General features: G+C 45.6%; 2 protein-coding genes across 5 annotated transcripts in view; both read right to left on the bottom strand.

Annotated features, from left to right (window-relative positions):
- Window positions 1–26,421: 26,421 nt before the first annotated feature.
- C5H5orf24 (chromosome 5 C5orf24 homolog) lies at window positions 26,422–92,193 on the bottom strand. Of its 4 annotated transcripts, none has more exons than XM_077266089.1 (4): window positions 92,057–92,193; window positions 34,812–35,049; window positions 29,897–30,326; window positions 26,422–27,123 (listed from the first exon to the last, which is right to left on the bottom strand). In XM_077266089.1, exons 2-4 carry the CDS (start codon window positions 34,908–34,910, stop codon window positions 27,080–27,082), a joined length of 573 nt encoding a protein of 190 aa, XP_077122204.1. In that variant the 5' UTR covers window positions 34,911–35,049; window positions 92,057–92,193; the 3' UTR covers window positions 26,422–27,079. The 4 variants fall into 4 exon arrangements, with proteins under 4 accessions (XP_077122204.1, XP_077122205.1, XP_077122202.1 ...); XM_077266090.1 differs by having other exon boundaries at window positions 34,878–35,049; XM_077266087.1 differs by lacking the exons at window positions 26,422–27,123; window positions 92,057–92,193 and having other exon boundaries at window positions 28,294–30,326; window positions 34,812–35,043.
- Window positions 92,194–126,561: 34,368 nt separating this feature from the next.
- The window catches only part of DDX46 (DEAD-box helicase 46), a 126,661-nt gene continuing 109,043 nt past the window's right edge, over window positions 126,562–144,179 (bottom strand). The window contains exons 16-23 of the mRNA XM_077266086.1: window positions 143,469–143,662; window positions 142,185–142,322; window positions 141,741–141,890; window positions 138,144–138,377; window positions 136,755–136,973; window positions 135,816–135,960; window positions 130,933–131,006; window positions 126,562–126,876 (exon numbers count right to left, since the gene is read on the bottom strand). Coding sequence (XP_077122201.1) covers window positions 126,829–126,876; window positions 130,933–131,006; window positions 135,816–135,960; window positions 136,755–136,973; window positions 138,144–138,377; window positions 141,741–141,890; window positions 142,185–142,322; window positions 143,469–143,662 — 1,202 coding nt within the window. The 3' untranslated portion in view covers window positions 126,562–126,828. The remainder of the gene's footprint in view (window positions 126,877–130,932; window positions 131,007–135,815; window positions 135,961–136,754; window positions 136,974–138,143; window positions 138,378–141,740; window positions 141,891–142,184; window positions 142,323–143,468; window positions 143,663–144,179) is intronic.

Raw genomic sequence — 144,179 nt, 5'->3', positions numbered from 1 at the left:
CAGATGCGCCTATTCTGGCACTTAGCCACTCTCTTCCCACTCCCGTGTAGCGGTGGGATATGGGGTAATGAAGGGTTAATGCCACCTTGCTATTGTAAGGTGACATTAAGCCAGATTAATAATGGAGAGGCGTCAATTATGACAGCTATCCATTATTAATCCAATTGTTTGAAAGGGTTAAAAAAACACACACACACATGATTTAAAAGTATTTTAATGAAATAAACACAGCGGTTGTTTTAATATTTTATTGCTCTCTCAATCCATTTGCAGACCCTCGCTTGGCAAAACAATAAACGCACAAGATACATACCTTCTGCTGACCCGTCACGTCCCACGAGGTAATCCATCTGAAGGGGTTAAAATAATTTACAAGCAGGAGCCCTGCAAATGCAGCTGTGCTCGTGCTTGTAATTCCCCGGCGAATGAAGGAAATGTAGGTCATTGACCTACATTTCCTTCAGTCGCGGTGATGCACCCCTGCTGGATGTTCTCATGAACTGCAGCCTGGGAACTTTTTCCCACGCTCCAGGTCATATGAGGACATCCACCAGGGGGCGCATCACCGCGACTGAAGGAAATGTAGGTCAATGACCTACATTTCCTTCATTCGCCGGGGAATTACAAGCACGAGCACAGCTGCATTTGCAGGGCTCCTGCTTGTAAATTATTTTAACCCCTTCAGATGGATTACCTCGTGGGACGTGACGGGTCAGCAGAAGGTATGTATCTTGTGCGTTTATTGTTTTGCCATGCGAGGGTCTGCAAATGGATTGAGAGAGCAATAAAATATTAAAACAACCGCTGTGTTTATTTCATTAAAATACTTTTAAATCATGTGTGTGTGTGTTTTTTAACCCTTTCAAACAATTGGATTAATAATGGATAGGTGTCATAATTGACGCCTCTCCATTATTAATCAGGCTTAATGTCACCTTACAATAGCAAGGTGGCATTAACCCTTCATTACCCCATATCCCACCGCTACACGGGAATGGGAAGAGAGTGGCCAAGTGCCAGAATAGGTGCATCTTCCAGATGAGCCTTTTCTGGGGTGGCTGGGGGCAGATGTTTTTAGCCACGGGGGGGCCAATAACCATGGACCCTCTCCTGGCTATTAATATCTGCCATCAGTCACTGGCTTTACCACTCTGGCGGAGAAAATTGCGCGGGAGCCCATGCCAATTTTTTCCGCCATTTAACCCTTTATTTTAGCAGCTACAGCGCCCAAATTTTGCATACACACACTACTAACATTAGTAGTGTGGAATATGCAAAAAAAATGGGGATATGAGATGGTTTACTGTATGTAAAACATGTCTCATATCCTGTCGGGTTTGGGAAGGAGAAATGAAAAGCCGGCAATTGAATTACCGGCTTTTCACAGATATCGCGCTGTAGTAAATATAAATACAGACTATATATATATGTGTGTCTCAATGATATATATATATATATATATATATATACTGTATATATGTTTTACCGAACATTTGAGCACATAAATCCATTAGATGTCGGTTTTGCAAGCCTGCGAGAAAATATCGCAGTACGGATGCCATACGGATTACATACGGAGGATGCCATGCGCAAAATACGCTGACACACCCTGCCTACGGATCACTATTTTGGGAACATTTCTCCGTATTACGGCCGTATTACGGCCGTAAAATACGGACCGTATTGTCTTACGCCGAGTGTGACGCCGGCCTTATAAACTTGCACTATGGCATTAAATCTGAAGGGTGTTGTATCCCCACCGTGTACTTTAAAAATGTCTTGACACCGCCGACATATTCAAAGCGGTTGTACTGGCCGCATCCAAAAGATGTCTACGAATGCGTCTTTTTAGTTCGCCAGTCATACAGCCCACACATTGGGTATTGCACAGCATGCAGTCCACAAGGTAAATGACGCCTTTGCTGTTACAATTCATGGAAGCTGTTGGTATTATACGGTTTACCTGGAGCCGATGAGGGGAATGTTTTGGATTTATATATATACTGACACGATAGGCATTTAGCGTTACCGCATTTGATAACCCCTTTTAATGTGAGCCATGTATCACAAATCTGATGTTCATTGTGACCAGGGTGGACATATCGCATGTGCAGTCGGTGCAGCTGCATCGGAGCCCAGAGATAGAAGGGAGCCCCTACAGGGCAGCTAACACTGAGGGCAATCTGGCCTGTTTCTCATGCCCCGAGGCTCCAGGGGGCCCCTGGCCAGATTGCCCTCATGTGCGGCAGGCAGGGAGCGATCCCAGGAGAAAATGGCAGCAGAGCAGAGCTGCAGGGATCCATCCTCCACTTCCTATCTGAGACAGTCATGCGGCTGGAAGACCTCAGCATTCACCGCACATCCGTGGCAGATAGAAAGCTGCCGGTGATGATAATGCTGCGAGAGGGAACGTGCAAAGAGGTGAGTGGTGGCGGTGGTGTGTGTTTGGGAATGTGCGGAGAGGTGAGTGGTGGTGCGTGTATATGGAGGTGGTGAAGAGGGCAATGATGGCGGTGGTGGGGGAGAACAATGATGGAGGTGGTGGGGTAGAGGGCAATGATGGAGGTGGTGGAGAGGGTAATGATGGTGGTGGAGAGGGCAATGATGGAGGTGACAATGATGGAGGTGGTGGGGGAGATCAATGATTGGGGTGGTGGAGAGGGTAATTATGGAGGTGGGGAGAGGGCAATGATGGGGTGGTGGAGAAGAAAAATGATTGAGGTGGTGGAGAGGGCAATGATGGGTTGGTGGCGAGAACAATGATTGGGGTAGTGGAGAGGGCAATAATGGAGGGGGGAAGAGGACAATGATGGGATGTGGAGGGGAGGAGGACAATGAGGGATGTGGGGGATAGGGATGGGAGTAAGAAGGACCTATAATGGATTTACAATCAGGGGATGAGGACTTTAAATATGGATGTAAAATGAATTGGTTGGTGGAGGAGGGTGCTAAGTCCCTCAGAGTCCACCTCCATGCCACAATTCATTGTTATGCTATCGGGGACTTAGTATTTATTGGGGATTGGGAGAGGAGGGGTAAGGTGCATAGGACCCTTTATTATGAATTGAAAGGTGGGAGAAGATGCTGTCAGGGACTTGTAATGAATTGGGAGGTGGCAGAGAATGCTCAGTAGCTGATAGCGTCTTTTCCCACTTCCAAATTCATTACGATGCTATCTTGTACTTATAATGTATGATGGGGTCACAGGACAGGGACTAAGGCTATGTGCCCAAGTTCAGGATTTGCAGGAGAAAATTCTGCTGCATATCTTAATGTGTTGGCAGGAAGAAAGTTGCGTAAAATACATTTATTTTTTCTCACATTTTTGCCATGCTTTTGTTATGCATTTTCTCCCATTAGTATGTGTGAAATATGCTGCAAAAATTGACATTAAGCAGATTTTAATCTGCTGCAAATCTGCAAGGATAAAATAAGCAACGTGTACATGAGACTTCAGGAATCTCATTCACTTCGCCTTTATTGTAAAACCTTGCCTACTTTCTGTGGGCACATAGCATTACAGGTAATTGGGGAGAGTCACAGACTGAATAATTTATATTATTGTGAGTAAGAGATTATAGTTAATGGAGGGAACAGTGCTGCTTATCACTTTATAGTTTTAATGATGGGGTGCATATCTGTATTTGTGGGGGAGAGACGCATGTAATATACACAATGTATGTGACCTTTTTATTTTCAGGGCTGCAAAGATCATCGTGACAAGACGAGCCGTGGCTGGGAGATGTCGACATGGTCTGACCAGATGGAGAAGAAACAGGAGAAAGCGGCTCTAATCAGACGAGACATCAGCAGTTAGTGCCTAACTAATATTATTCTGTACCTGTTCTGTGTGACGTGGAGTGATAATGTTTTTTGGAAAATCATTTTTTCTACATTCTCACATTTGTGTGAAATGTCCATGTACCTCCAAGTTTTTTTATCGGATGACACAAGGACTCAGAGTTTTATAGGTCCATTCACACATACATGAAAATCACGGATCTGAAAATGAGATCTGTGAGGGTCAGAGAATGTTCTGTTGTGATCCAATTTTGAGGTCAGAATAGGACAAGTTAAATGCGTCTGTAAAAGCTTGTAGCACACCGACACTGCACACAGAAACAGGAATGTAGACTTATCATGTAAAACACAGTCCTCTAGTATATAGTGTACTCATTATGTATAGCAGAGTCCCTTAGTTTATAGTGTACTCACTTATTATGTGTAGCATAGTCCCTTAGTATATATTGTCCTCACTTATGTATAGCAGAGTCCCTTAGTATATAGTGTACTCACTTATTATGTATAGCAGAGTCCCGTAGTATATAGTGTAATCACTTATTATGTATAACACCATCATTAGTTATATAGTTTCCTCTATTATTATGTTATGTTTATTACGTACTATCCTCTCTAGTTATATATGGTGCCGTCCCTTATAATCTAGCTTCCTCTGCTGTTTTGTACAGTGCTGTATCTTACATAGTGTATTCTTGCTATTTTTGTTATTCAGATCATCCTCTTTATTACATAGTCATCTCTTGTTAGATATAAAATAACTGCTGATGAAGCAGCCGGTGACCAGATTACCAGTCCATCATCTCCTCCATTAGAAAAGCTTTCCCATGCTCCATCAGCCGTGATTGCATTATGTATCTAAGAAGACAGGACGGTATGTAACAATAACAGGGCTCTATATAATCTGATATGTAAGGGACGATGTTGTATATAACAAGAGAGGGCACTGTGTAATAAGGGACGGAAAAATAGATAATAAAGGAGACTATGTAAGATATATGTGTGTGTGTGGCTATCTACTATATAATTGTCTAAGGGTCACTTCCGTCTGTCTGTCCTTCTTTCTGTCTTTCTGTCACGTATATTCATTGGTCACGGCCTCTGTCTGTCATTGAATCAAAGTCGCTGATTGGTCGTGGCAAAACGCCCACGACCATTGCCACGACCAATCAGCGACGCGCACAGTCCGGAAGAAAATGGCCGCTCCTTACTCCCCGCACTCAGTGCCCGGCGCCCGCATACACCCCTCCGGTCACCGCTCACACAGGGTTAATGCCGGCGGTAACGGACCGCGTTATGCCGCGGGTAACGCACTCAGTTACCGCCGCTATTAACCCTGTGTGACCAAGATTTTACTATTCACGCAGCCTATGCAGCATCAATAGTAAAAACATCTAATGTTAAAAATAATAAAAAGAATAAAGAAATCATTATATACTCACCTTCTGCTGCCTTTCCCGCTCCTCTCGATGCTCCGGCCGGTCCATGCAAGTGGCATGTTCCGGTGGCAAGGATGGTCTGGGAGAAGGACCTGCCATGACGTCACGGTCATGTGACTGCGACGTCATCACAAGTCCTGCGCGCCTGCGCGAGAAGGACCTGCCGTGACGTCACGGTCATGTGACTGTGACACGGTCATGTGACCACGACGTCATCACAGGTCCTGCGCGCCTGCGAGAGAAGGACCTGCCATGACGTCACGGTCACGTGACCGCGACGTCATCACACCCTGGGACCGGAAGCTGCCGCCTGCACCCCACACAGGCGACAGAACTACAACGCGCCTGCGGAAGGTGAGTATATGTTTATTCTTTATTTTTTTAACCTGTGACATACGTGGCTGGGCAATATACTATGTAGCTGGGCAATATACTACGTGACTGCCCAATATACTATGTGGCTGGGCAATATACTACGTGGCTCTGTGCTGTATACTACGTCGCTGTGCAATATACTATGTGGCTCTGTGCTGTATACTACGTCACTTGGCAATATACTATGTCACTGGGCAATATACTACGTGGCTCTGTGCTGTATACTACGTCACTTGGCAATATACTACATCACTTGGCAATATACTATGTCACTGGGCAATATACTACGTCACTTGGTAATATACTACATCACTGGGCAATATACTACGTGGCTGGGCAATATACTGCGTGGCTGGGCAATATACTACGTGGCTGGGCAATATACTACGTGGCTGTGCAATATACTGCGTGGCTGGGCAATATACTACGTGGCTGGGCAATATACTACGTGGCTGTGCAATATACTACGTGGACATACATATTCTAGAATACCCGATGTGTTAGAATCGGACCACCATCTAGTATATATATATATATATCTATCTATAGCTTTGTCACCATAAAAGGAGGAGGGCCCAGACACATTTCTTGCACAGGGGCCCCAAACAGTCAGTGTCTGCCCCCAATTGTGACTATACAAACTCGGTGACAATATGAAGCATAATGTTGGGGCTTTCCTACAACATATCTAATGTCCATATTTTTCAGAATGTCATGTAATTTGTCATCCTGGTTAAGAATAGGGATATATTTTTTGATCTGTACCACATCGTAGTATTGTGTACTAAACTGTGTGGAGAAGGTAATCACATTCATGTTGGGGGTGACCACTACTTTCAACCTTTGGTTATCACTTATCAGCATTCCAAGTTATATCAGAGATACCAAAAGTATCGTTTCCGTTTTCTCTGAATTTTCGTGGATCACGAGTGATGTAATTGGTCTATGTCCCTCCATTTCCCACGACATAGCCATTGACTGTCTATTTCCCAGAGGAGCATTGCACGGCGAATAAGCCTCCTTACCTTGACAAGCCAGAGCTGGTATGTCACTCTCCATAAGGAGAAACCTTACCCCTTAGACCTTAGTCCAGAGCCTCTCACCTAGCCAAATTAGTTCTCAGTAGGCTTGAGCGAAACGGATCGGTCAATTTCATAAGTCGCCGACTTTCGGCAAAGTCGGGTTTCGTGAAACCCGAGCCGATCCCAGTGTGGGATCGGCCATGCGGTCGGCGATCTTCGCGCCAAAGTCGCGTTTCGTATGACGCTTTAACCGCCATTTTTTTCAGCCAATGAAGGAGTGTGGGCAGCGTGATGACATAGGTCTCGTCTTGCTTTCTGCGGCGTCACAGGGGGTGGGGGAATAAACGCCATCTTACCGTTTTGGATGTAGCAATTTACACAGTCCGAGGAGGGAGAGAGAGAGAGAGACAGCAGATATTAATAGCCAGGAGAGGGTCCATGGTTATTGGCCCCCCCGTGGCTAAAAACATCTGCCCCCAGCCACCCCAGAAAAGGCACATCTGGCAGATGCGCCTATTCTGGCACTTGGCCACTCTCTTCCCACTCCCGTGTAGCGGTGGGATATGGGGTAATGAAGGGTTAATGCCACCTTGCTATTGTAAGGTGACATTAAGCCAGATTAATAATGGAGAGGCGTCAATTATGACACCTATCCATTATTAATCCAATTGTTTGAAAGGGTTAAAAAACACACACACACATGATTTAAAAGTATTTTAATGAAATAAACACAGCGGTTGTTTTAATATTTTATTGCTCTCTCAATCCATTTGCAGACCCTCGCTTGGCAAAACAATAAACGCACAAGATACATACCTTCTGCTGACCCGTCACGTCCCACGAGGTAATCCATCTGAAGGGGTTAAAATAATTTACAAGCAGGAGCCCTGCAAATGCAGCTGTGCTCGTGCTTGTAATTCCCCGGCGAATGAAGGAAATGTAGGTCATTGACCTACATTTCCTTCAGTCGCGGTGATGCACCCCTGCTGGATGTTCTCATGAACTGCAGCCTGGGAACTTTTTCCCACGCTCCAGGTCATATGAGGACATCCACCAGGGGGCGCATCACCGCGACTGAAGGAAATGTAGGTCAATGACCTACATTTCCTTCATTCGCCGGGGAATTACAAGCACGAGCACAGCTGCATTTGCAGGGCTCTTGCTTGCTTGTAAATTATTTTAACCCCTTCAGATGGATTACCTCGTGGGACGTGATGGGTCAGCAGAAGGTATGTATCTTGTGCGTTTATTGTTTTGCCAAGCGAGGGTCTGCAAATGGATTGAGAGAGCAATAAAATATTAAAACAACCGCTGTGTTTATTTCATTAAAATACTTTTAAATCATGTGTGTGTGTGTTTTTTAACCCTTTCAAACAATTGGATTAATAATGGATAGGTGTCATAATTGACGCCTCTCCATTATTAATCAGGCTTAATGTCACCTTACAATAGCAAGGTGGCATTAACCCTTCATTACCCCATATCCCACCGCTACACGGGAATGGGAAGAGAGTGGCCAAGTGCCAGAATAGGCGCATCTTCCAGATGAGCCTTTTCTGGGGTGGCTGGTGTTGTGATTTTGCTTTTTGCTCCCTCTGGTGGTCATTAGTGATTTGACTCTGGAGCTTCTGTCTTTTCCTATATCCTCACCTGGGCCGTTGGTTCAGGGGCGTTGCTGTGTGTGCTCCCTGGACCTTCGGTTCGGTGCCTGGCGTCGTTGAAATCAGAGCTAATCTGTTGTGCTCTTGTCCTATGATCCGGGTTCCTGTATTTCAAGCTAAGTCTGCTTCCTTGCTTTTTGCTTTTGTTTTGTTTGGTATTTTTGTCCAGCTTGGTCCAATCTGTATCCTGACCTTTGCTGGAAGCTCTAGGGGGCTGGTGTTCTCCCCCCGGACCGTTAGACGGTTCGGGGGTTCTTGAATCTCCAGCGTGGATTTTTATAGGGTTTTTGTTGACCAGATAAGTTATCTTGCTATATTCTGCTATTAGTAAGCTGGCCTCTCTTTGCTGAACCTGGTTCATTTCTGTGTTTGTCATTTCCTCTTACCTCACCGTTATTATTTGTGGGGGGCTTGTATCTTGCTTTGGGGTCCCTTTCTCTGGAGGCAAGAGAGGTCTTTGTTTTCTTCTCCTAGGGGTAGTTAGATTCTCCGGCTGGCGCGAGTCATCTAGCGATCACCGTAGGCATGATCCCCGGCTACTTCTAGTGTTGGCGTTAGGAGTAGCTATTTGGTCAACCCAGTTACCACAGCCCTATGAGCTGGATTTTGAATCTCGCAGACTTACACGTTCCTCTGAGACCCTGTCCACTGGGGTCATAACAGTATGCCAGGCCAGTATTAAATGTTTAATGCATTGCAGAAGTGGGATTATAAGAAAGAAAATTTTGAGGGTTTTTTTTCCCTCTCTCATTTTTTTTTTTTTTTTTTTTCTTTTCCCCTTTACCTCAGAGTGGCTTAAGCTTGCTGCAGACATGAATGTCCAGACCTTGATTACAAGTGTGGACCAGCTTGCCGCTCGTGTGCAGGGTATACAAGATTATGTTACCAGAAATCCTAGGTCTGAACCCAAGATTCCGATTCCTTAACTGTTTTCAGGAGACCGATTTAAGTTTAGGAATTTCAGGAATAATTGTAAATTGTTTTTGTCCCTGAAACCTTGTTCGTCTGGAGACTCTGCTCAACAAGTAAAAATTGTTATTTCATTCTTACGGGGTGACCCTCAAGATTGGGCTTTTTCGTTGGCGCCAGGAGATCCGGCATTGGCTGATATTGATGCGTTTTTTCTGGCGCTCGGTTTACTTTATGAGGAACCCAATCTTGAGATTCAGGCAGAGAAAGCCTTGCTGGCTATGTCTCAGGGCCAGGACGAGGCTGAGGTGTATTGCCAAAAATTTCGGAAATGGTCCGTGCTGACACATTGGAACGAGTGTGCACTGGCCGCTAGTTTTAGAAATGGCCTTTCTGAGGCCATTAAGAATGTTATGGTGGGTTTTCCCATTCCCACAGGTCTGAATGATACCATGTCCCTGGCTATTCAAATTGACCGGCGGTTGCGGGAGCGCAAAACCGCAAATTCCCTCATGTTGTTGTCTGAACGGACACCTGATTTGATGCAATGTGATAGAATCCTGACTAGAAATGAGAGGAAAATTCATAGACGCCGGAATGGCTTGTGCTACTACTGTGGTGATTCTACACATGTTATCTCAGCATGCTCTAAACGTATATCTAAGGTTGTTAGTCCTGTCACCGTTGGTAATTTGCATCCTAAGTTTATTCTGTCTGTAACTTTGATTTGCTCACTGTCATCTTATCCTGTCATGGCGTTTGTAGATTCAGGTGCTGCCCTGAGTCTTATGGATCTCTCATTTGCTAAGCGCTGTGGTTTTATTCTTGAACCATTAGAAAATCCTATCCCTCTTAGGGGTATTGATGCTACGCCATTAGCAGAAAATAAACCGCAGTATTGGACACAGGTTACCATGTGCATGACTCCTGAACACCGCGAGGTGATACGTTTTCTCGTTCTACATAAAATGCATGATTTGGTTGTTTTGGGGCTGCCATGGTTACAGACCCATAATCCAGTCCTTGACTGGAAGGCTATGTCAGTGTCTAGTTGGGGCTGTCGTGGTATTCATGAGGATTCCCTGCCTGTGTCTATTGCTTCTTCTACGCCTTCGGAAGTTCCTGAGTATTTGTCTGATTATCAGGATGTCTTTAGCGAGTCCAGGTCCAGTGCATTGCCTCCTCATAGGGAATGTGACTGTGCAATAGATTTGATTCCAGGCAGTAAATTTCCTAAGGGAAGACTGTTTAATCTGTCGATACCTGAACATACCGCTATGCGTTCATATATCAAGGAGTCTCTGGAGAAAGGACACATCCGTCCGTCTTCTTCCCCTCTTGGTGCGGGATTCTTTTTTGTGGCTAAAAAGGACGGATCTTTGAGGCCTTGTATTGACTATCGGCTTTTAAATAAGATCACTGTCAAATTTCAGTATCCTTTGCCGCTGTTGTCTGACTTGTTTGCCCGGATTAAAGGTGCCAAGTGGTTTACCAAGATAGACCTTCGTGGTGCGTACAACCTTGTGCGCATTAAGCAAGGGGATGAATGGAAAACCGCATTCAATACGCCCGAAGGTCATTTTGAGTACTTGGTGATGCCTTTTGGGCTCTCTAATGCCCCTTCAGTTTTTCAGTCCTTTATGCATGACATTTTCCGGAACTATCTGGATAAATTTTTGATCGTTTATCTGGATGATATTCTGTTTTTTTCTGATAATTGGGACTCGCATGTGGAGCAGGTCAGGATGGTCTTTAAAATTTTGCGTGAAAATTCTTTGTTTGTCAAGGGCTCAAAGTGTATTTTTGGTGTACAGAAGGTTCCCTTTTTGGGGTTCATTTTTTCCCCTTCTGCTGTGGAGATGGACCCAGTCAAGGTCCGAGCTATTCTTGATTGGACTCAGCCCTCGTCAGTTAAGAGTCTTCAGAAGTTCTTGGGTTTCGCTAACTTCTACCGTCGTTTTATCGCTAACTTTTCTAGCATTGTGAAACCTTTGACGGATATGACCAAGAAGGGCTCCGATGTGGTTAATTGGGCTCCTGCTGCCGTGGAGGCTTTCCAGGAGTTGAAACGTCGGTTTACTTCGGCGCCTGTTTTGTGCCAGCCTGATGTCTCGCTTCCCTTTCAGGTTGAGGTGGATGCTTCAGAGATTGGAGCAGGGGCCGTTTTGTCGCAGAGAGGCCCTGGTTGCTCTGTTATGAGACCTTGCGCCTTTTTCTCTAGGAAGTTTTCGCCTGCGGAGCGAAATTATGATGTGGGCAATCGGGAGTTGTTGGCCATGAAATGGGCATTTGAGGAGTGGAGTCATTGGCTCGAGGGTGCTAAGCATCGTGTGGTGGTCTTGACTGATCACAAAAATCTGATGTATCTCGAGTCTGCTAAACGCCTGAATCCTAGACAGGCCCGCTGGTCATTGTTTTTCTCCCGTTTTGACTTTGTTGTCTCGTATTTACCAGGTTCAAAAAATGTGAAGGCCGATGCTCTTTCCAGGAGCTTTGTGCCTGATGCTCCTGGAGTCGCTGAACCGGTTGGTATTCTTAAGGATGGTATTATCTTGTCAGCTATTTCTCCAGATCTGCGACGTGTGTTGCAGAGATTTCAGGCTGATAGGCCTGATTCTTGTCCACCTGACAGACTGTTTGTGCCTGATAAGTGGACCAGCAGAGTCATTTCCGAGGTTCATTCCTCGGTGTTGGCAGGTCACCCAGGAATTTTTGGCACCAGAGATCTGGTGGCCAGATCCTTTTGGTGGCCTTCCTTGTCTAGGGATGTGCGGTCATTTGTACAGTCCTGTGGGACTTGTGCTCGAGCTAAGCCTTGCTGTTCTCGTGCCAGCGGGTTGCTCTTGCCCTTGCCTGTCCCTAAGAGACCTTGGACACATATCTCCATGGATTTCATTTCTGATCTTCCGGTGTCTCAAGGCATGTCTGTTATCTGGGTGATATGTGATCGCTTCTCCAAGATGGTCCATTTGGTTCCTTTGCCTAAGCTGCCTTCCTCTTCCGATCTGGTTCCTGTGTTTTTCCAGAACGTGGTTCGTTTGCACGGCATCCCTGAGAATATTGTGTCAGACAGAGGATCCCAGTTCGTTTCCAGATTCTGGCGATCCTTTTGTAGTAGGATGGGCATTGACTTGTCGTTTTCGTCTGCTTTCCATCCTCAGACTAATGGACAGACGGAGCGAACTAATCAGACTTTGGAGGCTTATTTGAGGTGTTTTGTCTCTGCTGATCAGGACGATTGGGTGACCTTCTTGCCGTTGGCTGAGTTTGCCCTTAATAATCGGGCTAGTTCCGCCACTTTGGTTTCGCCGTTTTTCGGCAACTCTGGTTTCCACCCTCGTTTTTCTTCGGGTCATGTGGAACCTTCTGACTGCCCTGGGGTGGATTCTGTGGTGGATAGGTTGCAGCGGATCTGGAATCTTGTGGTGGACAACTTGAAGTTGTCACAGGAGAGGGCTCAGCGCTTTGCCAACCGCCGCCGCGGTGTGGGTCCCCGACTACGTGTTGGGGATTTGGTGTGGCTTTCTTCCCGCTTTGTTCCTATGAAGGTTTCCTCTCCCAAATTTAAACCTCGTTTTATTGGTCCTTACAAGATATTGGAAATCCTTAATCCTGTATCCTTTCGCCTGGATCTTCCTGTGTCGTTTGCTATCCACAACGTGTTTCATAGGTCCTTGTTGCGGCGGTACGTTGTGCCTGTGGTTCCTTCTGCTGAGCCTCCTGCTCCGGTGTTGGTTGAGGGCGAGTTGGAGTACGTGGTGGAGAAGATCTTGGATTCTCGTCTCTCCAGGCGGAGGCTTCAGTACCTGGTCAAGTGGAAGGGCTATGGTCAGGAAGATAATTCCTGGGTGGTCGCCACTGATGTTCATGCGGCCGATTTAGTTCGTGCCTTTCACGCCGCTCGTCCTGATCGCCCTGGTGGTCGTGGTGAGGGTTCGGTGACCCCTCACTAAGGGGGGGGTACTGTTGTGATTTTGTTTTTTGCTCCCTCTGGTGGTCATTAGTGATTTGACTCTTGAGCTTCTGTCTTTTCCTATATCCTCACCTGGGCCGTTGGTTCAGGGGCGTTGCTGTGTGTGCTCCCTGGACCTTCGGTTCGGTGCCTGGCGTCGTTGAAATCAGAGCTAATCTGTTGTGCTCTTGTCCTATGATCCGGGTTCCTGTATTTCAAGCTAAGTCTGCTTCCTTGCTTTTTGCTTTTGTTTTGTTTGGTATTTTTGTCCAGCTTGGTCCAATCTGTATCCTGACCTTTGCTGGAAGCTCTAGGGGGCTGGTGTTCTCCCCCCGGACCGTTAGACGGTTCGGGGGTTCTTGAATCTCCAGCGTGGATTTTTATAGGGTTTTTGTTGACCAGATAAGTTATCTTGCTATATTCTGCTATTAGTAAGCTGGCCTCTCTTTGCTGAACCTGGTTCATTTCTGTGTTTGTCATTTCCTCTTACCTCACCGTTATTATTTGTGGGGGGCTTGTATCTTGCTTTGGGGTCCCTTTCTCTGGAGGCAAGAGAGGTCTTTGTTTTCTTCTCCTAGGGGTAGTTAGATTCTCCGGCTGGCGCGAGTCATCTAGCGATCACCGTAGGCATGATCCCCGGCTACTTCTAGTGTTGGCGTTAGGAGTAGCTATTTGGTCAACCCAGTTACCACAGCCCTATGAGCTGGATTTTGAATCTCGCAGACTTACACGTTCCTCTGAGACCCTGTCCACTGGGGTCATAACAGGCTGGGGGCAGATGTTTTTAGCCACGGGGGGGCCAATAACCATGGACCCTCTCCTGGCTATTAATATCTGCCGTCAGTCACTGGCTTTACCACTCTGGCGGAGAAAATTGCGCGGGAGCCCACGCCAATTTTTTCCGCCATTTAACCCTTTATTTTAGCAGCTACAGCGCCCAAATTTTGCATACACACACTACTAACATTAGTAGTGTGGAATATGCAAAAAAAATGGGGATATGAGATGGTTTACTGTATGTAAACCATGTCTCATATCCTGTCGGGTTTGGGAAGGAGAAATGAAAAGCCGGCAATTGAATTACCGGCTTTTCACAGATATCGCGCTGTAGTAAATATAAATACAGACTATATATATATATGTGTCTCAATGACATATATATATATATATATATATATATACTGTATATATGTTTTACCGAACATTTGAGCACATAAATCCATTAGATGTCGGTTTTGCAAGCCTGCGAGAAAATATCGCAGTACGGATGCCATACGGATTACATACGGAGGATGCCATGCGCAAAATACGCTGACACACCCTGCCTACGGATCACTATTTTGGGAACATTTCTCCGTATTACGGCCGTATTACGGCCGTAAAATACGGACCGTATTGTCTTACGCCGAGTGTGACGCCGGCCTTATAAACTTGCACTATGGCATTAAATCTAAAGGGTGTTGTATCCCCACCGTGTACTTTAAAAATGTCTTGACACCGCCGACATATTCAAAGCGGTTGTACTGGCCGCATCCAAAAGATGTCTACGAATGCGTCTTTTTAGTTCGCCAGTCATACAGCCCACACATTGGGTATTGCACAGCATGCAGTCCACAGGGTAAATGACGCCTTTGCTGTTACAATTCATGGAAGCTGTTGGTATTATACGGTTTACCTGGAGCCGATGAGGGGAATGTTTTGGATTTATGTATATACTGACACGATAGGCATTTAGTGTTACCGCATTTGATAACCCCTTTTAATGTGAGCCATGTATCACAAATCTGATGTTCATTGTGACCAGGGTGGACATATCGCATGTGCAGTCGGTGCAGCTGCATCGGAGCCCAGAGATAGAAGGGAGCCCCTACAGGGCAGCTAACACTGAGGGCAATCTGGCCTGTTTCTCATGCCCCGAGGCTCCAGGGGGCCCCTGGCCAGATTGCCCTCATGTGCGGCAGGCAGGGAGCGATCCCAGGAGAAAATGGCAGCAGAGCAGAGCTGCAGGGATCCATCCTCCACTTCCTATCTGAGACAGTCATGCGGCTGGAAGACGTCAGCATTCACCGCACATCCGTGGCAGATAGAAAGCTGCCGGTGATGATAATGCTGCGAGAGGGAACGTGCAAAGAGGTGAGTGGTGGCGGTGGTGTGTGTTTGGGAATGTGCGGAGAGGTGAGTGGTGGTGCGTGTATATGGAGGTGGTGAAGAGGGCAATGGTGGCGGTGGTGGGGGAGAACAATGATGGAGGTGGTGGGGTAGAGGGCAATGATGGAGGTGGTGGAGAGGGTAATGATGGTGGTGGAGAGGGCAATGATGGAGGTGACAATGATGGAGGTGGTGGGGGAGATCAATGATTGGGGTGGTGGAGAGGGTAATTATGGAGGTGGGGAGAGGGCAATGATGGGGTGGTGGAGAAGAAAAATGATTGAGGTGGTGGAGAGGGCAATGATGGGTTGGTGGCGAGAACAATGATTGGGGTAGTGGAGAGGGCAATAATGGAGGGGGGAAGAGGACAATGATGGGATGTGGAGGGGAGGAGGACAATGAGGGATGTGGGGGATAGGGATGGGAGTAAGAAGGACCTATAATGGATTTACAATCAGGGGATGAGGACTTTAAATATGGATGTAAAATGAATTGGTTGGTGGAGGAGGGTGCTAAGTCCCTCAGAGTCCACCTCCATGCCACAATTCATTGTTATGCTATCGGGGACTTAGTATTTATTGGGGATTGGGAGAGGAGGGGTAAGGTGCATAGGACCCTTTATTATGAATTGAAAGGTGGGAGAAGATGCTGTCAGGGACTTGTAATGAATTGGGAGGTGGCAGAGAATGCTCAGTAGCTGATAGCGTCTTTTCCCACTTCCAAATTCATTACGATGCTATCTTGTACTCATAATGTATGATGGGGTCACAGGACAGGGACTAAGGCTATGTGCCCAAGTTCAGGATTTGCAGGAGAAAATTCTGCTGCATATCTTAATGTGTTGGCAGGAAGAAAGTTGCGTAAAATACATTTATTTTTTCTCACATTTTTGCCATGCTTTTGTTATGCATTTTCTCCCATTAGTATGTGTGAAATATGCTGCAAAAATTGACATTAAGCAGATTTTAATCTGCTGCAAATCTGCAAGGATAAAATAAGCAACGTGTACATGAGACTTCAGGAATCTCATTCACTTCGCCTTTATTGTAAAACCTTGCCTACTTTCTGTGGGCACATAGCATTACAGGTAATTGGGGAGAGTCACAGACTGAATAATTTATATTATTGTGAGTAAGAGATTATAGTTAATGGAGGGAACAGTGCTGCTTATCACTTTATAGTTTTAATGATGGGGTGCATATCTGTATTTGTGGGGGAGAGACGCATGTAATATACACAATGTATGTGACCTTTTTATTTTCAGGGCTGCAAAGATCATCGTGACAAGACGAGCCGTGGCTGGGAGATGTCGACATGGTCTGACCAGATGGAGAAGAAACAGGAGAAAGCGGCTCTAATCAGACGAGACATCAGCAGTTAGTGCCTAACTAATATTATTCTGTACCTGTTCTGTGTGACGTGGAGTGATAATGTTTTTTGGAAAATCATTTTTTCTACATTCTCACATTTGTGTGAAACGTCCATGTACTTCCAAGTTTTTTTTATCGGATGACACAAGGACTCAGAGTTTTATAGGTCCATTCACACATACATGAAAATCACGGATCTGAAAATGAGATCTGTGAGGGTCAGAGAATGTTCTGTTGTGATCCAATTTTGAGGTCAGAATAGGACAAGTTAAATGCGTCTGTAAAAGCTTGTAGCACACCGACACTGCACACAGAAACAGGAATGTAGACTTATCATGTAAAACACAGTCCTCTAGTATATAGTGTACTCATTATGTATAGCAGAGTCCCTTAGTTTATAGTGTACTCACTTATTATGTGTAGCATAGTCCCTTAGTATATATTGTCCTCACTTATGTATAGCAGAGTCCCTTAGTATATAGTGTACTCACTTATTATGTATAGCAGAGTCCCGTAGTATATAGTGTAATCACTTATTATGTATAACACCATCATTAGTTATATAGTTTCCTCTATTATTATGTTATGTTTATTACGTACTATCCTCTCTAGTTACCGTATATATGGTGCCGTCCCTTATAATCTAGCTTCCTCTGCTGTTTTGTACAGTGCTGTATCTTACATAGTGTATTCTTGCTATTTTTGTTATTCAGATCATCCTCTTTATTACATAGTCATCTCTTGTTAGATATAAAATGACTGCTGATGAAGCAGCCGGTGACCAGATTACCAGTCCATCATCTCCTCCATTAGAAAAGCTTTCCCATGCTCCATCAGCCGTGATTGCATTATGTATCTAAGAAGACAGGACGGTATGTAACAATAACAGGGCTCTATATAATCTGATATGTAAGGGACGATGTTGTATATAACAAGAGAGGGCACTGTGTAATAAGGGACGGAAAAATAGATAATAAAGGAGACTATGTAAGATATATGTGTGTGTGTGGCTATCTACTATATAATTGTCTAAGGGTCACTTCCGTCTGTCTGTCCTTCTTTCTGTCTTTCTGTCACGGATATTCATTGGTCACGGCCTCTGTCTGTCATTGAATCAAAGTCGCTGATTGGTCGTGGCAAAACGCCCACGACCATTGCCACGACCAATCAGCGACGTGCACAGTCAGGAAGAAAATGGCCGCTCCTTACTCCCCGCACTCAGTGCCCGGCGCCCGCATACACCCCTCCGGTCACCGCTCACACAGGGTTAATGCCGGCGGTAACGGACCGCGTTATGCCGCGGGTAACGCACTCAGTTACCGCCGCTATTAACCCTGTGTGACCAAGATTTTACTATTCACGCAGCCTATGCAGCATCAATAGTAAAAACATCTAATGTTAAAAATAATAAAAAGAATAAAAAAATCATTATATACTCACCTTCTGCTGCCTTTCCCGCTCCTCTCGATGCTCCAGCCGGTCCATGCAAGCGGCATGTTCCGGTGGCAAGGATGGTCTGGGAGAAGGACCTGCCATGACGTCACGGTCATGTGACTGCGACGTCATCACAAGTCCTGCGCGCCTGCGCGAGAAGGACCTGCCGTGACGTCACGGTCATGTGACCGTGACACGGTCATGTGACCGCGACGTCATCACAGGTCCTGCGCGCCTGCGAGAGAAGGACCTGCCATGACGTCACGGTCACGTGACCGCGACGTAATCACACCCTGGGACCGGAAGCTGCCGCCTGCACCCCACACAGGCGACAGAACTACAACGCGCCTGCGGAAGGTGAGTATATGTTTATTCTTTATTTTTTTAACCTGTGACATACGTGGCTGGGCGATATACTATGTAGCTGGGCAATATACTACGTGTCTGCCCAATATACTATGTGGCTGGGCAATATACTACGTGGCTCTGTGCTGTATACTACGTCGCTGTGCAATATACTATGTGGCTCTGTGCTGTATACTACGTCACTTGGCAATATACTATGTCACTGGGCAATATACTACGTGGCTCTGTGCTGTATACTACGTCACTTGGCAATATACTACATCACTTGGCAATATACTATGTCACTGGGCAATATACTACGTCACTTGGTAATATACTACGTCACTGGGCAATATACTACGTGGCTGGGCAATATACTGTGTGGCTGGGCAATATACTACGTGGCTGGGCAATATACTACGTGGCTGTGCAATATACTGCGTGGCTGGGCAATATACTACGTGGCTGGGCAATATACTACGTGGCTGTGCAATATACTACGTGGACATACATATTCTAGAATACCCGATGTGTTAGAATCGGACCACCATCTAGTATATATATATATATATATCTATCTATAGCTTTGTCACCATAAAAGGAGGAGGGCCCAGACACATTTCTTGCACAGGGGCCCCAAACAGTCAGTGTCTGCCCCCAATTGTGACTATACAAACTCGGTGACAATATGAAGCATAATGTTGGGGCTTTCCTACAACATATCTAATGTCCATATTTTTCAGAATGTCATGTAATTTGTCATCCTGGTTAAGAATAGGAATATATTTTTTGATCTGTACCACATCGTAGTATTGTGTACTAAACTGTGTGGAGAAGGTAATCACATTCATGTTGGGGGTGACCACTACTTTCAACCTTTGGTTATCACTTATCAGCATTCCAAGTTATATCAGAGATACCAAAAGTATCGTTTCCGTTTTCTCTGAATTTTCGTGGATCACGAGTGATGTAATTGGTCTATGTCCCTCCATTTCCCACGACATAGCCATTGTCTGTCTATTTCCCAGAGGAGCATTGCACGGCGAATAAGCCTCCTTACCTTGACAAGCCAGAGCTGGTATGTCACTCTCCATAAGGAGAAACCTTACCCCTTAGACCTTAGTCCAGAGCCTCTCACCTAGCCAAATTAGTTCTCAGTAGGCTTGAGCGAAACGGATCGGTCAATTTCATAAGTCGCCGACTTTCGGCAAAGTCGGGTTTCGTGAAACCCGAGCCGATCCCAGTGTGGGATCGGCCATGCGGTCGGCGATCTTCGCGCCAAAGTCGCGTTTCGTATGACGCTTTAACCGCCATTTTTTTCAGCCAATGAAGGAGTGTGGGCAGCGTGATGACATAGGTCTCGTCTTGCTTTCTGCGGCGTCACAGGGGGTGGGGGGGGGGAATAAACGCCATCTTACCGTTTTGGATGTAGCAATTTACACAGTCCGAGGAGGGAGAGAGAGAGAGAGAGAGAGAGAGAGAAAAAAAAATAAAAAATATCCCCATTGACTTGCATTGGGTTTCGTGTTTCGGTCGGCCCCCCCAACTTTTCACAATAATCGGCCGATTTCACACAATCCGACTTTAGAGAAAGTCGGGTTTCACGAAACCCGACTCACCCGACTCGATCCTAAAAAAGTAAAAGTCGCTCAACCCTAGTTCTCAGTTCTCATGCTTCGCACTGACGAGGGCCAACAACCCGAAACACAGTGTCTGCGAATTGAGATTCTGATTTGGCTTTTATCCTAAGTCATACTGCAAGACTTGCTAAAGGGTTGATTGTGACTTGTAGGATCGCTTCTTCCAACAGGTGGCGATATATAGAGTTCAAGTCCTCTTCCTCTCTGAAGAGGCAATTTGCATTACCGTACAATAAAAGGGAAAACTATACAGCAGATATGAGTGATAGGGATTAAGTCCCCTGTAGGACTGTATAGTTAATGTAGAGAGAATCTGTCTGGTCCAATAATGCTGTTATCCTACAGATATGGGGTGAATCTGCAGGTTAATAGTGTTATAAAGATGGAGTCGCAGTGTTGAAAGTGTGGCACCCATGAAATAGCTTTCTCTCTGGAGAGCCACCAGCTTTCAGTCATGCAGGAGCAGCTTCACTCATTGCTCATAGTACTGATGGCGGCAGCTGTAAGCGCTCCTTGGTACGGACAGCTCTATGCACTGATGCTCTGAATCAGTATTGGGGCGTGCCGACAGCTGCCGCTCTCAGTGCTGTGAGGGGTGAATGTAATTGCTCTGGACACGCATTCATGACTGAAAGCTGGCGGCTTCCAGGAGAAATAAACTTCATCTTGTCAGGGGTGCTTCACTTTCATTACTGCAGCCGGGTTACCTTCATAAATTAATGACCTGCTGATTAACCGTATATCTACAGGTTAATAGCTTTATCGGACTTGACTGGTTTCTGTTAAGTTAGATGGAGTGGTGTCACGCCCCAAAACTCCTATTAAAACAGCATTTGCCAAGGAGGAAGAACACATTCAATATGGCAGGTTAAAATTACCGATACTGCAAAGTATCAAAGTGTTTGGGGCGCCTGGTGTGGTTGGGAGTCTCACATCTTAATGCTATACAGCTTTGTGCCTAAATTGAGTGAGAAGTTGTACCAGCTCTGATTGTCCGTACTCTGCCCTCGGTTCAATGGCAATTCTCAGGTCATTTAAGGGAGCCTGGCCAAAGGTTACTAGGATGACACTGCCAAGAACTCCAGTTAAAAATACATTTGAACAAATAAAGAGATCCCAATGATGATGGGCGTTGGTGACATGTGACCACTGTAACAGTGACATATCAACACCACCAAGGTTGACTATGCAGCCACCGAATCATCAGCAATCACAAGTTGACATGGCACTGTGCAATGGCAGCCATTCTAAAGGGGCTTTTCAGAGCCCCATTTTTCGAATCGGTAGGGGTTCTAGACCACCCTTTGGATCAGTGATAACTCACTTTTTTTGGGTGGGACAATCCCTTAATGATATCGCTCATAGAATGATGTCCATTTTTCTAACTATCCATGTGATAAGGTCCTGGCTATATAGGTATCGTAATAAAAGACTACATCAGACACAGGAGCCATAATTGGGAATGTTTAATGACTGGTAGCTTAAAATTGGGGAAAAAGTATATTATAAAAATATTAACAAAATACACAACAAAATGAAATGACATGATCAGTAATGCACCAATTATGGATCCATAAAAGAAACATTGCAGCTCTCAATACACTGAAGTGTAAAGATATACACATACATACCTGATGTACAGCTCACACAACTCCACGAGAACATAGGAAATGATGACCCCAATCAAATAATAGTACAACTATACATTGGTAATGTGCTCATAGTTGTTATGTGTGAATGTGCAACTTTACTTATGTTATATATACTTTAAGATATAGCATCTATTCAGTTCTCTACAGCATTCACAGAGGCTTGACAGAATTATTAAAAAAGGAAACAAAAACTAAGCCAGAAATGCGGAGGGAATAAAAGGACATATGGTGCTGTAAAAAATATTTAATCAAGCTCGATTCATTCATGTTCTTCAAGATTACTGTCAAAGAAGCACAACTTTCCATCACTGCGTCCCCCAGCTGATTATAGAATGTTGGAGTTGGAAGGGACCTCCAGGGTCGTCGTATCCAACCACCTGCTCAATGCAGGAGTCACTAAACATCTCAGACAGATGTCTGTCCAGCTGCTGTTTGAAGACTTCCATGGAGGGAGAACTCACCACCTCTGGTCTGATGGCTATCATACTCACAAATTCATATATACATATTTAAAACACCACTTCTAGAATTCACTTTGTTCCCTTCCTATATGCAGCTTGGAAAAAAAAAATCTTTAATGGTCTTTACAATACAAATATATAAAATTTACTAATTCTATCACTATCCAACCGACACAGATATCTGACTACCGCATTGTTCTGATGGCGTAGGTTTGAGTCAGGAGACACCTTTTCTGTGCGGATACAAGACCAGTGCTCTCTGTAAAGGGGACTGGCCAACCTCTTATTTCAGTAGCTAAACCAAATCAATGAGCAGGAACTAGTCTCAGCAACCACATCGGTAACTGCCTGGGGTTGCCGGACAATAGCCCTGTGAATCAGCTCCTCTCTGCCAGCGTCCATGATTTTTCTTTTGATTAGCTAGCCTACAGCAAGGTTAAATGTGCATCACGCCAGACGATAATGTCATGCCAGGCTGGTTAATCAAAAGAAGATCCGGGGATGCCGTCAGATAAGAGGTGGATAGTAGGGCTTCTGTCTTGCGGCCACAGATTAATGACGTGGAGGCAGGATCTGGTCCTGCAAATCAATTCGCACCATCGCTAGTGACAAACAATGCAGTGAAAAAGAATGGGGCTGGCTTATCAGTGCAAGATGAAGTAATCCAGGACCATTCACACAAGTGATGTCTTACTGTCACGAGCAGCTATCTCTTGTGTCAAATACAAGCCCAATGATAAGCTACTAGGACTTGACCTTTCTTAATACAAGTATATCAGTAAGGTGTACATATTTGTATTTTAAACATCTTAAGATATTTTTCTATAGCTGGACCACCTCTATATATTCATGATGGTTCTACAAAGCCTCACGTCAGTTAGAGCCAATATCTCTGCCTGCTGGAAGGACAGGGTGATTATTGTACCTTCTATATTCTCCTAAAGTAACTCTGAGACCATGGAGGATGAGCGGTCATCTTTTTCATGCTAACAATGTGACAGGAACCGTCTAATCAGTAATAGGCATTTGTGTCCACCTTGTGATGAACCTCAGTGGTACAGTTCATGCAGTTTCATCATACAGGAAGTTCTCATAATTGAGATGGTGACCCCTTGGAAAGAACACAAAGGTGTGTAATGCACAGGGGTCACCAAGATCGAATGACTACTTAAGAGAATGAATCCATGAATTTTCAGACAAAAAAGAACAAATGAATAAGATAATACTAGTTGAATCATAAGTTACAAAGTGAAAAAAAAGAATTTTGTATCGGAAAGCTTGTTTAATGACTTTGGAAGATGGTCCAGAGACTGCTTGGTTTAAACCAATCTAATATACTGAATCTAGCAAGGCTATATCTACAAACCATAAGACTCCTAAGACACAAGACTCCTTGTCATGTTCTTTGGGTGAACTGTGCTCCCTCCTGTACGCTTTGGCCAACATTTAAGGGGTCTTCTAAACTGTATGGTCATCCTGCGATTGCAAGCACCAAGGTTTGGTATGGGCTGTAGTATAATAAGCTTAGCACAAAAGTAGGACTTAATAAGTGCCACTACTTTAGTTAAGGAGAAATTAAAACATGCCCATATTCTGTATTCTGTTCTCTTGTTTTCAAAGTATTGCTACAAAAAAGTAGCAGATAATTTTATTGCTTCCCTTCACATAAAGCAGCAATTTTACTGTAAGCCTGGTCAGAGGTTAAAGGGAATCAGTCAGTAGGATCGTTCCTCCTGACCGGTCTATATAAGTAAGCAGGTTTTAGGAAGTTTAATAAAATGATACCTTGTTATTTGTGATCTGATATTTTTCTCCAGAGATATCCACCTTTTCCATATATGTAAATGAGCTGTTCAGGACTAAATGCCGGACGCTGATCTGCATGAGAATCTGCCTTTTAAGCCTATTTTATATGAAAGGGGGCATTACCAGTGTGAGACATTTAATAATTGACACTTTGCTCCCATAACACAGGTCTACAAAGTAAATTTTTTCCAGGTGCCAAGGTTTTTTTTTTTTTTTACGGATTCAGGGAATCTTGAGGGAGCTGAATTCAAAACTCCCTTTACTTTTGCTGAATTGGTTCAAGTTTTTGAGAATTCATCCATGAAAATAATGCATTGCCCCAATGTATCTTGTGTGTGATAACAAATACAATAGCTTTTGGTCTTTTGACTCTATCAATGTCTTAGGTAATGAAATATCCCATTTAATTAAATATAAAAGCAACTTTTTAAAGCCAAAATTCTACGGTAATTAAATGTCTGAGAAACTACAGGCAAACAACAGTCATATTCTTAATCAGTACCACAAGCTGAATATAAAACCATTCAGACATCGTTGGCACCAAAATCACTGTCTACAAGTGAATCATTCACAGAGATGCAGTGAGATCAGAACTAACACAGTACAGCAGAAGTAAACTTTATCTTATTACAAACACATTTCCAGATGCAGTCCCTTCAGTGTTTCAGCGTCCATGTCACAGGCAGCCATTGTGGGGGAAAGCAGGACAGCAGAGCTGACAGCATTGGGACAGGACAACTGAAAATGTGCTTGCTGTGTTTGTAATGAGACAAGGCTCAACCTCTGCTGTACTGTATTAGTTATAATCAGGCCCAGCTATGCAGCAGAACTGTCAATATAATGAAAGGGAAAGTCATACTGCAAATGTTTGTAATGAGACAAAGTTCACTGCTGCTTTACTGAGTTAGCTCTGCTGTACTGTATGAGCTGTGTGTGATTATGAGACCAAAGTGATAGTCATTACTTGGTTAAAATTCGTCACCTTTTATTAAAAAAAAAACAAGCTCAGGGGGCAGATTCTCATGCAGATCAGTATTCAGCCCATTGCTCTTAACAGCAAATTTCCATATATGAAAAAGGTAGTATCTCTGGAATAAGACATCAGATTGCAGATATCATCTCATTCAACTTTCTATGACCTACAAGCCCACACAGACAGGAGGGTTGATCCTACTGACAGATTCCCTTTGAAGAGGACCCGACTGCTCTCCAGGTGTGTGTGAGCTTTAAAGGGACTCTGTCACCTGAATTTGGCGGGCTATATAAATGCCCTGTTTTCGGTCCGATGGGCGGTGTTTCTTCTTTTTTCCTCCACCCCATCCTTCCCTGCTGTCCGCAATATTTTTCGGAATAGGAGTAAGTGTCCTCCATAGTTTGCGCGTGCGCAATGCAATCTTGTCTCGTGCATGCGCAGTATGCTTTGCCCATCTGTGGGCAAAGCCGAAAAGCATTACTGTGCATGCGCCGGCGCACTATGTCCCGGAGCACAGAGAAATACTTCCGGAACATAGTGCGCTGGCGCATGAGCAGTAATGCTTTTCGGCTTTGCCCGCAAATGGGCAAAGCATTCTGCGCGTGCGCGGGACAAGATTGCATTGTGCATGCGCGAACTATGGAGGACACCTACTCCAATTCCGGAAAATATTGCGAACAGCGGGGAAGGATAGGGGGGAGGAAAAAAGAAGAAACACCGCCCATCGGACCGAAAATAGGGCATTTACATAGCCCGCCAAATTCAGGTGACAGATTCCCTTTAAGGCCGGGTCCCATGTAACAAGTGTGCATGTTTTTGTAAGTGCCATGTACTTTGCTTAAAGCCATGTGTAATGACCAAGCTATTTCCAATCCATTTCTATTGATGCAGCAGAAAGTCACTGACTATTTCTAAGGAAGTCTTAGCAGCCAAACCGCAGTCACTGGCTACAGTGGCACCAAACTACAGATGGCACCCCTGTCAGTAGTCACTGTAGTTTTAGCTGCATTCTTACACACAAATTACGCTAAAGTTTGTTGTCAAATATAAAATATACTACATGTTTTGGTTTGCGATGTTTTCTGGGTCAGTGCCATGTTTTTATGCTTTATGGTACTTTTTTTCTTGAATTTTTCCAACAGATTTCTCTAAGAACTACATAAAAACACAAAAAATGACAATACAAAATGCGAAAAATTAGAGTGCAATAGCATTTTTTTAAAGTTTTTGCATGCATTTTATAAAAAAAAAAACACAAACAAAACAGGTAAAGGGGTTATAAGTAGTTACCGTACTTACACTGCCCAATTAATTATTGTATTTCTGCCTTTTTTCGGTCTAGTTTTTAACCAGATTTTCATTTGCACATTATTCTTTTAATCTGCACTTTTTTTTATCTATTCTATACTTGTTTGCATGTGTGATTTTTTTTCTTTGTGAGAAGGGTTTGGGGTTTCCTAATGCTTTGGCTGATTCAATCTCGACTGAAGAAGTCACATCACTGCATACACTCAAGTCCCCCTGGATGTGATTTTATGTAGAGTAAGTACTGTAAGTTTTGCAACATTTTAGCAGAACATAGAACTTTTTGGGCTAAAAAGTGGCAAAAGAGATTATTAAAGACAAAAATAAAAAAAATATTTTTGATTTTATGCAAAATTCATTAACCATGTGCGCCATTTTGAAGACATGTCAACGAATAAAAAGGACTTAAAAAAAACACTGTAGAGAAGTGCTGAGTGTAGTACAACAGGTCAATAGTTTTTTCATGAATATGGAAAAAAAAAAAGGTCATTTTTGATAAAAACAATTTTACAGACATTAAAACCATTCCTCCGATGTCCCATCATGATGTCTACTTATAAATGATGCTCACAGCACAATGATGGGGGTTGTATTCCCAATGATGGAGATATATGAGGACAACAGACTCATTCAGGGGAAAGATGCTGCAAAGCTCTGAATCCATTCAGCTGCCAGAAGGTGATAAAACAAAGACGACGTCCAGTCGGGCAGAACTACTAAGTCTGATCCGCACGTTTCCTAAGGTCCGGACTGTGCACAAGAACAACTGGAAGTCCAGAGCATTGTGTCCTATGCATCACTGCTGGCGCACATGAAGGCTTGCTGCTTTTTTCCTAGTAAGAAAAGCATGAAACATGATACGCGTTCTTACTCAAAAAAGAAAATCCTTTTTTTTTTTTTTTTTTATCAAAACACCAAGCAGATGGAGTAACACAATCATTCACACTTGTCTGACACAGGACTGGGAAAGTGGCCACAGGATAACAGTGCCTGCCGAGGAATACGGCGTTGCTCAACTTCTACATTAATTTGGCTTAAAATGTGTTCAAATATTCATCTATATGTATATATAAAAAAAAAAGAAAAAAAAAGTATGTGACCCTCTAGGACTATCAGCTCCAGAACGTGAGTTTACCCAATTTATATCCCACTCCTAGCTGTCCAGATGAAACAAGGCACCACTCCAGTTGTTTTTTTCCCCAGTGTTGGAGTGGTGCTTCTAATCTAAGGTCCCTTCACTTACCAGCCGGCGTCTTCACCTTTTATCGGCCGCACAGTGCCATCTTATAACAGCAACCTGACTGGCCAGAAGTCAGATGTAACAGTCAGGAGCTCTCAATGTAAGTCTATGTATGAGAGCCATCTTCATTGACTTGCATTAAATAATGGCTCGCTCCCGCAAACACTGGAATGACAACCTGCTGGAGCGGCGGCGATGGAAGGTGAAGTCGGCATATGTTAAAGTATAAGAAGAGTGACCTTAGATTAGAAGCACCACTCCAGTGATAAAATAGAAAAATGCTGGAGCGCCGCTTTCAATTGTAATAGAAAAATGTTCAAGAAAATGTCTTGACGGCCAATGGAAGGATCAATGGAAGTTGACTTGTGACTGGTTAAAGGGAGTTGTCCCATCTCGGACATAAATGTGATATATCGATCTACAGAATGCATACATGGCAACCCCAACAGAAATGAATGCACATGTCCATTCCTGGTGGCTTGTGACGGGACCCTGTTCTCACGATAGATGCGAGTCCCACCAGACATTTATGTTCAAGAGGACAATACCCCTCTAAAGTTACAAAAATATAGGTTACTTTCAATTAAGTTACGGCATATAAAAAAAAGCTGATTGGCAATAGGGATGCAGTCACCGCAGGAAACCCTTGTATGACACCAGCGCAGAAGAGAAACTTTCTGTGCAACGTATGTGACCTCCGTGTTATACCGTCTAACAAGCCCGGACAACCATTCAAAGGAAAATGACCCTTCAGCAGACTTAATTATCACATTTTTCAGACCAATTTAATGCAGAAAGTTAAAAAAAATTCAAAGAATTGCCAACTTTTTAGGACCAGTGTGCCTTTTATTAGCGTGTCGCTACTGTACCCACATCTGTTAAATGATAAAGGGGCTCATTAAAATAAGCTCTTAAGTCCTGTGAATATGACAAGGCTTCCATATTCTCATTCCATTGCTCGGAGGTCACTGTACAGGAGGAGCCGCGCTCTCCACATCACCTTTAATTGATATTAAGAGAAGGTGGCGCCTATCGTCTGACTGGTCATTCACATATATGAACATTTGACATGATGACCCTCTCCACTGATGAGATGCGTGAAGGACTAGTGCAAAAAGCGTGCAAGGCAGATGCCATAGGGAACAGATTCCTAACCAAACTAGATGGGCAACCAGCCATCGGCTTTTTATTGTCTGCACTAGCATTTCTAAATCTCTGCCATTTGGATAAAGCAAAAAAGTTATTAAAAAAGCAGATCAATTTATATACAATACATGATTAGGGCTTTGTGCATTGTGTCCATTGTGCATTACATTGTTTTTCAATTTCAAAGTGCTATGAAAGTTTAAAGGGAATCGGTCACCAGGTTTTTGCCCTTATCTGAGATCAGCACGATATAGGGGCAGAGATCCAGATTCCTGCAATTTGTCACTTACTGGTCTGCTTGGTGTAGTTTTGATACAATCACAGTTTTTGCTGCTGTAGATCTAGCAGTGCTCTGAATACTGAGCTCCTTAGAATCACGCCCATGCCACTGATTGGAAGCTGCTGGTCAGTGATGGAGGTGGAGTTACACAGAGGAGGCACAAGACAACTAGTCTTATAGTGATAACCTCCTGCTGATAAAACTCTGATTTTATTGAGACTCCAAGAAGCAGCCCAGTAAGTGATACATCGCTGGAATAAGAGTCTCTGCCGCTTAAATACCTGCTGACAGATTCCCAATTTTGCACGTAAATAATTAGGTCTAGCCACATGTACACGTCTAAGCTGTATCTTACATTTTTGGCTACATAGCGTACGCTCTGAAAGTGAACGTATGCTACACCAGACAGTATTTGGTATCATCCTTTCACTGATAACTTTGTTCTTACTTTATGGCCTTGTTATCATTGGAGAACAGAACTGTTGATGCCACAAATATAATGTTCCTACATAAAGAGATCACGGTAACACTGCATGCAACAGTTAATAAAAAAGGCAACCCCTTTTTGCCGCAAAATAAGTTACACAAGCCAGCAAAGAGACACATAAAAGAACATAAAAAGGTAAAAGTTACAAATGCCACGTGGCACAAACTCAGAGAAATAGAGTAAAATATTCCTGGAAAAGTGTGAATATGACTGAGACCAGTGTCTAGTCTAAACTTTAGATAAACCAGGTGATCATACAAACATCTGAGAATTCCTCCTCCGTGTTTCTGCATACACACATGTAAGCTGCGACGCGCGTCTACTCGACAGGATGTTTGACGTTTGTATCCACAACAGAATGGAGTCCCCTGCTAAGTGCTGTGGGGTAAGGGAAAGCTGCATTGTTGCTTGTGTAACCTAGATTGGAAAGCCGCGATAGAGCTTTTATGCTACCTGGAGGTCTCCCTGGGCTGACTTTGTATCCTGCGGCTTTGGTAGTGCCCAGTGGTCTGCCAGGACTTGTTTTAAAGCCAGCAGCTTTGGTGGTTCCCAGAGGTCTGCCAGTGCTGGTTCTGTAACCTGCCAATTTGGTGGTGCCAGATGGCCTTCCACGTTTGCCGGCTTTGCCAAGGGTCTTCTTTTTCTTTAAATCACTTTTTGTGTCCAGGTCCCTGTCGCTTGTGGTCTGTAAATGTGCCTCATTGATGGTTTCCTGCGTCTGACAGGAGATATTCTTGTGGCTAACCGTATGGCTGTATTTACTTGGCTGGGTGGCGTACAAGCCAAATTGCTCCACACTTCTCATGCTGTCTTGACCAAGGCAGGAAGACTTGCCGCTTCCACAAAAAGCCACACTGTTATTCGCAACCGGACGCATCATTTTCTATTAGGAAAGAGCAAACAAACCTTGTAATAAGCAAGTCACACACAGTCACCCCAGTTCACCCATAGAAGGCACGACCAATAAAAACAGGACTCTCCTGTACAGAGAGTAAAGCTGACACGAGGGTCAGATAGCGGGAACACACTGTGTATTGTGTGTCTGCCGCAATACTAGATTTCCCCACAATGCATAGATATGCCGTAGGGATGGCGTGAGCACAAGAGCGGTGTCTGTGCCACCCTTAGATGCTGCACTTAATCGTGACTATGGCATCTAAGCAGTATACCAAGAAAAAGGTATACCCACCACCATATGGCCATGCAGGAATAAGTAGTGCAGTGTATTATGTAACTGATCAGAAACATACGGCAGTCCATTACCCCACCACCTCCTAACTGATCGGAAACATATGGCATTCCATTACCCCACCACCTCCTAACTGATCGGGCACATATGGCAGTCCATTACCCCACCACCTCCTAACTGATCGGACACATATGGCAGTCCATTACCCCACCACCTTCTAACTGATCGGAAACATATGGCAGTCCATTACCCCACCACCTCCTAACTGATAGGACACATATGGCAGTCCATTACCCCACCACCTCCTAACTGATCGGAAACATACGGCAGTCCATTACCCCACCACCTCCTAACTGATTGGAAACATATGGCAGTCCATTACCCCACCACCTCCTAACTGATCGGACACATATGGCAGTCCATTACCCCTCCACCTCCTAACTGATCGGAAACATATGGCAGTCCATTACCCCACCACCTTCTAACTGATCGGAAACATACGGCAGTCCATTACCCCACCACCTCCTAACTGATCGGAAACATATGGCAGTCCATTACCCCACCACCTCCTAACTGATCGGAAACATATGGCAGTCCATTACCCCACCACCTCCTAACTGATAGGACACATATGGCAGTCCATTACCCCACCACCTCCTAACTGATAGGACACATATGGCAGTCCATTACCCCACCACCTCCTAACTGATCGGAAACATACGGCAGTCCATTACCCCACCACCTCCTAACTGATCGGACACATATGGCAGTCCATTACCCCACCACCTCCTAACTGATCGGAAACATATGGCAGTCCATTACCCCACCACCTTCTAACTGATCGGAAACATACGGCAGTCCAGTACCCCACCACCTCCTAACTGATCGGACACATATGGCAGTCCATTACCCACCACCACCTAACTGATCAGACACATACGGCAGTCCATTACTCCCCACCACCATATGGCCGTGCAAGCATAAGTAGTGCAGTGTATTATGTCAATCAAAGCATCGCAAAGAACAAAGATGGTGAAAAAAGGGTTAAAATGAAAAGCAACAAACTGAGTGTAACAAGTAAAATGATTTATAATAATAAAAAACAAAAACAATACAAAAAAACATGAAGCTGTCATCTCCTCCTTTATAAAAATTGAAACCCCATGATGTACAATCTAAGCGTGGGCTTCCTGACCTGAACTGACAGCTTCGTGTTAGTAGACCCCGGGGCTAGTCCGTGAATTACGGTCTGTGCACAGTGTGACACGGACGTCTGAATGAGGCTTTGATGGTTACCTAGTTTGAAGAAACACCTAGGTCCATAATGTTCAACCTTTCTCCACCAATTGTACATTCACGAATTAAAATCGGCCAATTGCCAACGTTTGTTCAGTCCACACACCGCACCGTGTTGTCTGCAGCACATCCCTTTTACACAGTGCAATGTGCTGCTGACAAAGATGATTTACCAGGATAAATAATCCAAACGGGCTTGTGGCACGAGTGAAGGGTGGCACAGCGGGAACGGGCTTTTTTATGAACACTTCTATGATTATTGTACTATGTAAAACGGATTAGGCTAGGGCGTACTGAAAAACTCTACAGTCACCTACTTAGTTTGTGTAGTTATATGAACACTATACATGAAAAATGCACATAATATGAATAGTAAATAATATTCCAGCACTTCCTCCCTTAGTCATGGCCATTACCTTGGTCCTATTTTGTCTCATATTGTAAAATATATATATATATATATATATATATATATATATATATATATATATATATATATATATATATATACTCTCTCAGCCTACTCCTCCTCACTGTCCTGTACCTGACTTCAGCAGGAGCCTCCCCCCTCCTCAGGAGGACACTAACCCCAGGCCACCAGCTGAGCAATAACCCCTTGTTCTCTGCAGGAATTGTACAAGACTGACTGTTTCAGGATCACACAGCCTAAATGAGTAAGGGTAATTATATTTTTTGCTAATTTAAGCGTTGATTTTCAGGTTTGTTGTTCCTTTATCTTCCCCCATCATAAATGTTCAGTACATATGCATAATGTGCGGACGCCTTCCCCAGGAGTCTATTAAGACATGTCAACACATTGTCCCTCTTTATTATAGGGCAGATTATTGGTGACTGTGGTGATCTGCTATGATGGATTTATTTCATATATATAAATCTGTAAAGGAACACTACAGAAAAAAGCGAAGTGGCAATATGGCTCCTTTCTGGGGTATTTCTGAGTTTCGGAATTGTACACCACCCGCTCAGGCCCCATAAGAATGCGACATATAACCTCTCCTGTAGCCTTGCTTTAATATCTGCATGCAGAATCGGTAGTGCCGCAAGTCACCTAGTTATACAGAGCAAGTCAATGGAAGATGTACATGCACTCAACATGGAAATTACACATCGAGAAGGAAAAGTCATGGAATTAAGGAAATCACGGGACTGACAGACAAGTTAATGATACGCAAAGGATTAGTATGAGCGCCACACACAGAAATCCTCACACTTAACACCTTGGCTGCTATCAGAGTGAGGTTATTATTGGCTGTCTGAGGAATGTTCTGCGACAATGAATGCACTTGGGCAGGCAATTCATCAAGATCCGCTTCTGGCAGGAATTGCCAATGACATCTCAGATCTGTTCGAAGGGAGAAAAGTCTTGAGACACTGTAGGTCATGGTAGTACATTGAAGCCACACAGGATGCTCACAGTAGCACCAGCAGCACGAGGCCTGGCGTTGTCATGTTGCTCCTGGGATATTTTGGAGACATGGCCATACCACTGTTTCCATGATCGATCCATTCTCTACTGAAAGTAAAATTGGGCATGACATACCAAGCCTAAGACATCCAACAGTGTCTACATAACCCATCAGAAGACATTTGCATATAATTGGGCTGACAGCCAGATGTCCAGCTACACCACAGTTCTTAATGGCTATCTGGGCACAGCAAGACAAAATGGAGGCTGGAATGGAAGCCTTTCCTCTTCAGTGAGGAGTCCGGCTTTCGTCTTGGATACAATGATAGCCATATAGTGGTCTGGAAACCATGGTGGGCAACACCATTTAAAAGACCTTTATGGGAAGACATGAGACCAGTTCTTCTCCCGAGATTATGGTGTGGTGTAGTATAAAGTACAGTAGCCAGACCCCATTAGTCTTCAACCCAGGTACCCTAACAGGTCAGGTTTAACAGGAATCTGTCAGCAAGTTTTTACCACCTAATCTGAGAGCAGCATCTGAGACCCCAATTACAGAGATGTGTCACTTACTTGGCTGCTTAGTGTAGTTTTGATAACATCTGTTTTAACAGCAGGAGATTATCACTAGTGGACTACTAAAATTACTACCGGGTAGGTAAGTATATTCATGAGCTCTATATAACCCCGTCCCCACCCCTGATTGACAGCTTACAGTGTACACTGTGCATGGGCAGAAAGCTGCCAATCAGGCGGAATTATACAGAGCTCAGCATTTAGAGAACTGCTAAATCTGCAGCAGATAAAACAATGATTTTATCAAAATGACAGCAAGTAGCCCAGTAAGTGATATTTCACTGGAATCAGGGTTTCTGCCCTTACTTTATGCTGCTGTCAGCAGTAGCAAAAACTTGGTGACAAAATTCCTTTAATTGAATTGGTTGTGATGTCAGTGCTATGGCCAGTTCATCAAAGTGTCCTGGGAGTTGTTCTTAAACACGACAACACTAAGCCGCATTTTTCCCGGGCCACTATGAGCAGTCTGTGTGGCCTAAAAATCCTACCATGGCCTGCAGCGTCCCCAGACTTGTCTCCCATTGATCGTATCTGGGACATCATTTGTCGGCAAATATAAAGGGTGCTGCCAGCAGCGAATTTTGATGATTTGTATCCCCAAGTGTATACAGCATGGCAGAACAAGTAATAGCCTCATGAATAGCAGTCCAAGCATGAAGGTGCGTGCATTTCTGCAAGTGACGCTCATACCCGACACTGAATAAATTGAGATCAAGGACTATTGATCCTGTGTCTTCCATAATTCCACAACACTTCCTCCTAGGTGTAGCAATTTCAATGTTGAGGAGTGTATATCATTGTATGCGGTTATACAAATTGTAAATGAATACAAAATAAAGAATAGCAGAAACAAACAGCTGATCCTTTGATCGGTAACCTGCCTTGATATTTTGTTCATCCAGAAAAAATGGATCGCAAAAACCGGGGTGGGTAAATGATTCACGTACATGCATTCCAGGCAGGTCCTGACGTCGAAACATGGCAAAGTCAGAGAGACTGTATTTAGGAGAAATCCAGAGTAATGTGCACGCCTGCAAGCAGCTCTTCTAATAAAGTGCGGTCTGGAGACGGCCACAGAAAATGCATAAGGGCAGTCACCTCCAGGTTACAGGATTCAACCTGCATGAGAAAAAAACAAAACACGTTTTTACTTATCATTTTCTTTACAATGAAAAATACATATATGCACTCAAATATAAGTTCCCAACGCGTGGCCACAGTGGAGATATAGAGGGCTGCCCCATGCACCTTACTCAAAAAAAAAACACAAAACCAAAAACCCCTAAAATGATATTTTATTCATAATTGATTAACACACACAAATGGGGTATTATAAAGGGAGTATGGGTATGTGAGCAGTCTAGAGGGGTAAACCAAGAAAAATTATGCCTATATTGCCCTAGCAGGCTGATGGCCTACCTGTCAGTGGATGTTGGCAGCCTAGATGAGCGATGTGGCGCCCCCGCTCCTCAACGGCTGCTCCTTATTTATCAACCCTTTAATACTAATTATATATACAACAAAGTCAGACAGATTCACTTAGACCCAATGTACGGATCAAGTAATTCTGCGAGTCTCCCTCTCGATAGTACTAGATCCCATAGAGCTATAGATGTACTGAGGACTGCAGACTTCTGTGGAGTATCTCTGTCTATTGTGAAGCAAAGTATTGCACTAGTATATGGAACATAGATAAGAGGTGAAAAAAAAATTGGAGGTACAGTGTCCTTAACCTCCAATGGAAGGCTGCACCAAGGGATGGTTCCCTCCATGGAAATCAGTGGTCTACACACGTTATTGCAGAAATACAGGAATATTCTGTTCTCAGGTCCATTTCAGAATGTTAGATGTTCACAAAGACAGTTTGAGAAGTTATTACGTAATTAGTAATCTAATCAACAACAGTGGATATAGCAAATTAAAAGTGCTATAGTGCATGAAATGAAACATCTCCAAGATGAGAGGCCTCCATACATTAGATGGTAGTCCAGTCTCATTGTTTTCTAGGGTTACCTATCTGATGTCTGTGGGAACCTTTATGCCTCTTTGCGATCACCAGGAGTGAACAGTTCTACTGTATATTATTTAGAACATTCTTACAATTAAGGGTTTTTTTTCCCCGCAAACAAAGGGTTATTTTAATCAATGGATCTTAGAATAATAATAATTTCCACAATTGGATTTGTTTAAATTAAATGTTCCTGTGCTGAGATAATCTTATAAATGTGTCCCTGCTGTGTACTGTGTAAGGCTAGTTTCACATTAGTGTTCGAATCCGCAGCGTTTAATCCGCTTCCGCAAGTGCAGGAAAAAACGCATGGAAACGCGTACAAATACGGCGCTTTTAAGACGCATGCGGTTAAAAAAACGCCGCGTTTGCACGCTTTTCTATGCGTTTTTTCCTGCGTTTGCGTTTTTGGTGCGCATGGTGACAAATTTTACAGGAGAAAAATCGAGATAACCAGAAACCGCCAATGGGACTACAGAGGGCGTGTATTATGGGATCTCTATATATAGACCCTTGAACAGCTGAAATCTTCAGATTTTGCTCCTGTATGCTGTGTCAGAATGGATCTTCGCATGGAGAGCTTTTATTTCAACCTGGATTTAAGCATCAAGCTGTTTCTTGCCTGTGCGTTTGCTTGGGAGCCAGACAGAAATCGCAAAAGATGGAGGAGACGGCGTAGGCGTTTTTGGAGGCACCCCATTATCGAACTATGTGAGAGCCGTGGAGCCTATCACACGCTGTATGGTGAGCTTAATGCCAACCTGGAGAAATTCCATGAATATACCAGGATGTCGCAAGACTCGTTCCGGGATTTGCTTGCTCGTGTCCAAGGAGCCATACGGAGACAGGACACCCAGCTCCATAGAGCGATTCCACCCGAAGAACGTCTGCTGGTTACATTAAGGTATGTTCCAAATCTAAACTAATGACAGTCCAAATTTTGGGTGTTCTGACATGTATTTTTTATGTATTTTCCTTTCTGTCTTTAGCATAACCACAACATAAATAGAATAGATTGTAATTTTTGGGGGGTTTGTTTTTCTTACAGATTTCTGGCAACCGGAGAGAGTTTATCATCCCTCCACTTCCAATACCGGCTTGGAATATCCACCCTGTCTGGAATAGTTGCGACCTGCCGGGCTTTGTGGAATGTACTCCGGGAAGAGTTTATACCCCTACCCACCTTGGACATGTGGCTTGAAATTGCGGAAAAATTCTGGAATGTGTGTGATTTCCCAAACTGTTTGGGAGCGGTGGATGGAAAGCACATTCGCATTATCAAACCAGCCAGAACAGGATCGGAGTACTTCAATTACAAAAAATATTTTTCTGTTGTGCTCATGGCAATAGCCGATGCGGACTGTCGCTTCATCGCCGTGGACATTCGAGCTTTTGGCCGTGGCAACGATTCCCAGACTTTTAAGAACTCTGATATGGGCCGCCGTGTGTATGGAAAAAATTTTAATTTTCCACGGCCACAACCGCTCCCCAACACTCAAGGTACACCGATGCCATTTGTTATGGTTGGGGATGAGGCCTTTCAGATGTGTGAAAACCTACTGAAGCCATATTCCAGTCGGGACTTGAACCACACTGGAAGGATCTTTAACTACAGACTGACCAGGGCCCGAAGAACAGTAGAGTGTACCTTTGGCATTCTAGTCTCTAAATGGCGCATTCTTGCATCAGCCATTAATCTAAAAATGGAGACAGTCGACGAGGTGGTCAAAGCCTGTGTGGTTCTGCACAATTATATAATGGCAAAGGAGCAACTCAACATTGAACTGGATGAACCAGTTGCACACCCACTGCCCGATTACCAGCATCACCCGCTGCGGTCAACTGCTGAAGTTGGCCACATGCGGGACCAATTTGCTGCCTTTTTTTATTCTGATATTGGACATGTGTCATGGCAGGACAATGTTGTGTAAATGTCCTGTTGTAATTTTATCTGTACAAGTAATTTTCTAAAATGTTAATAATATTTCTCATTAATAAACTTTATTTTTGGTTGTGTTGACCGTGTCTCCTATGTATTTCCTCTACAAACCAAGGCTGTCCTAAAACTGGCAGTATTTGGTCGGTATTTAATATCAGTATTTGTAATCCAAAACCAGGAGTGGGTGATAAAGGCAGAGGTGCTAGTTATTATGTTAATATCATAATTTACCTATAATTGGTCCACTCCTTGTTTTGGCTTACAAATACTGATATAAAACACTGACCACATACAGCTAGTGTGACGGCAGCCATGTTGCTTAAGTGGTAAGCTTGTTGACGTCATTGCGTCCTGATTCTGTTCTGCAGTATCCATTGGACACAGACTGAAGAGACAATGACCGTCACACTAAAGAGATCTATAGTCATCAAGTCAGGTGTCATAAATAATGAAATCATGATGCACATATAACAGCCTCATGAATTCACTATTCTGACACCTGTGCAGGTGAGCATAGATATGCCGTGTATGACCACTATCGTCCCTTCACTTTGTTTGGAATAGATTACGTACACAGAAGAGAAAATGGAGGTTATACAAGGCAGTTCTCTACTCACCAGGTCAGGTGTCCTAACTAATGAGTTTTTTGACACCTGACCTGTTGAGTATAGTTCTGCATTGTATTTCCGCCATTTTCTCTTCAGACTGCTACACTAGTCACAGACTAAGCAGAAGGAAGTGATTATGGAGATAATACATTAATTAATTTTTTGGCCCACCTCATATCTCTATACTAAAGACACACAAAGCTGCAGTCTTTTATTTGCTAACTACTGGAGATATGATGTGGCCAAAAAATAAAGTGTGTGGCGAAGTTTCTTATTTGGAGCACGGTGTGTGTTGCCGGCGGCGAAAGACACAATAAACCAAACATAATTGGGCCAAAAAAAATTGTTTTTATTTTTTAACAACAAAAATATTTATTTCCAGGTCGTCCCTTATGACAGCACCACAAGGAGGTTGCTCTTCATATCCTTGATAGGGACAGGAACACAGAAGAGGTTAAATAGCCCCTCCCCACCTCCACCCTTCAGTGTTTTTCCTGTCCCTATCAGGGACAGACGCAGGAGAGAGTTCTCCAGAAGATTTACCTGATATCGGTGTCAGGTCTTGGAGCAGGCGCTCCTGACTGCGGTCCCATCCTCCTGTTAGGGGGCTCTGGCCGCGAGGGTCTTGAGGAGAAGACTCCTTAAAAAGTTGCTGGAGACCGACGGAGGTTCCTCCGCAACAAGGTTGAGCTGTGTGCTCCCAGGGCCTGTCTCACCCCCTCACAAAGGGGCTCTGAGACAGCGGCTGCGGTGTCCGGCGCTCCCTCAGGCTCCACGTGCGGCCGGTGCTGGCGTCGTTCCCCGGACTTCCGGTCCAGCGCCCGGTCAGTGACAACTTCCGGGGGCGTGGCTGGATTCCTGGGGTCGGCGGCGCCGAAGCATTTCCGGATACGCCGGAAAGCCTGTGGGGGGAAGCAGTGACCGGAACAGAATGGCGGCCGGATGGTGCGCCAGAATCCAGGTCCCAGGCTGATCGGCGTGCGTTCCGGAGGACGCATGTGCAGTACAGCTGGGCACCTGGAATTACCGTGGAAGCCGGCAGCTGAGCTCGGAAGGAGAACGAATCAGATGTCTTGAAGCAGGGTAAGATTGACTACTTAATGACAGACATCTGACAGCACACTTGACTCAGTAGAATGGAAGGTGCTAGTCGTCCAATCCTTAGAGCCGCCCACGGACCATGTGAGTAGTACGTGGTATGGGAGACATTACATTACCTTAGATCCGTAGCTACAGGGGTCTCCCTTACATTTACAGGATAAGGACGTCCCTGAAAGGCCGGCGGTAAAGAAAAGGACCAGATGTCCGTTATGCACCATCAAGCTCCCAGATGGTTATAAAAAGAAGTTATGCGAGAAATGCATCGCTAAACTTCTAAAGGATGAGCAGGCTTCGTTACTAGATAATATAAAGACCATGATTCGAGACGAAGTCCAAGCTACGGTGTCTACAATGGTGCCACCCCAGTCTCCACGGTCTCCACGACCTAAAAGGCCCAGATGGGACATGGATCTAAGTTCCGAAGAAGGAGAGGTCTCGGGGTATTCCGATCCAGGCTCAGAGGAACAGGGTCCGTCGGCGGTATCACCAGAGGAACGGAAAAGATACCGTTTTTCATCCGAAAATACGGACATACTGCTCAAAGCAGTTAGAAGCACCATGAAGATAGAGGACTCGTCTGAACCACTATCGGTTCAAGACGAGATGTTCGGAGGCCTAAGAACTCGCAGAAATAGAGTTTTTCCGGTCAATAACCACATTACAGCAATGATAATGGAAGAGTGGGAAGACGTGGGAAAAAAACTAGTGGTCCCGAGAGACTTCAAGTACTGTCTTCCCTTCGATCCAGAAGAAACTAAAATCTGGGAATCAGTTCCAAAGATTGATATTCCTGTGGCTAAGGTCACAAAGAAAACGGCTATCCCCGTCGAGGACTCATCAGGATTAAAGGATCCGATGGATAAGAGGTCAGAAGATCTTCTCAAAAAAGCCTGGGAGTCATCGGCCGCCATTATGAAAACGAACATAGCGGCTACCTCTGTTGCAAGGTCTATGAGTCTTTGGGTAGATGAGTTGGAGAGTCATATTACAGACAGAACCCCAAGAGAAGAGATCCTAAAATCTCTTTCAGTGCTGAAAATGGCGACTGATTTTATGGCGGACGCTTCCGCGGAATCGGTGCGTTTTGCTGCCAGGAACAATGCACTGTCGAACGCAGCAAGAAGAGCCTTATGGCTGAGATCATGGTCGGGAGATACCCAATCCAAAAACAAGCTGTGTTCGATTCCATTCTCAGGATCTCACGTGTTCGGTCCAGTTCTTGACGAGCTACTCGAGAAGGCGTCCGATAAGAAAAAAGGCTTCCCTGAAGAGAAGCCAAAAAAGACACAATTTTTTCGTAGAACTCGCTCTCACCCAAGACAGGACTACAGAGGAAAAGGGAAGTCCGGCAGATGGAGCTACCCTAAAGGGGGCAGAGGAAGAGGTTCCTTTCGAGACCAGTCATCAGGACCCAGCAAACAATGACGCCAACAATATAGGAGGAAGACTACAATACTTCCTGGAGGGATGGCAGAACATTACTCAGAATCAGTGGATTCTGCAGACAGTGGCACAGGGGTACAAGATAGAGTTTACTCATCTACCCCCCAAGAGATTCTGTTTGACACAGACGGAGTCATCAGCAGTACATCAGAGACTGCTAACGGACATACAGGAACTCTTAGAGTTGCACGTCATAATACCGGTACCCCATCATCAGCACTTCCAGGGGCACTACTCCAGTCTGTTCTCCATAAGAAAACCGAGCGGAGAATACCGCACAATAATAAACCTAAAACCATTAAACAAATGGGTGGCGTACAAACGCTTCAAGATGAAATCTCTCAAGTCAATCGTACCGTTAATAAAAAAGAATTCGGTAATGTGCACGCTAGACCTCAAACATGCGTACTATCATGTTCCCATCCACCCATCACATCAAAAATTCCTCAGATTTGCAATAAGAAGTCACAAGGGGATTCTGCATTTCCAGTATCAATGTCTACCTTTCGGTCTCTCCTCTGCCCCAAGAATATTCACAAAGCTCATGACAGAGATCATGGCCCACTTGAGGGAAAAAGAAATTCTCATTACACCCTACCTGGACGATCTGTTGCTGGTAGCAAATTCATCCCAACAGATGGAAGAATCCTTAAGAGTTACCATGTCACTCCTGAAACATCTGGGGTGGGTAATAAATTTAAAAAAGTCGAGTCTTGAACCAGAGACACAAAAAATATTTCTGGGTGTACTTCTAAATTCCGAGCTGGAATACTCCTTCCTACCAGACCAAAAACAACGGTCAATCAAAAAAGAATTTCAAACGATAAAAAAACGGAAATACATTTCCATCAGGAAGGCCATGAGGATCCTAGGACTAATGACCTCGTGCATTCCCAGCGTACAGTGGAGTCAGTTTCGCTCCAGAACGCTCCAAAAGGAAATTCTTTCGGTATGGAATGGAAAGGAAGACTCCTTAGACAACAGGATGCAGTTATCCAGCGAAGTAAAACAGTCCCTCTCATGGTGGATCGATATAAAAAACCTCAAAAGAGGAAAACCATGGAATATATCTCCATGTGTAAACATAACGACCGATGCAAGCTCAAAGGGCTGGGGAGCCCACATAGAAGGACGATACCTTCAGGGGACATGGCCGCCATCGGTACGCGACAGTTCCTCCAATTACAGGGAACTCAGAGCGGTCTGGGAAGCACTAAAGGGGTGCCAACACGAAGTGCAGGGACACCATATCTGAGTCTTCTCAGACAACTCGACCACGGTAGCCTTTCTCCTACATCAAGGAGGACCGAGGCACCGTCCACTTCAGGCGCTAGCAGAGACAATATTCTCCTGGGCAGAGGATACTGTGAAGTCCATCACAGCAGTTCATCTAAAAGGCTCGCAAAACCAAATAGCGGATTTTCTCAGCAGAGAGAAATTGCAACCGACAGAGTGGTCTCTAAACGGAGAAGTCTTTGCTCAGCTAATCCAACAATGGGGCACTCCGCAGGTAGATTTATTTGCCACAAAGGACAATACAAAAACAAAATAATTTTTCTCATTAAATCCAGGAGACAATCCAACTGGCATAGATGCCTTGGCTCAACATTGGAACATGGAACTGGCATACGCGTTCCCTCCCCTAGCTCTAGTTCCCAGAGTTCTGAGAAAAATTCAGGAAAGTCCAGCGGTAGTGATCCTAATAGTGCCATATTGGCCCAAGAGGAGCTGGTTTCCTCTGCTGAAGTGGATGGCGATAGAAGACCCAGTGCTACTACCGCTGAGGCGGGATCTTCTAACGCAAGGACCGCTGGTCCATCAAAATCTAAAAATGTTACAACTCTCAGCATGGATCTTGAGAGGGAAATCTTGAGATCAAAAGGACTGTCGGACTCGTTTATCTCAACCATGAAGAAAAGCAGAAAGCCGGTAACCTCGGCTATATACCAAAAAATTTGGAAGAAATTTTGTACTCATACCAATACTTCAATATCTGTTCTACGAGAACCAGATATCTCTCAAATCTTAAATTTTCTCCAAACAGGCTTTGATATGGGCTTGAGGCCTAGTACGCTAAAAGTACAAATCTCAGCGTTAAGTGCCTTTTATGACTATCCATTAGCAAACCATCCCTGGGTAATAAGATACATCAAAGCTACGCAACGTATCAGACCAACAATAAGAAGTTCAGTACCCTCATGGAACCTCACATTGGTACTTAATGAATTACGGAAGACTCCTTACGAGCCGCTTGATCAGTCAGACCTAAAATCCGTAACATTCAAGACTGTCTTTCTGGTCGCAATAACGACAGCAAGGCGAATAGGCGAAATTCAAGCCTTGTCCATAACAGATCCATATTTAAAGATACAGGAAGACTGCATCATTCTAAGGTTGGATCCTTCGTTTCTTCCGAAAGTTGTGACGGACTTTCACAGAAGCCAGGAAATAATTTTGCCTACGTTCTGTCAGAACTTTAACAACGAAAAAGAACGTTCTCTCCATTCCCTGGATGTTAAGAGAACAGTTTTGCAGTATTTGAAACTTACAGACGGCTGGAGAATTGATCCAAATCTCTTTATACAGATGTCGGGGAAAAATAGAGGCAAAAAAGCCTCAAAAGCAACTCTAGCTAGATGGATTAAATCTACTATTTGCGCTGCGTATACTTCAGCCGGTGAATCCCCTCCAGAACACCTAAAAGCCCACTCTCTGAGAGCAATATCTGCTTCATGGGCAGAGAGTGCGGGTGCATCCATGGACCAAATTTGCTGGGCGGCAACTTGGTCTAGTTCAAATACCTTTTGTAGACACTACAAACTAGACGTTCTGTCAAAACAACAGACCGGCTTTGGGAGGAAGGTCCTCCAAGCTGTAATCCCGCCCTAAATAGGAGTTATTTGGTATTTCTCCTTGTGGTGCTGTCATAAGGGACGACCTGGAAACTAGGAGTTAGACATACCGGTAACGGTATTTCCAGGAGTCCATTATGACAGCACCCATTATTTACCCTCCCTTGAACTCCTGTCTGATGTGTGATATAAACATGTATAGAGAGGAAGTTCAATAAAATTGCGTTGTATCCATCCTGGTGTGGTACTTTGTAAAATCACTGAAGGGTGGAGGTGGGGAGGGGCTATTTAACCTCTTCTGTGTTCCTGTCCCTATCAAGGATATGAAGAGCAACCTCCTTGTGGTGCTGTCATAATGGACTCCTGGAAATACCGTTACCGGTATGTCTAACTCCTAGTTTAACTGCACTGGCTTGGGGTAGAGTGATGTAAACGGGGGGTGTGAAGCACTGAGGCCTGGCTAACCATGGACGACGCAGAGGTGGCAGGAGAAGGGGCAATGAAACTAGTGGGGTCTGGTAGTTCGGGGATGGGGCTTGACACACGAGAGACGCACTGGAAGGGTGAGACAAACCTGACATTACAGACACACTGGGAGGTGAAGGGGGAGGAATACTAAGAGTCCGCTGTTTTTTTTTTGGGGGGGGGTTGTGATTGCCGGGTTTTGGGAAGCCTCGGTGGGCTCATAGGTCGTGGCATGGTCGTGGTGGGTGACCTGTCAGGGTCCGGCTGCACTGTGTCAGAGTCCATAGTGCTCGTAGAGCGTGCAGCCATGCCAGAGTCCATAGTGCTCGTAGAGCGTGCAGCCATGCCAGAGTCTATAGTGCTCGTAGAGCATGCAGCCATGCCAGAGTCCATAGTGCTCGTAGAGCGGAAGGCCATGCCAGAGTCCTGCTGCATTGTGGTGGTGGCGGTACGGAAGGCCATGCCAGGGTCCTGCTGCATCGTGGTGGTAGCGGTACGGAAGGCCATGCCAGGGTCCTGCTGCATCGTGGTGGTGGCGGTACGGAAGGCCATGCCAGGATCCTGCTGCATCGTCGTGGTGGCGGTACGGAAGGCCATGCCAGGGTCCTGCTGCATCGTGGTGTCAGTGGAGGAGGTCCAAGCAGGAGCAGCGGTTGTCATGGTGGTGGCGGTGGGCTGTCCAACAGCACTCGTCATGGTGGTGGTGCTGTACTGGTGTCCGGCACTGCTAGGAATAGAGGTGGCCGTGCAGTGGTATGCAGCAGAGGTCAGCATTGAGGTTAATCGTGACAGTGAAGGCACAGGTGGATATGCCGCCACTGTCTGCTGAAAATACCGACTCTGCTGCATAGCCTGCACGTAAGCAGCATTGCAGGCCTGCAGGACACTCAGCTGGAGATCAGGAGTAAGGTGTTCCGACATGCCCTGCTCAATTTGGTTAAAAAAATGATGTGCTGGCCTCTGGAGGTCGGCTTTTACTTGGTCAAGGCTTTTGGTGACCTCCTGGATACGTGTATTCATGTGGCTGAGTGAAATATCCATTCGGTCACCCAAAGCCTTGAGTCCTTCGTGAAAAACCGAGCTCAAGTGCAAAAACTCGGGCATGAGGGACCTGTCCGATGCCCTCTGCTGCTGCCGGGAGGAGCCCAAAAAAAAAGGGGCAGTGGCAGAGGACTGGGAAAGGGGAACACCTGATGGACCAGCTTCCTGGTCTCCAGTTAGTGTGGCAGGCCCACTTGCTGCAGCGCTGCTGGATGGCTGGGATGGGTCCGTGGCTGTCTGATTAAGGACCGCTCCAGAACCTGGGCCAACAGTAGTGCTCCATGTGCTGTGAAAAAAGAAAAAAGAAAATTAATACCAAAAATTAACCAGACGCAAAATCCTGTGGAAAATAAATATACAGATTATGGCAATACAATACAACCTAATGCAAGGGAAAAATACTTACGTTCTCTGGGCAAGGACCGGTCTTAAAAATGCCAGAACGCGATGATATTTGTATTTTCTGATCCTTGCTCCTGAACCACTGGGAACACGGCTCTCTTGACGCAGGTCCTTGTTGAAGCGGTCCTTCATCGGTCCTTTCTTGCCAACGTGAATTCACTTTGGCCACTGTTAAAAAAAACAAAACCATTATGTCAGAAAAAGGACTTTTGGCCGTGCTCACACAACTGTGTGTGATGAGAGGAACTCCTGAGAGTTTCTTTCATCACGCACAGTTGTGTGAGCACGGCCAAGGTCTCTGCTGCTTCACACTGCATTGCAATACTTACCAAATGCACTTCGGACCCGATTCGGGGCGTTGTCCCAGCCATCCCACATTGCTATGGCCACCTCATTCCATAGGCGCCGGATCGTCATGTTGTTTGAGTGCAGTGGATCCCGGGTGTCCCACAAAGGGACTCGCTCATGGACCAGGGAGATGAGGATATCGTTGTCAATGAGGTCCTCATGCCGTTCTGGAACCTAAAACATAAATGAAGACATTAAATGTTGCATACATTAACATAAGGAAAAGAAAGAAAACAGAGGCTGAGAAATGGCATGAATAAGGAAAGTCAAGATAAAAAACGAGTCCAGAAGAAAAATGTAAAGAAAGAGGAAAGTAAAGAAAGGAAGATTCAAGAATACTAAAGTGAGGATACAGTAAACAGTCAGCCTTGTATACGTACACGCTGCTGCCTTGCCACCCGACTGTGACTCCGCTGCTCCTGCCCAGTCTCTGCCGCAGTAGAAGAAGAGCTCTAAAAAAATGAAAAACAAAAATTGTCATATGTGTAGATGTGATAGTGAATACTTACCAATCTGAGGAGGCAAGTACTCACCTCACTACTTCTACTTCAGAAGGCCCAGGACGTTGCTCCTCATCAGAAGAAGAAGACATTCTGATGCATGCAGAAAGAAAGAAATGGCAGAAATTAGGACATGTAGAGACAGAAAATAGAAAATAAAGGCATTGGCTAGGATATACTCACATTGTTCAGAGGCTTGTTTGCTCCAAGGTGCTGTGGTCTGTATGCTCTGCTTGGCTGTCTGCTGGGTAGTGACCTGCAAATGTCCACTACCTCCCTTTATCACCTTGTATGTGGGGGGCAGCTTATCAGTGTCTAGACATGTTTTTCTCTTGTGGAACGCATGCGTTCACGAACGCAAGCAAACGCATGTGCTTGTGAACGCATGCGTTCATATAGACAGCAATGCGTTTTTTTGGCGCATTCCTTGCGCAATCGACCGCATACGGTTCCAGGCGGCAAATTGACGCCTCTAAAAATTACTACATGTTGCATTTCCGCGACAAGCCGCAGACGAGAAAACGACGCATGCGTCATCAAACGCGGCAAAATGCGAACGATCGCAGACGCATGCATCCCTAATGTTAAAGATAGGAATACACAACGCATGCGGATATTTGCGGAAGAAACGCTGCGGACACAACCGCAAATGTGAAACCGGCCTAATGTCTGTGTCTGACTGTACAGGGACATTGTCTGATCATACCACATCTCCTGAGCAGGGCACCCCTGCTCAAAATTATTATTGTTAACAGTTAAACAAGTTGAAGATGAAATGATCTCTAAAAAGGCCTAAAGTTAAAGATGACACATTTCCTTTGTATTTTAGACAAAAATGCTATAGATTTTCATCTTTGCATTGCAAAAATTACAAAAAGGAAAATAGGTCAATGGAACAGTTTGGGCACCCTGCATGGCTAGTACCTAGCAGCACCCCTTTGCAAGTATCACAGCTTGTAAACACTTTTTGTACGCAGTCAAGAGTGTTTCAATTCTTGATTTACATCCATTCTTCCTTGGAAAATTCTTCCAGTTCTGTGAGATTCGTGGGTCTTGCCGCATGTGCTGCTATTTTGAGGTCTAGTCACAGAAGTTCAATGATGTTGAGATCAGGGGACTGTGAGGGCCATTGTAAAACCTTCAGCTTGAGCCTTTTGAGGTCTATTTTTTATTTTGATGTGTGTTTAGGATCATTATCCATTTGTAGAAGCCATCCTCTTTTCAACATCAGCTTTTTTTACAGATGGTGTTAGGTTTGTGTCAAGAATTTGTTGAAATGTAATTGAATCAATTCTTCCCTCTAACCATGAAATGTGCCACTGGCTGCAACACAACCCCAAAGCATGACTTGATCCACCCCCATGCTTAATGGCTAGCGAGATGTTCTTTTCCTGAAATTCTCTGTACTTCCGATCATGCGCAGTGCACCTCTCTGAAGCCGAGACACCTGTACCCAGCTTCAGAGGATCAATAATGAGCGGGGAAGAAGCCACGCGCATGAGCAAGGTAAGTATGGTGCTTGCGATGTCCCCGGCGATTGTAAGTTATGTTGTCACAACCACAGGGGCATGATAACATGCTTAGTGGGCTGACTAGTCCGGGGACACTAATGCCCCCCTTGACTAGCCAAAGCCCTCATCTGCATATCATAAACAGAGTCTATAAATACTTTTTCTAAAGATCTATTTATGTATGTAATATAACACAGGAACTGTTAGGCAGGGAATGGACATATGCACACAAAACTGCTGGTGATTCTGGGGGCACAGGGGACCTGACAGGTTCCCTTTAACTTTAGACCTTTTAGAGATCATTTCATCTTGAACTTACTTAACTGTTCACAATAACAGTAATTTTGATCAGGGATGCCCAAACTTTCACATGAGTATGTATGTATGTATGTATGTATGTATGTATGCATGACACACTCAATAAAGAAGTGGTTCTGCAGGTGAGTACACCTCAGTACCAATGCTTTCTGGCTGATGTTTTGGTCACTTTTGAATGTTGGTTGGGCTTTCACACTCGTGGTAGCATGTGACAGACTCTACAACCCACACAAGTGGCTCAGGTAGTGCAGCTCATCCAGGATGGCACATCAATGCGAGCTGTGGCAAGGAAGTTTGCTGTGTCTGTCAGCGTAGTGTCCAGAGGCGCTACCAGGAGACAGGCCAGTACACCAGGAGATGTGAAGGGGGCTGTAGGAGGGCAACAACCCAGCAGCAGGACCACTACCTCAGCCTTTGTGCAAGGAGGAACAGGAGGAGCACTGCCAGAGCCCTGCAAAATGACCTCCAGGAGGCCACAAATGTGCATGTGTCTGCACAAACGGTTAGAAACCGACTCCATGAGGATGGTCTGAGAGCCTGACGTCCACAGATGGGGGTTGTGCTCACAGCCCAACACCGTGCAGGACGCTTGGCATTTGCCACAGAACACCAGGATTGGCAAATTCGCCTTGTGCTCTTCACAAATGAAAGCAGGTTCACACTGAGCATGTGACAGAGTCTGGAGATGCCGTGGAGAGCGATCTGCTGAGTGCAACATCCTTCAGCATGACCGGTTTGGCAGTGGGTCAGTAATGGTGTGGGGTCGCATTTCTTTGGAGGGCCACACAGCCCTCCATGTGCGCGCCAGAGGTAGCCTGACTGCCATTAGGTACCGAGATGAGATCCTGAGACCCCTTGTGAGACCATATGCTGGTGTGTTTGGCCCTGGGTTCCTCCTAATGCAGGACAATGCCAGACCTCATGTGGCTGGAGTGTGTCAGCAGTTCCTGCAAGATGAAGGCACTGAAGCTATAGACTCCCCCGCTCGTTCCCCAGACCTGAATCCGATTGAGCACATCTGGGACATAATGTCTCGCACCATCCACCAATGTCATGTTGCACCACAGACTGTGCAGGAGTTGGCAGATGCTTTAGTCCAGTTCTGGGAGGAGATCCCTCAGGAGACCATCCGCCGCCTCATCAGGAGCATGCCCAGGCGTTGTAGGGGGGTCATACAGGCACTTGGTGGCCACACACACTACTGAGCATCATTTCCTTGTCTTGAAGCATTTCTACTGAAGTTGGACCAGCCTGTAATTTGATTTTCCACTTTGATTTTGAGCATCATTCCAAATCCAGACTTCCATGGGATATTAAAGGGAACCTGTCACCTGAATTTGGCGGGACAGGTTTGCGGTCATATGAGCGGGGTTTTCGGGTGTTTGATTCACCCTTTCCTTACCCGCTGGCTGCATGCTGGCCGCAATATTTGATTGAAGTTCATGCTCTGTCCTCCGTAGTACACGCCTTGCCTTGCGCACGCGCAGTATGCTTTACCCATCTGTGGGCAAAGCCGAAAAGCATTAGTTCGCATGCGCCGGCGCACTATGTCCCGGAATACAGCGAAATACTTCCGGGACATAGTGCGCCGGCGCAGGCGTGTACTATGGAGGACAGAGCATGAACTTCAATCAAATATTGCGGCCAGCATGCAGCCAGCGAGTAAGGAAAGGGTGAATCAAACACCCAAAAACCCCACCCATATGACCACAAACCTGTCCCGCCAAATTCAGCTGACAGGTTCCCTTTAATTTTGATTCACGTTGATCATTTTTATGTTTTATTGTTCTCAACACATTCCACAATGTAATGAATAAAGATTTGCAACTGGAATATTTAATTCAGTAATATCTAGGATGTGGGATTTTAGTGTTCCCTTCATTTTTTTGAGCAGTGTATATATATATATATATATATATATATATATATATATATATATATATATATAAAAATTTGTGTGCTTGTATATTCTGTGATTATTTTTTAGATGTATAGTGCGGCTTATAAATTATAAAATACACATTTTGATAATACATACATATTACCATCTGACCATGCAGTGGACAGTCCTAGGTAAGCGTATTCTAGGGTTCAATGTGTAATGACACTTCTGTGAAATATGCCATCTAATCCATATCCTCTGAATACTAGGGTCCAGTCATATGTGACAGTGACACTATAAAACTGGAGACAGAAAATAATAGGGCAAGCTCGTCTCCCAACAATACTTATCTGTAACCCCTACAGAATATAGCAAAGAGCCCGACATATTATACCAGGAGGTTTGGCTTTGAAAAAAGAGGATTTATAACACAGGATGATATACAAATGATACGAAGCAGCATGTTTTATCATTTAGGATAAGTAACATAGACCTAGGGAAAATTCACAGCAATAAATAGAACAAAGCTAATGGCTGCTCCTGCGACGATGTCTATCTGCTGTCCAGACAGCACTAAAATGGGAGAATTGCTATGAAATATTAATGTGCCAGCAAAGCACTTGCTTTATGAATGTAATAATGGAAGCCTACGATAGCACTGGATGGCTCGCAGAAGGAATATTGGCCAGCACATGGAAGCAAAAAGCGCTTCTGTAACACAGGGAATGTCGGCATATTCTATCCCAACATGTACGCACAAAGCGCCCATCCTACCCCACCATACTACTATGCACACAAAATCCCAGTCCTACCCCACCATACTACTATGCACACAAAATCCCAGCCCTACCCCGCCATACTACTATGTACACTGAATCCCCGTCCTACTACTATGCACACAAAATCCATGTCCTCCCCGCCATACTACTATGCACGCACAATCCCCGTCTCACCTGCCATACTACTATTCACACAAAATCCCCGTCCTACCCCGCCATACTACTATTCACACAAAATCCCCGTCCTACCCCGCCATACTACTATGCACACAAAATCCCCGTCCTTCCCCGACATACTACTATGCACACAAAATCCTAATGTGATGCCTTGGTATAAAAATACCCACTGCCCCCCATCTAGCATCTGTCTGTTATAATACTGATGTCTTTTCAGGGGACAGAGGGGATTGAAGGCCACTTAGACACTAGGGCTGAGATGTTACGGTCCTTCCAATTAAGACAAAAAAATACATAAAATAAAAAAAAGCATGAATTTAAGTTGATAAAAAAAATTATAGAATATACTAATACTAGTTCCAGTATGGTGTGATGGGTGCGCCGGCCAAACACTGGGTATTTCTGCGGGTCCTGGGTTTCGCAGCTCCACTTCCAATCCTAGGCTTGACATACGAGAGAATTCCCAAGTCAGCAGTGTTGTGCATGAAGGAAACTGACTCATTTCAATAGCTGAACCAGCCTCCTTTCAGTGTCAAAGCCAATGCATTGCCAGACATGAAGGCTGGCTCAACTACTGAAATTCGCAGCCAGCCAGCTCCCTTCACATACAACACAAGATATGCTCTTTTGAGTTGGGCACAATACCAAAGTAAAACTGCCAAACCTCATACTAGAGTGCTCTATCGAGAGGGGGAAATCTAGCCGATACATGACCGCAGTTATGAATATCGCATGTAACCACCCACTTGCATGGGGAAAACAGGGGAATCATGACAGTGTGAGCAATGCCACAATTCGGTAGTCAGCAGGTGGAAAGAGTGAGTACAGCCTTTTCTTCTAAGCCCAGAAACCCCCTGCAGACAGATAATTTACAGAAACATTCTATTTTCCAGAAAACTGTGCAGTAAGCAATGACCATATAGCTGTCAGAGTATGCAACAAGTGCTGGGCAATACTGTATTGAGCAGACAGCATATGATCAGGGCTAGGGGGTCGGCAAGCCAAACCTCCGACTCTTGACTCCTCACTGTCCATGACTCACAACTCTGAATTAACAGCATTGGTCACTACTGAGCATGTACATAAAGTGCAGCACTGCCCCACTACTGAGCATGTATATAAAGTGCAGCACTGGCTCACTACTGAGCATGTTCATAAAGTGCAGCACTGCCCCACTACTGAGCATGTTCATAAAGTGCAGCACTGCCCCACTACTGAGAATGTACATAAAGTGCAGCACTGGCTCACTACTGAGCATGTACATAAAGTGCAGCACTGGCTCACTACTGAGCATGTACATAAAGTGCAGCACTGCCCCACTACTGAGCATGTATATAAAGTGCAGCACTGGCTCACTACTGAGCATGTTCATAAAGTGCAGCACTGCCCCACTACTGAGAATGTACATAAAGTGCAGCACTGGCTCACTACTGAGCATGGATTGTTACAATAATGAACGTATCCGCCAGATCGGTTTTTGTTATAAATGCATGTATATGAAGTGCAGCACTGACTCACTACTGAGCACGTACATAAAGTGCATCACTGGCTCACTACTGAGCATGTTCATAAAGTGCAGCACTGCCCCACTACTGAGAATGTACATAAAGTGCAGCACTGGCTCACTACTGAGCATGTACATAAAGTGCAAGCCAAACCTCCGACTCTTGACTCCTCACTGTCCATGACTCACAACTCTGAATTAACAGCATTGGTCACTACTGAGCATGTACATAAAGTGCAGCACTGCCCCACTACTGAGCATGTATATAAAGTGCAACACTGGCTCACTACAGAGCATGTATATATAGTGCAGCACTGCCTCACTACTGAGCATGTATATAAAGTGTGGCACTGCCTCACTACTGAGCATGTATATGAAGGAACTTGCAGCGGAAAACTATCCACCGGCCACAGGTACCTTCCCTGCTTCCGTTGCACCGAGATGTACCACGTTCCCCCCTTTCTCCCTATGTCCACAGATTGATATTTTCAACAAACTTGTCTTGGAGGACTTTAAGAAAATTACAAGTGATAGAAAAAATGACAATGTGACAATGGCACAACGTAGGGCCCTCAAAGAATTGGGGTCCCTGCATGATGTGGTGATAAAACCAGCGGACAAGGGGGGGAACGTGGTCATCTGGCCAACGTTAAGTATGAGAGGGAGGTATTTCGCCAGCTAAGAGATCGTGATGCCTATATGTCTCTGTCATGTAATCCACTGCCCAGCTTCTCTAAAAGTTTGCTAGAGATTCTGGAACGGGCCCTGACACGGGGTATCATATCGAAGAAGGTATTTGAGGGCTTAATCGTTAAGTATCCGGTGGTCCCTACCTTCTACCTGCTGCCGAAAGTGCGTAAGGACCCAGTGGAGCCTCTGGGGTGTCCCATTGTCTCTGGCATAGGAGGGCTATGTGACCCTATTTGTAAATTCATTGAATATTATTTACGTCCTTTGGTTGAGTCGCTTCCCTCCTATGTCAGGGACACCACGGACGTCCTGAGAAAACTCGATGGCCTCACCCTGGAACCTGATATGCTGTTTGCAACCGCCGATGTAGAGTCTTTGTACACGAGTATTAACCATGCTGATGGGTTAGAGGCAGTTGACTTTTTCTTGAGCATGAGTAACCTTGATCCCTCATTGCGTTCCCTGATCCTGGAGCTACTTCAATTTATTTTGACACATAACTTTTTCACGTTTAAAGATCGATATTTTTTACAGAACCGCGACACTGCCATAGGCGCGGCGTGCGCGCCCTCGTACGCTAACCTCTTTCTCGGCTTCTAGGAGAGGGAGGTGTGTGTGTGTGTTTGGGGGGGGGGGGGGGTGCGTGCGCCGCTTCCCATGTGCGGTGCTGGTACCGGTATATCGATGACGTGTTTATGATTTGGCAGGGTCCCGAGCCTGTCCTCTTGGACTTCATCCGTTGACTGAATCAGAATAAACTGAACATGCGCACAGGGTGGCTGTGGATGATATTGATTTCCTTGATATCAAGATCATCAGGCACAAGGGTGGAAGGATACAGACCGACGTGTTTAGGAAGGAAACGTCGGTCAATTCCTTACTACATTCTACTTCTGCACATACTAGATCTACAATACGTGCTATAACAACAGGTCAATTCCTTAGAATGAAAAGAATTTGCTCCACGGATGAGGTCTTTGAGTGTCAGGCTAGGGATCTCCCCAATCGCTTCCAGGATCGGGGATACAGCAGGAGGATTATCAAGAAGGGCTATCTTCGTGCTAGGGGGGCCCCTAGAGACCAGCTGCTCTGCAGATCTTCCCGTCCAATTTCCATTAAGAAAGATCAACCACTTCGATTTATTTCAACATTTAATAATAAATGGGACAATATTCGGGAGGTTCTGCAGAGACATTGGTCAGTATTGAAGACTGAACCTACCTTGAATAAAATGCTACCGGACCGACCTTTGCTTATGGCCAGAAGGGGGAGGAGCCTAAAAGACCAATTGGTAAGGGGCCATTATGTTGCAGCCCCCCCTAGCTTATTTGGGTCCCGTCAACAGTGGTGGGGTTGCTTTTCTTGCGGGTCCTGCAAGGCATGCAGGAATATTGTACGAGCCACCTCCTTTTCGGCGGCAGGAGGAGGTAGGGAGTATCGGATCCCGAGTTATATCTCATGCAGTACCACCCATGTAGTTTACTATGCGGTTTGTACATGCAATTTAATTTACATCGGCCTCACCTCTCGTGAACTCCACGTCCGGGCCCGTGAACATGTCAGAGATATTATTGCTGCAAGGGAGGTCGACAATGTCTAGGAGTTAAAAACTATTCCGAGACATTTTAGACTCCATCATGATTGCAATCCTGATGCCCTTAAAATACGGGGGATTGACCGGGTCCACGCGGGCATCAGAGGTGGGGATTTAAAGTGCACACTGGCACAATTAGAATGCCGGTGGATTGTGTCTCTTGGGACCAAGACTCCTAATGGCTTGAATGAAAAGTTGTCTTTTGTTCCTTTTCTATAGGCATGTGGTCATTGAAGTAATTCCTTTGTTCCCGGATTTTTTGTGGTTTTATGTATTCACTGTTGTGTCTCCTTTTTTTTGTTTTAGCTGCTCTCCTGCATTCAGTCAGCATTGATGTATTTTATTTTCTGACAAGTCTGTGGACTGACAGCGAAAGAAGATGAGCGATGGAAACTCGGACTGTGGTCCTTGCAGGGACTTTTCGACATCTGTGGTCCCGGGAGCCCTTGTGGATATGGACGCAGCAAAGACACTGCATTATCTATATTGATTGTGTATCCTCACTTTTATTGTATTATTATTACTGTAGTTTCCATCTGTCACCCGAGCACAAATACATGGGCGGTATACGCCATGTTTTGGTTATGTTTAGAACAATACCTGTTTTCTTTGATATCGTGGGTGGTTGTCGCTCCCAGTTCTAGCTTGCCAGTACTCTGCCCCTTTTCCAAAATGGCCGCCGCTGTGGAGCGCATGCACGGTGGGCTCCCGGTTTGGCCATGCCCCTAAAGGCGTCCTTTGTAGCGTCGCACAGATTACGGACGTCACGGGGGATTTCCCCCTTTCTGTGCGCCGCTCGGAATGCTGGAAGGAGCGTAGTGCCGATGGGAGGATCCGCCTACATGCGCCGCATCACGGCGGCGGTAATCAGAAACAACTGTGGCAGGGATATATAAAACCTTGTTTTACCATAACGCATACAGCCCCCCGAGGAAGCTCAGCACGCGAAACGCGCGTCGGGTCTATTCTATTGACACCTTCAGCAAAGAAACCACACATGGGTAAGCTTAACCCACGGAACTTTCTCTAAATGGATTTTCTTACTAGATGGGCTATGTGCAATAGGGGTGGTGTTTTGTTCTGATATGGCACTTTTGCTGGTACCTTGTTGATATTTGGCTATGATCAGTTCTTACATCTAATTGTCCCCTTTTATCTAAATATAGTAGGTGCACAATGGTTTGCCCCATATATTTGAGTACATATACTAGTGCTATTTCTGGGCTGAACCTTTACATGTGTTAAATGTGTGTGTTTTTATACTGTAGGTGTCTATTATTCATCTACTGACCCTCATCACTTATGCTAATTTTATACTAAAGTTTGTACCCCCCCCCCTTTTTTTGTACCACATTTAATAAAGTTTTGACACTTTACATGAAATTCATGACGCTGTGTGTTTTCATGGGGCATTATGCTCTTGATAGCTTTATAGGATTATATACGTATGGGAGTTTTTCCTCCCTTTTCCCCGTTGAAGTGCCATGGGCACTTTCTGTAGAAGGGATTGTTACAATAATGAATGTATCCGCCAGATCGGTTTTTGTTATAAATGCATGTATATGAAGTGCAGCACTGACTCACTACTGACCACGTACATAAAGTGCATCACTGGCTCACTACTGAGCATGTACATAAAGGTGCAGCACTGGCTCACTACTGAGCACGTACATAAAGTGCAGCACTGGCTCACTACTAAGCATGTACATAAGGTGCAGCACTGGCTCACTACTAAGCATGTACATAAGGTGCAGCAATGGCTCACTACTGAGCATGTACATAAAGGTGCAGCACTGGCTCACTACTGAGCATGTACATAAAGTGCAGCACTGGCTCACTACTAAGCATGTACATAAGGTGCAGCACTGGCTCACTACTAAGCATGTACATAAGGTGCAGCACTGGCTCACTACTGAGCACGTACATAAAGTGCAGCACTGGCTCACTACTGAGCATGTACATAAGATGCATCACTGGCTCACTACTGAGCACGTACATAAAGTGCAGCACTGGCTCACTACTGAGCATGTACATAAGATGCATCACTGGCTCACTACTGAGCACGTACATAAAGTGCAGCACTGGCTCACTACTGAGCATGTACATAAGATGCATCACTGGCTCACTACTGAGCATGTACATAAGATGCATCACTGGCTCACTACTGAGCATGTACATAAGGTGCAGCACTGGCTCACTACTGAGCATGTACATAAGATGCATCACTGGCTCACTACTGAGCACGTACATAAAGTGCAGCACTGGCTCACTACTGAGCATGTACATAAGATGCATCACTGGCTCACTACTGAGCACGTACATAAAGTGCAGCCCTGGCTCACTACTGAGCATGTACATAAGATGCATCACTGGCTCACTACTGAGCATGTACATAAGATGCATCACTGGCTCACTACTGAGCATGTACATAAGATGCATCACTGGCTCACTACTGAGCATGTACATAAGGTGCAGCACTGGCTCACTACTGAGCATGTACATAAAGTGCAGCACTGAGAAATGGTCGTCAGCCACATCCAGCGTCCACATCCCCACAGTAGAGACACTCTGAACCTTCCATGACTGGTGTGTTGACAGCGAAAGCTTCCTCACAGAAAGCTAACGCCTTGTGCCCCCTCACAAATAGGTAGCATACTTATACCCAAGGGTTCTCATTTTGCCCCCACTTAGTATTCAACTATCAGGCACACTTGTCCAACTTGAGGCACCCTCTGACTAACAGTATCACCCTATCTTGAGTTTACCACATATATTTCTCTTCCCCAGATCTGCTCTTCTGTGTGCGGCTAGAAGTCACAATCTGGAGACCTTCTCTTCATAGATGTGTAAGGGGGTATGCAGGCGGCTGGTTTGAGCCCTGCATGCCTGTGCATGCCTACCTAATGAAACTGGGTACTTTTTGTGTTTGCTGTGTGCCCTGTGTAGTTTATGATATTTGACACTGTTTAATATGATAATGGCTGACACTGTTCCGATATCTGTGTGTTAGGGACAGGAATAGGGACAGTCAGTGGCAGTGGTAGGTCAGCATTGTTAAGGGTTATGGCATTGTAGTTACAGGTTAGTGTTAAGGGGGCGCTGTAGAGTAGGAGATTAGATTGTGTTGAGAACTGGTTTCAGTCAGAGTAGTGACAGTTGAGAAAGGGGGCGGAGCCAGTGTAGTGGCAGGGAGAGGGCCTTTCTGAGGTAATTTTCAGGTAGTGGGAGGAGCTAAAGCTGTGTGAGAAGAATTGTTCTTGAAGGAGTTGTGACAGAAAGCTGAACAGAGCAACAGTGTAGAGTTAAGAGAGTGAGGCAGCCTGGAAGAATCAGTGGCTAGTCTGTGGGTTACCTCCCGTGACGTCCGGGACTTACGGTCCGAACAGGAATTGCAGAGGCAACCTGAATTTTCACCCAAGATGGGGAAAGTGGACGGGGAGCACTCAGTATCAGCTAGCTGTATGGTTCAGGAAGCTGCGGGCCTGGGAGCCATGGTGCAGGAAGAAAAGCTGAGGGAGCAGACCAGGGAAAATGCAGGAGATGGATTACTCATGTATTGGGAAAATAGATGGACTGTAACTTTTATGAAGATGCACGAGTTAAGTAAAGTTTTATTGAAAATGAACTTGGACTTTGAGAACATTTGTGTGTGTCTGCGACGGATTGGAGCCCTGTATGCTGTGAAGGATTCTGACCCACAGGTGGGTGAAATACATGACACACACAGCACACCACAAAATGGACATGATATTTCTGTAGCGGAGCGTCGGGGTGTGATGAGGAAGCAGCAGCAATCCCTCGGTACGGCTACCACCCTGGCCCCCGCAACAAAGTGGCGTAGTCGGCAGGATCCAGATACCTTGCATTTGAAAAATGGAGAAACCCCTGAAACGGCAAAGATGGCAGTCGTTAAAGACTTTAAAATGGCGGATGATGGTGCAGAAGCAGGAGATAGCTCCGACCATCGGGGGCGTTCTAAACTGAAAATGGCACGAAAATCTGTCGGGCAGAGACTGTGGCCTGAGGCCAGGGTAGATCCCACTGTGGGCAGTGCCCGCTCGTGGTGGGCTCAGCGAAAGAAAAAGAAACCTCATCCCCAGCAGCAGATTCCTGGAGAATGGGAGGATGATCCATCAGCTGCAGCTCTGGAGTCACCGGTGACCACTGGAGCACAGGCACGGAGCCCTTTAGATGATGTACGGGACTGGAGGGGAAGTGGAGCAGAAGCTAGTGGATGCTCCTCCGGTATCCCCTTTGATGATAAGTGGGGACAGTTACTGTAACTGCACTCCGGATCCGAAAGTTGTGCTAGTTGCACCAGATGTGAAAAAGTGGGACTGTTCTGTGTCCCTGAGGGCAAGAGCCCTATAATGCTGTGAGAGACTGTTCTGCGTCCTTTGGGCAGGAGCCCAGAAGACACTGCGGTGAGAATGGCTGCAGTTAAAGAATTGTTTTGAACTGTTTTCCCCACTCCAAGTTTTGTTGCGCCACTTCTGCTAGATTGCAGGACACAGACCTCATGAAGAGACAGTGCCCTATGGACTGTTGCTGAACTGTGTGTGGCTACTCCAGAGACTGTGATAGGATCTGTGAAATGTCGTTGTTTAACCTGAATTTTGTTTGCAGGAGGTAAACTGAGCAGCACACATGTTTTAAAGGGACCGTGGTCTGGAAATAGGAGGGAGGGGGAGGAAACATATGCAGGATGACCTGATGAGTGAGCCGGGTCACAAGAGAATGGACTGCATGCTCCTGAATGGTTGGAGCTGTAGTAATTTGGCCATGTGGAAGAGTGTGGACATTCATGTCAGTTTAGGACTGGTCAGTGGACCTGGAGAGTCCTATGGAGAACTGTCTGTCCGGGTCTCAGGTAGAGGAGACCGAGGTCAAATGGATCTATATTGGTGTCTGGACAACCCGAGGGTCGAGCTGGGTTATGCCAGGATTGTGCTCACGTGAGGGTGAGCTGGTGAGAACTGTTGGCCAAAGTTGGGCCATGCTGTTAAAAGAACTGAACTGTTTGCTCCGGGGTCCCAAGTAAGTGGGATCGGTGCCAGTCCTGACCTGTAACGGGTCAAACGTGGTGGACTGGAGCAAAGTTCTTTTATTGTAATGTATAACAGTAGTTAAAGTTATTGATGTTTTAATAAGATGCCATTACATTATGCTTATTGTGATGTGTATATTCTACCGGTACCATATGGTCGGGGACGACCATGGTTTTAGGAGGGAGGTATGTAAGGGGGTATGCAGGCGGCTGGTTTGAGCCCTGCATGCCTGTGCATGCCTACCTAATGAAACTGGGTACTCTTTGTGTTTGCTGTGTGCCCTGTGTAGTTTATGATATTTGACACTGTTTAATATGATAATGGCTGACACTGTTCCGATATCTGTGTGTTAGGGACAGGAATAGAGACAGTCAGTGGCAGTGGTAGGTCAGCATTGTTAAGGGTTATGGCATTGTAGTTACAGGTTAGTGTTAAGGGGGCGCTGTAGAGTAGGAGATTAGATTGTGTTGAGAACTGGTTTCAGTCAGAGTAGTGACAGTTGAGAAAGGGGGCGGAGCCAGTGTAGTGGCAGGGAGAGTGCCTTTCTGAGGTAATTTTCAGGTAGTGGGAGGAGCTAAAGCTGTGTGAGGAGAATTGTTCTAGGAGTCGTGACAGAAAGCTGAACAGAGCAACAGTGTAGAGTTAAGAGAGTGAGGCAGCCTGGAAGAATCAGTGGCTAGTCTGTGGGTTACCTCCCGTGACGTCCGGGACTTACGGTCCGAACAGGAATTGCAGAGGCAACCTGAATTTTCACCCAAGATGGGGAAAGTGGACGGGGAGCACTCAGTATCAGCTAGCTGTATGGTTCAGGAAGCTGCGGGCCTGGGAGCCATGGTGCAGGAAGAAAAGCTGAGGGAGCAGACCAGGGAAAATGCAGGAGATGGATTACTCATGTATTGGGAAAATAGATGGACTGTAACTGTTATGAAGATGCACGAGTTAAGTAAAGTTTTATTGAAAATGAACTTGGACTTTGAGAACATTTGTGTGTGTCTGCGACGGATTGGAGCCCTGTATGCTGTGAAGGATTCTGACCCACAGGTGGGTGAAATACATGACACACACAGCACACCACAAAATGGACATGATATTTCTGTAGCGGAGCGTCGGGGTGTGATGAGGAAGCAGCAGCAATCCCTCGGTACGGCTACCACCCTGGCCCCCGCAACAGATGGTTGCTGGATCTGGTGCCAATGCCGAGTTTACTAGTCCTCTAGGAATAATCTCCTGCGGATAAAACAGTGATTTCATCAAGACTGCACTACTCAGTCCAATATAGTGACACATGACTGGAATCAGCGTCTCTGTCACTACACATTATCCAGCTCTCAGATTAGTAGCAAAAATCTGCTGACAGATTCCCTTGACCCACTACAAGCTCAAGCTAGTGGTAAATGATACCATCCAGCTTTACATTTTGTTGTATGCCTGCCTCTTATTCCAGTAAATTGCTACATGTATATCCAGCTTTACTCTGGGGAATTCATTTCAGTCTAAACCGATAAATGTCAATTCTACACGGCAAAAAACAACCTAGCTCCTGACTACATTGGGCTAGGTATTATAATTTAGCAGTCTGACTCTTCATATGTTATTATGTTTCTCTAGAGACATGGGCATAAATAGCGGTTTGCGCACTGGAAGAATAAAAATTAAAGCACAAAAGTAGGAAAAAATTGAGCCCTTCACCTCTCCTAGATTTATATACATTTTATTCCAGTTTTATAGACCTCTGTATGAGGAAAGTATGTCATATAACTATACATACATTTAAAAAAAATTGTTCACAACTTCATCCAGTGGATCAATGGGGCAGCGGGGAACTCCAACAGAACGAATGCATGCCACTGCACCAGTCACAGTCTATGGGACAGCCAGCGACAACATAGCACGGCATTCCTACTGGGTATTTCAGAGCCCTGATTTAGGATTAGTGGAGGTCCCAGGCCTGGAACCCCCCTGATCTGCAAGTTATCACCTTTATTTTGGATAGCGGATTTCATTTAAAGTTGGGAATAACTAGTAATGGGCAAACCTGAACAGTAAAGTTCGGGATCCGTATCGAACACCGACTGTCCGTCCACGGCCACAGATCCCGAACATGTACTTCTCCAGTAAGCATGTGTTACTGTTCGTGTTTCCCATGCTGTCAATGTGTGACCGTGCGAGAAACACCAGTGGCTTTGATCAGCGATAAGATCGTTACCACCAGTCACAGAGCGGCGGTTCCCATGCTGTCAACTGAGCCAGCAGCTCTTACCGGCGGTAAAAAGGTTACTGCCAGTCACAGGCGTCGGCTGATGAGAGTACTACTCTCATCACCCTACACCTGCTCTCTCTGATAGCAGCAAGAGCAGGCAAGACTGATAAGAGTAGTCATCAGATTGCGCCTGTCCAATAATTTATTTATTATTTTTTTTAAATGGCTTGGATTCCCTTCTATAACCAGTGAAAGTAAAGCCGATAGCTGCAAGGTGTAACCCCCAGTTGTCAGCTTTATATTGGCTGGTTATCAAAAAATAGAGGGGTCCCCATGCTGTATTTTTTAATGTGTAAATAATTTTAAAAACGACATGGGTTCCAGCCATTTTTGACAACCAGCCAAGCTTAAACAGACAGCTGGGAGATGGCATTCTCAGACTGGGAATGAACAAATATACCCAGACATTCATGATAAAAATCTGCTGCCATCTAACAAGATGATGAAGATGAAACAAGGGTGGATATTTCAGCAAGACAGTGATCCCAAACACACAGCCAAGGAAACTCTGAACTGGTTTCAGAGAAAGAAAACAAAGCTGCTAGAATGACCCAGCCAATCTAATAGAAAATTTATGGAAGGAACTGAAGCTCAGACTTTATAGGAGTTCATGCGACCTTCAGGATTTGAAGAGTACTTGTGTGGAAGAATGGGCCAAAATCACACCTCAGCAATGCCTGCGACTAGTTTCTCCATACAGGAGGTGTCTTGAAACTGTCATCACCAACAAAGGATTTTGTACGAAGTATGAAATACATTTCAGTAAGCGTGTTCAATACATTTCCCTGTGTCGTTTCTCATTATTACAGATAAGTTCATTTATGTAAATCTATGGTTTGATTTCTTTGCCTGTGTGGATTGGATGGGTTGATACCAACATATGGTGAGAATTTCATGTCAATAGCACTTTATTTCACCAGCTGTAAATGTGCCTGCTGAATGAGCTGTTTATTTGCTGTGATACCTTTGTGCACAGAAGAGGATGTTTTAGTTTTCAATCCCTTAGTTTTATAAAACTGCACGTTTGGACCAAACCACGTAGGCTGTGTGAACGCTACCTAATGCCGACCATCTGATCAGGCCATACAGATCTGATCCAAGGGTGCACTATTGTAGAATGAAGAACTGTATTATTTCAACTGTGCGTAATAAAACCCAGCAGGCCTGAACCAGCGACTGTATAATCACGTGAACAGTAATGTGATCCTCACCATGTATACAGGATGTGGCTGTATATATAGCGATGCCAGAATATTTACATAAAGGGGTTAAATACATGTAACAAAACTGCAGGATAAATCCCTTACAGAGCTGTACTGCACATTATTCCTCCATGCTGCTGCACGATCACAAGGCACATGAACCCTGATATTATTACATGTGGTCGTATTTCCTGTGCATCGCTCAAACATTATTTCTGGGGAACATTCCACCTTCAGCTTTGGTTTTATTTGCTTATTTCCTGAGAAACGCTTTTCCCTTCGAGTTGATTTTTTTATTGCAGTTCTGCTGCACATTTCACCCTCCATTGTAAATCTGACACTTAAAGGGAAGAATGACCTAATATTGGGGAAAGCAGATGCAGAGCCATAGTAAGTGTGGATCAAAGCATTCAGGCAATGAATCCACATACATAACCTCTGCTGTGAAAATGTAGATCTCCAGACTAGAGAGGCAAATATACGCATTGCCTCTACAGAGAGGGCTTGAACTCTATAGTGCCACCTGTTGGAAGCAGCGATCCTACAAGTCACCATTGACCGTTTAACGAGCCCTGAAATGAGACTTAGAACAAAAACCAAATCAGAAACTCTATTTGTAGATACTGTGTTTCGGGGTATTGCCCCTCATCGGTGCAACGTATGCAAACTGATTTGGCTAGGCAAGAGGCCCTATGAAGAAAAGGCGGCAAATATCTTTATCTACACATTGCAGAGAGTCAAAAGTCGACATGCTCCACAGGGCGGACATCTGGAGATTGGTGCAGGTCTATCAAAGACGAGGAAGGATGAGAACCGTTAACTGACGTATGCGACACGACACTGGGGAAAGATTATACGCTCTCAAAAAATTAGTCGAACATAACATTACTAGTAATATGTAGGGGCTATGCAATTCTGAAGTTAAAATTACAAAATGAAAAACCCCGATCGAAGACCAGCATCGGGGTTTTGATCAGCTCACACTAATTGCACAACTAGTAATGCCCAAAAAATTCGTATTATTTTTCATATAATTGATTCTTATCCCTGGGTAACTACGGCAAGGTAAAGTCATGGGACCACCTCGGTGTTTCCATATTGAGAAAAGTGACAAGAAGCACGTTGCAAAACAATTATAAGGTAATGTGTCACGTCACAGCTGTCGAGTGACCTGGGACCAAGGGCTCCTTCCCTATCCCTAACACTAGGGGGTTCCCTAGCTCACCCTATTTCCCCGGGATACTTCTGAAGGTGAAGATGCCAGTGCTGCCACCCTTTCCTTAGCTCCTGAATCAGGCCTAAGTCTGTTCGCTTCCCCCACCCAGGGAAGAGGGGAGCGGCCGTGCACTGCAGTACACCAACCCGACAAACAAGGCAACACAAACAAGGTGTAACTGAAAATACCAGGCATACAAATATTCACTCACATATAACGGGTGAATGCAACGGGAGTGGAGGATGGGGAAAAAAACAAAATAAGAGGCGGGAAGGGAATTATAACACTTACAAACACAAGCAACAGTCACAGATAACTCCTACAAACTCCTCATATAAGTATCAAAAACACCTCTCCTCCAAGCCATGCAGCATAAGCTAGCTCTGACATGTGTTTGAATCAGGACCCATATTTTATAGGGGATAGGAGTGGCTAACGGAGCTCAGCTGGGAGCTCAGACTCCCAGAGATTCCAACATGGCCGATTAACCCCTGTTCTGCCAAAATAAATAAACACCATTTAAAAAGGAGAAGTGCTTCTTTTCAGCACAGGAATAGGAGCAATCAGAAGCTGCGGTCTTCTGGTTCCTGTCTGTTGCGGTAACATAGTGACAACATGATTATGATTTAACTCCTGTCAGATGTTGGGCGTAATAGTAAGCCCACGTCGGACTCCCTCCCTTTGAATGTGGGTTCCGGCGGTGAGCCCACATCTTTCCCGACACATGTCAGCTGTTTTGAACAGCTGACATGTGCCCGAAACAGCCGCAGGTGGAATCGCAATCCACCCGCGGTTATTAACCCATTAAATGCCGCTGTGAAATGCTGACAGCAGCATTTGACAAGCATTTCCGGTAATCGTGCCGGAAATTCCCCCCCTTTGATGACCCCGTCACATGATCGCGGGTCACCGATGGGTTGACATGACAACCAGAGGTCTCCTGGAGACCTCTATGGTTGTCACTGCTAGATTGCTATGAGCGCCACCTGGTGGTCAGCGCTCATAGCAAGTGAGGTATTCTGCTACATGCACGCGATCTGATCATCGCCTGCATGTAGCAGAACCGATTGGGTTATGGCCGCTTCTAGTCTCCCATGGAAACTATCGAAGCATGCTAAAAGTGAAAAAAAAAGTTTTAAAAAATATTAAAAAAATTAAAAAAAATTTAACCCCTTCATGACCCAGCCTATTTTGGCCTTAATGACCTTGCCGTTTTTTGAAATTCTGACCAGTGTCCCTTTATGAGGTAATAACTTAGGAACGCTTCAACGGATCCTAGCGATTCTGAGATTGTTTTCTCGTGACATATTGGGCTTCATGTTAGTGGTAAATTTAGGTCGATAATTTTTGCATTTATTTGTGAAAAAATTGGAAATTTGGCAAAAATTTTGAAAATTTTGCAATTTTCACATTTTGAATTTTTATTCTGTTAAATCAGAGAGTTATGTGACACAAAATAGTTAATAAATAAAATTTCCCACATGTCTACTTTACATCAGCACAATTTTGGAAACAAAATTTTTTTTTGCTAGGAAGTTATAAGGGTTAAAAGTTGACCAGCGATTTCTCATTTTTACAACAAAATTTACAAAACCATTTTTTTAGGGACCAACTCACATTTGAAGTCAGATTGAGGGGTCTACATGGCTGAAAATACCCAAAAGTGACACCATTCTAAAAACTGCACCTCTCAAGGTGCTCAAAACCACATTCAAGAAGTTTATTAACCCTTCAGGTGCTTCACAGCAGCAGAAGCAACATAGAAGGAAAAAATGAACATTTAACTTTTTAGTCACAAAAATGATCTTTTAGCAACAATTTGTTTATTTTCCCAAGGGTAAAAGGAGAAACTGGACCACAAAAGTTGTTGTCCAATTTGTCCTGAGTACGCCGATACCTCACATGTGGGGGTAAACCACTGTTTGTGGGCACGGCAGGGCTCGGAAGGGAAGGAGCGCCATTTGACTTTTTGAATGAAAAATTGGCTCCAATCTTTAGCGGACACCATGTCGCGTTTGGAGACGCCCCGTGTGCCTAAACATTGGAGCTCCCCCACAAGTGACCCCATTTTGGAAACTAGACCCCCCAAGGAACTTATCTAGATGCATAGTGAGCACTTTGAACCCCAAGGTGCTTCACAAATTGATCCGTAAAAATGAAAAAGTCCTTTTTTTTCACAGAAATTTTCATTTAGCCTCAATTTTTTTCATTTTCACATAGGCAACAGGATAAAATGGATCCTAAAATTTGTTGGGCAATTTCTCCTGAGTACACTGATACCTCATATGTGGGGGTAAACCACTGTTTGGGCGCACGGCAGAGCTCGGAATTGAAGGAGCGCCATTTGACTTTTTGAATGAAAAATTAGCTCCAATCTTTAGTGGACACCATGTCGCGTTTGGAGAGCCTCCGTGTGCCTAAACATTGGAGCTCCCCCACAAGTGACCCCATTTTGGAAACTAGACCCCCCAAGGAACTTATCTAGATGCATAGTGAGCACTTTGAACCCCAAGGTGCTTCACAAATTGATCCATAAAAATGAAAAAGTACTTTTTTTTCACAAAATTTTTTATTTAGCCTCAATTTTTTTCATTTTCACATGGGCAACAGGATAAAATGGATCCTAAAATTTGTTGGGCAATTTCTCCTGAGTACACTGATACCTCATATGTGGGGGTAAACCACTGTTTGGGTGCATGGCAGAGCTCGGAAGTGAAGGAGCGCCATTTGACTTTTTGAATGAAAAATTAGCTCCAATCTTTAGTGGACACCATGTCGCGTTTGGAGAGCCTCCGTGTGCCTAAACATTGGAGCTCCCCCACAAGTGACCCCATTTTGGAAACTAGACCCCCCAAGGAACTTATCTAGGGCAATGTCTCCTGAGTACACTGATACCTCATATGTGGGGGTAAACCACTGTTTGGGCGCACGGCAGAGCTCGGAAGGGAAGGAGCGCCATTTGACTTTTTTGACATACATAGTGTACATCAGGTTGGTGTGTGTGTGTTGTAGTGTATGTCAGGTTGGTGTGTGTGGCGTATACTACACCACACACACCAACCTGACGTACGCCACACCACACACCAACCTGACATACACTACACCACACACCAACCTGATGTAGTGTCAGGTTGGTGAGTGTGGCGTAGTGTACATCAGGTTGGTGTGTAGTGTACATGTGGTGTAGTGTACGTCAGGTTGGTATGTGGTGTAGTGTACGTCAGGTTGGTGCGTGTGTGTGGTGTACACTACACCACATACAACAACCTGACATACACTACACCACACACACCAACCTGACGTAGGGTCAGGTTGGTGTGTGTGGTGTAGTGTACGTCAGGTTGGTATGTGGTGTAGTGTACGTCAGGTTGGTGCGTGTGTGGTGTACACACAAATTTCCCTTTGGGGAATGTACACTTCAGCAAACTTGTTGCTGAAGTGTTCGATGATAGGCCGAATTTTGAACAGTCTATCAAAATTCGGGTCATCGCGGGGAAGGATGTCGGTGTTGTCCCTAAAATGTAGAAATTTATGAATCGCTTCAAAATGTTTGCGAATCATAACCATGCCATATATTGGAGTTTGATATAAAATATCAGTACTCCAGTATTGGCGAATTTCTGGTTTCTTCACAATCCCCATGTGAAGGACCAGTCCCCAATATTTCAACATTTCTACAGAGTCAACGGGACTCCAAGCAGAAAATGATGAAACTGGGTTTAGGGAAAAAAATTGCAGGGCGTACAAATTTGTTTGCTCCACCATGAGACTGACGATTGACTCCGAGAAAAAGACTTTGAAAAAGTCTATTTCCCTGAGGTTGGCAGTCTCAAATTGGATTCCTGATTGGGGAATGAAATCAGCAAAATTTTCAGGGACGGGGGTCCAGGTGGGGGCACTAGTGCTAGGTTGGGCATGACTAGCACTAGGTTGGGGGTTACTTACCCTTGGCTGTGTGTCTTCTCCCCTGGGCTCCGGCTCTCCTCCGCTGGGCTCCAGCTCTCCTCCGCTGGGCTCCGGACGATTTCTCGTTCTGCGACTTCTTGGTGGTGGCGAGTCCGTGTCACTGGAGGAGGAAGAGTGAGAGGAATACAAAAAAGTGGGGTCCTCTCCCTCACTATCAGCTTCGGAGGCAATAAAAGAATATGCCTCCTCTGCCGAGTACAGCGTTTGTGACTGGGATGAGTGGGACGAGCGGGACATTGTGTGTGTGGTGTGTGTAAAAAAAAACTAAGCTTTATTACAGTGTGCGTGTGTGTATGTGCGAGTGTTTAGTGAAACTTTTTTACTGCAGGAGGGGACTTTCAGGTGTGGGGGTCTGAGGAGATGCAGGATCCGGCAGCAGCAGCAAGGGGAGCGATCAGCAGGGCGCGGGAGCGATCAGCGAGGCGCGGGAGCGATCAGTGGGGCGTGAAAGAGATCACACGGGAGCGATCACACGGGAGCGATCAGCGGGGCGCAGGAGCGATCACGCGGGAGCGATCAGCGGGGCGCAGGAGCGATCACGCAGGAGAGATCAGTGGGGCGCGGGAGCGATCACGCGGGAGCGATCAGTGGGGCGCGGGAGCGATCACACGGGAGCGATCAGCAGGGCGCAGGAGCGATCAGTGGGGCGCGGGAGCGATCACACGGGAGAGATCAGTGGGGCGCAGGAGCGATCACGCGGGAGAGATCAGTGGGGCGCGGGAGCGATCACGCGGGAGCGATCAGTGGGGCGCGGGAGCGATCACACGGGAGCGATCAGCGGGGCGCAGGAGCGATCAGTGGGGCGTGGGAGCGATCACACGGGAGCGATCAGCGGGGCACGGGGGAGCTGTCAGGCGAAGGGACCTGAGGAAATGCAGGAGCCAGCAGCAGCGGGGGGGGGGGGGTGATTAGAGTGATCACTGGGGTGGGTGATCTCCGGGGGGGGGGCAGAAGGTGGCTGTCAGGAGCGGAGGGAAGGAGGGGGCAGGGGAGATGTAGGAGCCTGCAGCAGGGAAGGGTGATCACTGGGCAGGGGGGTGATTTCTGGGGCGTGGGAGAGGGTGGAGGTCAGGGGGGGGAAATCGGACAGGGGGGGGGAAATTGGACGGGGGGGGGGAGTACCGGAAGGCGGACCAGAAGGCGGCGATCAGCGGACCGGAAGGCGGACAGGTGGCGATCAGCGGGGCACGGGGGAGCTGTCAGGCAAAGGGGTCTGAGGAAATGCAGGAGCCAGGAGCGGGGGGGGGGGGTGATCAGGGGGGCAGGGGGTGATAAGAGTGATCACTGGGGTGGGTGATCACCGGGGGGGGGAGGCGTTAGAGGGTGGCTGTAGGAGCAGCAGGGAAAGTTGATCCCTGGGCAGGGGGGTGATTTCTGGGGTGTGGGAGGGAGTGCAGGGGGGATCGGATGGCGGGGGGGGATCGGACGGTGGGGGGAGAGGGAGGCAGAAGGGGGGGAGTACCGGTAGGCGGCAGCGGCGGTCAGGAGTCAGCAGGGGCGGCGATGAATAGGCGGCAGCGTCGGTAAGGTGGCAGCGGCGGCGGCGATCAGGCAGCGACAGCGGCGGGTGCAGCACGCAGGAACCTCACTCTCCAGCTTCCACGGAAGGGATGAAGCTGGAGAGTGATGTCAGACATGTTTCACTCCGCCCCTCCACATCTGATTGGAGGGAAAGCGTCACATGGACGCTTTCTCCAATCAGAGCTGGAGGGGGGTGAAACAGAGGGCACAGGAGCGATCGTGGCCACGGGGGGGCAAAGCCACCCCCCTGGGGTCAACTAGAGGTCCTCACGTACCTGCGGGTCCGGTGACATTTCATTGACCCCGGTCACCGGACCCGCAGGAACGCGATCAAACCATGACGCATACGCTGCGTCATAGGTCGGATTGGCACCGACTTTCATGACGCAGCGTATGCGTCAAAGGTCGGGAAGGGGTTAAATCACCCCCATTTTGCCCCATTCAAAATAAAACAATAATAAAAAAAAAAATCAAACATACACATACTTAGTATCGCCGCGTTCAGAATTGCGCAATATATCGATAAAAAAAGGATTAACCTGATTGCTAAACAGAATAGCAATATAAAAGTGAAAACCCCAGAATGACGTTTTTTCTGTTGCCGCGACATTGCATTAAAAAACAATAACGGGCGATCAAAAGATCATATCTGCACCAAAATAGTATCATTAAAAGCGTCAGCTCGGCGTGCAAAAAAATAAGCCCTCACCCGTCCCGAGTTCAAGAAAAATGGAGACGCTACGGGTATCGGAAAATGGCGTAAATTATTATTTTTTTTTTTTTTAAACAAAGTTTGGAATTTTTTTTCACCACTTAGATAAAGAATCTAGACACGTTTGGTGACTATGAACTCGTAATGACGTGGAGAATCATAAGGGTTGGTCGGTTTTAGCATTTAGTGAACCTAGTAAAAAAGCCAAACAAAAAACAACTGTGGGATTGCACTTTTTTTTTGCAATTTCACCGCACTTGGAATTTTTGTCCTGCAAAAACAAGCCCTCACATGGTCATATTGACGGAAAAAAAAAAAGTTATGGCTCTGGGAAGAAGGGGAGCCAAAAACGAAAACACAAAACCAAAAATAGCTCTGGTCATGAAGTGTCTTAAGGGAAAAAAAGATTACCGATGTCATTATGATGTCAAATGCATTCTTTGTGATTTCATAATACATGACTATTACATCTTCAGGATTTCTTTTGTTTTGGAAATCAAGTTCAGGTTCACAATAAAATCAAGTAATCTACGGATATGTTATGACGTCATAACAAGGAGATTAGATGTCAGAATAATTAAAGATTACTGATATCATAATAAAGTAATAGGAAGTCATAATCATGCATTAATAATAATGCACCTGACTTTATAACGCCTGTACCGCCATAGCCTTAAAGGGGTATTTCACTACTTTGGCCTAAAGCTAATTTAACCCAAAAGGATATGATAAAAAATAATAATTAATATAATAATAATACACACCTGTACTCATTTCCCTGTAGAGCACCACTCCTCCGCTCTCACAGCTTTGTCCCCTGCCGGCACCAACACACAGCAGAGGGTGTCGTGAGACTGTGAGAGTGGAGAACAACACTCAGCGAGAAGAGTACAGGTTGCTTAACCCCTTTACCCCCAAGGGTGGTTTGCACGTTAATGACCGGGCCAATTTTTACAATTCTAACCACTGTCCCTTTATGAGTTTATAACTCTGGAACGCTTCAACGGATCTTGGCGATTCTGACACTGTTTTCTCGTGACATATTGTACTTCGATATAACTTGCGTTTATTTGTGAAAAAAATGGAAATTTGGCGAAAATTTTGAAAATTTCGCAATTTTCCAACTTTGAATTTTTATGCCCTTAAATCACAGAGATATGTCATACAAAATACTTAATGAGTAACATTTCCCACATGTCTACTTTACATCAGCACAATTTAGGAAACAAAATTTTTTTTTGTTAGGGAGTTATAAGGGTTAAAAGTTGACCAGCAATTTCTCATTTTTACAACACCATTTTTTTTTCAGGGACCACATCTCATTTGAAGTCATTTTGAGGGGTCTATATGATAGAAAATAATATGTGTGACACCATTCTAAAAACTGCACCCCTCAAGGTGCTCAAAACCACATTCAAGAAATGTATTAACCCTTCAGGTGTTTCACAGGAATTTTTGGAATGTTTAAATAAAAATTAACATTTAAATTTTTTTTACACAAAATTTATTTCACCTCCAATTTGTTTTATTTTACCAAGGGTAACAGGAGAAAATGGACCCCAAAAGTTGTTGTACAATTTATCCTGAGTATGCCGATACCCCATATGTGGGGGTAAACGACTGTTTGGGCGCATGGCAGAGCTCGGAAGGGAAGGAGCGCCATTTGACTTTTCAATGCAAAATTGACTGGAATTTAGATGGGACGCCATGTCGCGTTTGGAGAGCCCCTGATGTGCCTAAACATTAAACCCCCCACAATTGACACCATTTTGGAAAGTAGACCCCCTAAGGAACTTATCTAGATGTGTTTTGAGAGCTTTGATCCATCAAGTGTTTCACTACAGGTTATAACGCAGAAAAAATTTTTTTCTTCTTCACAAAAATGATTTTTTAGCCCCCAGTTTTGTATTTTCCCAAGGGTAACAGGAGAAATTGGACCCCAAAAGTTGTTGTCCAATTTGTCCTGAGTATGCTGATACCCCATATGTGGGAGGGAACCACTATTTGGGCGCATGGCAGAGCTCGGGAGGGAAGGAGCGCCATTTGGAATGCAGACTTAGATGGATTGGTTTGCAGGCGTCACGTTGCATTTGCAGAGCCCCTGATGTACCCAAACAGTAGAAACCCCCCACAAGTGACCCCATATTGGAAACTAGACCTCCCAAGGAACTTATCTAGATGTGTTGTGAGAACTTTGAACCCCCAGGTGTTTCACTACAGTTTACAACGCACAGCCGTGAAAATAAACAATCTTTTTTTTTTCCCACAAAAATGATTTTTATCCCCCCAAATTTATATTTTCCCAAGGGTAACAAGAGAACTTGGACCCCAAAAGTTGTTGTCCAATTTGTCCCGAGTATGCTGATGCCCCATATGTTGGGGTAAACCCCTGTTTGGGCGCACGGTAAAGCTCGGAAGGGAAGGAGCACTGTTTTACTTTTTCAATGCAGAATTGGCTGGAATTGAGATCGGACGCCATGTCGCGTTTGGAGAGCCCCTGATGTGCCTAAACAGTGGAAACTCCCCAATTCTAACTGAAACCCTAATCCAAACACACCCCTAACCCTAATCCCAACGGTAACCCTAACCACACCCCTAACCCTGACACACCCCTAACTCTAATCCCAACCCTAATCCCAACCGTAAATGTAATCCAAACCCTAACCCTAACTTTAGCCCCAACCCTAACCCTAACTTTAGCCCCAACCCTAACCCTAACTTTAGCTCCAACCCTAGCCCCAACCCTAACCCCAGCCCTAACCCTAACGGGAAAATGTAAATAAATACATTTTTTTAATTTTATTATTTTTCCCTAGCTAAGGGGGTGATGAAGGGGGGTTTGATTTACTTTCATAGCATTTTTTATAGCGGATTTTTATGATTGGCAGCCGTCACACACTAAATGACGCTTTTTATAGCAAAAAAGTTTTTGTGTCTCCACATTTTGAGACCTATAATTTTTCCATATTTTGGTCCACAGAGTCATGTGAGGTCTTGTTTTTTGCGGGACGAGTTGAAGTTTTTATTGGTAACATTTTCGGACACGTGACAGTTTTTGATCGCTTTTTATTCCGATTTTTGTGAGGCAGAATGACCAAAAACCAGCTATTCATGAATTTCTTTTGGGGGAGGCGTTTATACCGTTCCACGTTTGGTAAAATTGATAAAGCAGTTTTATTCTTCGGGTCAGTACGATTACAGTGATACCTCATTTATATCATTTTTTTATGTTTTGGCGCTTTTATATGATAAAAACTATTTTATAGAATAAATAATTATTTTGGCATCGCTTTATTCTGAGGACTATAACTTTTTTATTTTTTCTTTGATGACGCTGTGTGGTGGCTCGTTTTTTGCGGGACAAGATGACGTTTTTAGCGGTATCATGGTTATTTATATCCGTCTTTTTGATCGCGTGTTATTCCACTTTTTGTTTGGCGGTATGATAATAAAGCGTTGTTTTTTGCCTCGTTTTTTTTTTTTTCCTACGGTGTACACTGAAGGGGTTAACTAGTGATATAGTTTTATAGGTGGGGTCGTTACGGATGCGGCGATACTAAATATGTGTACTTTTATTGTTTTATTTTTTTTATTTAGATAAAGAAATTTATTTATGGGAATAATATATTTTTTTTTCTTTATTTAGGAATTATTTTTTTTTTTTACTTATGTGGAAATTTTTTTTTTTACTTTTTTACTTTGTCCCAGGGGGGACATCACAGATCGGTGATCTGACAGTTTGCACAGCACTGTCAGATTACCGATCTGACTTACAGCGCTCCTGGCTTACCAGCGCCTGCACTGAGCAGGCACTCGGTAAGCCACCTCCCTCCCTGCAGGACCCGGATGCCGCGGCCATCTTGGATCCGGGCACCTGCAGCGAGGAGGAGGTAAGAGACCCTCGCAGCAACGCGATCACATCGCGTTGCTCCGGGGGTCTCAGGGAAGCACGCAGGGAGCCCCCTCCCTGCGCGATGCTTCCCTGTACCGCCGGCACACCGCGATCATGTTTGATCGCGGTGTGCCGGGGGTTAATGTGCCGGGGGCGGTCCGTGACCGCTCCTGGCACATAGTGCCGGATGTCAGCTGTGATAATCAGCTGACACCCAGCCGCGCTCCCCCCTTGAGCGCTGCCGATCGCGCTGGACGTACTATCCCGTCGGTGGTCATACGGGCCCACCCCACCTCGACGGGATAGTACGTCCAATGTCAGAAAGGGGTTAATGATACTCTGCATAATTCACCCTTTGCAGCATAAAATGATGGACAGCGGATGTCAAATCTGTAGCTCCCATCCACAGTCCAGTTCCTCTGTAGCAGGTTTATGAGATTTAATAAAAATCTTATCCAAACAAATAGTAATGAAACACAGCATATTTTCCAGACAACCCATGTGAACGTAAAGGTGTTGTTCAGTTCTTTAACCTCTTCAGCCAAAATGACGTACCAGTACGTCAGAATAGGGATACGCAAGTGTGGAGGTGGATCAAGAGTATTACTAGCTCCATAGGGGGGAGATGCTGGTCATGGTAGATACCTGGCATCTGTCTCTAACAGCAGCAAGAAAAGCTGAGCTCAGAGCACAGCCGTTAACCACTTAGATGCTGCTGTCAATTTAAATGGAACTGCTGCAATCAGAGCACGGACGAATTACCATGGCAGCTGTGTGCCTGCTGAAGTCCCCTTTGTCTACCATACTGGTGCTCCTATGAAAAGGAGACACAGGCTGAGCATCATAGGAGACAGATTTACACTGTATACTGCAATACCTAAAGGGAAGGTGCCACCAGATTTCTTGTACTTTGTTTTTTGGTAAATTAAGCTTAAAATAGTAATTAAAACGTATTAATGCAATGTTTGCAAATATTTCTATATGAAAATTATTATACATTTTCTTACAAATATATATTTACCACTAGGGGGAGCATTTTCTGTTTTAGACCTCAAGCAGCTATACGGTAATAAGACTTACCAGCTTTACTGTTAGCAGAAAAATTGGGGCAGTAACTGCTGACACCATTTCCCTCCCCTTTTGGGTGTTCTAGTATCCATGGGGCAGAATGAAGAGTAGCATCACAGAGCAGCGCCAATTTGTTTGTGACTGCCCTGTGATCTGCTATCACCAGCAGTTACTGTTTCTCTCTCTCCCATCAGTCTCTCTCACCCAGAATACATGATTCTCTCACCCCCTCCACAATGCCTGGCCATTCACTGCAGACCTGCAGCTCCTTCTTAGCTTACTGAAGGATGAACCACAGCTCCTACCCAGCACTGACAGCTCTTGTTCCGATAATGCTAATGGTACACTGTTCCTCCTTGATGTCTCTGCTATTCAGCCTGTAATTTTCTCCTGCATTTTACTCCTGTCAATCTAGGATCTGTTCTGCTGGAAGCAGTACTGCTTATGTTAGCAGATCGGAGGGCGCCATGAATATGGCAGCAGAACACTCCCACTACTGTGAATTGTGCAGTCCACAGAGGCGTGCCCAGTTCCCAGCAAAGACAGTTCTATTACAGTAGATAAGAGATAACAGATGGACGCCGATCCTACGACCATGGGGTGCCGTTTTATGACACAAAGTGTTGTGCTGCTGCTGTGAAAGCAAGATGTCAGCCCTCAGTGCCTTCTTTAAACTCCTATAACACACGAAATATGTTTCAAATGCATTCAAAACTTGGTTATAACAGCATGTTATGCTACATTACATTGATTTATTAATGATCTACAAATGAAGAACCTTCCCTTTAAAGACGTCTAAGAGAACAGAAAGGTTTTAAAAATTCAAAAAACTAATACACCCTCTCCCCACCCCTCCAATCAAAACAAACATTCTTGGAATTCCCACTTCCATCATAAATTTTCCATTGTAGCCCAAATAATTTCAACTTTGTTTTTACTCCAAAATAAAAGAAAAGAAAAAGCAATGGCAGAATTACAGGTTTTTTTTTTTTTTCACCAATTAATTAATTTGTGTAAATCACAGCATAATTGACCCCTTAACCAAAGTTATTCTCCCCAGGGTACCCAACTGTCTCACACAGCTTAGCACCCAACCTGCAGCTCATTGTAGAAAATTTAAGGAGTTAGGCCGGGATCACACATTCGCGAGATGCGGCCGAGTCTCGCAGGTGAAAATCCAGCTCTGGCACCGGTACTCCGGAGCGGGCGTGCAGCCGCACAGCAATACATGGAGCTGCACGCTCCGCTCCGGAGTGCCGGCGCCAGAGCTGGGTTTTCACCTGCGAGACTCGGCCATATCTCGCGTATGTGTGATCCCGGCCTTATTCTGTACCTTTGTTTTTTCTTCATAAGGGGTCAAGAACTTACTGGCAGGTAGTTACTAACCGCCTGCTACCTTCCTGTACTGCGATTATCTCTTCCAGATCAGCCAGAGATTATGTTGCTTCCTTTGACCTCACATCTACAGTAAGGGTACCGTTACACAAAACGATTTACCAACGATCACGACCAGCGATACGACCTGGCCGTGATCGTTGGTAAGTCGTTGTGTGGTCGCTGGGGAGCTGTCACACAGACAGCTCTCCAGCGACCAACGATGCCGAAGTCCCCGGGTAACCAGGGTAAACATCGGGTTACTAAGCGCAGGGCCGCGCTTAGTAACCCGATGTTTTCCCTGGTTACCATCGTAAATGTAAAAAAAACCAAACCGTACATACTCACATTCCGGTGTCCGTCAGGTCCCTAGCCGTCTGCTTCCCGCACTGACTGAGTGCCGGACGTAAAGTGAAAGCAGAGCACAGCGGCCGGCAGTCAGTCAGTGCGGGAAGCAGACGGCTAGGGACCTGACGGACACCGGAATGTGAGTATGTACGTTTTTGTTTTTTTTTACATTTACGATGGTAACCAGGGTAAACATCGGGTTACTAAGTGTGGCCCTGCGCTTAGTAACCCGATGTTTACCCTAGTTACAAGCGAACGCATCGCTGGATCTGTGTCACACACACCGATCCAGCGATGACAGCGGGAGATCCAGTGACGAAATAAAGTTCCAAACGATCTGCTACGACGTACGATTCTCAGCAGGGTCCCTGATCGCTGCTGCGTGTCAGACACAGCGATATCGTATGGATATCGCTGGAACGTCACGGATCGTACCGTCGTAGCGACAAAAGTGCCACTGTGAGACGGTACCCTTACTCTCCCTTACAGTCTACTCTGTTGATAGGGAGCCACTGCCTTTGTCTTGCTAATTGATAGTCGGCTCCCCACAGTTAGGCAGTGGGGAGCCGGCTATCAATCAGCATCACATCGGCAGTCATGCCCTGTAGTCAACTGAAGAGAAGGAACAACTGATGAAATGATGCCACAGCAAGCAGGATAATCGCAAGTAAGAGCGGTCCGAGACTGCTCTGACCCGACAGTGTAGGTAATTAGCAACAACCTGTCTATAAATTCTTAACTTCATAAGAAAAAAACAACGAAGGCCCAGATAATTCCTTTAATACAGCACCAAAGATTTACAATAGTGAAGTATTAAACCAGTAGTCTCATGGTAGCTTTCAGGAGCGCACTGCTGCTCCGCCTCAAGAGCGCACTGCTCCTCCATTATTTACAGTTCGGACCAGCTGTATGGTTGCACGACGGGTCCAAACTGTGCGCTCTCTGATGTTGCGAGTAGAGAACGCTAGGAGGAACACTTAAGCTGTCCCAAATCTCCATCCAGTCAACTTCAGAGCAGCGCTGACAAGCTCCATTTGAAAGCTCTAGTAAGTACTCTGCTTCTTCAGACACCGCTGATAGACTGCACCAGTGGCTGTGAACTTGGCAACAAGCAGCAAACTATAAAATTAAAAATCCATCCATGCTTGAGAATGGAGCAGATTTTTATAGAAAATGCAGAATATATACACATTATATACATAAACTGCTTACAGCTTAACCCCTTGAGAACTTGAGAATGACCCTATAAGGCTGGGTCTACCCAGAATGTAGCTGCGACCCACTCCAAGTGACCTAGAAGAGAACTGTGCCTGTGCTATTTTCCACCAAAATGGAAAAGAAAGTGGTCGAACAGGTAAGTTGCCAGGGTCACAGCACAAGTCTGAACAAATCATCAAAATCTAACAAACCTTTGGTGACTTGTATAATAACGTCACACCCAAAATCGCTGGCCAGCCCGGGCCTAGATATCCTTCTACATACCCCGTGGGTGCACACTGCCCAACCTCAGGATATCCGCACAGGTCAGGACAAACAGGACTCCATTCACAATGAATGAAGTCACATACATCAACAAGACATGGGAAAGAGCAAGGCGGCACGCAGGATGAGCGGCATGTCATCTGGCAGCACAGGCACAGGCACAGAATAAGGCCGGCGTCACACTTGGCGTAAGACAATACGCCACGTATTATACGTCCGTACTACGGCTGTAATACGGAGAAATGTTCCCAAAATAGTGATCCGTAGTCAGGGTGTGTCAGCGTATTTTGCGCATGGCATCCTCCGTATGTAATCCGTATGGCATCCGTACTGCGAGATTTTCGCGCAGGCTTGCAAAACCGACATCTAATGGATTTATGTGCTCAAATGTTCGGGAAAACATATATACAGTATATATATATATATATATGTCATTGAGACACATATATATATATTCTGTATTTAGATTTCATTCAGCGCGATATCTGTGAACAGCCGGTAATTCAATTGCCGGCTTTTCATTTCTCCTGCACAAACCCGACAGGATATGAGACATGGTTTACATATAGTAAACCATCTCATAGCCCCATTTTTTTTGCATATTCCACACTACTAATGTTAGTAGTGTATATGTGCAAAATTTCAGCGCTGTAGCTGCTAAAATAAAGGGTTAAATGGCGGAAAAAATTGGCGTGGGCTCCCGCGCAATTTTCTCCGCCAGAATGGTAAAGCCAGTGACTGAGGGCAGATATTAATAGCCAGGAGAGGGTCCATGGTTATTGGCCCCCCCCCCGGCTACAAACATCTGCCCCCAGCCACCCCAGAAAAGGCACATCTGGAAGATGCGCCTATTCTGGCACTTGGCCACTCTCTTCCCACTCCCTGTAGCGGTGGGATATGGGGTAATGAAGGGTTAATGTCACCTTGCTATTGTAAGGTGACATTAAGCCAGATTAATAATGGAGAGGCGTCAATTATGTCACCTATCCATTATTAATCCAATTGTTTGAAAGGGTTAAAAAAGCCGGATTACTCGCCGGTAATGCTCTTTTAATGAGTCCAGGACAGCACCCCACATGAGAGAGAGGGATCCGCCCATAGGAACAGGAAACCTACAGAATAAAAGGAGGCGGTCCCCTCTCCTCCTCAGTTTAGTTTACAGAGTATAAAAAGGGAACCGCAAAAGCTTTAGTATTAATTCTTATTCAGCAAAATATCTTAAAAACTCTATACAACCATTATTTGTGAATTAAAGAAAGGGCTGTGCATAATCAGGGAGGGTTGTAAATGGGTGCTGTCGTGGACTCATTAAAAGAGCATTACCGGTGAGTAATCCGGCTTTTTACCCTTCGCCACGACAGCACCCCACATGAGAGACTTTCAGAGAGTCATTACTCGGGTGGGATTACTGTACTAAGCACAGCTCTACCAAAGGTCAAATCAGAAGATGAAGATAGATCAAGTCTATAATGGTTGTAAAAGGTAGAAGGTGTAGACCAAGTTGCGGCCTTACATATTAGATGGATCGGGACATCCGCTTGTTCCGCCCAGGAGGAAGCCATGGCTCGTGTTGAGTGCGCTTTAATACCCACTGGAGGAATCTCGCCTTTTGATGTATAGGCCAAGCAGATAGCATCTCTGATCCACCGAGATATGGTAGCTCTCGTGACCCCGTGTCCTTTCTTGTGGCCCTGAAAGGAGATAAACAGAGCCCTACTCTCCCTCCATGTTTGACACCTTTCTATATAAGTCAGGATGGCTCTTCTGACATCTAAGGTGTGGAACTTATGTTGTTCAGGGGTTACAGGAGAATCAAAAAAGGAAGGGAGAAATATTTCCTGTGACCTGTGGTAGGTGGATGCTACCTTAGGGAGGTATGAGGGGTCTGGTTTTAGGACTATTCGATCATGGAATATCAGTAAGAATGGTGGGTCTACTGATAGGGCCTGGATGTCGCTAACACGTCTGGCTGAGGTCAGGGCTACCAAAAGGGCTACTTTATATGTGAGGACATTTAGAGGTATAGAATCTAGAGGCTCAAATGGGGAGCTGGTTAAGGCTTCTAGCACTAGATTTAAATCCCACGGAGGTAGACGGGGAATATGTACCGGGTTACTTCGTTCACAAGACTTAATGAATCTGGAGACCCATCTATCAGCGGCTATATTATATCCATATAGGGCTCCTAACGCTGATATCTGGACTCTTAAGGTGTTCACTGATAATCCTAATTCTCTACCTTTTTGTAGGAACTCTAGAATAGGTGTTATCGGAACCTGATTAGTGAATGGTACTGTATGAAATTCTAAGAATTTTTTCCAAACCCTGCTATATATCAGGGTGGTAGATCTTTTTCTACTTAGTAGCAGGGTTTTTACTAGCTGTTCTGAAAAACCCCTTGAGCTTAGTAACTGCCGCTCAAGTTCCACGCCGTCAAGTGAAGCCCTTTCACTTGCGGGTGGAAAAACGGCCCCTGGAACAGTAGTTCCCTGTCCAATGGAAGAATCCATGGATCGGATAGACACATGCTTTGGAGGCAGGAGAACCACGGCCTCTTTGGCCAGAAGGGTGCAATGAGGATCACCCTTGCACGTTCCCTCCTGATCTTCCTGATCACTAGCGGAATTAGAGACATTGGAGGAAAGGCGTAAGCCAGTCTGAAGTCCCAAGGATGATGTAGGGAGTCCAGCATGTCTGGATGATCCATGGGGTTCAGGGAAGCGAATCTTTCTACCTGCCTGTTGCCTCTTGTGGCAAATAGATCTATCTGAGGCACTCCCCATGCTCTTGTTATTAGTATGAACACGGTTCTGTTTAAGGACCATTCTCCCTGGCGCAGCCTGTTTCGACTGAGGTAGTCCGCTTTGGTATTTTCTACTCCTCTGATGTGTAGGGCTGTTAGGGATGTAAGATGAGTCTCTGCAAACTGGAAGATCTCCCCTGCGATGGTCATCAGACTTCCTGACCGTGTACCGCCCTGACGGTTTACATAGGCCACTGTGGTGGAGTTGTCTGAGAAAACTCTTACATCTGCTCCTTGAATCTGTGGAAGAAAATAATTTAAGGCTTTTCCTACTGCTGTTAATTCTTTCCAATTTGACGAACATGATGATTCTGACTGATTCCAGGTATCCTGGACTATGTCATCTTCCATATGTGCACCCCATCCCGTAGGGCTGGCATCTGTAGTAATTATTTTGGATGGATCTACTATCCACGGTACACCCCCTGAAAGGTGTCCCATATCTAGCCACCAGGCTAGAGATTCTATGACATCTCTAGAGAGAGTTAGTTTACTCTCTAGGTGTCCTTTCCGTCCCTGGGCTGACAGTACTTCGTACTGTAATTGGCGGGTATGGAATTGAGCCCATGGTACAGCCGGGATACATGAGGACAATGATCCTAGTAAGGACATAGCCTTTCTCAGTGTCATGTAGGGGTTTTTTATTGCTTCTGACACCTTTGACTGTATAGTCGTTTTCTTTGAATGCGGGAGGAAGCTTTTTTGACTTACGGAGTCTAGCTGGATCCCTAGAAACATTTGAGTAGTGTCTGGATTCAGTCTGGACTTTTCGAAGTTGATAATCCAACCCAACTCCTGCAGGGATGAGATTGTGTTAGACAACCGCAATTTACATTGAGCCACAGAATTCCCTATCACTAAAAAGTCATCCAGGTAGGGTATTATTAAAGTGTCCCGTTGGCGTAGTTGAGCCATTACCTCTAACATTACTTTTGTAAAAATGCGGGGGGCCATAGAAAGCCCAAATGGCATTGCTACGTATTGGAAGTGACGAACCTGTCCCTTCAGGATGACCGCTACTCTTTAGATACTGCTGGTGTTCGGCATGTATAGGAAGGTGATAGTAAGCATCTTTTAGGTCTATCCCGGCCATGACACACCTAGGAAACAAAAGCTTGATGGTAGAACTAATGGATTCCATTTTGAAAGTGTGATTACGTAAAAAGGAATTTAGTTTTTTGAGGTTTATGATGGTTCTGAATGAACCATCTGGTTTATTGATCAAGAATAAAGGGGAATAGAACCCCCTCCCTTGATCTCGGGGAACCTCTATCAATACTTTTTTAGATAGAAGCGACAGGATCTCTGATTCCAGAGCTTCTTGTTGTTGTTGAGCTCTTGGAGATGTTACAATAAAAGAATCCCAAGGGATCCTATCAAATTCTAATCTCAATCCGTTCCCAATAATGTCCAGAATCCAAGGACTAGATGTTATCAACTTCCATTTAGTAAAGAAATATTTCAATCTACCGCCCACTTCATAATTAACGGTACTTATTACGTTTTTGGTTATAGGATCCGGAAAACAGAGCACCTCTTTGTTTTGGATCCTTTGCTTCCCAGCGCTCCCTTTGTTCAGTAGTTTTGTTCCTGGTGAAGGAGCGCCTCCTGAAAGCTCTCCCTGGCAGGGGATCGCACAAAGTTTTGCCTTGGCCTGTGCGTCCCCTTTCCAATTTTTCAACCAGAGTGCTCGCCGGGCTGTGTTTACTAGGCCGGCTGACCTGGCTGTTAGACGTAGCGAATCCACCGACGCATCGGCTAGAAATGCTACTGCATCTTTCATTAGAGGGATTTTCGACAGAATTGTATTTCTCGAAGCTCCACTCCTAATTTGTTCCTCCAGCTGCTCTGTCCATACTAGCAGTGACCTTGCAGTACAGGTGCTAGAGATGGCTGGTCTAAATGCCCCCGTATTAGCCTCCCATGACCTCTTAAGTAAGGCTTCTGCTTTTCGGTCTAACGGATCAGTTAGAGTCCCTGAGTCCTCCACAGGCAAGACCGACTGTTTAGAAGTTGAAGCCACTGCCGCATCAACTTTTGGTATCTTTTGCCAGGAATTAAGTTCTTCGTCACTGAAGGGGTATCGTCTTTTAGCAGAGGATGGCAAGAATCCTCTTGTATGTTGTTTCTCCCACTCTTTTTTAACCAGCTCCTTAATTGTGGGTATGGCGGGGAAGGACCTTCGTTTTCTTTGTCCTAACCCCGCGAACATGATGTCCTGCGCTGACTTCTTTCCCTTCTCATCTGGGCACCCCATCGTGCTCCTGACGGCTTTAATTAAATTGTCTACACTACTATTTGGTAGACAAAGCCCTCCTTCATATTCCGATGAACTTGGCTGGGACTCCTCTTCATCAGAGGATTTTTGTACTACCTCTGACTCCGAGCTTACTGGAGATCGGGACCTGCTAGGCTGACGGGTACTGGTGCTACTTGTATGGGCCAGACCTTGCATCTCTTCACGAATTATGGCTCTAACGTCAGACGGAGTCATTACGTTTTCTTGCCGTAAGGTCAATACGATGCACTCTGCATATAACCTCTTAGTATATGAGTCCGGGAGGGGTTGCAAACATAAGGCACATTCTCTGTGTTTGGTTTTATGTGTCCTTTTCTTAGTCTAGAGGAAGGGGATATAGGAGGAACATATATCAGCATATGGGAAGAGACTCTTTTAAAACTCACCCAGTGAAGCTGACAGGTACCGGTTCTGGAGGCGGATTCTTAGCTGAAAGACCTTTCTGTTTGGTGGCAGATCGCTTTTCCTGGGATAGATCTCCACTTTTGGTGCTGCTCCTGGCGCTTGTCTCCTTACTGGGAGACTGCTCTGTTGCAGACAAGTGCGCTACATCGGCCGGTGAAGCCATACTTACACACACCGGCCGACGCTAGCGCTGCACTTTTAAATCTGGCGCCGAATCTCCTGCCTCCCCGGACCCAACCCGGAAGTGCTCCAGCGGCTTCCGGGTTAGACGCGCCGCTCCTCCTTACCATGCGGCGGCTACTGGATAAGAAGCCGGCCGCTGAGCGCGCGCGTCCTCATGGATCCGGGCGGCCCAGCGGCACCGAACCCGGACCATGGCGATGATCAGACGAGGGGGGAGGCTGCAAACAGTGGCTCCCCCGCCGCTGCCTCTGGTACCGCAGCCCCTGCCGTTCCACCAGAGACCGACGCAGGCGGGTGCATGGCCCAGGAATCCTTTTGGACTGCAGGTACTTCGGGTTCCCATAGAAACAGGTAACCTAAACTGAGGAGGAGAGGGGACCGCCTCCTTTTATTCTGTAGGTTTCCTGTTCCTATGGGCGGATCCCTCTCTCTCATGTGGGGTGCTGTCGTGGCGAAGGGTAAAAACACACACACACACATGATTTAAAAGTATTTTAATGAAATAAACAGCGGTTGTTTTAAGAATTTATTGCTCTCTCAATCCATTTGCAGACCCTCGCTTGGCAAAATAATAAACGCACAAGATACATACCCTCAGCTGAACCGTCACGTCCCACGAGGTAATCCATCTGAAGGGGTTAATTATTTTACAGGCAGGAGCCCTGCTAATGCAGCTGTGTGCTCGTGCTTGTAATTCCCCGGCGAATGAATGAAATGTAGGTCATTGACTTACATTTCCTTCAGTCGCGGTGATGCGCCCCCTGGTGGATGTCCTCATATGACCTGGAGCGTGGGAAAAAGTTCCCAGGCTGCAGTTCATGAGAACATCCAGCAGGGGCGCATCACCGCAACTCAATGTAAGTACAGATCCAGCTTTCCTTTCAGCACCCGGGGGATTACAGGCACGAGCGAGTGGTTTATCGCAGCTCGTGCCTGTAATATTAGTTAACCCCTTCAGATGGATTACCTCGTTGGACGTGATAGGTCATCTGAAGGTATGTATCTTGTGCGTTTATTATTTTGCCAAGCGAGGGCCTGCAAATGGATTGAGAGAGCAATAAATTATTAAAACAACCGCTGTGTTTATTTCATTAAAATACTTTTAAATCGTGTGTGTTTTTTAACCCTTTCAAACAATTGGATTAATAATGGATAGGTGTCATAATTGACGCCTCTCCATTATTAATCTGGCTTAATGTCACCTTACAATAGCAAGGTGGCATTAACCCTTCATTACCCCATATCCCACCGCTACACGGGAGTGGGAAGAGAGTGGCCAAGTGCCAGAATAGGCGCATCTTCCAGATGTGCCTTTTCTGGGGTGGCTGGGGGCAGATGTTTGTAGCCGGGGGGGGGGCAATAACCATGGACCCTCTCCTGGCTATTAATATCTGCCCTCAGTCACTGGCTTTACCACTCTGGCGGAGAAAATTGCGCGGGAGCCCACGCCAATTTTTTCCGCCATTTAACCCTTTATTTTAGCAGCTACAGCGCTGAAATTTTGCACATACACACTACTAACATTAGTAGTGTGGAATATGCAAAAAAAATGGGGATATGAGATGGTTTACTGTATGTAAACCATGTCTCATATCCTGTCGGGTTTGTGGGGGGAGAAATGAAAAGCCGGCAATTGAATTACCGATTTTTCACTAACACCGCTGCATATTTCTCGCAAGTCACACTGCTGGTCCGTGTGGAATCCGTATTTTTCTCGCCCCCATAGACTTTCATTGGCGAATTTTTTGCGCAATACGCTGACAAACGCAGCATGCTGCGATTTTGTACGGCCGTAGAAAGCCGTATATTATGGATCCGTAATATACGGCTGATAGGAGCAGCCCCATTGAGAATAATTGTGCCGTATGTTATGCGAGTTTTACGGACGTAGTTTCTGCGCTCTTACGTCCGTAAAACTCGCATGTGTGACGCCGGCCTAAAGCGTGCAGGATGAGCGGCATGTCATCTGGCAGCACAGGCACAGGATAAGGCGTACAGGATGAGCGGCATGTCATCTGCCAGCACAGGATAAGGTGCAGGATGAGCGGCATGTCATCTGGCAGCACAGGCACAGTCTAAAGCGTGCAGGATGAGCAGCATGTCATCTGCCAGCACAGGACAAGGTGCAGGATGAGCGGCATGTCATCTGGCAGCACAGGCACAGGATAAGGCGTACAGGATGAGCGGCATGTCATCTGCCAGCACAGGCACAGGACAAGGAGCAGGATGAGCGGCATATTATCTGCCAGCACAGGCACAGGATAAGGTGCAGGATGAGCGGCATGTCATCTGGAAGCACAGGCACAGGATAAGGTGCAGGATGAGTGGCATGTCATCTGGCAGCACAGGCACAGGAACACCCTCTGACACCGCCTCCCCTGCTGCGCTGTGTTACGGAGGCCTCCACTTCACCCACACTCCTCGACCCGGCAACAAACATGGTGGAGGAGTGGGTCTTCTCCTTTCTTCAAACTGCACCTTTAACCCAATCCCACCTCTTCCCTCCCTTATCCTCCCCTCTTTTGAAGTCCAGTCTATCCGCATCTACTCTCCCTCCAACCTCCAAGTGGCCGTCATATACCGACCTCCAGGCCCAGCCACTGCCTTTATTGACCAATTCTCCACCTGGCTTCTTCACTTTCTCTTTGCTGACATTCCCACCATCATCATGGGTGACTTCAACATCCCCATTGATACCCTTCAGTCAACAGCCTCCAAACTTCTGTCCCTTACCTCATCCTTTGGACTTACTCAACGGTCCTCCGCAGCCACCCACACAGACGGGCATACACTAGACCTGGTATTCACCCGTCTCTGCTCTCTATCTAACTTCACCACCTCCCCTCTCCCTCTATCCGACCACCATCTGCTCACCTTCTCATCCCTGTCCTCCAACATGCGCACCCCCGCAGAAACCTTTACACACCTAGACACCCACACACTCTCTGACTCCATCGTACCACTGGCATCCATATCCTCACTCCACGACACAGACACTGCCACTGCTTTCTACAATGCCACTCTCGCATCAGCTATTGACACGGTTGTCCCTCTCATCCATGGCAGAGTGCGACGTATCAATAGACAACCTTCGTATCTTCCCTATCCTACAACCCCAAACAGTTATTCAAAACCTTTAACTCCCTCCTCCGCCCCCCACTGCCCCCTCCAACCTCCCTCATCTCTGCTGAGGACTTGGCCACACACTTTAAAAATAAGATCAACCAGACAAGGCAAGTCTTTATTGTTCAACAACCACAACCCCTTTGTATACCAGACCAATGCCCAAACACCATAACCTTCCTATCCAACATCACTGAAGGGGGGCTTAATTGTCTCCTCTCCAAATCGCACCTCACCACCTGTGCGCTCGACCCCATCCCATACCACCTCCTCCCCAACCTCACCACCACACTTATCCCATCCCTAACCCACCTGTTCAACCTATCACTAACTTCTGGCACCTTCCCTTCTGCGTTCAAACATGCCACAATCACGCCTATCCTTAAAAAGCCAACCCTCGATCCAACTGCTATGTCCAGCTATCGCCCAATATTGCTGCTCGCTGAACTTTCCTCCCACCTCTCATCTAACTTGTTGTTCGACAATCTACAATCTGGTTTCCGCCCCCATCACTCAACTGAGACTGCCCTGACCAAAATCACTAACGACCTACTTACCGCCAAAGCTACTGGACAATACCCTGTACTCCTCCTTCTAGACCTGTCCTCTGCTTTCGACACAGTTGACCACTGCCTCCTACTACAGATCCTCTCCTCCTGAGGCATCAAAGACCTCACCCTATCCTGGATCGCCTCGTACCTTTCCAACCGCACATTCAGCGTCTCCCACTCCCACACTACCTCCTCATCCCACCCTCTCTCTGTTGGAGTCCCCAAAGGCTCTGTTCTAGGACCCCTACTCTTCTCAATCTATACACTTGGCTTGGGACAACTCAAAGTCCCATGGACTCCAGTACCACCTCTATGCTGATGACACTCAGATCTACCTCTCTGGCCCAGACGTCACCGCTCTGCTGTCCAGAATCCCAGAGTGCCTATCAGCCATATCCTCCTTCTTTCTCCTCTCGCTTCCTCAAACTCAATGTGGACAAATCTGAACTCATCATCTTTCCTCCATCCCACAGATTTTCCTTACCTGACCTATCTATCGCAATCAATGACATCATGCTTTCCCCCGTACAGGAAGTCCGCTGCCTTGCAGTAACCTTCGACTCGGCCCTGTCCTTCAAACCGCACATCCAAGCTCTTTCCACCTCCTGTCGCCTCCAGCTCAAAAATATCTCCAGAATCCATCCTTTCCTTAACCTTCAATCTACTAAAATGCTTGTGCATGCCCTCATCATCTCCCGCCTTGACTACTGCAGCATCCTTTTCTGCGGCCTCCCTGCTAACACCCTTGCACCTCTCCAGTCCATCCTTAACTCTGCTGCCCGACTAATCCATCTCTCTCCTCGCTACTCCTCCGCTTCCGCCCTCTGCAAATCTCAACACTGGCTCCCATTCCCTCAGGGTATCCAGTTCAAATTACTAATACTGACCTACAAAGCCATCCATAACCTGTCTCCTCCATATATCTCTGAACTAATCTCCCGATATCTTCCCTCACGTAATCTCCGGTCCTCCCAAGACCTCCTTCTCTCCTCCACACTTATTCGCTCCTCATCCAATCGCCTCCAAGACTTCTCCCAAATATCCCCCATCCTCTGGAACTTTCTGCCCCAACACGTCCGACTATCAACCACATTCAGATCCTTCAGACGGAACCTGAAAACTCATCTCTTCAGGAAAGCCTACAGCCTGCACTGACCCCGCTGCCTCCTCATCACTACAGAAGCTACCGCCTCACCAACACCGGAGCTCCTGCAACCCCCAACCTACTGTCTCCTTCCCCATGATCCTACAGAATGTAAGCCCGCAAGGGCAGGGTCCTCGCCCCTCTGTATCAGTCTATCATTGTTAGTTTGTTTACTGTAAGTGGTATCTGTAACTTGTATGTAACCCCTTCTCATGTACAGCACCATGGAATCAATGGTGCTATATAAATAAATAATAATAATAAGGCGTACAGGATGAGCGGCATGTCATCTGGCAGCACAGGCACAGGATAAGGTGCTGGATAAGAGGCATGTAATCTGGCAGCACAGGCACAGGATAAGGTGCAGGATGAGCGGCATGTCATCTGTCACCACAGGCACAGGATAAGGTGCAGGATGAGCGGCATGTCTTCTGGGAGCACAGGCACAGGATAAGGTCCAGGATGAGCAGCATGTCAACTGCCAGCACAGGCACAGGATAAGGTGCAGGATGAGCGGCATGTCATCTGTCACCACAGGCACAGGATAAGGTGCAGGATGAGCGGCATGTCATCGGGCAGCACAGGCACAGGATAAGGTGCAGGATGAGTGGCATGTCATCTGCCAGCACAGGCACAGGATAAGGTGCAGGATGAGCGGCATGTCATCTTCCAGCACAGGCACAGGATAAGGTGCAGGATGAGCGGCATGTCATCTGGCAGCACAGGCACAGAATAAGGTGAAGGATGAGCAGCATGTCATCTGACAGCACAGGCACAGAATAAGGTGCAGAATGAGCGGCATGTCATCTGCCAGCACAGGCACAGGATAAGGTGCAAAATGAGCAGCATGTCATCTGTCACCACAGGCACAGGATAAGGTGCAGGATGAGCGGCATGTCATCTGGCAGCACAGGCACAGGATAAGGTGCAGGATGAGCGGCATGTCATCTGGCAGCACAGGCACAGGATAAGGTGCAGGATGAGCGCCATGTCATCTGCCAGCACAGGCACAGGATAATGTGCAGGATGAGCGGCATGTCATCTGGCAGCACAGGCACAGGATAAGGTGCAGGATGAGCGGCATGTCATCTGGCAGCACAGGATAAGGTGCAGGATGAGCGGCATGTCATCTGGCAGCACAGGCACAGGTGCAGGATGGGCGGCATGTCATCTGTCACCATAGGCACAGGATAAGGTGCAGGATGAGCGGCATGTCATCTGTCACCATAGGCACAGGATAAGGTGCAGGATGAGTGGCATGTCATCTGCCAGCACAGGCACAGGATGAGCAGCATGTCAACTGCCAGCACAGGCACAGGATAAGGTGCAGGATGAGCGGCATGTCAACTGCCAGCACAGGCACAGGATAAGGTGCAGGATGAGCGGCATGTCATCTGGCAGCACAGGCACAGGATAAGGTGCAGGATGAGCGGCATGTCATCTGCCAGCACAGGCACAGGATGAGGTGCAGGATGAGCAGCATGTCATCTGTCACCATAGGCACAGGATAAGGTGCAGGATGAGCGGCATGTCATCTGTCACCATAGGCACAGGATAAGGTGCAGGATGAGTGGCATGTCATCTGCCAGCACAGGCACAGGATGAGGTGCAGGATGAGCAGCATGTCAACTGCCAGCACAGGCACAGGATAAGGTGCAGGATGAGCGGCATGTCATCTTCCAGCACAGGCACAGGATAAGGTGCAGGATGAGCGGCATGTCATCTGGCAGCACAGGCACAGAATAAGGTGCAGGATGAGCGGCATGTCATCTGCCAGCACAGGCACAGGATAAGGTGCAAAATGAGCAGCATGTCATCTGTCACCACAGGCACAGGATAAGGTGCAGGAGGAGCGGCATGTCATCTGGCAGCACAGGCACAGGATAAGGTGCAGGATGAGCGGCATGTCATCTCGCAGCACAGGATAAGGTGCAGGATGAGCGGCATGTCATCTGGCAGCACAGGCACAGGTGCAGGATGGGCGGCATGTCATCTGTCACCATAGGCACAGGATAAGGTGCAGGATGAGCGGCATGTCATCTGTCACCATAGGCACAGGATAAGGTGCAGGATGAGCGGCATGTCATCTGTCACCATAGGCACCAGATGCAGTTTATTCTATTTTTCCCATTAGAAAGATGTAAATACTGCTGGACACACCAACAATCCCCATCCCCAGAGACATCACACGTCCATCTCATACATGGCCGGCACTATCCGGCAGCAATGATCACACATACAAGCTCGGGGATGTACGACCACAGACGCAGCGACCACCTACAAGTGGACCGCACAGCCCTCTGCTCCATTGTCTGCACACTTAGGACAATGGCCGTGAACCGGCACAGCGATCATCACAGGCTTCACCTCGTTCTCCGGGGGTCGCTGCTGACAGCCGCTCCGCAGCTCTAGGCGCCTTAGTCTGAACGGCGGTACCGAGGCTGTCGCCTTGTGGACCGGACCTTCGGCTTCCAGGCCGTCGGGGAGGAGGAGAAAGAGGGAGGATGGAGAGGAGGAGGAGAGAGAGGAGGAGGAGGGCGGTAAAGATGTCAAACATCCAGAAGTGTCAGAGATTCGGCGCGGCGGCCATTTTGCGATCTGTGTATGCGGAAGTAAAGAACGGAGGAGCCTGGCTCCATGTTCTCACAGGAAGAGACCTGTATGTGTACACTACAGTACTGGTGTCACTATGATTACAGGACCTGTGTGTGCACACGGCCGTACTGTGGTGTCACTATATATATTATACATGACCTGACCTGTATGTGCACACGGCCGTACTGTGGTGTCCCTGTATATATTATACATGACCGGACCTGTATGTGCACACGGCCGTACTGTGGTGTCACTGTATATATTATACATGACCGGACCTGTATGTGCACACGGCCGTACTGTGGTGTCACTGTATATATTATACATGACCTGACCTGTATGTGCACACGGCCGTACTGTGGTGTCACTATATATATTATACATGACCGGACCTGTATGTGCACACGGCCGTACTGTGGTGTCACTGTATATATTATACATGACCGGACCTGTATGTGCACACGGCCGTACTGTGGTGTCACTGTATATATTATACATGACCTGACCTGTGTGTGCACACGGCCGTACTGTGGTGTCACTATATATATTATATATGACCTGACCTGTATGTGCACACGGCCGTACTGTGGTGTCACTGTATATATTATACATGACCGGACCTGTATGTGCACACGGCCGTACTGTGGTGTCCCTGTATATATTATACATGACCTGACCTGTATGTGCACACGGCTGTACTGTGGTGTCACTGTATATATTATACATGACCGGACCTGTATGTGCGCACGGCCGTACTGTGGTGTCCCTGTATATATTATACCTGACCTGTATGTGCGCACGGCCGTACTGTGGTGTCACTGTATATATTATACATGACCTGACCTGTATGTGCACACGGCCGTACTGTGGTGTCACTGTATATATTATACATGACCTGACCTGTATGTGCACACGGCCGTACTGTGATGTCCCTGTATATATTATACATGACCTGACCTGTATGTGCACACGGCCGTACTGTGGTGTCACTGTATATATTATACATGACCTGACCTGTATGTGCACACGGCCGTACTGTGGTGTCACTGTATATATTATACATGACCGGACCTGTATGTGCACACGGCCGTACTGTGGTGTCACTGTATATATTATACATGACCTGACCTGTGTGTGCACACGGCCGTACTGTGGTGTCACTATATATATTATATATGACCTGACCTGTATGTGCACACGGCCGTACTGTGGTGTCACTGTATATATTATACATGACCGGACCTGTATGTGCACACGGCCGTACTGTGGTGTCCCTGTATATATTATACATGACCTGACCTGTATGTGCACACGGCTGTACTGTGGTGTCACTGTATATATTATACATGACCGGACCTGTATGTGCGCACGGCCGTACTGTGGTGTCCCTGTATATATTATACCTGACCTGTATGTGCGCACGGCCGTACTGTGGTGTCACTGTATATATTATACATGACCTGACCTGTATGTGCACACGGCCGTACTGTGGTGTCACTGTATATATTATACATGACCTGACCTGTATGTGCACACGGCCGTACTGTGATGTCCCTGTATATATTATACATGACCTGACCTGTATGTGCACACGGCCGTACTGTGGTGTCACTATATATATTATACATGACCTGACCTGTATGTGCACACGGCCGTACTGTGGTGTCACTATATATTATACATGACCTGACCTGTATGTGCACACGGCCGTACTGTGGTGTCACTGTATATAGTATACATGACCTGACCTGTATGTGCACACGGCCGTACTGTGGTGTCACTGTATATATTATACATGACCTGACCTGTATGTGCGCACGGCCGTACTGTGGTGTCACTGTATATATTATACATGACCTGACCTGTATGTGCACACGGCCGTACTGTGATGTCCCTGTATATATTATACATGACCTGACCTGTATGTGCACACGGCCGTACTGTGGTGTCACTATATATATTATACCTGACCTGTATGTGCACACGGCCGTACTGTGGTGTCACTGTATATATTATACATGACTTGACCTGTATGTGCACACGGCCGTACTGTGGTGTCCCTGTATATATTATATATGACCTGACCTGTATGTGCACACGGCCGTACTGTGGTGTCCCTGTATATATGATACATGACCTGACCTGTATGTGCACACGGCCGTACTGTGGTGTCCCTGTATATATTATACATGACCTGACCTGTATGTGCACACGGCCGTACTGTGGTGTCCCTGTATATATTATACATGACCTGTATGTGCACACGGCCGTACTGTGGTGTCACTGTATATATTATACATGACCTGACCTGTATGTGCACACGGCCGTACTGTGGTGTCCCTGTATATATTATACATGACCGGACCTGTATGTGCACACGGCCGTACTGTGGTGTCCCTGTATATATTATACATGACCTGACCTGTATGTGCACACGGCCGTACTGTGGTGTCACTGTATATATTATACATGACCTGACCTGTATGTGCACACGGCCGTACTGTGGTGTCACTATATATTATACATGACCTGACCTGTATGTGCACACGGCCGTACTGTGGTGTCACTGTATATATTATACCTGACCTGTATGTGCACACGGCCGTACTGTGGTGTCCCTGTATATATTATACATGACCTGACCTGTATGTGCACACGGCCGTACTGTGGTGTCCCTTTATATATTATACATGACCTGACCTGTATGTGCACACGGCCGTACTGTGGTGTCCCTGTATATATTATACATGACCTGACCTGTATGTGCACACGGCCGTACTGTGGTGTCACTATATATATTATACATGACCTGACCTGTATGTGCACACGGCCGTACTGTGGTGTCACTATATATTATACATGACCTGACCTGTATGTGCACACGGCCGTACTGTGGTGTCACTATATCTATTATACATGACCTGACCTGTATGTGCACACGGCCGTACTGTGGTGTCACTGTATATAGTATACATGACCTGACCTGTATGTGCACACGGCCGTACTGTGGTGTCCCTGTATATATTATACATGACCTGACCTGTATGTGCACACGGCCGTACTGTGGTGTCACTGTATATAGTATACATGACCGGACCTGTATGTGCACACGGCCGCACTGTGGTGTCACTATATATTATACATGACCTGACCTGTATGTGCACACGGCCGTACTGTGGTGTCACTGTATATATTATACATGACCGGACCTGTATGTGCACACGGCCGTACTGTGGTGTCACTGTATATATTATACATGACCGGACCTGTATGTGCGCACGGCCGTACTGTGGTGTCCCTGTATATATTATACCTGACCTGTATGTGCGCACGGCCGTACTGTGATGTCCCTGTATATATTATACATGACCTGACCTGTATGTGCACACGGCCGTACTGTGGTGTCACTATATATATTATACCTGACCTGTATGTGCACACGGCCGTACTGTGGTGTCACTGTATATATTATACATGACCTGACCTGTATGTGCACACGGCCGTACTGTGGTGTCACTATATATATTATACATGACCGGACCTGTATGTGCACACGGCCGTACTGTGGTGTCACTGTATATATTATACATGACCTGACCTGTATGTGCACACGGCCGTACTGTGGTGTCACTGTATATATTATACATGACCGGACCTGTATGTGCACACGGCCGTACTGTGGTGTCCCTGTATATATTATACATGACCTGACCTGTATGTGCACACGGCCGTACTGTGGTGTCCCTGTATATATTATACATGACCTGACCTGTATGTGCACACGGCCGTACTGTGGTGTCACTGTATATATTATACATGACCTGACCTGTATGTGCACACGGCCGTACTGTGGTGTCCCTGTATATATTATACATGACCTGACCTGTATGTGCACACGGCCGTACTGTGGTGTCACTATATATTATACATGACCTGACCTGTATGTGCACACGGCCGTACTGTGGTGTCACTGTATATATTGTACCTGACCTGTATGTGCACACGGCCGTACTGTGGTGTCACTGTATATATTATACATGACCTGACCTGTATGTGCACACGGCCGTACTGTGGTGTCCCTGTATATATTATACATGACCTGACCTGTATGTGCACACGGCCGTACTGTGGTGTCCCTTTATATATTATACATGACCTGACCTGTATGTGCACACGGCCGTACTGTGGTGTCCCTGTATATATTATACATGACCTGACCTGTATGTGCACACGGCCGTACTGTGGTGTCACTGTATATATTATACATGACCTGACCTGTATGTGCACACGGCCGTACTGTGGTGTCACTATATCTATTATACATGACCTGACCTGTATGTGCACACGGCCGTACTGTGGTGTCACTGTATATAGTATACATGACCTGACCTGTATGTGCACACGGCCGTACTGTGGTGTCCCTGTATATATTATACATGACCTGACCTGTATGTGCACACGGCCGTACTGTGGTGTCACTGTATATAGTATACATGACCGGACCTGTATGTGCACACGGCCGTACTGTGGTGTCACTGTATATATTATACATGACCTGACCTGTATGTGCACACGGCCGTACTGTGGTGTCACTGTATATATTATACATGACCTGACATGTATGTGCACACGGCCGTACTGTGGTGTCACTGTATATATTATACATGACCGGACCTGTATGTGCACACGGCCGTACTGTGGTGTCCCTGTATATATTATACATGACCTGACCTGTATGTGCACACGGCCGTACTGTGGTGTCACTGTATATAGTATACATGACCGGACCTGTATGTGCACACGCCCGTACTGTGGTGTCACTGTATATATTATACATGACCGGACCTGTATGTGCACACGGCCGTACTGTGGTGTCACTGTATATATTATACATGACCTGACCTGTATGTGCACACGGCCGTACTGTGGTGTCACTGTATATATTATACATGACCTGACCTGTGTGTGCACACGGCCGTACTGTGGTGTCACTATATATATTATACCTGACCTGTATGTGCACACGGCCGTACTGTGGTGTCACTATATATATATTATACATGACCGGACCTGTATGTGCACACGGCCGTACTGTGGTGTCACTATATATATTATACATGACCTGACCTGTATGTGCACACGGCCGTACTGTGGTGTCACTGTATATATTATACATGACCTGACCTGTATGTGCACACGGCCGTACTGTGGTGTCACTGTATATATTATACATGACCTGACATGTATGTGCACACGGCCGTACTGTGGTGTCACTGTATATATTATACATGACCGGACCTGTATGTGCACACGGCCGTACTGTGGTGTCCCTGTATATATTATACATGACCTGACCTGTATGTGCACACGGCCGTACTGTGGTGTCACTGTATATAGTATACATGACCGGACCTGTATGTGCACACGCCCGTACTGTGGTGTCACTGTATATATTATACATGACCGGACCTGTATGTGCACACGGCCGTACTGTGGTGTCACTGTATATATTATACATGACCTGACCTGTATGTGCACACGGCCGTACTGTGGTGTCACTGTATATATTATACATGACCTGACCTGTATGTGCACACGGCCGTACTGTGGTGTCCCTTTATATGTTATACATGACCTGACCTGTATGTGCACACGGCCGTACTGTGGTGTCCCTGTATATATTATACATGACCTGACCTGTATGTGCACACGGCCGTACTGTGGTGTCACTGTATATATTATACATGACCTGACCTGTATGTGCACACGGCCGTACTGTGGTGTCACTATATCTATTATACATGACCTGACCTGTATGTGCACACGGCCGTACTGTGGTGTCACTGTATATAGTATACATGACCTGACCTGTATGTGCACACGGCCGTACTGTGGTGTCCCTGTATATATTATACATGACCTGACCTGTATGTGCACACGGCCGTACTGTGGTGTCACTGTATATAGTATACATGACCGGACCTGTATGTGCACACGCCCGTACTGTGGTGTCACTGTATATATTATACATGACCGGACCTGTATGTGCACACGGCCGTACTGTGGTGTCACTGTATATATTATACATGACCTGACCTGTATGTGCACACGGCCGTACTGTGGTGTCACTGTATATATTATACATGACCGGACCTGTATGTGCACACGGCCGTACTGTGGTGTCACTATATATATTATACATGACCTGACCTGTATGTGCACACGGCCGTACTGTGGTGTCACTATATATATTATACATGACCTGACCTGTATGTGCACACGGCCGTACTGTGGTGTCACTATATATATTATACATGACCTGACCTGTATGTGCACACGGCCGTACTGTGGTGTCACTATATATATTATACATGACCGGACCTGTATATGCACACGGCCGTACTGTGGTGTCCCTGTATATATTATACATGACCTGACCTGTATGTGCACACGGCCGTACTGTGGTGTCCCTGTATATATTATACATGACCTGACCTGTATGTGCACACGGCCGTACTGTGGTGTCACTGTATATATTATACCTGACCTGACCTGTATGTGCACACGGCCGTACTGTGGTGTCACTGTATATATTATACATGACCTGACCTGTATGTGCGCACGGCCGTACTGTGGTGTCACTGTATATATTATACATGACCTGACCTGTATGTGCACACGGCCGTACTGTGGTGTCACTGTATATATTATACATGACCTGACCTGTATGTGCACACGGCCGTACTGTGGTGTCACTGTATATATTATACATGACCTGACCTGTATGTGCACACGGCCGTACTGTGGTGTCACTGTATATATTATACATGACCTGACCTGTATGTGCACACGGCCGTACTGTGGTGTCACTGTATATATTATACAGGACCTGTATGTGCACACGGCCGTACTGTGGTGTCACTGTATATAGTATACATGACCGGACCTGTATGTGCACACGGCCGTACTGTGGTGTCACTGTATATATTATACATGACCTGACCTGTATGTGCACACGGCCGTACTGTGGTGTCACTGTATATATTATACATGACCTGACATGTATGTGCACACGGCCGTACTGTGGTGTCACTGTATATATTATACATGACCGGACCTGTATGTGCACACGGCCGTACTGTGGTGTCCCTGTATATATTATACATGACCTGACCTGTATGTGCACACGGCCGTACTGTGGTGTCACTGTATATAGTATACATGACCGGACCTGTATGTGCACACGCCCGTACTGTGGTGTCACTGTATATATTATACATGACCGGACCTGTATGTGCACACGGCCGTACTGTGGTGTCACTGTATATATTATACATGACCTGACCTGTATGTGCACACGGCCGTACTGTGGTGTCACTGTATATATTATACATGACCTGACCTGTGTGTGCACACGGCCGTACTGTGGTGTCACTATATATATTATACCTGACCTGTATGTGCACACGGCCGTACTGTGGTGTCACTATATATATATTATACATGACCGGACCTGTATGTGCACACGGCCGTACTGTGGTGTCACTATATATATTATACATGACCTGACCTGTATGTGCACACGGCCGTACTGTGGTGTCACTGTATATATTATACATGACCTGACCTGTATGTGCACACGGCCGTACTGTGGTGTCACTGTATATATTATACATGACCTGACATGTATGTGCACACGGCCGTACTGTGGTGTCACTGTATATATTATACATGACCGGACCTGTATGTGCACACGGCCGTACTGTGGTGTCCCTGTATATATTATACATGACCTGACCTGTATGTGCACACGGCCGTACTGTGGTGTCACTGTATATAGTATACATGACCGGACCTGTATGTGCACACGCCCGTACTGTGGTGTCACTGTATATATTATACATGACCGGACCTGTATGTGCACACGGCCGTACTGTGGTGTCACTGTATATATTATACATGACCTGACCTGTATGTGCACACGGCCGTACTGTGGTGTCACTGTATATATTATACATGACCTGACCTGTATGTGCACACGGCCGTACTGTGGTGTCCCTTTATATGTTATACATGACCTGACCTGTATGTGCACACGGCCGTACTGTGGTGTCCCTGTATATATTATACATGACCTGACCTGTATGTGCACACGGCCGTACTGTGGTGTCACTGTATATATTATACATGACCTGACCTGTATGTGCACACGGCCGTACTGTGGTGTCACTATATCTATTATACATGACCTGACCTGTATGTGCACACGGCCGTACTGTGGTGTCACTGTATATAGTATACATGACCTGACCTGTATGTGCACACGGCCGTACTGTGGTGTCCCTGTATATATTATACATGACCTGACCTGTATGTGCACACGGCCGTACTGTGGTGTCACTGTATATAGTATACATGACCGGACCTGTATGTGCACACGCCCGTACTGTGGTGTCACTGTATATATTATACATGACCGGACCTGTATGTGCACACGGCCGTACTGTGGTGTCACTGTATATATTATACATGACCTGACCTGTATGTGCACACGGCCGTACTGTGGTGTCACTGTATATATTATACATGACCTGACCTGTATGTGCACACGGCCGTACTGTGGTGTCACTATATATATTATACATGACCTGACCTGTATGTGCACACGGCCGTACTGTGGTGTCACTATATATATTATACATGACCTGACCTGTATGTGCACACGGCCGTACTGTGGTGTCACTATATATATTATACATGACCTGACCTGTATGTGCACACGGCCGTACTGTGGTGTCACTATATATATTATACATGACCGGACCTGTATATGCACACGGCCGTACTGTGGTGTCCCTGTATATATTATACATGACCTGACCTGTATGTGCACACGGCCGTACTGTGGTGTCCCTGTATATATTATACATGACCTGACCTGTATGTGCACACGGCCGTACTGTGGTGTCACTGTATATATTATACCTGACCTGTATGTGCACACGGCCGTACTGTGGTGTCACTGTATATATTATACATGACCTGACCTGTATGTGCGCACGGCCGTACTGTGGTGTCACTGTATATATTATACATGACCTGACCTGTATGTGCACACGGCCGTACTGTGGTGTCACTGTATATATTATACATGACCTGACCTGTATGTGCACACGGCCGTACTGTGGTGTCACTGTATATATTATACATGACCTGACCTGTATGTGCACACGGCCGTACTGTGGTGTCACTGTATATATTATACATGACCTGACCTGTATGTGCACACGGCCGTACTGTGGTGTCACTGTATATATTATACAGGACCTGTATGTGCACACGGCCGTACTGTGGTGTCACTGTATATATTATACAGGACCTGTATGTGCACACGGCCGTACTGTGGTGTCACTGTATATATTATACATGACCTGACCTGTATGTGCGCACGGCCGTACTGTGGTGTCACTGTATATATTATACATGACCTGACCTGTATGTGCACACGGCCGTACTGTGGTGTCACTGTATATATTATACATGACCTGACCTGTATGTGCACACGGCCGTACTGTGGTGTCACTGTATATATTATACATGACCTGACCTGTATGTGCACACGGCCGTACTGTGGTGTCACTGTATATATTATACAGGACCTGTATGTGCACACGGCCGTACTGTGGTGTCACTGTATATATTATACAGGACCTGTATGTGCACACGGCCGTACTGTGGTGTCACTATATATATTATACATGACCTGACCTGTATGTGCACACGGCCGTACTGTGGTGTCCCTGTATATATTATACATGACCTGACCTGTATGTGCACACGGCCGTACTGTGGTGTCACTGTATATATTATACATGACCTGACCTGTATGTGCACACGGCCGTACTGTGGTGTCACTGTATATATTATACATGACCTGACCTGTATGTGCGCACGGCCGTACTGTGGTGTCCCTGTATATATTATACATGACCTGACCTGTATGTGCACACGGCCGTACTGTGGTGTCACTATATATATTATACATGACCTGACCTGTATGTGCACACGGCCGTACTGTGGTGTCACTATATATATTATACATGACCTGACCTGTATGTGCACACGGCCGTACTGTGGTGTCACTATATATATTATACATGACCGGACCTGTATATGCACACGGCCGTACTGTGGTGTCCCTGTATATATTATACATGACCTGACCTGTATGTGCACACGGCCGTACTGTGGTGTCACTGTATATATTATACATGACCTGACCTGTATGTGCACACGGCCGTACTGTGGTGTCACTATATATATTATACATGACCTGACCTGTATGTGCACACGGCCGTACTGTGGTGTCACTATATATATTATACATGACCTGACCTGTATGTGCACACGGCCGTACTGTGGTGTCACTATATATATTATACATGACCTGACCTGTATGTGCACACGGCCGTACTGTGGTGTCACTGTATATATTATACCTGACTTGTATGTGCACACGGCCGTACTGTGGTGTCACTGTATATATTATACCTGACTTGTATGTGCACACGGCCGTACTGTGGTGTCACTGTATATATTATACCTGACCTGACCTGTATGTGCAAACGCCCGTACTGTGGTGTCACTGTATATATTATACCTGACTTGTATGTGCAAACGCCTGTACTGTGGTGTCACTGTATATATTATACCTGACCTGACCTGACCTGTATGTGCAAACGCCCGTACTGTGGTGTCCCTGTATATATTATACATGACCTGACCTGTATGTGCACACGGCCGTACTGTGGTGTCACTGTATATATTATACATGACCTGACCTGTATGTGCACACGGCCGTACTGTGGTGTCACTATATATATTATACATGACCTGACCTGTATGTGCACACGGCCGTACTGTGGTGTCACTATATATATTATACATGACCTGACCTGTATGTGCACACGGCCGTACTGTGGTGTCACTATATATATTATACATGACCTGACCTGTATGTGCACACGGCCGTACTGTGGTGTCACTGTATATATTATACCTGACTTGTATGTGCACACGGCCGTACTGTGGTGTCACTGTATATATTATACCTGACTTGTATGTGCACACGGCCGTACTGTGGTGTCACTGTATATATTATACCTGACCTGACCTGTATGTGCAAACGCCCGTACTGTGGTGTCACTGTATATATTATACCTGACTTGTATGTGCAAACGCCTGTACTGTGGTGTCACTGTATATATTATACCTGACCTGACCTGACCTGTATGTGCACATGCCCGTACTGTGGTGTCCCTGTATATATTATACATGACCTGACCTGTATGTGCACACGCCCGTACTGTGGTGTCACTGTATATATTATACATGACCTGACCTGTATGTGCATACGGCCGTACTGTGGTGACACTATATATTATACATGACCTGACCTGTATGTGCACACGCCCGTACTGTGGTGTCACTGTATATATTATACCTGACTTGTATGTGCACACGGCCGTACTGTGGTGTCACTGTATATATTATACCTGACTTGTATGTGCACACGCCCGTACTGTGGTGTCACTGTATATATTATACATGACCTGACCTGTATGTGCACACGGCCGTACTGTGGTGTCACTGTATATATTATACCTGACTTGTATGTGCACACGGCCGTACTGTGGTGTCACTGTATATATTATACCTGACTTGTATGTGCACACGCCCGTACTGTGGTGTCACTATATATATTATACATGACCTGACCTGTATGTGCACACGGCCGTACTGTGGTGTCACTGTATATATTATACCTGACTTGCATGTGCACACGGCCGTACTGTGGTGTCACTGTATATATTATACCTGACTTGTATGTGCACACGCCCGTACTGTGGTGTCACTGTATATATTATACCTGACCTGACCTGTATGTGCAAACGCCTGTACTGTGGTGTCACTGTATATATTATACCTGACCTGACCTGTATGTGCAAACGCCCGTACTGTGGTGTCCCTGTATATATTATACATGACCTGACCTGTATGTGCGCACGCCCGTACTGTGGTGTCACTGTATATATTATACATGACCTGACCTGTATGTGCATACGGCCGTACTGTGGTGACACTATATATTATACATGACCTGACCTGTATGTGCACACGCCCGTACTGTGGTGTCACTGTATATATTATACATGACCTGACCTGTATGTGCACACGGCCGTACTGTGGTGTCACTATATATTATACATGACCTGTATGTGCACACGCCCGTACTGTGGTGTCACTGTATATATTATACATGACCTGACCTGTATGTGCACACGCCCGTACTGTGGTGTCACTGTATATATTATACATGACCTGACCTGTATGTGCACACGGCCGTACTGTGGTGTCACTATATATATTATACATGACCGGACCTGTATGTGCACACGGCCGTACTGTGGTGTCACTGTATATATTATACATGACCTGACCTGTGTGTGCACACAGTCGTACTGTGGTGTCACTGTATATATTATACATGACCGGACCTGTATGTGCACACGGTACTGTGGTGTCACTGTATATATTATACATGACCTGACCTGTAGGTGCACACGGCCGTACTGTGGTGTCACTGTATATATTATACATGACCTGACCTGTGTGTGCACACGGCCGTACTGTGGTGTCCCTGTATATATTATACATGACCTGACCTGTATGTGCACACGGCCGTACTGTGGTGTCCCTGTATATATTATACCTGACCTGACCTGTATGTGCACACGGCCGTACTGTGGTGTCACTGTATATATTATACATGACCTGACCTGTATGTGCACACGGCCGTACTGTGGTGTCACTGTATATATTATACATGACCTGACCTGTATGTGCACACGGCCGTACTGTGGTGTCCCTGTATATATTATACATGACCGGACCTGTATGTGCACACGGCTGTTCTGTGGTGTCACTGTATATATTATACATGACCTGACCTGTATGTGCACACGGCTGTTCTGTGGTGTCACTGTATATATTATACATGACCTGACCTGTATGTGCACACGCCCGTACTGTGGTGTCCCTGTATATATTATACATGACCTGACCTGTATGTGCACACGGCCGTACTGTGGTGTCACTGTATATATTATACATGACCTGACCTGTATGTGCACACGGCCGTACTGTGGTGTCACTTGTTATGATCCCAAGTGGCTAAGGATCACAAATAGACCAGCAAGTGATTAAACTAAGGACGAGCTCTAGGGAGATGGTAACTGGACTGATCGCAAATCTGAACCTATCCAACACAACTAGAGGTAGCCGGTGAACGTGCCTAAAAAATTCCTAGACGTCTCGAGCCAGCCTGAGGAACTAGCTACCCCTAAAGAGAAAGAAAGACCTCGCTTGCCTCTAGAGAAATAATCCCCAAAGATATAGAAGCCCCCAACAAATATTAACGGTGAAGTAAGAAGAAGGCACATACATAGGGATGAAATCAGATTCAGCAAAAGAGGCCCACTAGTACTAGAAAGCAGAAAATAGAGCAGGGGTCTATGCGATCAATAAAAAAACCCTTACAAAATATCCATCCTGAGATTTCAAGAACCCACACACCAACTAACGGTGTGTGGGGAGAAACTCAGCCCACTAGAGCAACCAGCAAGCGAGGGCATTACATTTTAGCAAGCTGGAACAGAAAACATGATAAACACTGCTGATCAAAAAATGAGCAAACAAAACTTAGCTTGTCCTGGATGGACTGGGAGCAAGGTAGTCAGAAGGAATCTGAGTAGCACTGATTACATCGACAGCCGGCAACAAGTGGAAGTAAAACAGAGCTATATAGGAACCTCCCAGAGGATAACGAACCAGCTGATAGCCAGAGACCAGCAGGATAACAGACAAAGCCACCAGGGGGAGCCCAAAGCAAAAGTCACACCATACCACCAGTGACCACAAGAGGGAGCCTGAACACAGAGTTCACAACAGTCACTATATATATTATACATAACCGGACCTGTATGTGCACACGGCCGTACTGTGGTGTCACTATATATATTATACATGACCTGACCTGTATGTGCACACGGCCGTACTGTGGTGTCACTATATATATTATACATGACCTGACCTGTATGTGCACACGGCCGTACTGTGGTGTCCCTGTATATATTATACATGACCTGACCTGTGTGTGCACACGGCCGTACTGTGGTGTCACTATATATATTATACATGACCTGTATGTGCACACGGCCGTACTGTGGTGTCCCTTTATATATTATACATGACCTGACCTGTATATGCACACGGCCGTACTGTGGTGTCACTGTATATATTATACATGACCTGACCTGTATGTGCACACGGCCGTACTGTGGTGTCACTGTATATATTATACATGACCTGACCTGTATGTGCGCACGGCCGTACTGTGGTGTCACTATATATATTATACATGACCTGACCTGTATGTGCACACGGCCGTACTGTGTTGTCCCTGTATATATTATACATGACCTGACCTGTGTGTGCACACGGCCGTACTGTGGTGTCACTATATATATTATACATGACCTGTATGTGCACACGGCCGTACTGTGGTGTCCCTTTATATATTATACATGACCTGACCTGTATATGCACACGGCCGTACTGTGGTGTCACTGTATATATTATACATGACCTGACCTGTATGTGCACACGGCCGTACTGTGGTGTCACTGTATATATTATACATGACCTGACCTGTATGTGCGCACGGCCGTACTGTGGTGTCACTATATATATTATACATGACCTGACCTGTATGTGCACACGGCCGTACTGTGGTGTCCCTGTATATATTATACATGACCTGACCTGTATGTGCACACGGCTGTACTGTGGTGTCCCTGTATATATTATACATGACCTGACCTGTATGTGCACACGGCTGTACTGTGGTGTCACTGTATATATTATACATGACCTGACCTGTATGTGCACACGGCCGTACTGTGGTGTCACTATATATATTATACATGACCGGACCTGTATGTGCACACGGCCGTACTGTGGTGTCACTGTATATATTATACATGACCTGACCTGTATGTGCGCACGGCCGTACTGTGGTGTCACTATATATATTATACATGACCTGACCTGTATGTGCACACGGCCGTACTGTGGTGTCACTATATATATTATACATGACCTGACCTGTATGTGCACACGGCCGTACTGTGGTGTCCCTGTATATATTATACATGACCTGTATGTGCACACGGCCGTACTGTGGTGTCCCTGTATATATTATACATGACCGGACCTGTATGTGCACACGGCCGTTCTGTGGTGTCACTCTATATATTATACATGACCGGACCTGTATGTGCACACGCCCGTACTGTGGTGTCCCTGTATATATTATACATACCTGACCTGTGTGTGCACACGGCCGTACTGTGGTGTCACTATATTATACATGACCTGACCTGTATGTGCACACGGCCGTACTGTGGTGTCCCTTTATATATTATACATGACCTGACCTGTATATGCACACGGCCGTACTGTGGTGTCACTGTATATATTATACATGACCTGACCTGTATGTGCACACGGCCGTACTGTGGTGTCCCTGTATATATTATACATGACCTGACCTGTATGTGCACACGGCCGTACTGTGGTGTCCCTGTATATATTATACATGACCTGACCTGTATGTGCACACAGCCGTACTGTGGTGTCACTGTATATATTATGCATGACCTGACCTGTATGTGCACACGGCCGTACTGTGGTGTCACTGTATATATTATACATGACCTGACCTGTATGTGCACACGGCCGTACTGTGGTGTCACTATATATATTATACATGACCTGACCTGTATGTGCACACGGCCGTACTGTGGTGTCCCTGTATATATTATACATGACCTGACCTGTATGTGCACACGCCCGTACTGTGGTGTCACTGTATATATTATACATGACCTGACCTGTATGTGCACACGGCCGTACTGTGGTGTCACTATATATATTATACATAACCTGACCTGTATGTACACACGGCCGTACTGTGGTGTCACTATATATATTATATATGACCTGACCTGTATATGCACACGGCCGTACTGTGGTGTCACTATATATATTATACATGACCTGACATGTATGTGCACACGGCCGTACTGTGGTGTTACTGTATATATTATTCATGACCTGACGTGTGTGCACACGGCCGTACTGTGGTGTCACTATATATATTATACATGACCTGACCTGTATGTGCACACGGCCGTACTGTGGTGTCACTGTATATATTATACATGACCGGACCTGTATGTGCACACAGCCGTACTGTGGTGTCACTGTATATATTATGCATGACCTGACATGTATGTGCACATGGCCGTACTGTGGTGTCACTGTATATATTATACATGACCTGACCTGTATGTGCACACGGCCGTACTGTGATGTCACTATATATATATTATACATGACCTGACCCGTATGTGCACACGGCCGTACTGTGGCGTCACTGTATATATTATACATGACCTGACCTGTATGTGCACACGGCCGTACTGTGGTGTCCCTGTATATATTATATATGACCTGACCTGTATGTGCACACGCCTGTACTGTGGTGTCACTGTATATATGATACATGACCTGACCTGTATGTGCACACGGCCGTACTGTGGTGTCCCTGTATATATTATACATGACCTGACCTGTATGTGCACACGGCCGTACTGTGGTGTCCCTGTATATATTATACATGACCTGACCTGTATGTGCACACAGCCGTACTGTGGTGTCACTGTATATATTATGCATGACCTGACCTGTATGTGCACACGGCCGTACTGTGGTGTCACTGTATATATTATACATGACCTGACCTGTATGTGCACACGGCCGTACTGTGGTGTCACTATATATATTATACATGACCTGACCTGTATGTGCACACGGCCGTACTGTGGTGTCCCTGTATATATTATACATGACCTGACCTGTATGTGCACACGCCCGTACTGTGGTGTCACTGTATATATTATACATGACCTGACCTGTATGTGCACACGGCCGTACTGTGGTGTCACTATATATATTATACATAACCTGACCTGTATGTACACACGGCCGTACTGTGGTGTCACTATATATATTATATATGACCTGACCTGTATATGCACACGGCCGTACTGTGGTGTCACTATATATATTATACATGACCTGACATGTATGTGCACACGGCCGTACTGTGGTGTTACTGTATATATTATTCATGACCTGACGTGTGTGCACACGGCCGTACTGTGGTGTCACTATATATATTATACATGACCTGACCTGTATGTGCACACGGCCGTACTGTGGTGTCACTGTATATATTATACATGACCGGACCTGTATGTGCACACAGCCGTACTGTGGTGTCACTGTATATATTATGCATGACCTGACATGTATGTGCACATGGCCGTACTGTGGTGTCACTGTATATATTATACATGACCTGACCTGTATGTGCACACGGCCGTACTGTGATGTCACTATATATATATTATACATGACCTGACCCGTATGTGCACACGGCCGTACTGTGGCGTCACTGTATATATTATACATGACCTGACCTGTATGTGCACACGGCCGTACTGTGGTGTCCCTGTATATATTATATATGACCTGACCTGTATGTGCACACGCCTGTACTGTGGTGTCACTGTATATATGATACATGACCTGACCTGTATGTGCACACGGCCGTACTGTGGTGTCCCTGTATATATTATACATGACCTGACCTGTATGTGCACACGGCCGTACTGTGGTGTCCCTGTATATATTATACATGACCTGACCTGTATGTGCACACGGCCGTACTGTGGTGTCCCTGTATATATTATACATTACCTGACCTGTATGTGCACACGGCCGTACTGTGGTGTCACTGTATATATTATACATGACCTGACCTGTGTGTGCACACGGCCGTACTGTGGTGTCCCTGTATATATTATACCTGACCTGACCTGTATGTACACACGGCCGTACTGTGGTGTCCCTGTATATATTATACATGACCTGACCTGTATGTGCACACGGCCGTACTGTGGTGTCCCTGTATATATTATACATGACCTGACCTGTATGTGCACACGCCCGTACTGTGGTGTCCCTGTATATATATTATACATGACCTGACCTGTATGTGCACACGCCCGTACTGTGGTGTCCCTGTATATATTATACATGACCTGACCTGTATGTGCACACGGCCGTTCTGTGGTGTCACTGTATATATTATACATGACCTGACCTGTATGTGCACACGGCCGTACTGTGGTGTCCCTGTATATATTATACATGACCTGACCTGTATGTGCACACGGCCGTTCTGTGGTGTCACTGTATATATTATACATGACCTGACCTGTATGTGCACACGGCCGTACTGTGGTGTCACTGTATATATTATACATGACCTGACCTGTATGTGCACACGGCCGTACTGTGGTGTCACTGTTTATATTATACATGACCTGACCTGTATGTGCACATGCCCGTACTGTGGTGTCCCTGTATATATTATACATGACCTGACCTGTATGTGCACACGGCCGTACTGTGGTGTCACTGTATATATGATACATGACCTGACCTGTATGTGCACACGCCCGTACTGTGGTGTCACTATGTAATACATGAACTGACATGTATGTACACAAATGTTAACTTTAGTAGCCATTCATACCCCTTTGTGTCAACTTCTGTGCATGTTATCAGGCCAAAATAACCAGGGTATGTGAACTTTTGATCAGGGTCATTTGGATGTTTTGGGTTGTCATTATGATTTAAAAAGAGAAAACACAGTAGTTTGACAATAAATGGCTTCTCTTCACCCAACCACTAACCATGAGAGGCGAAAAAGTTTTGATGTGATCATTCATATTCTATGAAAAAAAAGGCCAAGAAAGCAAAAATTCTGCCGGGGTATGTAAACTTTCGAGAACAACTGTATGTGCACACGGCCGTACTGTGGTGTCACTATGCAATACATGACTTGCCTCTTTGCATCATGTGCATATGAAGTATGAAGGTGTAGATCGCCTTTCCTTTGAGATGGGCATTATTCACGTGTTCTTGACAAACAATAAGGTTTTTAACCCCTTTCTGCCCTCGGACGGAATAGTACATTCAGTGGTGAGCCCGCATCAAAGCCGAGACATGTCAGCTGTTTTGAACAGCTGACATGTGCCCGCAAGAGTTACCTAGTTAAATGCCGCTGTCAAACTGACAGCGGCATTTAACAAGCGCTTCCAGCCATTCAGACGGAAATGTGCGTACCGGTGACCCCCGTCACGTGATAGGGGTTATCGGCTTAACAACCAGATGTCTCCTTGAGACCTCTATGGTTGTTGATGACGGATAGCTATGAGCGCCACCCTGTGGTCAGCACTCATAGCAATGCAGTAATTCGGCTATATAGTGGCGATCTGAGTATTGCCTCTATGTAGCAGAGCCGATCAAGTTGTGGCAGCTTCTAGCCTCCCATGGAGACTATTGAACCATGCCAAAATTTTAAAAAAAGTTTTTAAAAATATGAACAAAAAAATAGGGATTTTTGTGTACTCACCGTAAAATCCTTTTCTCCGAGCCACTCATTGGGGGACACAGGACCATGGGTGTTATGCTGCTGTCTCTAGGAGGCTGACACTAAGTTGAAACAAAAAAAAGGTTAGCTCCTCCCCTGCAGTATACACCTTCATGCTGGCTTCCAGAGACCCAGTTCAGTGCAAAAGCAGTAGGAGATTAACAATAATATATCACGTAACAGTAGAGTATAACATGTCAAAGACAGTAAAAAAAAACGAAAAAGGTTAACGAGCCGAAACAGGCTAACAGGGTGGGTGCTGTGTCCCCCAATGAGTGGCTCGGAGAAAAGGATTTTATGGTGAGTACACAAAAATCCCTATTTCTCTGTCGCCACATTGGGGGACACAGGACCATGGGACGTCCCAAAGCAGTCCCTGGGTGGGTAACAATACAACCAAATAACTATAAATGCGCGACGGCCGCTTGCAGAATATGTCTGCCAAGGGCCGCATCCGCAGAAGAATGAATGTGGACATTGTAGTGCTTTGTGAAAGTATGCAGGTTGGACCATGTTGCGGCCTTGCAAACCAGCTCCGCCGTTGCCTGGTGTCGGATGGCCCAGGAAGCACCCATTGACCGAGTGGAGTGTGCTCTAATCCCCGCCGGGATAGGACTGCCCCTGACCCGATAGGATTGTTGGATAGCAGATTGAATCCATCTGGCTATCATGGCCTTAGACGCAGCCAAACCCTTTCTGTGACCCACCGGGAGAACAAAGAGGGAGTCCGATTTGCGGAAATGAGCAGTTCTGGAAATGTACCTTCTAAGGGCCCGCACCACGTCCAAGGTATGAAGGGCCTTTTCGACCCTGTGTTTTGGCTGTGGGCAGAAAGAGGGAAGAATGATGTCCTCATTAAGGTGAAAAGATGAGACCACGTTAGGGAGAAAGGCCGGAGATGGGCGTAGGACTACCTTGTCCTGGTAGAAGGCAAGAAAGGGCGTCCGGCAGGATAAAGCGGCCAAATCTGAGACCCGTCTGATAGACGTCACTGCTACGAGGAAGGCAACCTTCCAGGAGGGGACAGTTAGCGGAATGTCCTGAAGAGGTTCAAACGGAGGTTCGTGATAAGCGCTGAGAACCAAATTGAGATCCCAGGTCTCTAACGGCATTCTGTAGGGGGGTGCCACATGGGAGACCCCCTGAATGAAGGTCCTGACTTGCAAGTTGGCAGCGATCTTACGTTGGAACAACACGGATAACGCTGAGATCTGACCCTTGAGGGAACTGAGTGCCAGGCCGGAGTCCAAGCCGGACTGGAGAAAATCCAAAATGGTAGGAATTGAGAAAACAAGCGGAGGGCGACCTCGAAACCTGCACCATGAGAAGGTTTTTCAGGTGCGGTGATAGATGCAAGAGGAAGACGCTTTGCGAGCGCTTATCATGGTGGGAATGACCTGCTGGGAGAAACCAGCTCGAGTTAGGATCCAGGTTTCAACAGCCACGCCGTTAAACGTAGGGCCCCTGAGTTCTGGTGGTAGATCGGCCCTTGGCGAAGCAGATCTGGTCGATCTGGTAACCGCCAGGGAACGTCGGATACGAGCTGAACGAGCTCCACGTACCATGCGCGACGGGGGCAATCCAGGGCGACAAGGATGACCGGAAGCCCTTCCGTCTTGATTTTCCGGATCACTTTCGGCAGTAAGGGAAGCGGAGGAAACACATATGGGAGTTGGAACCGATGCCACGGGGATATCAGTGCGTCCACTCCGATGGCCTGGGGATCCCGAGAACGTGCTATGAAGTTGTGAACTTTGGCGTTCAGTCTGGACGCCATCAGATCCACATCTGGGGTTCCAAAGCAAATGCAGATTTGCCGGAAAACCTCTGAAGTTCCCACTCCCCCGAGGCAAGACCTTGACGGCTGAGAAAGTCCGCCGCCCAGTCCAGTTCTCGACGCCTGGAATATGCACCGCGGAAATGGTGGAGTGGTTGGCCTCGGCCCAACGGAGAATGTGGGAGACCTCCTGCAACGCCGCCCTGCTGCGGGTACCCCCGTTGGTTTATATACGCCAACGCTGTGACGTTGTCCGATTGGACTCGAATTGGGTGACCCGCGAGCAGGGAGTGAAAACGTCTCAGGGCGAGTCTGATCGCACGAATCTCCAGGATGTTTATAGGGAGCCTCGACTCCCGAATTGTCCACCGCCCCTGGGCAGAGTGATGAAGAAACACCGCTCCCCAACCGAGGAGACTGGCGTCGGTAGTTACCACTAGCCAGCGGTTTGGGAGAAAAGACTTCCCCTGGAGGAGAGATGATCCCAGAGTCCACCATGTGAGGGCTTGCCTGATCCGTGGGGGCAAAGGGCATGGCCGGTCGAGGGATAAGGGACTCCTTTCCCAGTTGTCCAGCAGAGCCTGTTGTAAGGGGCGGAGATGGAGTTGAGCGAAGGGGACCGCTTCTATTGCGGCCACCATCTTTCCCAGGATCTTCATGGCAAACCGGATGGGCCGTGGGCGAGGATGACAGAGCGTCTGAACTCCCCTGCTGAAGCTCTTGGGCCTTGGACCGAGGAAGCAAGACCAGTCCCCTTGATGTGTCCAGGATCATGCCTAAGAAGGAGATCCGTCGGGCAGGAATGGGAGAAGACTTGTCCGAGTTGATTAACCAGCCCAGGAGCGAAAGAGAATCTAAGGTAATGCGGACGCTTGCTTCGCAGGCCTGATAAGACGGACCTTTTATGAGGAGGTCGTCCAAGTATGGCAACACGACCACTCCTCGAGAATGAAGAATGGCCATGACTTTTGTGAACACCCTGGGCGCCGTGGCAAGACCGAAGGGTAGGGCCGTGAACTGAAAATGGTCCTCTAGGATGGCAAAACGGAGGAACCTTTGATGTGGCGGAAAGATTGGGATATGAAGGTAAGCATCTTTGATGTCGATCGATGCTAGGAACTCCCCTCCATCGAGGAGATGACTGACCGGAGAGATTCCATCCTGAAGTGCCGTACTTTTACGTACTTGTTTAGGAGCTTCAGGTCCAAGATGGGGCGAACCGTCCCGTCCTTTTTTGGGACGACGAAGAGGTTTGAGTAGAAACCTCTGAATCTCTCGTGTTCCGGAACCGGAACGATGACCCCGCTTTGGCGGAGGGATTCGATGGCGCAGAGAAGGGCGCGAGACTGAGCTCCCGAACTCGGGAGACGAGAAGGAAAAAACTGTGCTGGAGGGGAGGCGGAGAATTCTATTTTGTAGCCAGAAGACACCAGATCCCTGACCCATTCGTCGTGGACGACGGAGAGTCAGACTTGTTGAAAAAGAAGCAGACGTCTGCCTACTTTGGAGGTGTCGACTGGAATAGTCCCAGAGTCATTGCGAAGGGAATCTGGCAGGCCTGGACCCTCTGGTCCTGGGTTGCCTAGGCTTTCCTCGCCAGGACTGATTCGGCCTGAAAGCAGGTCGAGAGTCTCTGAGCGTGCAGATCGTTCTGATCTGGATGAGGGGGCAGAATTGGACCAGAATGGGCTACTGCGAAAGGGCCGAAAGCGAAAATATTGTTGTTGCTGAAAAGCAGCTTTGGGCCTGTATTGCGGGAGGAACTTGCTCTTTCCTCCTGTAGCGTCGGAAATAAGCTGGTCTAGCTTTTCTCCAAAAAGACGCCCGCTCTGAAAAGGAAGGGAAATCAGAGACTTTTTTGAGGAGGAATCTTCACGCCACTCTCTGAGCCAGATAGCTCTCCTAATGGTGATGGCGTTCGAAGCAGCAGTTGCTGCACAGTCCGCTGCGTCGAGGGACGCATACATCACAATCTCCAGCCATGGCAATTTGTTTGGCCAGGTCCGCCACCTCAGACGGAAGTTCCTGTTCCTGAATGGATTTCGCGAGGGCATCTGCCCAGTAAACCATTGCCTTGGCAACCCAAGGAGGGAGATAGAGAGGAACCTGAGGCTTTGTACACTGAGCGAGCTAGGGAATCTAGCTGGCGTTCCGTGGGATTCTTAATTGAAGCACCGTCAGGAACAGATAAGAGTTTTGGTTGCCAAGCGCGAAACCGGAGGATCTACTAGTGGAGATTCCGTCCAATCTTTAACAAGATCTGTGGAAAAGGGATACTTCGATTCTAGGGCCTTTTTGCCCGTAAAACGCTTATCCGGACGCTCCCTGTGTCGCCTGACTATATCCAGGAAATCTGGGTGAGAGGCGAACGTCTTATGGGAATGCTTATTTCTCGTAAAGGAAACGGAATGGTCCGGAGCAGAATTAGAGTCATCGTCCACTTTTAGTCCATGATTGACTGCCTCGATGAGGGAGTCGACAGTAGACCTAAACTCCGGAGCATCCGGGTCTAAGGATGCATCAGACTCATATTCAGAGTCGTGATCGCTATGGGCCCCTAGAGAGGGTGAGCGAGAAGTGGAGCTACCAGAGGCTGACTGGCGTGGTGAGTGCTCAGGGGAGGTAGTGCGGATCCGTTTTCTGGATGACCGTGCCTCCTTCCGGTGAGAGCGGCCCCTGCTGGCCGACGATTCCCTTGTTACGGAGGGATCTCTTAACCCAGGAAAGAGAGAGCCCTGCTCCCCAGAGGGCTAAAGAATCCATGGACTGTGACAGTGAAGCGACCCACTCAGGGGGACTAGATACACTGGGGTCGGTGGCGGCGGAGGGCTCCTAGGCACCTGGGGCATCGCAGGCTGAGCAGAGGGGGGAACTCTGAGGCCGAGGAAGTGGAGCCTGGCAGGTGGTACACACAGTAAAAAAGGTAGAATGCACCTTGGTGGTCTTTTTGGTCCTTGACTGGGACATGGTGTACCCTAATGTAAGAGATAGTGCTCAGGGTCTATAGGCTATGGAAGCGAGGGCAACGCTGCAAGGGAGAACCTAACGTGGTCTCCTTACCCGTGGTCCTGTGTCCCGCAGAGAGAGGGAGAGAAGCAGCGGCGGTGCAGGAGGAGCGACAGCCGGCGTTCAGAGCGCTGCACGTGGAGGAGCTGGAGCTGCGGCGTGCAGAGAGGAGAAAAATGGCCGCAGGGGGTTGGGAAGGTAATCTCGCAGAGAGCGAGAAGCGCCAGCGGAGCCGCAGAATGACACGAAAAGGGGGTGGAGCCTATCGGAAGGTGGCCTGTGCTAGGCCGAAGCCAAGGACTAAATTTACGGCTTCGGCCCGGCACGCAGCCACGGAGCGTCGGCGCCTAGGGGAGACCCTGAAAAACAGTGAAGGAGCCCTCCGGAACCGCTGGGACGACCGACTTCCCCCCACATGTTATGGCACTTACCCCGAATAGAGGGGGAACGCAGAGAAGCTTGCTGCAGGTGAGCTGTGCCCGGGGTGATTAGGACGGTGCAGGGTTGGGGGAAGCCTCTATCCACCATCCCCATAAAAGGGGGGTGGAGAGGAACCGTCCGCCTCCTTCCATCATCCGCTTTCTCAGTGGTGATGCAGTGGACGCCACAATGCAAGGTGCCTCTGAACAGCCGAGGGTAAAACCTGGTGGGCAGGGCTGAATGTCCGGCAATAGGCCTGGCTGCAGAAGAGGATACTGGAGGTGACACTCCAGTGCTCATCTAAAAAGGGAGGGGGGAGATCGGTGCCCTTGAAGGGGCCCGTCGCCCCTAAAATCAGCTCAGGCAGTGGCATCCCACGTCGCAGGAGAGGGTACGGAGAGGTAAAACTCCCGTGCTCGCCTGTTGGTTCGGGGAGATCGGGACATGAAAGAATCCGTCGCCCCTTCGTCCGGATATAAAAAGGTTTAAATCCAGTGTGCCTCCCACGGACACTAAGCTTGAACTGGGTCTCTGGAAGCCAGCATGAGGGTGTATACTGCAGGGGAGGAGCTAACCTTTTTTTGTCTCAACTTAGTGTCAGCCTCCTAGAGACAGCAGCATAACACCCATGGTCCTGTGTCCCCCAATGTGGCGACGGAGAAATATAAAAGTTTAAATCACCCCCCTTTGCCCCATTCAAAATAAAAGAATAGAAAAACAAACCTACATATATTTGATATCACTGCATTCAGAATCGCCCGATCTATAAAAAAAAAAGGATTAACCTGATCGCTAAACGGCGTAGCAAGAAAAAAGTCAAAATGCCAGAATTACGTTTTTTTGGTCACGGCGACATTGCTTTAAAATGCAATAACAAGCAATCAAAAGATTATATCTGCACTAAAATGGTATCATTAAAAATATCAGCTCGATACGCAGAAAATGAGCCCTCACTCAACCCCAGATCACGAAAAATGGAGACGCTACGGTTATTCGTAAAATGGTGCAGTTTTTTTTTTTTTTTTAAGCAAATTTGGGAATTTTTTTTCACCACTTAAGATAAAAAAGAACCTAGACATGTTTGGTGTCTATGAACTCAAAATGACCTGGAGAATCATAATGAAAGGTCAGTTATAGCATTTAGTGAAGCTAGTAAAAAAAAAAGTCAAACAAAAAAAAAGTGTGAGATTGCACTTTTTTTGCAATTTCACCGCACTTGGAATTTTTTTCCCGTTTTCGAGTGCACGACATGGTAAAACCAATGATGTCGTTCAAAAATACAACTCATCCTGCAAAAAAATAATCCCTCACACGGCCAGATTGACGGAAAAATTAAAAAGTTATGGCTCTGAGAAGAAGGGGAGCGAAAAACGAAAAACCGAAAAAATCTGGGGTCATGAAGGGGTTAATATTAGAGTTAGGACTGTCCCAATTACAGTCACCGTGACAAGGTGGGATGTTTTTTGTATTTTTTTTAATCAAAAAACATGTTAACCCCTTTACCCCCAAGGGTGGTTTGCACGTTAATGACCGGGCCAATTTTTACAATTCTGACCACTGTCCCTTTATGAGGTTATAACTCTGGAATGCTTCAACGGATCCCAGTGATTGACATTCTTTTCTCGTGACATATTGGGCTTCATGACAGTGGTAAAGTTTCTTTGATATTACCTGTGTTTATTTGCGGAAAAAAATGGAAATTTGGCAAAAATTTTGAAAATTTTGCAATTTTCCAACTTTGAATTTTTATGCCCTTAAATCACAGAGATATGTCACACAAAATACTTAATAAGTAAAGTTTTTTTTTTGTTAGGGAGTTAGAAGGGTTAAAAGTTGACCAGCAATTTCTCATTTTTACACCATTTTTTTTTTTTTAGGGACCACATCACATTTGAAGTAATTTTGAGGGTTCTATATGATAAAAAAAATAACCAAGTGTGACACCATTCTAAAAACTGCACCCCTCAAGGTGCTCAAAACCGCATTCAAGAAGTTTATTAACCCTTCAGGTGTTTCACAGGAATTTTTGGAATGTTTAAAAAAAAAAATGAACATTTAACTTTTTTTCACAAAAAATTTACTTCAGCTCATTTGTTTTATTTTACCAAGGGTAAGAGAAGAAATTGGACCCCAAAAGTTGTTGTACAATTTGTCCTGAGAACGCTGATACCCCATATGTGGGGGTAAACCACTGTTTGGGCGCAAGGGAGAGCTCGGAAGGGAAGGAGCGCCGTTTGACTTTTCAATGCAAAATTGACAGGAATTGAGATGGGACGCCATGTTGCGTTTGGAGAGCCCCCGATGTGCCTAAACATTGAAACCCTGCTCTGACCCTGAGGAAGACGCTGTGTGCGTCGACATGCGTTGGTCCAGGACACTGATGTGACCATACGGATACATTATACAAAGCGCACTAGGGATTTGACAGGTCATTTTCTGGTGAGATACTCTGCGTTACCTTGGGCCTGTGCTTGCTCTGCAGGGTGGTGATAGGCTGTTATATATGGCATGTGTTTGCCACAGCGATACTCTGCTACCAACATCACTGGTTTATATTTGATTTCAGGTGATGAGTTGTAATTGCTTAACAGCTAGTTGGCAGCAGCGAAATATCCTTTATGCCTACCGCAGGCGCTTACTTTAGTATTTTCATTAGACCATTTCTGTATGCTGTGGCCTGTTAGGCTCATGGGGCGGTTCAATTATATCTCTTACTATATATTTCCTGTGTGCTTGTATATTATGTGGCGTTTATCATAATTGTATCCACCAGTATTACCACGGATTTGACCGAATAATTGATTTAATTGTGGGCATGGTCTATTGTTAATATATATGGCCCATCAGTGTATTTTTTGTGCAAAATATTGTTTATGTTAAATTGTAGTGTGGACCCGCCACCTCTACTCATGTGGTGGAGGCCTTTTAAATGTTTTTAACATGTTCTGTGTGTTCTCAATAAATAAATCGTTATTTGGTATAATATTTTGTTGGTGATCCCATTTGTTTATTTGCATACCTCTTTCTTTCGTTGTTGTAAACATTGAAACCCCCCACAAGTGATACCATTTTGGAAAGTAGACCCCCTAAGGAACTTATCTAGATGTGTGGTGAGGACTTTGACCCACCAAGTGCTTCACAGAAGTTTATAATGTAGAGCCGTAAAAATAAAAAATAAACATTTTCCCACAAAAATAATTTTTTAGCCCCCAGTTTTGTATTTTCCCAAGGGTAACCTTGGACCCCAAAAGTTGTTTTCCAATGTGTCCTGAGTACGCTGATACCCCATATGTTGGGGTAAACCCCTGTTTGGGCACATGGGAGAGCTCGGAAGGGAAGGAGCACTGTTTTACTTTTTCAACCCAGAATTGTCTGGAATTGAGATCGGACGCCATGTCACGTTTTGAGAGCCCCTGATGTGCCTAAACATTGAAACCCCCCACAAGTGACACCATTTTGGAAAGTAGACCCGCTAAGGAACTTATCTAGATGTGTGGTGAGCACTTTGACCCACCAAGTGCTTATAATGTAGAGCCGTAAAAATAATAATAAAAAAAATTCCCACAAAAATTATTTTTTAGCCCCCCAGTTTTGAATTTTCCCAACGGTAACAGGAGAAATTGGACCCCAAAAGTTGTTGTCCAATTTGTCCTGAGTATGCCGATACCCCATATGTGGGGGGAACCACAGTTTGGGCGCATGGGAGAGCTCGGAAGGGAAGGAGCGCCATTTGGAATGCAGACTTAGATGGAATGGTCTGCAGGCATCACATTGTGTTTGCAGAGCCCCTAATGTACCTAAACAGTAGAAACACCCACAAGTGACCCCATATTGGAAACTAGACCCCCCAAGGAACTTATCTAGATGTGTTGTGAGAACTCTGAACCCCCAAGTGTTTCACTACAGTTTATAACGAAGAGCCGTGAAAATAAAAAATCTTTTTTTTCCACAAAAAATTTTTAGCCCCCAGTTTTGTATTTTTCCAAGGGTAACAGTTGAAATTGAACCCCAAAAGTTGTTGGCCAATTTGTCCTGAGTACGCTGATACCCAAAATGTGGGGGGGAACCACCGTTTGGGCGCATGGCAGAGCTCGGAAGGGAAGGAGCGCCATTTGGAATGCAGACTTAGATGGATTGGTCTGCAGGCGTCATGTTGCATTCGCAGAGCCCCTGATGTAACTAAACAGTAGAAACCCCCCACAAGTGACCCCATATTGGAAACGAGATCCCCCAAGGAACTTATCTAGATGTGTTGTGAGAACTTTGAACCCCCAGGTGTTTCACTACAGTTTATAACGCAGAGCCGTGAAAATAAAGAAAAAATTTTTTTCCACAAAAATAATTTTTTAGCCCCCAGTTTTGTATTTTCCCAAGGGTAACCTTGGACCCCAAAAGTTGTTGTCCAATGTGTCCTGAGTACGCTGATACTCCATATGTTGGGGTAAACCCCTGTTTGGGCACACGGGAGAGCTCGGAAGGGAAGGAGCACTGTTTTACTTTTTCAACGCAGAATTGGCTGGAATTGAGATCGGACATCATCTCGCATTTGGAGAGCCCCTGATGTGCCTAAACAGTGGAAACACCCTAATTAGATCTGAAACCCTAATCCAAGCACACCCCTAACCCTAATCTCAACGGAAACCCTAACCACACCCCTAACCCTGACACACCCCTAACCCTAATCCCAACCATAAATGTAATCCAAACCCTAACTTTAGCCCTAACCCTAACTTTGGCCCCAACCCTAACTTTAGCCCCATCCCTAGCTTTAGCCCCATCCCTAGCTTTAGCCCCACCCCTAACTGTAGCCCTAACCCCAGCCTTAACCCTAACCCTAATGGGAAAATGGAAATAAATACATTTTTTTTTTCCCCCAACGGGGTGATGAAGGGGGGTTTGATTCTTTTATAGCGGGTTTTTTAGCGAATTTTTATGATTGGCAGCCGTCACACACTAAAAGACGCTTTTTATTGCCAAAAATATTTTTTGCGTTACCACATTTTGAGAGCTATAATTTTTCCATATTTTGGTCCAGAGTCATGTGAGGTCTTGTTTTTTGCGGGACGAGTTGACGTTTTTATTGGTAACATTTTCGGGCACGTGACTTTTTTGATCGCTTTTTATTCCGATTTTTGTGAGGCAGAATGACAAAAAACAGCTATTTATGAATTTCTTTTGGGGGGTGGGGGCGTTTATACCGTTCCGCGTTTGGTAAAATGGATGAAGCAGTTTTATTCTTCGGGTCAGTACAATTACAGCGATACCTCATTTATAATAATGTTTTTATGTTTTGGCGCTTTTATACGATAAAAACTATTTTATATAAAAAATAATTATTTTTGCATCGCTTTATTCTGAGGACTATAACTTATTTTTTCGATGATGACGCTGTATGGCAGCTCGTTTTTTGCGGGACAAGATGACGTTTTCAGCGGTACCATGGTTATTTATATCCGTCTTTTTGATCGCGTGTTATTCCACTTTTTGTTCGGCGGTATGATAAGCGTTTTTTTTTTACGGTGCTCACTGAAGGGGTTAACTAGTGGGACAGTTTTATAGGTCGGGTCGTTACAGACGCGGCGATACTAAATATGTGTACTTTTATTGTTTTTTTTTAATTTAGATAAAGGAGTGTATTTATTGGATCAATATTTTTTTATTATTATTATTTATTTAGGATTTTTTTTTTTCCCCCACACATGTAATTTTTTTTTTTTTTCTTTACTTTGCCCCAGGAGGGGGGCCATCACAGTAAAGTGACTGATCGCTGATCTGACACTTTGCTGTGCACTGTGTCAGATCAGCGATCTGACATGCACAGCAGTGAGGCTTCCCGGCACCTGCTCTGAGCAGGTGCTGTGAAGCCACCTCCCTGCAGGACCCGGATGCAGCCCCACCGCCATTTTGGATCTGGGCCTGCAGGGAGGAGGTAAGAGACCATCGCGTTGCTCTGAGGGTCTCAGGGAAGCACGCAGGGAGCCCCCTCCCTGCGCGATGCTTCCCTGTACCGCCGGAACACTGCGATCATATTTGATTGCAGTGTGCCGGGGGTTAATGTGCCAGGGGCGGACCGTGACCGCTCCTGGCACATGGTGCCGGATGTCAGCTGCAATTGTCAGCTGACACCCGGCCGCACGGCCGATCGCTCTAGACGTACTATTCCGTCCTTGGGAAGTAAGGCCCACCCCACATGGACGGAATAGTACGTCCAATGGCAGAAAGGGGTTAACTAAGTACCATGTATTTTCATGCACTATGCTATTTATTTACTGCAGGGTATTTACTCATTTTATTTCTGCATTTGTTTTTTTCCATAAACAACTGTTCCAGTAAAAATTCAGATGGCTTTGGGTATGTGCACACGTTGCGGTTATTGCCGCGGATCCACAGCATTTTTGACAATGCGGATCTGCAGCAGTTTCCCATGCGGTTTACAGTACCATGTAAACCTATGGAAAACCAAATCCGCTGTGCACATGCTGCAGAAAAAAAACGCGCGGAAACGCAGCGGTTTACATTCAGCAGCATGTCAATTCTTTGTGCGGATCTGCAGCGTTTTTGCACCCATTGACTTCCATTGTGTCAGCAAAACCGCAGATATAAAAAGATCAGCTGTTTTGCTGCAGGTTTGGGTGTAAAAAACGCTGCAGATTGGAAGTGATGTCAGGTAGGAGGAAGTATGTGGGCGGAGTGGAAGTCACCAGTCACTGTCACCGTAATGGAGTCCTATCGTCGCATGGGGATTGATGTCGGGCATCTGATTGACGTGGTATGCATGTGTGTGCGTGTCTGTCTGTCTATGTGTGTGCATGTGTGTCTGTCTGTGTGCCTGTCTATGTGTGTGCATGTGTGTGTCTGTCTGTCTATGTGTGTGTGTCTGTCTATGTGTGTGTGCGCCTGTGTGTGCATGTGTGTCTGTGTGTCTATGTGTGTGCATGTGTGTGTGTGTCTGTGTGCGCCTGTCTATGTGTGTGCACGTGTCTGTGTGTGTGCATGTGTCTATGTGTGTGTCTGTCTATGTGTGTGTGCCTGTGTGTGTCTGTCTATGTGTGTGCATGTGTGTGTGTCTGTGTGTGCATGTGTCTGTGTGTGCATGTGTGTGTGCATGCGTGTGTGTGCGTCTGTCTATGTGTGTGTGCATGTGTGTGCATGTGTGTGCGCCTGTCTGTGTGTGCATGTGTGCGTGTGTCTGTCTATGTGTGTGTCTGTCTATGTGTGTGTGCCTGTGTGTGTGTCTGTCTATGTGTGTGCATGTGTCTGCATGTGTGTCTGTCTGTGTGCCTGTCTGTGTGTGCATGTGTCTGTCTATGTGTGTGTCTGTCTATGTGTGTGCCTGTGTGTCTATGTGTGTGCATGTGTGTGTGTCTGTCTGTGTGCGCCTGTCTATGTGTGTGCATGTGCCTGTCTGTGTGTGCATGTGTCTATGTGTGTGTCTGTCTATGTGTGTGCCTGTGTGTGTGTCTGTCTATGTGTGTGCATGTGTGTGTGTGCCTGTCTATGTGTGTGCATGTGTGTGTGTGTGTGTGTGTCTGTGTGTGCATGTGTGTGTCTGTCTATGTGTGTGCATGTGTGTGTGTCTGTCTATGTGTGTGCATGTGTGTGTGTGTGTCTGTGTGTGCATGTGTGTGTCTGTCTATGTGTGTGTGCCTGTGTGTGTGCCTGTCTGTGTGTGCATGTGTCTGTCTATGTGTGTGTCTGTCTATGTGTGTGCCTGTGTGTCTATGTGTGTGCCTGTCTATGTGTGTGCCTGTGTGTCTATGTGTGTGCATGTGTGTGTGTCTGTCTGTGTGCGCCTGTCTATGTGTGTGCATGTGCCTGTCTGTGTGTGCATGTGTCTATGTGTGTGTCTGTCTATGTGTGTGCCTGTGTGTGTGTCTGTCTATGTGTGTGCATGTGTGTGTGTGCCTGTCTATGTGTGTGCATGTGTGTGTGTGTCTGTGTGTGCATGTGTGTGTCTGTCTATGTGTGTGCATGTGTGTGTGTCTGTCTATGTGTGTGCATGTGTGTGTGTGTGTCTGTGTGTGCATGTGTGTGTCTGTCTATGTGTGTGCATGTGTGTGTGTCTGTGTGTGCGTCTGTCTATGTGTGTGCATGTGTGTGTGTCTGTGTGTGCATGTGTGTGCGTCTGTCTATGTGTGTGCATGTGTGTGTGTATCTGTATATATATGTGTGTGTAACTAAGTAATGTGTGAATGTGTGTGTGTGTGTGTGTGTGTGTGTGTAACTAAGTAATGTGTGTGTGTGTGTGTGTGTGTGTGTGTGTGTGTGTGTGTGTGTGTGTGTGTGTGTGTGTGTGTGTGTGTGTGTCCCCATGCGACGAGTATGGGCTACTGCTCCCATCCGGTATTAGGATGGGAGAGTAGTCCCTGTGTCCGGCGACTCCGTACAATTGAAAATTAAACACAAAACACGTGTCCGTCTGCCTCTCAGATGACGTGCTTCCCTAACAACGCTCAATGACACGCAAGCTATGCTGCCTGCGTGTCAGTGTGAGCATCTCCGGAAGTCACGGAGGTCTGTGAGGCGGACGGACACGTCATGCGCTGCTAAGGGCAGATGCAATTCCTTCCTCCCCTGGTAAGCGCTGATTGGAGGAGCTCCTCTTAAAATATTTGGGTGCCTCTCACCCCGACACCCACCCCGGAAGAAGCTGGCGGTGAAACGCGTGTCGGGGTGAGGAGACGCTGAGCGGACACATAGGACCTCTTGCTACTGGTAAAGTTACCTATATTATGACTATTGCTTGGGGCATTGCAGACCATTTTCTTCATAGCGAATAGTGCACTAGTATTGTATCTGATTTTGGATAACAAACTTTGATATTGGTACTGCCTTATGTCCTTTTTTACCGGTATACTACTATTTAAGGGGATATCCTACGGGCATATAATTCATTGGCAGCCTTTTTTTGGTTACTGTTTTGATCTTTGAGGACTAATCACATGGTGTGTGGCTATTTATATTTGGATATATACATCTTTTTGTGTGTTGTATAAATTGTGCCATTCTGGACATATAAATGGGATATAGATAGATAAGATAGATATTTGATTATGTGCATCTTCTTTGATGTGATATCCCCTCTTGTTTCTGCTCGATGTCCCTGGATGGTATTTTGCTTTTTTAGATGACAGTTTTAATTGATATTCAATAAAGTGTATTTTCTTGTATCTATATTTGCATGGCATCTCTTCATATTCCCAAGATTATTATACTTTTATGGGAGTCTTCTTGTTGTTCAAAATATAAACTTAGCCTGAGTGCACAATCTGGGCTTATAAACGGTTATAAAAAACAAACGTGTCCTGGATCTGGCAGCGTCGATAGACCCCCCAATGGTTGTATCACTGAACACTCTGCCTATACATTCTGTGCATGCAAAAGGAAGATAATTGAAAAACAATTTTATTTTTCCTCTTTCAGAGTGAACATTAAAACAAGTTTAAATTAAGATGTTCCAATCTATACAACTATTCTCTTTGCAATACAATGTTAAAAAAATGCAGCGCCCACTTTCAACTTTATTTTTTTACCCCATAATCTAATTAAAATGGAGGTAAATAAAAAAGAAACTAAAAATATCTCAATTTACAACACAAGAAGAAAACAGCGACCACGTCCACAAGAGATGACACGTTATCCGGCAGCCCCGCTTTACAGCACTTTGTATCTTCCTTTGTTGGTCGGTTGGTAGGAGTTTTGCTGGAAGAACAAAGTAAGTGTAAGTTATAGGATCACAGGTGAAAACACAAATATAAACCACTAATCTCATTAACTCTTTCAGGACATTGACTCTTCCAATCAAAACATTTAAAAAGAGACAATTCTTTTTTACTTTTTCCATATTTCTGTCGACGTGGGAGAATTAATGCCATCATTTTGGGGCACGTTTACTCCATGTCAGTAAATGATTTATTTTTTCTAGTATGGAGATAGGATAATGGAAGGTGCAGGGGTGAGGATTGCAGGGTGGCAGTCATATATAGAATTATATTTTTTTTTTGTTGGACTAGCAGTTTTTTGGTTATGCCATTTGGTGGTACTTGCCCCTTTACTTTGGAAAATATGATAAACATAAATCACCAAATTATGTATTGTTTTTTTTAAAGGCCGAGCTCACTGAACAGAATAATGTGCTCGGATTATAGTCTAAGTCGGTAAATCATGACAATCAAATTATTATTTTTTAGTATCAATTTTTAGCCATAAAAAAAAATTTTTACAAGTTAGGCCGGCATCACACTAGCGAGTTTTACGGACGTATGAGCGCAGAAAATACATGCGTAAAATACGCATAACACACGGCCCAATGATTCTCTATGGCCCAGCTCCTATCAGCCGTATTTTACGGATCCGTATTATACGGTCTTCTACGGCTGTAGGAAATCGCAGCATGCTACGTTTGTCACCGTACTGCGCAAAAAGAAAAAAAAAAAAGCCAATGAAAGTCTATGGGGGCGAGAAAAATACAGATTACACACGGACCAGCAGTGTGACTTGCGAGAAATACGCCGCGGTGTTCTATAGTAAAGCCGGAAATTCAATAGCCGGCTTTTCATTTCTCCTTCACAAACCCGACAGGATATGAGACGTGGTTTACATACGGTAAACCATCTCATATCCTTTTTTTTTTGCATATTCCACACTACTAATGTTAGTAGTGTGTATGTGCAAAATTTGGGCGCTGTAGCTTGTAAAATAAAGGGTTAAATCGCGGAAAAAATTGGCGTGGGCTCCAGCGCGATTTTGTCCACCAGAGTGGTAAAGCCAGTGACTGAGGGCAGATATTAATAGCCTAGAGAGGGTCCATGGTTATTGCCCCCCCCCCTGGCTAAAAAAATCTGCCCCCAGCCACCCTAGAAAAGGCACATCTGGAAGATGCGCCTATTCTGGCACTTGGCCACTCTCTTCCCACTCCCGTGTAGCGGTGGGATATGGGGTAATGAAGGGTTAATGTCACCTTGTTATTGTAAGGTGACATTAAGCCAGATTAATAATGGAGAGGCGTCAATTATGACACCTATCCATTATTAAACCAATAGTACGAAATGGTTAAGAAAACACACACACATTACAAAGTCCTTTAATGAAACAAAGACACAGTGTGTTGTAATATTTTATTAGACTCTTAATCCACCTGAAGACCCTTGTCACCTGAAACAAAGTTAAAAAAAACCAAACAACAATATTCCATACCTTCCGTCGTTCTGTCCCACGTTGTAAATCCATCTGAAAGGCTTAACTAATTTTACAAGCAGAAGCCTGTTAATGCAGCCGCCCCTGCCTGTAAAAACCCGGGGAATGAATGGAAAGCAGGGTGACCTGTAGTTACCTTGAGTTGCGGTGATACGCCCTCTGCTGGATGTCCTCATGAACTGGAGCCTGGGAAAAGTTCCCACGCTCGAGTTCATATGAGGACATCCAGCAGAGGGCGCCTCACCGCAACTCAAGGTAACTACAGGACATTCCCCTGCATTTAATTAATTCCCTGGGGTTTTACACACAGGAGCACAATTGCATTAGCAAAGCTCCTGGGTGTAAAATGATTTAACCCCTTCAGATGTATTTACTTCGTGGGACTTGACCTGAGCATCGGAAGGTACGAGATAGTTGATTTTTTATTTTTCCTTTTTTACAGAACGAGGGTCTTCAGGTGGATTAAGAGTCTAATAAAATATTACAACACCCTGTGTCTTTATTTCATTAAAGGACTTTGTAATAATGTGTGTGTGTTTTCTTAACCATTTCGTACTATTGGATTAATAATGGATAGGTGTCATAATTGACGCCTCTCCATTATTAATCTGGCTTAATGTCACCTTACAATAGCAAGGTGACATTAACCCTTCATTACCCCATATCCCACCGCTACACGGGAGTGGGAAGAGAGTGGCCAAGTGCCAGAATAGGCGCATCTTCCAGATGTGCCTTTTCTGCGGTGGCTGGGGGCAGATGTTTTTAGCCAGGGGGCCCAATAACCATGGTCCCTCTCTAGGCTATTAATATCTGCCCTCAGTCACTGGCTTTACTACTCTAGCGGAGAAAATTGCGCGGGAGCCCACGCCAATTTTTTCCGCGATTTAACCCTTTAATTTAATAGCTAGAGGGACCAAATTTTGCACATACACACTACTAACATTAGTAGTGTGGAATATGCAAAAAAAAAAAAAAAAAAAAAGGGATATGAGATGGTTTACTCTATGTCAACCATGTCTCATATCCTGTCGGATTTGTGAAGAAGAAATGAAAAGCCGGCAACTGAATTACCGGCTTTTCTGCTATATCGCGCTGAAAATATATATATATATATACACACTAGATGGTGGCCCGATTCTAACGCATCGGGTATTCTAGAATATGCATGTCCACGTAGTATATAGCACAGCCCACGTAGTATATTGGTCAGCCACGTAGTATATTACCCAGTGATGTAGTATATTGCAGAGCCACGCAGTATATTGCACAGCGATGTAGTATACAGCACAGAGCCACGTAGTATATTGCCCAGCCACATAGTATATTGCCCAGCCACGTATGTCACAGGTTAAAAAATAAAAAACATACTCACCTTCCGATCCGAGGGCCCCTTGTAGTTCTAACATACTCACCATACTTGTAGTTCTGTCACCTGTGCGAGGTACAGGCGGCAGCTTCCGGTCCCAGCCTGCTCGCGCAGGCGTGCAGGGCCTGTGATGACGTCGCGGTCACATGACCGTGACGTCACGGCAGGTCCTTTCCGCGCAGGACTTGCGATGATGTCGCGGTCACATGACCGTGACATCATGGCAGGTCGTTCTGCCAGACCATCCGTGCCAACGGAACGTGCCGGTTGCATCGCGAGGAGCGGGAAAGGCGGCGTAGGGGAGTATATAATTATTATTATTTTTTTTTTTTAATATTAGATGTTTTTACTATTGGCGCTGCATAGGTTGCGTCAATAGTAAAAAAAACTTGGTCACACAGGGTTAATAGCAGTGGTAACCGAGTGCGTTACCCGCGGCATAACGCGGTCCGTTACAGCCGGCATTAACCCTGTGTGATCGGTGAGCAGAGGGGTGTATGCGGGCGCCGGGCAGTGAGTGCGGGGAGTAAGGAGTGGTCATTTTCTTCCGGACTGTGCGCGTCGCTGATTGCTCGCGGCAGCCATGACAGGCAGCTGGCGAGACCAATCAGCGAATGTTTTACCGAATATTTGAGCCCATAAATCCATTAGATGTCGGTTTTGCAAGCCTGCGAGAAAATATCGCAGTACGGATGCCATACGTATTACATATGGAGGATGCCATGCGCAAAATACGCTGACACGCCCTGCCTACGGATGACATACGGATTACTATTTTGGGAACATTTCTGCGTATTACGGCCGTAAAAAACGGACCGTATTGTCTTACGCCTAGTGTGACGCCAGCCTAAATGTTCGTGTATGAGGAGTTCAATGACGATAAAATTGCCATAGAAACCTAATAGAATCCCCCTGCAGATGTTATCAGTGGGATTTGAATTCAGGACCCCAGCACTGCAAGGCTGGCATTCTAATCGCTGAGCCATCCTGCTGCCAATAAAAGCCCCTTTTTGTTTAGCTGGACAACGTCTTTAAAACTGGATAAGAGCAGACTGACATCACTTTTCAACTGTAATGAACCGTTTGAAAAAAAATGCAGCGATAATCTATAATTTGCCATATTTGTGTGAGGTCTATTAGTCAGGAACAGTGCAAACTGCAGTATACCAGCACGTTATAGGAACCTGTGTACTTACCAGTCTGATAAGTTCTTCTTTGATAAGCCGGGTGATTTCGGCCTTTGCTTTCTGTACAGCCAATTCACTAGCACCTAGAGTTCAGATAGAACAATTTGTGAGAATTATCTTCTTGCAGCGCTACATTTCCAAAATTATAATCCACCCCCACGTGCAGACATTGCATGTATAGACAAGGTACAATGCTGCACTCTGCATTGTTTAGAATGATACATCTAGAAAATGGGAACTGCATTACTGCCATAGAGCATTGGTTAAGTGCTACATTATGTACATGTGAAATTTTGAAAAATTGGAAATGTAATATTGTTTTAGGAAAATTTACAGTAAAAAGGTACTTGGCACCTAAATTGGCCAATGTATATGAGCCCAACTGCAACGCCAATGCGTCAGTTATGTATTAGTCATTAGTGATAGGAAGAATGTGGTGAATATCAGGATTGCGTCAGGCTCTTCCCTCACAGTTGACTCCTGCCCCACCAGACACTACAAAGATCCAAATGTAAGTTATTAATAACTACGTCATGTACAGCCAGGGAAGAGCAATGATGTGGACAAGTTCCCAATAATATCTGCAGCTGTCTATGGCATTGCTTCTCAAACCGAGAGTCAAAACTTATGGGAAAGAAGTAGCCCACAACCCCAAATAATTATATTAAAGCTCCCCCAAGGATGTGGTCATTAAATGTGTCTCATAAAAATCGATGGGGTACATAATACCATGGATTGAGAACCCAGGGGGGACTGCGGGGGCTAATAATGTTGCAACCTTAGGCTACTTTCACACTAGCGTCGTGCACTGCACGTCGCTATGCGTCGTTTTGGAGAAAAAACGCATCCTGCAAAAGTGCTTGCAGGATGCGTTTTTTCTCCATTGACTTGCATTAGCGACGCAGTGCCACGCATTGCCACACGACGCAAACGTTGTGCGTCATTCCCGTCTTTTCTGACTGCGCATGCGCGGCTGGAACTCCGCCCCCCCACACCTCACAATGGGGCAGCGGATGCATTGAAAAACAGCATCCTCTGCCCCTGTTGTGCGGCGTTTGCACAGTATGCGCTACATTTCCAAAATTATAATCCACCCCCACGTGCAGACATTGCATGTATAGACAAGGTACAATGCTGCACTCTGCATTGTTTAGAATGATACATCTAGAAAATGGGAACTGCATTACTGCCATAGAGCATTGGTTAAGTGCTACATTATGTACATGTGAAATTTTGAAAAATTGGAAATGTAATATTGTTTTAGGAAAATTTACAGTAAAAAGGTACTTGGCACCTAAATTGGCCAATGTATATGAGCCCAACTGCAACGCCAATGCGTCAGTTATGTATTAGTCATTAGTGATAGGAAGAATGTGGTGAATATCAGGATTGCGTCAGGCTCTTCCCTCACAGTTGACTCCTGCCCCACCAGACACTACAAAGATCCAAATGTAAGTTATTAATAACTACGTCATGTACAGCCAGGGAAGAGCAATGATGTGGACAAGTTCCCAATAATATCTGCAGCTGTCTATGGCATTGCTTCTCAAACCGAGAGTCAAAACTTATGGGAAAGAAGTAGCCCACAACCCCAAATAATTATATTAAAGCTCCCCCAAGGATGTGGTCATTAAATGTGTCTCATAAAAATCGATGGGGTACATAATACCATGGATTGAGAACCCAGGGGGGACTGCGGGGGCTAATAATGTTGCAACCTTAGGCTACTTTCACACTAGCGTCGTGCACTGCACGTCGCTATGCGTCGTTTTGGAGAAAAAACGCATCCTGCAAAAGTGCTTGCAGGATGCGTTTTTTCTCCATTGACTTGCATTAGCGACGCAGTGCCACGCATTGCCACACGACGCAAACGTTGTGCGTCATTCCCGTCTTTTCTGACTGCGCATGCGCGGCTGGAACTCCGCCCCCCCACACCTCACAATGGGGCAGCGGATGCATTGAAAAACAGCATCCTCTGCCCCTGTTGTGCGGCGTTTGCACAGTATGCGCTACATTTCCAAAATTATAATCCACCCCCACGTGCAGACATTGCATGTATAGACAAGGTACAATGCTGCACTCTGCATTGTTTAGAATGATACATCTAGAAAATGGGAACTGCATTACTGCCATAGAGCATTGGTTAAGTGCTACATTATGTACATGTGAAATTTTGAAAAATTGGAAATGTAATATTGTTTTAGGAAAATTTACAGTAAAAAGGTACTTGGCACCTAAATTGGCCAATGTATATGAGCCCAACTGCAACGCCAATGCGTCAGTTATGTATTAGTCATTAGTGATAGGAAGAATGTGGTGAATATCAGGATTGCGTCAGGCTCTTCCCTCACAGTTGACTCCTGCCCCACCAGACACTACAAAGATCCAAATGTAAGTTATTAATAACTACGTCATGTACAGCCAGGGAAGAGCAATGATGTGGACAAGTTCCCAATAATATCTGCAGCTGTCTATGGCATTGCTTCTCAAACCGAGAGTCAAAACTTATGGGAAAGAAGTAGCCCACAACCCCAAATAATTATATTAAAGCTCCCCCAAGGATGTGGTCATTAAATGTGTCTCATAAAAATCGATGGGGTACATAATACCATGGATTGAGAACCCAGGGGGGACTGCGGGGGCTAATAATGTTGCAACCTTAGGCTACTTTCACACTAGCGTCGTGCACTGCACGTCGCTATGCGTCGTTTTGGAGAAAAAACGCATCCTGCAAAAGTGCTTGCAGGATGCGTTTTTTCTCCATTGACTTGCATTAGCGACGCAGTGCCACGCATTGCCACACGACGCAAACGTTGTGCGTCATTCCCGTCTTTTCTGACTGCGCATGCGCGGCTGGAACTCCGCCCCCCCACACCTCACAATGGGGCAGCGGATGCATTGAAAAACAGCATCCTCTGCCCCTGTTGTGCGGCGTTTGCACAGTATGCGTCGGTGCGCTGCAACGTCGCATTGTGACGTGCAGTGCACGACGCTAGTGTGAAAGTAGCCTTAGGTAGTCTAAAAAACTAAAGAATTTAAAAGCAGCATCCCTAAATTCTAGTGCAGTGAAGGGGTTAATACGTCATAGACCATGGAGTTTCCTCTAATGCAGGGATGCACAAGCTGCGGCTCGGTGGCCACATGCAAACCCACTGTGTGCTGCTAGCTTTGGGATTCCTCTCTGTTCTGTACTACAGAGAAGAAAACATGGCCGGGCAAGAATTTTGCTTTCTCCACCATAGTTTATGAAGGATGAGAAATGCTCGGCTATTTACAGTACTACACTGGAGATGGTTTGCTGATGTGTGGCTATTTTGACCTGTCATGTGGCCCTAGAAAGTTCTGCAATTTAATAATGAGTCCCTCAGACCCCCAGAAAAAATAAAAAATAAAATCTAGTCATCATTTTATCAAAACTAAAGCAAGCAGCAGAATAATTGACGCATTGCAGGATTCAAGATCTCAGTCTCTACATTATCCTGCTCTGAGATTTGGTGGCAAAAACCTGTTGACAGATTCTCCTTAAGGGGACCGGACCATAAATGGAAGTCATCACCCATTCACAGTATAAGTGATGACTTGCTGATCGCATGAGGTTTTAGGGCTGAACCTCCATTAATCCAGAAAACAGGCCTCTAGGGTGCACCTTTCTAATGGGGTGGTGGTCCCTCATTCAGCTAAATGCTAAAGTTTCACAAAGCCGGCAGGTCAAAAGTTGCTGACTCCTAAAGCTGGCAAAAACAAAGCAATGAAGGGCATTCGGGACATTCAGCGAGGCAGTCCAAGGCCTCCTATTCACGCTTGCTTTTGTTGTCCAACCAAAGTCCACCATATTTGGACAGAAATGAGTCATCGAGGATTGCAAAACTGTCCCTTAAAGCGTATCTCTCCTTTCACAAGAAAATGATTACAGTGCAGGACTCTGCCGTATAATAATTTTTCGAAATCACCATATTATCGGAGTGCCCGTGGTTACACTAAGCAGTGTCCCGCTCATCACGCTACTGGCTACAGTTTACAGTGAGCGCCGTAATATACTGGGCTGTAGTCTGCACCATCCTGCACTGAAGATGGCAGAGTGGAGGGGCTCATGCGATTTAGAGAAGTGATGATTACTGCAGAGTCCTGTATAGAATCCTCTTCTGGAGGTACGCTTTAGGTGGCATTTTCAGTCTGGCTGTGGTGTTCTTCTTTCATGTATGCTCAGCCATCTTATTAAAGGGAACCTGTCACCCCTAAAATCGAGGGTGAGCTAAGCCCACCAGCATCAGGGGCTTATCTACAGCATTCTGTAATGCTGTAGATAAGCCCCCGATGTATCCTAAAAGATGAGAAAACGAGGTTAGATTATACTCACCCAGGGGCATTCAAGCTGCTGGTCTGGTCCGGTGGGTGTCGCGGGCCTGTCCGGGGCCTCCCATCTTCATCAGATGACGTCCTTCTGGTCTTCACGCTGCGGCTCCGGCACAGGCGTACTTTGTCTGCCCTGTTGAGGGCAGAACAAAGTACTGCAGTGTGCAGGTGCTGGGCCTCTCTGACCTTTCCCGGCGCCTGCGCACTGCAGTACTTTGCTCTGCCCTCAACAGGGCAGACAAAGTACGCCTGCGCTAGAGCCGCAGCGTGAAAACCAGAAGAGGACATCATCCTATGAAGATGGGAGGCCCTGAACCGGACCGCGACGCTTATCAGATCGGACCGCCCGCCCAGGTGAGTATAATCTAACCTCTTTTTCTCACCTTTTAGGTTACATCGGGGGCTTATCTACAGCATTACAGAATACTGTAGATAAGCCCCTGATGCCTGTGGGCTTAGCTCACCGTTGATTTTGGGGGTGACAGGTTCCCTTTAATTAGCCTTCAGTGCACTTTCAGGGCTTGAAATTGAGAACTTACTTTCAATGGCTAAATAAATCTTTCTTTCCCCTTCCTTGGGTTCTTTGCCTGGTGGAAAATAAGTGCCTCTAATTGTGATGGCAGCTTCGGAGTATTCACTGATCCTCTGGAGTGCTTCTTTTGAAGTTACTTTCCATCTTGCCGTCTGAAAATAAAGAGGAGTGAAATGATAATTTATGCTTTATTCAGAGCTTTGGGATCACACTATAAAGAAAAAAAAAATCAGGTTGTGGAACCCAGAGGAGGTGGTGAATATGGTTAAAGTGATGAGCCAGTGATTTATGGAGATGCGGCAGAGGAGGGTGAGGGCAGCAGCCTCACCTTCTATTTATGACCATGGACGTACCCATTTGCCTAAATTATGCCAGTTTCTAGGTCTGGAATACGGATGATTGAAGGCAACTTACAGGGAACTACTCTTTATCCGATGAGCATTTTAAGCAGGTTACAGATGCTCTCCTAATGGAGTACTGCACTATTGTAAACCCCATGAATACATCAGATCTACTTAATAAATGTGAAATTATTGTAGAAGTACCCAAAGTAAATCAGATATAAAAATCTGAAAACTTATGTAAATTTTATAGAAATCTTACTAGTTTAAATATAATTGGAGAAATCTACAGCTTTTCACAGCAACAAAATACAGAAGATGCACTCAGATTTGCACAGGTTGGTGCAGAATCAGTGCCAAAATCCAGTGTGCGACCAAGGCCTTACAGCTGACCCAGAGCTCGCCTGTTCCTATAAAGCTTCTCGTCACAGGTTTACGAGAGGCCTTTCCAGGAAACTACATGAATGTGTGTTACCTTAATAATATAAAGATTACTAATAGAAAAACAAAGTGAAGGAATGCCTGTAGAAGTCCTACATACATAGACTAATAATGCAGTGACAAGCGACGTGGTGTGGTAACCATCTTGCATTTCGTGAGTGTACCTGAGGGAAATCATTAATCTCCAGCTCCTCTTCATATCTCTTGAAGGACTCATTAGGACCTGCTTCTTGTTTTTCCTCTTCCAGTTTCTCAACTGGGACATAATTGAGTTTAGCATTGATCTTTTCTGCCAATTGCTCAGCAATGGTCTTTGCAGACACCGTTGGAGCCAATATCGTGCCCCCCCTGAGGATAGCATTCGTGGCCTGCTGCATCACATCCTATAAGGAACAACAACAATCCAGTCAGAGTATTTTGAGCAAATTCTTGAAGAACGTGTCCATATGTGAACACCATTTCATTATAAACATAGTATTCTACATAAAGCACTGAGCACCATTACATCACTACTGATCCCAAGTTACAGCCTGTGTGAGAACAAAGCAGCATTCACACGTTTCAGAGGAAATCTACTAGATTACTGCATTCGGGAAGGGTCACCATTATACCAGACGCTACACAGAAATCCCTATCCGTCCTTTACAAGAACTGATGGAGGAGGAGGATTTCACATGAAGTGGTTCTTTATTGTTCCAATGCGTTTGGTACTGTACCGCTGCCTTTCTCAAGCAAAACAAATAAATATGTATATATTATATATTTTTTTACCTTGAGAAAGGTGCTGAAACAAATTGGAAGCATAAAGAACCGTTTTTGAACACAAGGGGCTCCTCATTTACTGCAGCGCAGCCCGTTTAATGGGATATTGTCCTCCTTTATTATTATTCATCTGGAAGACGTTTTTCTTTTCCAGCCATGGGGCCGCCGCAGCAGCAGTTACACGTATCTAATGGTGTTGTGCCTTCACACCACACCGCTAGGCGAGTGCATGCTCTCGCTTTTCACTAATCTTACCATATGATACTGCTCTGCTTTTATCCCCCCAAACAGTTCTTCATCCAAAGATCTAAGCTTATCCCTAGGATAAGTATCCAGACTGATCACGGCTATGGATTACAATAAAGATGTAGAAAAAAAAAATAAGGTTTTCTCTCTCAACTATGTATTCCAGCTCTACTACCTTTCAATTGATTAATAGCTCACTGTGTGTGATGCCGGGCAAGGAAATCAGTGAGCTATCAATCAATAAAGAGGCTGGGAGACCACCTCTGGCACCCCCAGAGCACTTAACACCTCATTTGTAAATGAATTAGAACGCCGATTTCTTGGAAATGCATCAACGGTTAAAAGATATGAAGGTATTGATGGACTTAGCTGTTAAAGACATACACGTCCATCTATGAGATTCCCTTTAAACTTCTCTCCAGAAATTGTGGTTTTGTTATTGACTGGTGTTAGTAATAGCATAATATAGAATCTTTTTCTTCATCCATTTGTTTAAGGAGAATGCAGTGCCTGCTATATGAAAGAGTCCACATTATTGTACCCACCTGCGCTTCTGCACCGAGGTTCTTATTCACGCTAAGCTTTTTGGCTAAACGTTTAGCAATTTCCAGCTTCTCGGCATTTCCTGCTGTGGGTATCGCGGCATTAGCCACAGAAGCATTGCCCCCGACACCACCTGCAGCTCCAATACCACCGACTGTACTGCCAGGTACCCCAGGTCCCGACATGTCTTTCACTCGCTTCTTAGAGTTGAACATGCTTTCAATTTGTTCATCAATCTGAAATTGCAAAATTGAATAGGATATTAAATACAGACTGCATGCATACACCTCTAACAACAACCATGAGCTGAACTTACAGAGCCTGGAATTGTACAAGTCGACCTCCAGATGGAAAAGAAAATTATATACCGCTGTCTCTCAAGTGACAACGGTCTTATACTACACGTCGTCTTCATGTACCTTGGACACGTGAATGGCCCAAACACTTAGCCAACCATCATGGGCTTGCTTGGAGTGACAATGTAGAAGCGCCCTCTCTACAATGCAGTTCTGTAGCGCTCCTTTCCTGCGCCCCAATAAACTGCTCCCTTGCTTTTGGTATGATATGGTGGAGAATTACCAAGCTACATGCCTCAGGACTCAAACACACAAATGTGGTGCAGGGTGTGCACCAAACCCACTTCGCCTTCCTCACAAGGTGGCATGACTTACAGGAGTTATCCAGTACTATATTATTTTTTTTTTAGAACTAACAGGCAGGTAGTTGCTACCTTCCGGCCTATTCCGCCCAGTGCAGACCTCCAACGACACAGAGCAGTCACAGACCATTCCTGCGGCTTCTGGTGACGTCATGGCGGGAGCGCAGCGTCTTCTCTTATGCTCTGCTGACAGCATGACTGCCTATGTCATGCTGATTGACACTGTTCCCTGCTGCATAACAGCGGAAAGCCAGCTATTAATCAGTATGATGTTGGCAGTCACGTCCTGTCGACAGAGCAGCCAGGTAGAGAAAGAGCAACTCGGTTGATGTGGGGCAGCTGAACTGCAGGCAGGAGCGGTCAGTGACTGCTCTGAGCCAGCGCCGTATGCATACCGTACCTTCCAGTTCTTTGGCTCATAGAAAAAAAAAAAAAAATAATGAACCCCTCTAGGGTATGAACATTAGATAAAATTGCATCAAAATTTTCATATAAAGTAAACCAACTAAGAGGTGGTAACAGGCTTATATTTGGTTCATCTTTAGAGGCTGGGATACATCTAGATCAATTTAGATCTGTCTCCGGTGTTACACATGCTAAAACGGTTGTTTCAGTAAATTTGCCCTTAATATACTGTACAGTCCTGAGAAGTCATCTCTGTCCTCCAAACAGAAAGTGATACAACTTCCTTTCTGCCTTTCAAATGTAAGGACTTGCCTTACCTGCCTTTTTTTTTTTTTTTTTTTTTTAACTTGGGTTGATATTGTGACAATTTTAGAACAGTTACCTAGTCTTCTATAATCTTATAGCCTCAAGTTACTATAAGTGTTCAACCCATGTGTGAACTAATATTGTAAGTTGAGGGACTAGTATACTGTGCTGCTACATGGTACAGCTCAACAGTTTTTCTTATATATACACACAGTATGCCACAAAAGTCAGTACACCCTCACAATTTTGTAGATATTTTATTATTCTTTTCATGGGATAACACTGAAAAACTGACACTTTGCTACCATGTAAAGTAGTCAGTGTACAGCTTGTATAACAGTGTAAATTTGGTGTGCCCTCTAAATAACTCAACACACAGCCATTAAAGTCTGAACAGCTGGCAACAAAAGTGAGTGCACCCCTAAATGAAAATGCACAAATTGTGCCCAATTAGCCACTTTCTCTCACCTGTGTCATGTGAATCAGTCCTACAGGTGTGAATGGGGGAGCAGGTGTGTAAAATTTGTGTTATCGCTCTTAGGGCAGAGACAGACTGCCGTATTTCTCGAGCAAGAATCGTATCGAGCTGCACGGACTGGCCTGGCACCTCTCCTGACCTGAGCAAGACAGCGTGATGGATTACTATGCAGCGGTCAAGCTCAGGAGGAGAGCCGACAGCCAGTACAAGGTTTACAATGCGATTCTCGCATGAGAAATACGGCAGTCTGTCTCTGCCCTTACTCTCTCACACTGGTCACTGGACGTTCAACATGGCACCTCATGGCAAAGAAATCTGAGAATCTGAAAAAGGATTGTTGCTCTAAAATGCTTATGGGCGAGTCGATCTTTTTATAAATGCCACACAGCCGGTGCTCATCATATCAGTGAATGCACAATGCACTTTTTCTATGGCTTACTACCTCACTATAGGCTTATGGACTTAAGTTCTTCTCATCTGCCATGTATATTGCAGATCTCACTATCACTTTGTGCTTTATCAATGTTTTAAACAGTCTTGACTGTAAATTATATTAATGAATTCGCAATTACATTTTATTGTATTGCTGCTATATATACACCTCTAACATACACAAACGAGAGTGAGAAAGCAGGAGAGAGAAGGAAAGAGGGAGATATTAATTATACACACATAGTACTGTGCAAAAGTTTTAGGCTGGTGTGGAAAAAATGATGCGCTGTAAGAATGCTTTTAAAAATATAAATGTTATTAGTTTTTTTCGCTCTTTAATGTCACAGATCATATACCATAGCAAGACAGTTATACTGCATCAGCAAGTTCTCTCCCAGGCAAAGATCTGAGAGCGTTCTGGGGTTTCAGTTTCTAGTTTTCACACTCTTTTGAAGAAAGACTAAGCAACATTGAGGACTGTAGGAGCAGAAGTCAATCAAGAAAACTTTGCGCATATAAAAGACACTTCCCTTCCAAATTGGAAGATATCCTGTAGTGCCATCAGCTCAGAACTTGTAGAAATCAAAAGGGAACCAGATACACCCCATCTGCTGTTTGGAGATGTCAGGCTAGAAGTGACCTTCATGGAAGAATTGCGGCCAAAAACCACATCTTGGACATGGAAAAAAGGCCAATTGACTCACCTATGCACATAGCACCTGGGGTGCAGAAAAATGCCAGCAGTGCTTTGGCCCGAGGAGTCAAAATGTGAAATAATTGGCTGTAACAGAAGGCAGTTTGTTTGCCTCAAGGCTGCAGAGTGATGCAATAATGAGTGCTTGTAGGCAACAGTGAAGCATGGTGGAGGTTCCTTGCAAGTTTGGGGCTGCATTTCAGCAAATGGAGTTGGGAATTTCATCACAATAAATTGAGTCCTCAATGCTGAGAAATACAGATAGATACTTATCCATAATGTAATACCATAAAGGCGTCATCTGCTAGGTTTCAAATTTATTTCCCAGCAGCACATCAATCCAAACATACAGTCAATGTCATTAAAAACTATCTTCAGCATAAAGAATAACAAGGAGTCCTGAAAGAAAGGCTATAGCCCCTATAGAGCCATGATTTCAACATAAATCGAGTCGGTTTGAGATTACATGAAGAGACAGAAGGATTTGTGCAATCCTACATCCAGAGAAAATGTTGGAAGAACCTCCCTGTCAAGATCCTCCTTTGCTGCTTTTTGCAAAACCTGTCTAAAACTTTTGCACAGTACTGTATAATAAAAATTCTATATATCTATTTAGACACACTTACATCAAGGGCAGTGTCCTCCTCATCTGAATCTTGGAGTCCAAGTGCTGCCTTTTGCAACTTTCTCCTTTCATTTGCCAATGCTTGCTCCGTTTCATCAAATTTAAATCCTTTACCAGAAAAACCACTTGTTTTTTTAATCACTTTACCTTCCTAAAAGAAATAATGAAAAAAAAAACCCATAAAAGTGTTAGATTTTAAGGAGATCCTACAGACCAGCCAGAAAGGCTGAGCTGTCATTCACAATACTGACACCTCTGCCTCAGATTAGGCAGATGAGCTGTCACTACCAATCCAGACAACCCAGGGAGCCTTCGATCCCATAGGTCTGCAGAGCTGCGATTCACAGCGTTCATAGAACACCATGAGTGGTGGAATTGTTACACTTTAGATGCTTAATGAAGCAATTTAGACCCTTCTTTACTATATAATGGGATCAGTACTTACAGCTTTCTGCTGCTCCTTGAACTCTGACCACAATTTCTCCAACTCAAAAGGAATTGCAGTTCCGGAAAGCTCCAAAGCCTTTATTATATCCCCTGCATAACGGGCTTGATCCTCGGTGATAAATGTAAAGTTAAATCCCTACAAAATAAAGAATATCTTGTCATTCTAAAACCCAACTACAATAAATGAGTAGCTAACTGATCAAAATATACTCAAGTCCTAAAAGTCAACTAAGGGGAGCCATCGTTAACCAGTTCATGACGGGGTTATTTTGCCCCCTTTCAGACCAGGCACAATTTCAGGTTTTATTGTACATGCGCTTAACGGATCAGTAATTTTTTCTTGTTCGGCTATTTAAATGATTTTTGCCTCTTTTATTCGAGACGCAGATTAATTTTTAGATTCCTCTACTTTTTTTTGCTAATGTAGGGTGAAAATGTAAAAGAAAAATAGTACATACATGTTTATTTTTCATATTTTTTGCTTTTTTTTGACTAAAAAGGAGTAGTATTAGGGTTGAACAATTAATATAATGTTCAATTCTCTAGTTGCCTACTCCTGGCCTAATGGATATTGATCATGTGCACTAAAGAAATACACCAGACACAGTCAGCTGTAACTCTCCTTGATCAATGTGTGGCTCAGCTCCAAGAAGGGATTTTATTAGTGAAAACACAATGTTATATATCTCCTGTAAGGGGGCTCGGTTAGCTCTAAAATGGGAGTGATCGGATGTATTCCATTGGTTAGTGGGTTGGGCATGAGCAAGTCCATGGGCGGATCCATGAGGTCATCAAGGTGGGTTGGTCCGTGAGGTCATCAGAGTGGGCGTCGCTGTGGGTGGATCCATGAGGTCATCAGTGTGGGCGTCGTCTTGGATACCAGACCGCATGGTCTGATAAAACAGGAAATGGCAGCCATCTTCAGTGTCTTCATTGTTCGTCTTGGATACCAGACCGCATGGCTCTGGTATAGGAGATGGCAGCCATCTTAAGTGTCTTACTTTGTCTGAGGAAAACTTATGTAAGGTTAAACAATACATGTTATGGGTTATTTCTCTCAATTACCTTATGTGTTGAGGTTAATTAAGTATTTGATCTTATGGCTCTCCTCAACAGTAGTAATGGGATAAAGTGCGGTGATGCAAAAAAGAATCAGCAGGATCTCTGTTAACCTTTTTAATCATTGGATTCCCACTAGTAGAATCATAATTTATGGACACAGCCAAAAAGGAGAAACACTGATATATATGGTTTTTGTACCTGTCTGTCCATAGTTACTCACCTTATTTCCGGCTCTGCCTGTGCGTCCTGCTCTGTGCACATAATCCTCATAGTGGTTCGGACAAGAATAATTTATCACCAAGATCAGATGCTTGACATCCAGCCCTCGAGCTGCCACAGAGGTGGCCACTAGCAGCTTGCACACACCATTTTTAAAATCACTGATGATGCTATCCCTGTCATACTGATCGATGCCTAAAGAAAGGAATATGAAAATTCTTCAGTATAAACAACGATTTGGATTTAAAACATTTATCCAGGGGGTGCGGCCTGACCAGCGCACGATCCGAGATCTCCCACTCAATCCCGAATCTCCAGCCTGCACAGACAGAAAGTGGGTAAAGCCTACACTTATTGGTTTCTAATACACTCCAGTATCTGTGGAGAGCGGACATCGGGGATTCAGTGGAGAATGACTCAAAAGAGTTGCACCGGTAAGGATGATGATGTGCCCAACATGGTGCGGACCTCGGAGGCCCAGCAGGGAGATACGGTGTCAGAGGTTGCATCCAGTTTGAGACGCTTTGCCCGGGGGTTGGAAGATGCCTCGGCAGATCACTTTGAAGGTCAGATGGGAGAGGAATAGGAGGAACAGGGGAAAATGATCACTCCTGATGCAGAGTTGGTGATGCACTAAAACACTACAGTAGCAGCAGTCACCTTCGATATCTAGTGAGGCAAGTCACACTGACTCAGCCCTAATCACAGCAAA

The sequence above is a fragment of the Ranitomeya variabilis genome, chromosome 5 (genome assembly GCF_051348905.1).
Source record: "Ranitomeya variabilis isolate aRanVar5 chromosome 5, aRanVar5.hap1, whole genome shotgun sequence".
Lineage (NCBI taxonomy): Eukaryota > Metazoa > Chordata > Amphibia > Anura > Dendrobatidae > Ranitomeya > Ranitomeya variabilis.
This window is presented reverse-complemented; position numbering and strand designations above follow the sequence as displayed.

Coding starts and splice junctions, on each gene's coding strand:
- C5H5orf24 (XM_077266087.1), bottom strand. CDS start 34,910: ATGTTTCGACGTCAGGACCTGCCTGGAATGCATGTACGTGAATCATTT. Junction 30,327..34,811: donor TGGATGAACAAAATATCAAG/GCAGGTTACCGA, acceptor CTTTCCTAATAG/AAAATGATGCGTCCGGTTGC.